A 144179-nucleotide genomic window follows, 5' to 3' on the forward strand; every position below is an offset into this window, starting at 1 on the left:
CGGAAAGAATGATATCCAGTAGATGGCCTGCACTTAACCACTGCAATCCTGAATACCATACTTTCTTTTGTTCCAAATCTAAGGTGTGATAGAGGCACTTCTAGAGTACGGGAAACTTGCTGAAATTAAACTTGAAATCACATTAGTGGGGAGACGTTTGTTTTCCGCGCGTCACGCAGCACCGCCTGCCCCCGCACGGCGGCGCCCACGTGACGGCGCGAGGGACCCCGGTTCCCACGCGCGGTGACCGCCGACGTCAGCAGCGAAACCCGCCTGCCGGAGCCCTAAGAGCGCGCGCGGCAAGCGGCGGGCCTTGTGGTCGTCAGCCGATAACCACAACGGTGACAGTGACAAGAGGGAGCACTTGGGCAGTGACTGCTCACCGGTGTCTGCCAAGCGCTTTACACGCGCATTCCGACGTTATATTTTAACGCTTCCTATTCTAAAAAGGAAATGTCTACACGGGGCATCAGGGGAGAAACCGCGGTTTCTTTTTCATCGCATTTCACAGAATAATTCAGTAACCAGCTATGCCTCTCAAAATAAAAATGAGGACGAAACATAACCTAATAGTGACAGACATCATTTACTGAGTCCACGCACACAGAGACACTTTACGGCTCGGCCACGCCCCCCTGGAGCCTAAGCGCGGACTAGGTCTCTCAGGGGCCTAGGAAATGGCCGCTTCCGGGAACACCTTCGCGGGTGCCTCTCGCGGGACCTAAAATCTCTTGGCTACCTTTGCATGGCAAAGTAAGTCTCGCGAGAATATAAACCGGAAGACTGAGGATGCCAATGGGTTCGGCTAATCCCGGAAGTGTGGCCGTTCTTTCCGTCTGCTCCAGCTTTTGGTACTCCACACTTGTGGTGTAGAAGTCGCGTTCGGAAGCAGCTAGCAGTATGATGTCGGCTCGGGTGAGGCTTCGGGCCCGACTGGACCCCTCTGAGAAAGCCGGACTCTTGTCTACGCAGCGGCGGAGGCGAGGGCGTGGGGGGCGGGGAATTTGAGCTTTGGTGAGACCTCTGCTTTTCTGCTGGCAGCCTTGAAATAATGGTGGGTGCTCAGTCTCTCGCGCTGGAGCGTTGTCTCTCCTCGGTGACAGGCCCTCAGTATTCCAACACCTGCTCGAAACATGTTTCTTGGATGAATAAGTCAATCAATTGGGAGGAGGCGCAGGAAAAACCTAGAGTGACTTTTTTTGTAAATTTTTTTGTTTTGTTTTGGAATAATCAGGTTTATAGAAAGGTTGCAAAGATAGTAGCATTCCCCCCCCCCCGTGTTAATCTCTACGATGGTTTTTAATTTTATTTCTTTTGGCAGAATTTCCCTAGCATAATTCATTCTTTAGTATTTGCTTCACATTTGGACAGCAGTTAACTTGAGAAACCTTCCCTTTGCATAAGTGGGTGGAGTGTCAGTAATAAAATTTTGTTACAAGTGATATATTGATCCCATTGCAAAAGCTAGTAATTGTCTTTAAAAATGTAATAAAAAAATAAGAACATGCTAATGTTGAAGCTCAATAAATTTGTAATATCACTGTGTGTCGGCATCTTTTTCTTATCGTCTTAGCTGAAAGCAAAATCAGAGGGGAAGCTTGCAAAACAGATTTGCGAAGTTGTGTTGGATCATTTTGAAAAACAGTATTCCAGAGAACTCGGAGATTCCTGGAGTACAGTAAGGTTAGTATAATTAATCCCGTACGACTTCATGATAGAACAGTGAAAGTAAACATGTAGTATACCTTTTGGGAGTGAAATGTAGTGAGGATAAAAGGTAAAGGAATCTAAACGTGACTGACCTCTCCTACTGGCTATCTAAAAGAGGAACTAAGAAAGTAGATTAAATGATACGATAATGGGAAAGACCACTCTATAGAAATAGTAAGCAAAATTTATGACCTGCGCTTGAGCAATTACTTTTATCCTTGAAACAGGGATGCTCACCTGTTTGACAAATTAATTATACTGTAATATAAAAGTTAAAAATTTTGGAGCTATCTAATTTCTGAAATTTGAAAAATAATAAATCTTTAAAGCCAAAGCTCCTTAAAGCTGTATTTTACTCAATAATCATATTTCTTCCCATTTATGTCTGTGGCTAGCCATAATTTGAACACATGGGCGTATACAAACACAAATTCTTTATATTAGGAAACAAAGGCATTTAATGCATGAAAGTGAGAAAAATTTGATTATATTTTTTGTTGGTTAGAATGTTATCCTGCAACACTGAGTGCCAGATACAAAGAGAAAGTCTTCCATGTCTAGTTTGCTTACAGTCTAGTGTTATGGGGCCATAAGGTTATCATATGTCAACTGCTAATTTTGTAAGTATTATGAAGAAGTAGGCAGGAGTACTTTGTTTTACTTTTCAAAGTGAGGGTACCTGACAAAAATGCCCTAGGAAAACCTGGTCTTGGTTATAGTTATTAACTTGGCAAAAAGGAAACACATTCTAGATTGAGGGAAGAGTACATGCTAGGTAAGTTAGGAACAGAAGTCCAATACATTTTCCATAGGGCAAAAATGTTACATTATTATGGATTAACTCAATAAGTATTTCTCCTTTACAAGGAATAGTATTTTTCAGAACAAAGATTGTCTTGGCTAATAATAAAGTGAGGTGATTCTAAGATAATTTTAGGATAAATTAAGCTATTTAGAAAACTCATAAATGGTGTAATATGAACAAGAAAGAATATGTCAGAAGAATGAATATTAAAGTGTACAATAAATCATGAAGACTTCAGTGTGCAAAGGTGCTCATATAAAATACCCAAAGAACCACATCTTACCTGCTTATTAATGTGCCAGACAGTGCTGACTTAAGTGAGCCTCAGACAAAAACCTAAGATGTGTTTCCCAGTTTTCATCTCACGTTACTTTTCCAATTCACTCAGCTAGTAAATAGCAGAGCTGGGACTTTTGACCAAGTTTTCAAGACCTCTCACTGCTAACCCTTGTTTTTTACCTCTTCTTATGGGGGAGCATGGGGGATGTAATTAGATGTGGTTAAATGATTAAAAGAAAAATTTCAGAAGTGATTTTTGTCTGTAGATTTTATAATATCCTGTTTACTCATATCCTGTAATGAGTTATTTAGTATGCTCAGGCAGACTTCTAAATTATTTGACCCAAAACAAACAGCAGTGAACTTCAAATTCTTTAATTAGCTGTGTCTTCTACTTCATCTACCTTTTTGTTCAGATTTCATGGTAATTTAAGTTTTGCATAAACGTACTAAAGTTGCCATAGACAAAATAAAGGCTTTCTCAGAAAGTAATCTGAACATGGAAGATAACATACAGAAATAAGAGAAGAATTATGCATCTTTGTTTTATAACTACTTGCAAAACAATGTTTTAAGTACATTTGTTTACTTCCAGGGGAAGTTGAGTGTTTTTGGGTTTTTTGTTTCTTTTTTCACTACTAGGAAGTAATTAACTTTGTATTTTTAGGTTCCTGTTGTAGTGGGAGATTTTTTATTTTTATTTTACTGTTTTGTAATAACCTTATCTGAGAAGTCCTTTAAAATTCAAGTTTACCTTAGTTCAACTTTTGCTCTACTTGTGTACGTGTTCCCTTTCAAATAAGTACAGTCATAGCATGACTTAAACTTTGATCAGTATGCTCTATCATCTCAAGCTGTATAGTCCTTCCCAAGATTGATCACCATACTTGTATGTTCTAGCAATTACACTCAGTAGTTAAATTCAGCAAACTCAAAAACAGATTATTTTTCAAACCTATATTGCCTTTATTATTTGCATATATTAACTCCCTTGAAGGCATCACCGTCAATCTGGTTACCTCCTTTTTCTTTCACATCTTCACAACCTTTGTGATTAAAAAAATGAACCTTACTCAGAACTAAGTCTGGCATTTTTCCTTAGCTCCTGGGAAGTAATCTCTACGCCCTTGAAATGTAACTGATAAGAGCTTCTTGTTTACTGGGGGCTTGGGCCACACCTAATAGTCTTAACAATTTGTGAGTTTCAGACCACTGATACCAACTGAACCTCCAGAGACACTGGAGACTAAAAGTTAGCTGTATGGGCAGTCAATTATGTCTACATGAACAAACCTCAATAAAAACTGGACACCAAGGCTTTGGTGATCCTCCCTGGGTGGCAGTGCTCCTATGCATATTGTCACAGATTACTGCATGGAAAAACGAGCCTTGTCCATGTTTCCACTGCTGAGGGCAATTGGAAGTTTCATGCTTTGAACATTTCTGGACTCCATGTCATGGGTCTCTTCCCATAACTGATTATAATCAGTATGATTTTTCTATGATAAACCATAATCATAACTATAACAGCTTTCAGTGCGTCTGTCTAATGAATAATCAAAAACTTGAGAATGGTCTTGGGGATGCCTAAACTGTCCGTGGGGTCAGAACTGAGTGTGGTCTTGGAAGTACATTCTTCCAGTGTACTTCCACACACTACTACCCTTCCCTATCAAATCAAAAAAGCGTGTTGCTTCTACCAGAGAAATTCTTAATTTGGATTTTCTTCTTAACTACTGCTGTCCCCTCTGCTTACCATGTCCCTCTTCCTTCTCCCTTTTAGTGGTTAATTATGTAGGTTCAAACCCCACTTGAGCATCTTGTAGCATGCAGATAAGTTACCAAGTATCTCTGCCTCTTTGTTCCCATCTGAAAAATGTATCTCATATGTTTATTTGAGATGACAAAGTTTATATATATGTACACACAAAGTACTTAAAAAATTGACATGCAGTAAGCTTAATACACATTAGCATTATTTTTGTTACTATTTTAATTTCTTTATTAAGCTTTGTCTAATGCCCTTGTCAAAATTATTTCTGCCCCTTATGCTTCCATTGCATTTTGCTGATACAACTATTGTAATTCTTTCAAGGTTTTAATGTCATAATTTATACTAATTTGCACATTTCTTCCCTGACAAGGAAGAACTAAAACCTTAATACTTGGGTAAGTCATGCCCTTAGTTAAATTAAAAAAAAAAAAAAAAATATATATATATATATATATATATATATATATATATATATAATATGTTACCATACACATATGTGTGTATGTGTTTATCCTGACCTCAAATGTATGTAAGAGGGGAGAATTAATTGCAAATCTTTATGAAATTTGGAAATTTTACACACATTTTATTGAAAGCAATTAAAAATATTAAAGTCTGGCTTTGCTGACTCAGAGTTTACTTACATAAGGGAGAAAAAATTATATAACTAGATAGTGTCCTTGGAATTTGTGAAGGGTGGTAAAATGGGATGGTTAGGGAACACAAAAATTAGCTACTTACTATCCAGATTTCTATTTTGTCCCATATATTGGTTTTATGTACACTTCCAACTTTAATCTGTGTAAATTCCTGTAAAGTAGTCATTTTTAGCTCCTTTTAAACTCAGTGATTAGAACAGTTGACAGAGTTATGGCAAATTCAGGCCTGTAACTTGAAAATTCATGCCTTTTCTTCTATCATTTGTGCTGCTGTGAAGGGCCTAGGGTTCCAAGCCTTGGAAGTATATGCATAGTTCTGTTCTGAGGGACTTCTGTTTTGGCAGTACTCAGAACCTCACACTGGCTAGGCAGGCCTCTGCTACTTGAGCCACACTCTGAGCCCTTTCTTTACTTTAGGGATAAAGTCTCAGGATTTTTTTTTTTTCATTTTTTGCTCAGGGCTAACCTTGGACTGCAGTCCTCCAACCTGTGCCTCCTGCTGGCTGGAATCAACAGCCATTCTCCAACAAGCCTGGCTTATTTTGTTGAGATGGGGGTCTTGCTAATTTTTTGCCAGGTCTGGCCTTAAACCCTCCTCCTGATTTCTGTATTCAGAGTAGCTGTAATTACAGGTGTGTAAAGCCACCACATCAGTCTTAAGGTTATTTTATGTATTTTCGATATTTTTAGCCTTTTTCCTATTTACCAGACGCTCAAATCCTACTCAGGAATTCCTATTTGAGGTACTATAGATAACAAATTTGCACATAAATGAGGTCATCATTAGAGTCTATGCAGATTAAAACTAAAATGTCTTGAAAATACACTGTATTTCCATGAATGCATTTGTTTCTAAGCCAAACTTTAAAAATGATTGAGTGAGCACCCTCTAGTGGATAGTTACAGCACTTAAAAAAGGAACTGCTAATTTTTAATCATGAAAACTTAAATTGTTTGTAATCTACAGGGTTATACTAGTTGTACTTAGCAATTTATAGATGAAGTGATTTTTTTTTGTCCTCATTATATAGGAAGGTTGAGTACAGAATAGAAGAGTAGGAGAAAATAATGTCAAAGGAAAGGTGGATGAAAATCATACTACCGAATAACAATGTTCAAATGTGTATGAGACCCTAGGTTTAAATTTCACAACTGAGATGGTTTCCAAGTTTTGCTTTCAACAAAATAAAGAAGCCCTAATTGAGTTGTCAATTAAATATTCATTTAGAATATTTTTGGTGATAGCTCACCGATTTGGGATATAACATGGAAAGAATTCAAAATGGAGACAATGCTATAGCAAAATGAATTTAATTTTATGTATTTGTATGAAAGTTTTTTTCTGCCCTTATAAAAAACCCAAAATAGGAATAAAATTGATCTTAAACCTTAACCATGAATATATGGGGAAAAAATTCATTAATATATTTCCTATCAGTTTTTACTTACATTTAGTAATTGTCAAATATATACATTTCTTTTTTGAGATAGTGGGGTTTGAACTGTGGGCCTTCACCTTGAGCCACTCCACCCGTTCTTTTGTGTAATGGGTTTTTTCGAGATAGGGTCTTGTGAACTATTTGCCCCAGCTAGCTTCAAACCCTGTTCCTCCTGATCTCTACTTCCTGAGAAGTTAGGATTCTCAGGAATCCTATAGCTGAGAAGCTATAATCCTAGCTAGGATTATAGGCATGAGCCACCAGCTCCCAGTCTTAATGTTATTTTGATCAGTCTTGTGCTCATAATATTATTGGTGACTGAATCCAGAAATTACTATTTACCACTTAAGAGGTTTAAGGCCACATGGTAAACAAATTTAATATTACATGTGTGTTTGTTTTTTTCCTTTTTTCTTTTTTCTCGGTGCTGGAGACCGAACTCGGGGCCTTGTACTTGCCAGGCAAGCGCTCTTCCACTGAGCCAAATCCCCAGCCCCTTACATGTGTGTTTGTGTGTATGTGTGTGAGAGAGAAAGAGACAGAGACAGAGATAGGGAAATAGGATAGGGTGATTAAAAACAGATTAAAGCATAAGAATATATTAGGGTAAGGGGGTGAGCATGTTCAAGGTATACTAGACATGTATGGAATTATGCTAATTCAAAAATAAAATTTGAAAAGAATATACTAGGATAAAGTTATATGGAGAAGTAGAATATAAATAAAACCAGAAAAGGAAGGACATAAAGTTTCCAACTATTAAAGAAGAGTCAGTATATAAGTTTTAAGTTGACGATGGGTATCAAAATTACACAAATATTTAGGTTCCACTGGATGCATTTTAAAAAGTGGTAGAGGCTGGGCGATGTGGCCCATCTGTAACCCTAGTTACTCAGGATCACAGTTCAAGACTAGCTTGGGCAAAAAGTTAGCTGTGACTCCATTTCAATCAATAAGCATGTGTGATGGCTTCTGCCTGTGATCCCAACTACGAGAGAAGAAGTAGGTAGAAGGATGGAGGTCTGAGGCCAAGCTCCAGGAAAAAAAATGCCGAGACTTTACCTGAAAAATAATTGAAAAGCCAAAGAGGGCTGGAGCGTGGCTCAAAATGGTAGAGTGCCTGTCCACAAAAGCAAGAGCCTGAGTTCAAATCCCAGTATTGCCAAAAAAAAAGTGGTGTAAGGCATTGGGACTGCAGCTCAGTAGTAGAATACTTGTCTAGCACATGTGAAGTCCTGGGTTATAGTCCAAGCACCACAAACACAGACACAGTTGGTGTAATTTGTATTTTAAAGTGTCACTTTTTTTTCAAAATGCTTGAAATTGCATCAAACGTATGGTGAGGATTTTTTTTTCTGCAGTACTGGAGTTTGAACTCAGGACCTCACACTTGCTAGATAGGCACTCTACCACTTGAGCCATTTTGCCAGGCCATGGTGAAGATTTTTATGTCAACTTAAAATATGTCAGAGGGTACATAAATTTTTCAAAATGACTGGAGTAGATGAATATCTGAGCAAACTATTTGCAGTTCACTAACATTGTGGGTCTCAAATCTACAAGCAACTGATGTACTTAAACTTCTGGCTTTGGAGACCAGTAAATAGAGCGGTTTCAGACTGTGATTGTGAATCTTAGGAGACCTGTGGTATAATATCTGGCTGCTGAGAGTGTTGATAATTCTGCTTGCCCATCTATCAAAGCTTTGGTTAACAGTGTTCTGTGCAGGTACAGGGGTGTGTTTGTGTGTGTGTTTTAGGAGGTCAGCAGCAAGTAGGTACCCCCTTAAAATTCAGAGGTTAGAACAACTGCTGGATGTCTCACAGTCATGACAAATCCAGGCATGTAATTTAAAAAGCCAGGCTTTGTTCTGTTAGACCCCTATTAATACACAGCTGTGCTTTCTCATGGCTAGGAAGCACCAGCCTGGAAGCCCCTAACAGTCCCTTCACTGAGTTGTCCTACTGCAGCTGGTCCTGTGGATAGGGTGTTGCAAGCTATTCCCATTGTTAAAGACAATAGGTGTACTTTAGGGTGTCAGGGCCACTTGTACTAGGTGAGAGTTGGGGTGAATTCTCTGGATATCCCCTTTGTTTTCCTAGTGCTGCAGTACCAGGATTCACTGGGAATCATACATGTTAAGTTTTAAAGTTAGACAGTTTTTATATTAGCTACATCTGCCTGTCAGCCACAGGACTTTGGGTACGTTGCCAAAATATTGAAAGTTTCAATGTTGTGATGGCTGTATGAGGTAAACATGCAAAACACACATTGCAAATATCTAATCAATAATTTTTATTAATAATATTGTTAGGATACAGTGGAACAGATGGATTGGGTGAGAGGTGGAAAGGATTCCTGGGGGGTGGGGGAGTAGAGGATAGCGACACCTGAAAGGAGGAACAGGTGGATGATAGAGGAAAGGCCGTTCTAGGCAGAGGGGACACATTATGCCCATACTAGTAAAGGCTAAGGAATCTTGTTACAGGATGGCTGTGGTGGCACATGCTTATAATACTGGCACTCCAAAAGTTGAGGCAGGAGTACAGAGAATTTGAGGCTAGCCTTGGCTAGTTAGTGAGACCCTCTCAAAACAAAAATAAAAGCAAATACCAACCAAAAAAAACAACACTTGTTCAGGCAGTTCCATTGAAATAGTTCACTATGTATGGGTGTAGGTCATGAGGGATCAGAATTTTATTTGTTTTAATCAAGACTTTTATTTTCTCTTATTCATGAATGAGATAATTTTTGAAGATTTCTGCTTTACTGCCATAGTACATGTTTTACATCTGGTCAGGCTCTTTCATCCTTGTCTTTCAAATGGTTTCACATTGCTTAAAAAATAAATTTTTAAATTGATCATATGGTACTTGTTCCTTATAATCTTCCATGAGCAATGTTAAACTAATTTCCCAAGTGTACCGTTCTTCCTCATACCTGTAGTGCCCATTCATATGCTATTGCCTTTGTCCTGTCTCATTTCTTCCAATTAACACTGGGTAATATACAACAATCAATTGTGATTCTAAACTAGAGATCCTCTTAAACAATATGCTTCAAAGAAATGTACAGGATTAATAACCTTACCTAACATCTGAAAGAAAATGTGAGAAAAATGAAGAAACTTTGAGGTCAGGATTGGAAAGAATGAACATGGTAAAGGTGTGTTAATTTTCTCCAAGTTTAATGGATTTAATATAATTCATACAATCTAAGGTTACTCTATCTATGTACACATTATTTTATAAATTATTTTTAACTGGCCAATTGATCCTAAAATTCATTTGAAAGAATAAGCATCCAAGAATAGCTTTAAAAGTTCTGAAGAACAACAAAAAAATGAGTATTTGCCCTCTTGATATTAAACATTTGAATGTGTCCTACCCTTTGTTAGCTATAAGGTGGGCACAGGATATAAGCCAAGCCAGTGCAGTCTGAATAAATTCAATTTCTGCCCAGTTTTCTGTTACATGACTTTTGACACTGGGTAAATTTTTATCCAGTTTGGACAGTAAGATTAGCATTCACATGTGTAAGATTTATTTACAGTGATGTTCACAGATTTCTCTTTTGGGGAATTTTAAAATAATAGTTTCCAAAGTGTGGTCCTGGGAATTAGCAGCATCAGTGTCACCTGAAAACAAGTTAGAAATGCAGATTTCAGGCACTGCTTCAGAACTGCTGAATCAGTAATTCCAGGTAAGGCCCAGAAGTCTTTTTTTTTTTCAAACACTTTGATGAACATGAAAGTTCTTATTTTGCAAAGTAGCTGAAACAGATATTCCAGGAAACAATGATGCACCATCCACAGTAAGTAAAAGACAGTGAAAAGAGAAAGCAGTCCACATATTAGGCCTAAATTTAAATTCACATGTCATGCATGAGTCACAGGTGTTAATTTCAATCCAGCCATTCCTCACACAGGCAACTCCAGGATGAGTAGCAGCTGGAATTTATTTAATTGACCATGGTTAATGAGCCTCCCAAATAACTCAGCCAGAAAGGTCAGCTAGTAAATAAATTAAATATTTCCTGCTGCATCATCTGTCAGTTGATGTGAGCTTATGATTTTCAAGAGATCTAATTGCTGGATTGAATACAAATTTAGTAAGATAAAGCTGCAGGGAGGAAGGCCTGCACCATCAGTCCATAAGTGATTTTTAAATCATCCTTGGATCTGTATCATCTGAGCCACTGGTCACCTCATTAACTCCATTACTGCAGAGTTCACTGTAGTTGGCTTTTCATACCTTTTATCCTCCTCAGAGGAAAACTTTAATATTCATTCCTTCAAGCACCTTTTTTAATAGTACTTTTCTCTCTAATAACAATAGTCTTGGGTTTTAAATTTTGTCTCTAAGCAAAATAACTCCTTGTGCAAATAGGATAGAAAAAAATTCATTTCGGCAAATACACAGTTATGTAATGACAGCATGTTTTTTGGCAAGATTTTCTATAGGGGGTTAATACTAAGGAAAGTGAGTTATACCCCTCTGACGTGAAATTTAAGGGGTCACAAAAAATTCAGTAATCATAATATCTTAGTGATCAAAACTTATAAAACAATAAGCCACAATTAGTAAAATCATTTTTAAATGATTAATTAAAAAATTGAGATAGCTTATAACAGTGACGTTGGGGAGATTGATCCTGACCGAAAAATCTCAGGTAAATGAAGTGTTACGCTAGGAACACATTCACCATATTAATAATATAAAATTGTATTGGTATATAATATTAATATTCATTTTTTTCTCTTTCTAGGGATGTACTCATCTCTCCATCCCTATGGCAATATGCTATCCTCCTCAACCGATTCAATTATCCTTTTGAGCTGGAAAAGGATTTGCATTTGAAGGGCTATCATACACTCTTCCAAGGATCTTTAGCCTATTATCCTAAATCAATGAAGTGTTACCTCAGCAGAACCACTGACCGACTGCCTTCAGAAAGACACCAAACTGGGAACTTGAAAAAATACTACCTCCTAAATGCTGCTTCTCTTCTCCCAGTACTGGCTCTAGAATTAAGGGATGGGGAGAAGGTTCTGGATATGTGTGCTGCTCCTGGAGGCAAATCGATAGCTCTGTTGCAATGTGCTTGTCCAGGTAGTATGTTTTCTTTCAGTACATGATAGCATTTTAATAACTGATGTTTCAAATACTTTGAAAGCATATGGGGAGAAATGTAAGATTTAGCTTTCAAAGCCTGAAAACCAGAAACACCCTGGTTAAGAACAGCGATTTTATCAGAGGAAATTAGTGTAAATAACACCCCTTGAGCCAGCCATGGTGGTACAGCCTCTGTTCCCAGTCACTCTGCAGTTAAAGGTAGGAGGATTGTGGTCCATTATTGACCTCTCCATTACCCTATCAGAAAAAATGATGCAAGCAAAGGGACTGGGGTTATGGTTCAAGTGGTAGGACACTTGCCTAGCAAGCTAGAGGCCTTGACTTTGAGCACCAGTAGTGCAAAAACAAAACAAGCAAATAAAAACTTGTCAAATAATATGAATGTTATTAAACCAATGACAGAGGGCTTTATAATTTTTATTACTTTTTGTTATTGTTGCTGGAGATTGAACCCAGGGCTTCTCTCGTGCTAAATGTGTGTGTGCCAACTACTTGGACTGAAGACTTTGGTATTGATACCACTGTCATACTTTACTTACACAAAAACATATACATTTAAAATCATTTTATTATATCTGTCAAAATACAATAGAGAAGCCGGATGCTGGAGACTCACACCTATAATCCTAGCTACCTGGGAGGCTGAGATCAGGAGGATTGTGGTTTAAGGCCAGCCCTGGCAAAGAGTTCATGAGACTTCATCTCCAAAATAACGAGAACAAAATTGCCTGGAGGAATGGCTCAAGAGGTAGAGCAACTGCTTTGCAAGCATGAAGTTTAAACCCCAGTCCCCCCCCCAAAAAAAAGTAAAGTACATATATAATTTTATTTTTAATTTTAAAAAATTCTTATTTTATTGTTGAACTATCATAGATTAATAATACAAGGGGATTTAAATGTGAAAATTCCACACATGCATACAGTATGCTTTGAACAAGTTCATCCCCTTCCTTGTATTTCTGTTCCCCCACTCTCTCTTTCCCCCTCTTTCAAACAGTGTTTTCATTATGTTGTCTTCATATGGGTATTTGTAGACTATGTCTATCCTCTTCACCCCTTAATTTCCTTCCTTTTCCTCTACGTGTTGTTATACAGGGAGTTTCACTGTGGCATTTCCATGTATACATATATTGTACCCCAGTTTGGTTCGTCACCTTCCATTAATCTCCCTCATCTCCCACTCTCCATCTTGAAATGACATTGGCAGGTTTCAATGTTCCATATTCATGCAGGTAAAGAAAGTTCCTCAACCATAGTCATCTTCCTTCACCCTCTTCATTTAGCCTCCTCTTCTCACTATTACTCTCCCCTTAATATGACTTGTATTACATTTCTGTCCTCATTGTTTTAGTGTCTGTTCATTGTTTAAATGTCTTTCCATTCCCTTGGTGTTTTACCTGTGAATATATTATACTTTAATCACTCAGCCCCCCCCAACTACTTTTTCTTATCCTTTTCCCCTACCCTGTATTGTTCAACAGTTTCCAGTGTGTTTCTTTATGTCTTGTTCCTAAACAGATGTAGTGCCTTTCAATATTATTCACTCTCATTCTTTTTTTCTTTTGCTCTTCCCTTATAAATATTGTTGATATAAAATAGCAAATCTGCTTTAAGGAAAATAAGAAAATAGTTTATTGTGAGACAAATGTGAGTGACCCTGTCTTGGGAACACAGATTGAGATTACGCTGAATAACACATTTCATCGTGGCAGAGATTATGTGAGCTTTTTGAGTCACAGAACAAAGGAAAGTCATAAATCAGTCAACACTGGTAGGAATAGCATGTAGTTTGGCTACAGTAAGGATTCTATAGGATTCAGTTGTTCTTACATTCTTAGTTTGCAACATTGATCTTGATCTGCAACATTGCATTTCTCCACAATCACAATGTTGTCATCTGAAGTCAGTTTGTAGGTGCTTCAGTATATATGTGGCTTCTTTAGAGAATTTCAGTTCAGAATATTATTAAAAGTAACAAGTCCAAGTTCATTGTAAATTATTTTCTTAATGAAATAGGTGATACTCTTTTTTTTTAACTAATTCAGGTTTTCATGAATGAATAGTACTTATTGCTAGATGTGACAGTGTTTAGTTTCAGTTCTGTATGGTTTTTATTTGATATATATGCTGTTGTTCACCCAGATAATATGATAGAAATGGTCGGGGTATGGTGTTAAAATAGTTTTACTGGCTTTTTAAACTCATTCGGAATTATAGGGCCAAATCACAAAAGGTCATTCAGCATTACTTTAATGATCTATTAAGTGAGCATTTGTTAAATTTATTTTTCCACTTTGTCAAAAGCAAACACTTTGAAACCATTTCGTTATAAAAGTCAGTGCTGCCAAATTGTTGGACTCATTCACTTTCTCAACCAAGGTACCGGTGTTTTAAACTTCCCTTTTCTGACACTCTGGAGGTTTCCAAACCCTGGCACAATTTACCTTACAATTCTATATGGATGGGAAGCTGGCTTTCATTTCTGAAATTGGTGAATGGCCATGTGAAAGGAGATGCCCCACTGGAGGTGTTCTAGGAAGTTGATGTGAGAATTGATTGTTTTCAACTATCCTAGTCTGCTTAACTCTTAGAAAGCTGTTATGTATCCCCAGGGCATGCATATCCCACTTGAAGAATGTTAATTTATTTCTTCTGTGGAAATATTTTTAAAAAATTATAAGAAATGTGAATCCAGTTGTACGTGGACTTGGTATAAATATATCAGTTAACGATATAGTTAAGAGAAAATTACTATATGTTTTAGAGCTCTGGTAAAAACTGTTACTGAAGTATGCTGTGTTTTAGTGTATGAAATAAAAACAAGCAAGGCTGTTTTGTAATGTTATATTATTTTTATCATTTGAGCTGAAGTTCATGGAATTGTATGTTATAGGAGTATTTATTTTTACTTCCACTCTTTCTGTGTTTGACATTTTTATATTGAATTTACAAGCATATGCTCATAAATCCTGGATATAGAATTTTTACTGTTGTAAAAGATGGAAGGGAAATGTCATGTTTTAGTAAGACAGGGCATTTTAATCTTAAATTATTGTCATTAGTAGACTATAAATATTTTACACATTTGTGGTGGGGAAGTTCATTTGATTAGGAACCCAAAGGCAAACTGATATACTCTAGGATTCTGAAGTGGGGAAGAATCTTACTGTTCTTACATCAAGGGCAATGAACTACAGGCAGTGTTCCAAGTAAAGTAGTTTTTCATCTAAGTAGGACTAATGATAATGGTTCACTGGGAAGTACAGATGCCTTCATGATGATGCTTAAAGCCCAAATTAGATTAGCTACAGTACTCATATTTGGAATGCAGAAACAATGCTAATCAAAGCTTTTATAAACAAAACTTAAAATGATGGCTGGACTAAGAGTACAATTTATACATCAAATTTCTCTAGAGCAGTACTGTCCATTATTTTGGGCAAAGAGGCTCATAGCATTGAATGATTAAAAGACTCATATCTTAAGGTGATTAAAAAATTAGTCTACTATTCTGTTAATACAGCTGCTCTCACCTATTTGCACAGTGATGGTCTGACCATTGTTTTTGCAAACACAGCTTTTGGAGTATCCTGGTCTTAACAGAAAAAGAGTAAACAATTATGATTCTGAAAAGAAAACATGAACATACTAACTAAGGCTGACCAAGCTTGGAATGGCATGGTGAGCTTTCTTGCTGAGGGTTTTGGCTCTCTTGGTGTGAAATTCTCTTTGCTGTCAGTGACATTTTCACATCTGGTTAGCCTTTGGTAGTGGAGAAAATTAGAAAGAATCCTTTCTTTGTTGAATTACCTTTCTCTTTATATCTGTAGAATTTTTTGCACATTCTACAGGTACCACTTTTTTCTTCCCCATTAACTCCTTTCCATCAATCAGGTTGTACCTCAGGAATTAGCTTCTCTGATAAGTGTTCCTTGAACTACCTGCATTGGTGCATCTTTGTGCTAATAGTAAAAAAGCAACCTTGGAACACATGTACATCATGTTAATCATGGTGCACAAAGCCATGCTTTTCAAATATGTTTTAATAGTTCATGTTTCCAACATCTTACGTTATATTTCCATATAAAGATCTTCTAAATCCTAGGACTTTTTTTTTTAGAAAAGAACATGGTATGACTATCTTAGACCTATATTGTCTCACTTAACTCTGCAATGCTGTGAGTTGGTGATTATTAACTCCATTTATAGATGAAACTGAGACAAAGTGAAGTTAATGAAATTGCCTAAGGGAAGTAGCAGAGCTGGGATCTGAATTCAAGCTTTCCCCATTATGCTATTGACTTTCTTCCATTGTCTCCTAGGATATTCCACTGCTGACTCGTGGTTGAGCGTTGGGACCAACTATTACTTATCTTTGCTTCTTCAATGACTAGCACTATACCTAACCCATAATAAATGTTTAGTAAACCAGAACCTTAAAGTGCTTTCACTGTAAAATATGTTTTAATCTAATGTCATCTAAGTTTTAACAGATTACTGCTGCCATTTTGTACTTTTGTGAATTTATAATATTGTTTCCTGTTAGCTCAGAAAACCTTACCTTTAAACTTCATAATGCTTTGAGTAAATAGTACAATAATGTATAAAGGGTATAGTACTTTAAAGTATAGCTCTAGGCAAGTTCATCTCTAATTGAGTAAGCTCTGTGTTTGTCTTCTGTTCCTACATTTTCATGAAGCAATGACAAGCAACGTGAAACTTTTTCAAGTTATGCAAAAATTCTCTCCAGGCAAAAGCTTGTATCAGTGATCTATTTATCTTCAAGTTTCCCATTGTCTCTTAGACTTTGACATCTCAGCACTTGGAGATTATTGATATATTAATAAGATTTTGAGGGACTGGTGGAGTGGCTCAAGTGGTAAAGCGCCTGCCTAGCAAGCACGAGACCCTGAGTTCAAACCCCAGAACCACCAAAAACAGAAAAAGAAAAAAAAAAAAAAGATTTTGTTTTTCTTTAACGCTATGTAATATATTTTCAGTCATTTTCTTCAGTAGGGTTGGTTAGGGTATCTGGTCTGTCATACCAAAGGAAACAGAAGTCTCAATCACTTCTTATATCCCTTACCTCTATACCTGCCATCTAATTCCTTATGCATAGCATGTGCAAAAGAGAGAGAGCTGACCTGATCAAAAACATGGTATTATAGTAAAGAATCACTAAAAAATAGCTTTAGTAAAGATTCCCAGTTTAGCATTTTAAAATAGCTCTCAGCTGAAGTATAGCTTTTTTATATTACATTGTTATTTTGCTTTGATATAGCTTTTATTTGAAATGGTCTTAGGTTGCTTAAAGTTTTTAAAAAGTATATAGTTGAGTGTGGTGGCTCACATTTGTAATCCAACCTATTTGGGAGGTAGAGATGGAGAGGATCTTTTTTTTTCCTTTATTGTTGTGCTGGGTGGGGGTATGTTGTGGCATTTACAAAAGTCCTTACAATGTATCAGCTATATCATACTTGAATTTAACCCTTCCACCTCTCCCCTTTACCCACCCCCATTCACAGAACAGTTTCAACAAGTATTTTTACATTGCAAAAATGATTAGATGCATGTGTACACATTTTTTGCACAGTATTCACTCTCCTACCCACTTTATCCATCATCTCTCCCCTCCCACTGGTGCCAACCCTCCCCCCGGACAAGACCTGTTCCACCTCCTGTTCTCGGATTTTGCAGAAGAGAAAAGAGAATAGATAAAAAGAAAAACATGACATTTTTGCTAGTTTTGAGATAAAGGTAGCTACACAGGAAGTTTCCTTGTGATATTTCCATGCAATGAGGATCTTGGTTAGAGGCCAACCTGGACAAAAAAGTTAGACCCCATCTCAACCTATAAAAATCTGGGCATTGTAGTGCACATCTGTCATCCCAGCTATATGAGAAGTATAAATAGAAGTCTGGTCCCTTCAGGCCCAAGCATTAATACAAAACCCTATTTAAAACACCTAAAAGGAAAATGAGCTAGAGAGTGTGGCCCAAGAGATAAACAAGCACAAAGACCTAAATTTAAACCATAGCACTGCCAAAAAGAAAAATGCAATATTAAGTGTTATGATGAAAGTTTAATGTGTACACACACACACACACATACATACAAACTGCATTGAGATAATTTTGATGTCCAAATTTCATCTAAACAAGAAGGAGGATGAATTTAACAAATTATTGAAAAAATAATCAAGGCTTTAACATATGTACATGGCAGCCCTTGGTCCATTGAAAGGAGCTGAAACAAATAGCTTCATAAGTAGCTTCATTTATCTATTTATTTTAGTACACCTAACTTAGAAAAAAAAAAGTCCTGTCTTATTACCAGTTCTGCCAATACTCTTTGGTGCCATAAGCTGAGTTGAAGGTCTGATTGTTTTTCATGTTCCCCTCAATGTAAAAATTTGGAACAATAATACTGTTGTTGTTTTATTTGTTTTTCTCTCTCTTTCTTTTTTTCTCTTTGTACCAGGGATTGAAGTCAGGGCTTTGCACTTGCTCTATCCCTTTTTGCTTTGGTAATTTTGGAGATAGGGTTGGTCTCACTTTTTGCCAGGTAGCCTGGACTGTGAGCTTCCTATTTTATGTACTTCTCAGGATGACTGGAATGACAGCTGTGCACCACCATACACAGCTTTTTTTTTTCTTTGATATTGGGGGCACATTAATGGGGGTGGGTCTTTCAAATGTGTTTTGTCTAGGCTGGCCTGGAACTGCAGTCCTTCCAATCTTAGCCCCCAAACAGCTAGGATAATAGGCATCAGCCACCAGTGTCCAGCTTCTTTCGTTTTGAGTATCTCTCATTATCTTCAAGAACTTTAAGTATCTTAGGGTAGATTTGGTTGATTGAATCTGACTGTTAACTACTGACCTTCTTGTGCCTGGATTTTTGTAGGTTTCTACTATGATCTCTTTTAATATGTTTTCACTTCTTTGGCATTCTTAAATCCTTTATGAACTCTTGTAACTTACATCTTTGCTTTTTTTAATGCTGTCCCAAAGTTCCCATCAGCATTCTTCATTCCTCTTTATCCTTTTTTCTTTTTTCTCCTCTATGTTTTCAAATAACCTGCCTTCAAGCTCACTAATTTTTTTCTTCTGTTTTCTGCTAATAATGAGTTCAATCACATCCAAGGATTTGTTTCATTTTTTTAATTACTTCAGTCTCTGTTAAGTTTCTCTGTTACATTAAATCATCTCTTTATTTTTTTTTATTTATTTTATTTTTTTTTGTGGCATTAGGATTTAAACTCAGGGCCTCATGCTAGCTAGATAGGCACTCTACCACTTGAGCCACTCCACCAACCCACTCACCCCTACACCTCTGCCTTTTTTTATGATGGGTTTTTTTGAGATAGGGTCTTGTGAATTATTTGCCTGGCCTGGCTTAGAACCACGATCCTACCAATCTATTCCTCCTGAGTAGCTAGGATTATAGGCATGAGCCTCTGGCACCTGGCTTTTGTGTTTTCTTAAAGCTTATTTAGTTTCCCTAAAATAGTTTTAATCCCCCTCTGGTATTTCACAGTTGCCTGTTGTTACATACTCAGTTTCTGGTGCCTTATTTTATTCATTAGATGAGTCATGATTTTCTGAAAGTTCTTGATGTCTTTGACAAAGTCTATGTCCTAAACAATTGGGTATTTATTCCAGTCTTTACAATCTGACTTTGTGCCTGCCCTTGTAGAAATTCTAAGCAGTCTGTTTATTTTCTCTGAGTCTGCAGAACTTTCTGGTATTTCTACCATCTGATGGCACCCTAAATTCAGGTTTGCAGGGAGTACATTGTTGGCTTATTGCTGTTTCAACACCAGAGGGTCCCCTAAACTAGTTTTGTCCTGTATCCTCAGTAGGTATATTGTTCAGAATGAACTTTGGAAGTGCGTAAGTAGGGTAGTCTGTCCCTGCAGGGACAGACTGGAACCAGGATAGGCCCAGATGCCTCGTCATCACAGTCACTGACCTATGGTCAGCCACTGCAGGATTCTGCCTGGCATGGGACCACACCTTGGAAGGACTGGCCCATAGTCCTCTGCAGTAACTTAATGCATGCCTCTCTTTTTTGGTCCCAAGTGGACAGTTACTCTTTGTGTTGTCCAGGATTGTGGGAGGAGTGAAATAGGCAGTACCATTACTACCAGCACTGCAACCCTGAGTCACACCCAGAGCCCTAAGCCTACTGAAACGGACACAGCCCAGGGGCTATCTGCTGTAGAGGTAGACTTATGACCCAGGACTGCTATAACCAGCTGGTCAGATTAGATGTCCAATTGCTGTGGCAGTAGACCAGATCTAAAGGTTCTGTCCAAAGGTATTAGACACTCAGTGTTAGGTTTAACCAACTTTGTTAGGTTTCACCAACCTTAAAAGCTTAAGGTCTGGACTTAGTTCCTTCTCCCTCTTCCAAGAGGAAGGTATCTCTCCATGCCACACTGCTTTGAGTTGGAGAAGTGATGACATGGGTATCTAGTCTTATACTGAAACCAGGAACTGTAGTTTCTTATCTGGCTTCCTTACCCTTGTGAAGGTTGTTTGATGTGTGACTAGCTGTTCAAATCAGTGCCTCTATAGTGAGCCAATCACTGGCATGTCTTACTCAGCCACCATCTTTCTCCCAGTGCCTATCACATTTAATCTTAACAACCACTCTACAAGGCAATTATATATAATCCCCATTTTACCGAATTCCCATAAAGAAATTAAGAGTCTTGAAGAACTGACAACTTCCCTGAAGTCTTCCCAGCTCCTATTTGAACCCATGTCTTCCTGTGGAATATAATAGACTTGCTTTTTTCTGCATAATTATTACCTTCCTTCATTTAAAATGAAGATGTGCCACGCAAAGCACTTTCTACTCTTAGCAACTTGTGCTTTAGAGTGAGAACAGTGTCTGAAGTATTGGTTGTGTAGCAAATCTTAAGGAATGCAGAATTCCCTGTAGCTTTCACCTCCAAATTAGACTTGATTGATTAAATGTGAGTGCTTGTGGGAAGGTATGAAGGCATGACTATTGTAACTGTTTTGAGTGTGTGTGTGTGTGTGTGTGTGTGTGTGTGTGTATTTCTGATTTTAAAGATAATATAATCATAATGTTTACTGGTAAATATTATGCCTTTTTGCTGCCTATGATGCATTGCTTTTTTTGAAGATTATTTGTAAAAAAGTAGAATTTAACAATTTCATTGCCTTAATTTGAAACTTTTTAATCCTTTATCTTTAGGTTATCTTCACTGTAATGAATACGATCGTCTGAGACTGAGATGGCTGAGACAGACACTGGAATCTTTTATCCCACAACCTTTAGTAAATATAATTAAAGTGTCTGAATTGGATGGCAGAGGAATGGGAGATGCCCAGCCTGAAACATTTGACAAGGTAAGTTTATTACAATGTGACAAAGCGACGGACTTCCAATAATGCCACTGTTATGTTTTCCTGTTGTTTTTGTTTTCCTTCTGCTCCCAGGCAGTTCCTCAGGATTCTGGGAATTTTCAGTAACGCAAACATGAAGCAGTTTTCATTTGATGACCAGCATAGTTCAGAGGAAGCAATAACATTGGTTTGGGGATTATAGAAATTTTTTTATTTCCTGGTACCTCAAAGATACTCAGGAAGATATCAGATAGTTTTGGGGTCAATATATACACTATACTCTATTGCATTAATATTTCATATCAGTGTGAGAGGTGAAGAAAAAGAGGTCATTTCAGTAAACTGAAAGTGAAATATTCTTAAAAATAAATGCTGAGGTTTCAGAAATGTAGTAATGTCTGTTTAAAATAAGAAACCTTTTTAAGTTTTTGCTGTGGTCATGAACAGTATCAAATGTCATTAGTAGATAATAGTAGACTTTTAGTCCTCCCATCTCCCCCCCTTACCAAAACAGACAGACATACAAGTAAAACTCAAATACTGAAATTACATGGGAAAAATTTCTGAATACTGTTAGTGAGAAAATGTCTTAAAGAACAATTTACCATGTTTTATTTAGGGTCCCAAAACAGATGTTTTATTTGCTGCTTGTCATGTAGCTTCTCTGTAACTTTTTGCCTGGTATATACTTGTATCATCTTTTGTTTTGTTTTTTTTTTCTGTAGGTGTTAGTTGATGCTCCATGTTCAAATGATCGAAGTTGGTTGTTCTCTTCTGATTCTCAGAAGGCAGCCTGTAGGATTCAGCACAGGAGGAATTTGCCTTTTCTACAGGTAGAACTCTTAAGGTGAGGACTATTAATACCAAAGTATATTTTGGTTCCTAAGGTAATTTAAATAAGTATCACAAAGCATGTCAAGCCCCCCAAATGGTCCTGTGTAGGAGTAGTGATTATTTCCTCCTAAGGCCCCATTCAAAAAATTCCTACCTTCTTCCTTTTCAGCTCTCGTGCTATAATGCCTCCTTCCCTTCCATGAAATTCTGGGTCACTGGGTATTACCTTTTAAAGGGCTGTGGTTCAAAGTTGTTTGCTAACTGGGATGATCCCAAGTCTAGGATTTATCACCATGTCTTTCTTTTATCAGAATCTGAGTAGTCCTGCTGTAGGAGTACTTTTGTACCAGGATACATATTTAGGTAATTTTCTAGATGAGTTAGCTCCTTAGGAAGATACAATTAGTTGTTTGCACTTAACTCACCTCTAAGAATTTTCCAGAAGTGAAGAGCTACCAAGAGATATTTAGTTTCCTTCAGATCAGAAACATTTATGGACATCCTTGTTCTACTTCCAAAAGAGATTTTGACATGTACTCTCCCCGCCAAGTAATTCCTATTGTTTAATGTTTTCATTAGCCCATTTTTGTTGACATAACAAAATACCTAAAAGTAGGTGTTTTATAAAGAAAAGAGGTTTATTTGGCTTTCAGTTCTGGAGATTCAAGAACATGGCACCAGCATCTGCCTGGATCTGGTCAGGGCCTTCTGGCTACATCACACTGTAGGTGACAGCATCCTGGTAGGAATGTGGGCGTGGATGCAAGTGGTGCAGATCACATGGCAAGACAGGAAGCCAGAGAGGGATTCAGAGGAGGTATTTATTTATTTTTGTTTTTTAAGAATAACTCACTCTTGCTGGAACTAACCAGAGTCCTAAAAGTACTACATTAATCCCTTTCAAGGGTGGTGGCCCAATGACCTAACCACCTTTCACTCTGCCTCTTCTCTTAAAGATTCCACCGCCTCTACACCACACAAGGGACCAAGTTTGCAGCTTTAGGAAACACACTCAAATTGTATCCACCTTCTAGAAATGCTTTAAAAAAAGTTCTCTGAAATGTTTAAAATACAGTTAAGTGTTGCCTTATCACTTATTACCTCTTACATGTAGAACGAGTGCTAATATAAACTTCTGACCACGTGCTTTATTTACAACCTCTGAATAACACATGTATGAACCTATGCCATTACCTAAACATTGCAACCAATGCTAATACAGTCTTATTTTTGTATCAGATCATGTATTGGCTCAATATAGTGATTCTTAGTAGGATTTACCAGAAGGTTTTTCTAAACATTTCTCCTCTGGCAGTTAAAACTCTTGTTTGAATGCCTCCAATGTCTGCTTTTCATATACTATAACTGTCTACCCTTTCTCCCTTTCACCTTTTGGGTTTATTTTAGGACATTGCTTTAATCTTTCTCTAAGTCACTTTTGTCACTTCCTGTTCTGGCTTAATAATTAATTATTCCTAATATTCTGGGCCTCGCCCCTGTTATGCTCTATACCTTGCAGTAAATGCTAAGTAGTATACTGGCTGTTGTCACCCCAAATATTTCTACGAGCTCTTGGTAAGCAACAGGGTTTCCTGAGAACAGTCTTTTCTCCTTTCACTTGTGAAAAGTATCCTCCCTTGATTTCTTTTTCTTTATGTTGATTGGCAGGCTTTTCTTTTTTTGTATTTCTTGTATTGCTTTCCTTTTCATTTTATCTTGATGCATTTTATTTTCTGTTTCTTTCATTCTTTCAAACATATTCTTATTTAAAGTTATTGAACAATTAATTGGTAAATGGATGTTTTTATATCTTAACCTTTTTTAAAATTTATATTTGGTATGATTTTAAGCATTGGGATTTTTGTGTTGTTGTTGTTTTGCTTTGTTTTTAAGATGATCTCACTGTATAGCCCAGAGTAGCCTCATAAGAACAATGTTCCTTCTGTTTCAGCCTTCTGAGACATTCAACACCCCACTCACCTAAAAATGTATTTTTAATTAGACACATAATATACTAAAACACTGACATTGTAAAGGCCAGTTAATACTAATGAAGCAAATTACTCTGGACTATAAAACCAACCAACTACCAGTTTTCTTTACAAAGCTAACTGCAGAGCTTAAATTTGTTTTACAGTCTTATAAACATTTTGAATCTTTTCTTATAGCTAAATATACTTCAGAGAAATACAATTAAAAAGAACTGCTACCATGTTGTAGGAGATATAGAACTGAAGATCAAACTTGTTTTTCTTCTTCTTTTTTTTTTTTGGCACCTCTGCAGTTTGAACTCAGGGCCTGATGATTTTTAGGCAGGTGCTATACCACATGAGCCACTCTGTCAGCCCTGTTTTGTATGAGATGTTTTAAAAATAGGATCTTGCCAGCTGTTTGCCTGTGCTAGCTTCAAACCGTGATCTTCCTGATCTCTGCCTCCTCAGTAGCTAGGATTATAGGCATGAGCCATTCACAAACATTTAGTAGTTAATATTGAATTTTTTCCCAAAAAATGCCATATACCAGTTTATACTGTCTATTGCATTTGACTTTGTTTTTTGTTTTTGTTTTTTTTTTATTCATATTGCATACAATGTTTGGGTCATTTTTCCCCCTTTCCCCACCCACCCCTACCCGCTCCCCCAACCCCCTCACTACCCGGCAGAAACTATTTTGCCCTTATCTCTAATTTTGTTGCAGAGAGAGTATAAGCAACAATAGGAAGGAACAAGGGCTTTTGCTAGTTGAGATAAGGATAGCTATACAGGGAGTTGACTCGCATTGATTTCCTGTGCATTTGTGTTACCTTCTTGGTTAATTCTTCTTGATCTAACCTTTTCTCTAGTTCCTGGTCCCCTTCCCTATTGTCCTCAGTTGCTTTATCTGCTTTAGTTTCTCTGCGTTGAGGGCAACAAATGCTATCTAGTTTTTTAGGTATCTTACCTATCCTCATACCTCCCTTGTGTGCTCTCGCTTTATCATGTGATCAAAGTCCAATCCCCTGGTTGTGTTTGCCCTTGATCTAATGTCCGCGTATGAGGAAAAATATATGACTTTTGGTCTTTTGGGCCAGGCTAACCTCACTCAGAATGATGTTCTCCAATTCCTTCCATTTACCAGCGAATGATAACATTCCATTCTTCTTCATGGCTGCATAAAATTCCACTGTGTATAAATACCACAGTTTCTTAATCCATTCGTCAGTAGTGGGGCATCTTGGCTATTTCCATAACTTGGGTATTGTGAATAGTGCTGCAATAAACATGGGTGTGCAGGTGCTTCTGGAGTAACCTGTGTCAATCTTTTGGGTATATCCCCAAGAGTGGTATTGCTGGATCATATGGTAGATCAATGTTTAGCTTTTTAAGTTACCTGCAAATTTTTTTCCAGAGTGGTTGTACTAGTTTACATTCCCACCAACAGTGTAAGAGTGTTCCTTTTCCGCCCCCACATCCTCACCAACACCTGTTGTTGGTGGTGTTGCTAATGATGGCTATTCTAACAGGGGTGAGGTGGAATCTTAGTGTGGTTTTAATTTGCATTTCCTTTATTGCTAGAGATGGTGAGCATTTTTTCATGTTTTTTGGCCATTTGAATTTCTTCTTTTGAGAAAGTTCTGTTTAGTTCACTTGCCCATTTCCTTATTGGTTCATTAATTTTGGGAAAATTTAGTTTTTTAAGTTCCCTATATATTCTGGTTATCAGTCCTTTGTCTGATGTGTATCTGGCAAATATTTTCTCCAACTCTGTGTGTGTTCTTTTCAGTTTAGAGACCATTTCTGTTGTTGAGCAGAAGCTTTTTAGTTTTATGAAGTCTCATTTATCTATGCTATCTCTTAGTTGCTGTGCTGCTGGGGTTCCATTGAGAAAGTTCTTACCTATACCTACTAACTCCAGAGTATTTCCTACTCTTTCCTGTACCAACTTTAGAGTTTGGGGTCTGATATTAAGATCCTTGATCCATTTTGAGTTAATATTGGTATAGGGTGCTATACATGGATCTAGTTTCAGTTTTTTGCAAACTGCTAACCAGTTTTCCCAGCAGTATTTTTTGAAGAGGCTGTCTTTTCTCCATCGTACATTTTCAGTGCCTTTGTCAAAGACAAGTTAGTTATAGTTGTGTGGTTTCATATCTGGGTCCTCTATTCTGTTCCACTGGTCTTCATGTCTGTTTTTGTGCCAGTACCATGGTCTTTTTATTGTTATTGTTTTGTAATATAGTTTGAAGTCAGGTATTGTGATACCTCCTGCATTGTTCTTTTGACTGAATATTGCCTTGGCTATTCGTGGCCTCTTGTGTTTCCATATAAATTTCACAGTCGATTTTTCAATCTCTTTAATGAATGTCATTGGGATTTTGATGGGAATTGTATTTAACATGTAGATTACTTTTGGGAGTGTAGACATTTTTACTATGTTGATTCTACCAATCCATGAGCATGGGAGATCTCTCCACTTTCTATAGTCTTCCTCAATCTTTTCTTCAGAAGTTTATACTTTTCCTTGTAGAGGTCATTCACATCCTTTGTTAGGTTTACACCTAGGTATTTGATTTTTTTTGAGGCTATTGTAAATGGAATTGTTTTCATACATTCTTTTTCCGTTTGCTCATTGTTAGTGTATAGAAATGCCAATTATTTTTCTATGTTGATTTTATATCCTGCTACCTTGCTGTAGCTATTGATGGTGCCTGGGAGCTTTTGAATAGGGTATTTTGGGTCTTTAAGGTATAGGATCATGTCATCTGCAAATAGGGATATTTTGACAGTTTCTTTACCTATTTGTATTCCTTTTATTCCTTCTTTTTGCCTAATTGCTCTGGCTAGGAATTCCAGTACTATGTTGAATAGGAGTGCAGATTGTGGGCATCCTTATCTAGTTCCTAATTTTAGAGGGAATGGTTTCAGTTTTTCTCTGGTAAGTATAATGCTGGCTGTAGGTTTCTCATATATAGCTTTTATAATGTTGAGGTACTTTCCTTCTATTCCTAGTTTTCTTAGAGCTTTTATCATGAAATGATGTTGGATCTTATCAAAGGTTTTTTCTGCATCTATTGAGATGATCAGGTGGTTTTTGTCTGCTTCTGTTAATGTGGTTTATTACATTTATTGGTTTTCGTATGTTGAACCACCCCTGCATTCCTGGGATGAAGCCTACTTGGTCGTGGTAAATGATCTTTTTGATGTGTTGTTGAATTTTGATGTGTTGCCATTATTTTATTGAGGATTTTGCATCAATGTTCATTAAGGAGATTGGTCTATAGTTCCCCTTTATGGATGTGTCCTTATCCAGTTTTGGGATGAGTGTAATACTGGCTTCACAAAATGCGTTAGGCAGCTTTCCTTCCCTTCCTATTTCATGGAACAGTTTAAGGAGGGTTGGTATCAGTTCTTCTTTAAAGGTCTGATAGAATTCAGCAGAGAATCCATCAGGTCCTGGACTTTTCTTTTTGGGGAGACTCTTGATTGCTGCTTCAATTTCACTTTGTGTTATAGGTCTATTCAGGTGATTAATTTCCTCTTGGTTCAGTTTTGGATGATCATATGTTTCTAGAAATCTGTCCATTTCTGTAAGATTTTCGAATTTATTTGAATATAGGTTCTCAAAGTAGTCTCTTCCATGGTGTTTGTTGTTATCTCCCCTTTTGCATTCCTGATTCTACTAATTTGGATTTTTCTCTCCTCATTTTAGTCAGGTTTGCCAGGGATCTGTCGATCTTGTTTATTTTTTCAAAGAACCAACTTTTTGTTTCATTAATTCTTTGTATGGTTTTTTTGGTTTCTATTTCATTGATTTCAGCTCTTATTTTTATTATTTCTCTCCTTCTATTTGTTTTGAGATTTGCTTGTTCTTGTTTTTCTAGGAGTTTGAGATGTATCATTAGGTCATTGATTTGGGATATTTCAGTCTTTTTAATATATGCACTCATGGCTATAAACTTTCCTCTCAGGACTGCGTTTGCTGTGTCCCATAGGTTCCAGTAGGTTGTGTTTTCATTTTCACTGACTTCCAGGAACTTTTTAATTTCCTCTTTTATTTCATCAATGACCCATTGTTCATTAAGCAATGTGTTATTCAGTTTCCAGCTGTTTGCATGTTTTTTGTCTTTACTTTTGTTACTGAGTTCTAGTTTTATTGCATCACGATCAGGTACTATGCACGGTATAATTTCTATTTTCTTATATTTGCTGAGGATTGCTTTGTTCCCTAGGATATGATCTATTTTGAAGAGGGTTCCATGGGCTGCTGAGAAGAATGTATATTGTGTAGAAGTTGGATGAAATGTTCTGTAGATATCAAGTAGGTCCATTTGATCTATTATATATTTCAGATCTTGGATTTCTTTATTGATTTTTTGTTTGGATGACCTATCTATTGAGATAATGGGGTGATAAAGTCTCCCACTACCACTGTGTTGGAGTTAATATATGCTTTTAGGTCTTTCGGGGTATGTGTGATGAAATTGGGTGCGTTGACATTGGGTGCATATAGGTTGATGATTGTTATTTCTTTTGGTGTATTTCCCCTTTTATTAGTATGGAATGTCCTTTTTTATCTCGTTTGATCAATGTAAGTTTGAAGTCTACTTTGTCAGAGATAAGTATTGCCACTCCTGCCTATTTTCAGAGGCCTTTGGCTTGGTAAATCTTCTTCCAGCCTTTCATCCTAAGCCTATGCTTATTTCTATCAGTGAGATGGGTCTCCTGTAAGCAACAAATTGTTGGATCTTCCCTTTTAATCCATTTGGTCAAACGGTTCCTTTTGATGGGGGAATTAAGTCCATTAACATTAAGTGTTAGTACTGATAGGTATTTGGTGATTCCTGTCATTTAGTTGTCTTAGTTGTTTGAAGATTTGATTGTGTGTACCTAAGTTGAAGTTACTCTCTACTGTCTTGCTTTTTCTTTTCCTGTGGTTTGGTGCTGCCTGCCCTTTCATTGTTATGTTGGGGTTCACTGTCTGTGTGCAGAATCCCTTGAAGAATCTTTCATAGTGGTGGCTTTGTGGTCACATATTGTTTTAGTTTTGCTTATCATGGAAGACTTTTATTACTCCATCTATTTTGAATGATTTTTTTGCTGGGTTTACCTTTGTATGCTATTTATTTTTTCTCTCTTACAACCTTCAGTATTCTTTCTTGGGTCTCTGTATTTGTTGTTTTAATGATAATATGTCGTGGGGTAGATCTCTTTTGGTCTGGTCTGTTTGGTGTTCTGGAGGCCTCTTGCATCTGTGTGGGAATAGATTTCTCTAGATTTGGGAAATTTTCTGTTATTATTTTGTTGAATATATTATGCATTCCCTTTGCTTGCACCTGTTCTCCTTCTTCAATGCCCATGATTCTCAGGTTTGGTCTTTTGATGGATTCGGTGATTTCTTGCATTTTCTTTTCACAGGTCTTGAGTTGTTTAATTAATAGTTGTTTGGTTTTTCCTTTAATTACCATTTCATCTTCGAGTTCTGAGATTCTGTCTTCTCTTTGTTCTGTTCTGCTGGATTGGTCTTCCATTTCGTTTTGCAATTCTGTTTTGTTCTTTTTCTCTGAAGTTTTCCATAACCTGAGTCGTTTCCTCTTTAATGTTGTCTATTTTTGTCCTAAGTTCATTTATCTCTTTATTGATCGTGTTCTTTGTTTCACTTTGGTGTTTATACAGTGCTTCTATGGTTTCTTTTATTTCTTCTTTTGCTTTTTCAAATTCTCTATTTTTGTTGTCTTGGAATTTCTTGAGTGTCTCCTGTACATTTCAGTTGACCATATCCAGCATCATCTCTATAAAATTCTCATTGATTACCTGTACTGTTTCTTCTTTTAGATTATTCTTGTGGGCTTCATTGGGTTCTTTGGTATAGTTTATCTTCATTTTGTTGGAGTCTGGATCTGAGTATCTGTTTTCTTCATTTCCCTCTGGTTCCTGTACTAATTTTTTGCTGTGGGGAAACTGGTTTCCCTGTTTTTTCTGTCTTCCCATCATTGCCCTTGGTGTTTTTATTGTACCTGTAGTGTGTGCAATTAAGTATTTTCTAGCTTGTAATAATAACACTGGTGTTATTTAGAATGGAAGGGTGAGAGGAGATCGAAAGCAAAGAAGTTAAAGAAAAAGGGGAAAACAAATAAACAAGTAGAAAAAAACAAAACAAAGAAACAAATAAAAGTTTCAAAGATATAAACAGGGAGAGGTAGTGTACTAATCAAAAGTAAGCTGAACAGGCATTAGAGAGACAGTGAGAGGATTCAAAAAAAAAGTAAATAAATAAATGAAAAAAAATTAAACTAAAAAATAAATAAATAAATCTCCAAGTTCAAATGCACTAAAGTTTCAGTCTTAATAATTTTGGTGTTTGTCCCTCAGCCTCCAATCCTGGAGATGGTGTCTCAGAAGTAGTTCTGTTGTTGTCTCATCAAAGGGGAAAAAAACCAAACCAAACCAAACAAAACAACACAAAACTAAAAAAACACCACAAATTTTCCCAAGTTCAAATGAAATACAGTTTCAGTAAGTTTTTCAGCATGCAGGTGTAGTTCGGTTGTTGTCTCATCAAGGGAAGAAAGGAAAAGAGTCTGGAGACAGTTCTGTGAATTGCTATCTGAGGCTGTGGCTCACCTGCCTGCTGCTGTCAGCCTGCTATTGCTGTAGGCTTTATTTATGGAGATCTCAGGAGCTTAACACTCACCTAGCCCCTCCGGCATTGTTTACTTAGAGTTCTCCTGGGCACGACCGCCACTGCTACAAGCTTTCCCCTTTCCAAGCACACTGTGGGAAGTGACACTACACCAGTTTTCTCAGGCCTGTGTGTTTATTTACAGTTCATGTGGGAAGTGGGCCTTCCCCCCTCTCCTGTGGAGTTTTCCTCCCACTGCCACTTTTATAAGCTTTCCCATTCCTGCTTGCTGGGCGTGTGCCACCGCTCCTGCCATTTCCAGCTGGCTTGTTGTGAGGGATTTCCCCTCCCCCTCTCTTGAGTGTTCAGGGCGCCCTGCCCTCTTTGCTATGTGTCTTTTTTGTTGTTATTGCTTATTATTCAGTTTTTTTTTCCCTGGGTGGGGGTTGGTCTGTCCAGGGGGCTAGCTGATCTGGCCCACTGTTGTCTGTGGGAGTACCGCGTGCTGCTTAGCTCATCTTGTGGTCTGCATCTTCCCAAGCCGTCTGAGGACTGCTATCTGGCAGCAGCTCAGGAGCCCTTCTGCTTTCTCCATTTAACGTGAAGTGGAGATGCTATGCGCAGGCTGGAGGTGTGGAGGAGTCAAAGTTTTGCCTCTTCTCAGTGATTTTTCCTGTAAGGTGTATCACCAGCATTTCTCCAAGATTTTACTTTAGGAGGCATGCTTTCTGCTTCCTCTCTCTAGCTCCCGTCTTGGAATCTCTGCATTTGACTTTGTTAACCGCTTTCTCCCACTTAAAATAATCCTCTCTCTTGACGTTTGTGATTATATGCTTCTTGGTCTTCTCCTTCTTCAGTTATGCCTTCTCTGTATTTTTCACATAAGCAGCTCATCCCACAAATTTCAGATGAAATGTAAATCTGATTCCATTATTACCTTTGGGAAATCCTGCAGTAGTTTCCCTTTACCAGCATGATTTCCAACTGTTTGTCTGTTTTTTAATTTTATTTATTTTTGTGTGTTTGTTTGCTCGTTTTTCGAGAGAGGATTTCATTGGGTAGTCCAGGCTGATCTGGAGCTCCCTACGTGGCCCAGGCTGCTCTCGAACTTGAGATCCTCCTACATTGGCGTCCCAAGTGCTGTGATTATATGCCTATGCCTACACACCTGGCTGTAGCTCTTTGGTGTAATATTCAAGACTTCTTTTGTCTGGCTCAGGATTTTTCTTGAATTGTGTCACAATTTATCAACTCCTCAAATATTTCACTCAGTGTCTCAGTTCTGAGGCCAAAGCATTTCATATTTCTTTTGCTTTGAAGTTCTAATTAATCTTCCCCTTTCTCTTGGCTAATTGTACTGGTTCTTTAGGTATCAACTCTGACATCTCTTTATTTTTTTTTATTTCCTTTATTCATATGTGCATATAATGATTGGGTCATTACTCCCCTCTTCCCCCCACCCCCTCCCTCTCTCCCCCACCTCCTCACTTCCAAGCAGATACTGTTTTGCCCTTATCTCTAATTTTGTTGAAGAGAGAGTATAAACATTAACAAGGAGGACCAAGGGTTTGCTTGTTGAGGTAAGGATAATAGGGAGATTCCTAGTTTTGCTTCCATGCCCATATGTGTTACTTTCTATATTGATTCTTCTCAAACTAACCTTTTCTGTAGTTCCTAGTCCCCTGCTTTATTGAAGCTTAAATTGACTCTAGGACTGAGATTGATAGTCCTTGATTTTTACCTTCATTAAAAAATAGATGTGTGTCACTTTCTTGGCTAGACATTTGCTCCACTTTACCTCTCTCTTAGATAAGAGTGCAAGTTCCTTGGAGCAAGGATTGTTTTATTTTCATTATGTAATTTGGTACCTGACATACAGAAGAAGCTCAGTAAATAACTGTTTAAAAATAATAAATTACAAAGACAGAATATTTAGAATTTGCAACTATAATTAAATTTATATCAAAGTTAATCTGACAAAAATAATGATGTAATCATTATTGTGCTGCAAGGTAATTAGACATAAATGTAAAGCAATTCACATCATTTATTTTTATTGCTATTTTCTTTGTATAGCCAAAACATGCTTTCGGTTTTTAAGTTAAAAATCTGCCCCTCATTTAATAAATTTTTCCTTAAGATCTCATCATCATGAAAGCTATTAATAGATGACTAAAGCTCTTCCTTACCTCCTCTACTCTCCCATCTTCTCACTCCCCAAAGGAATGGCTCTAGTACCACATCACTTTAGTAGCAAATTGACAGGGCACAAAACTTACATCTCAGTCATAATTGGTGCAGGTTTTCACATAATCACTTTAGGGAAAGGCCATGATATCAGTCATCATCTATTCTTTTCCTTGAGAAGCTGCTCTACATTCCTTGCCTCTGCTGCTTAGTCTGTATGGGAGGTTTCAGATCCACTTAAGACAACTGAAACTGGGCTATGAAGTAATGATGATACAGCAGAGGGAAAGGGACACAAAATCTTATGAGCATGGAAAATGATATGATTCCCCCACATCTTTAAGTCTTAGGGCTAAAAAGATAAAACATGGTAATACCAGACACTGTCTCTTTCTTATCTGCCCTTGACTTCAAAAATGAAAAAAAAAAAGGACTAATAAGTTTTTTTCATCAGAGATAGCGCTATTATATCACTATATCATTTACAAAAAAGGTTTCTCTTGTCTTCCAAATCTTCCTTATGCACTTATTCTTTTAACAAATGACAGTCCGTTCTCTCCATATTAAAAGGATTTAAATCCAAATATGCAAGAGAATAAATTGATATGTATGAATAGGTTTTAGTCAAACTGTAAAGGACTGATGGCATATCCTTACTTATATTAACAAAGAGCAATTATAAAGTAAGCAAGCATTGCCTGGCCTGATACCATAGACAGGATGGCATTAAGAAGGGAGAAATGCAGTGGCAAGTGTAGCTAAGCTGTAAACAAGTGAGCACAGCTTAGTAGCACTCTCAGTAATCCCAGCACTTGGGAGACTGAGGCGGGAAGAGCTCAGTTGCAGGCCAGCCTGGCTATACAGCTACGTGCAGTATCAAAAAACAAACAAAAAAAAAGAGGCAAATAAATACAACATTTTGATTAAACTATTTTTATCAAAAACTAGACACAACTGAATTTTGACAGGTGAGCTCAGAGGTACTTTATGCTCTCTGTGTCTGCATATAAATTATAATGACAGAAATTATTTATCATATTAAATACTTAGTCTTCATAATATTTAAATTTTTAGCTTTTGAACAATCTACAAACAAATGTTGACCTTGAGCATTTTTATGAATGTAACATAAATTAAAATTGATAATTTATTTAGTAGAGGTTTTTATGTTAATTTTTATCTTTCTATTTTTTGAGACGGTGTCTGGCTGTGCAGCACAAACTGGTCTGAAAGTAGCAATCCTTCTGTCTTGGGTTCCCAAATACTGGGAATACCAACGTGCACCAGCACACATGACTTATGTTAATTTTATTTTAAGAGCTGTTAGTAGATAAGTGATTTTGTTTTGTTTCTTTTTGGTTTTTGCTTTTTTCTTTGAGGTACTAGGGATTGAACCCAGGGCCTGCAAATGCTAGGCAAGTGCTGTACCACTAAGCTACATCCTCAGCTGTAATACTACTTTTTTAAAATTTTAATGCATTTGTGCATATATTAAAATTATACAGTCATGAAAATAGTAATTTAACCATTTTATCCAGTATGAAAAACTAAAAGCACGAAAAGCACAGTGATGACAGGAGAAAGATCTCCAAAGCATATGATTTCATTGTATACTTAATGAGGCCTCTTTAATTTTTCCATACAGAAGTGGAAAAATTAGAATCTCTATTGAATTTTTAAAGCAAAGTTATATAAAATTATCTCACACAAATGTTCCCACCAAGTATTTTCAGAATATAAGACTGAAGAGCAAGGATTAATGAAAAAATTGTACCTAAACCAGTTTTATTCAGAGTATACCATTTAAAAGTACACCTTATCAACACTTCTCAAAATAATTTCTGAGCCAGTCTTTTGTAGTGCATAATATGTATATACATACTGCATAATCAAGTTCTTTTTTCTTTATTTGCATATAAATATATTAAGAAAAATGGAGTGGAAAAATATACTGAAAACTATGTACATGTGGTTTTTTAGAAAGTGGTTGTGAAATTTGTGCAACAGAAGTTTACATGATTTTCAGATGGGGAAAGTTCTAACAGAAAAGTGTGATTTATAACAAAAATATAGGTATCTTATTGCAGTAATGTATCATGTCATCCATTTCCTAGAAGAAAATCAATCACATATAAAATACTGACCCCTTCTGGTTTTCTTTTCTCACTACTTGACAAGTAAAATCCAATTTGTAAACTCATTGGAAAAGGAAGTTTAGATTATTGGGTAATGATTTAAAAATTTGTATAAATCATCCAAATAACAATCCTTGAAAAGTGATACTCTGACAGTAAGAATTGTGTTTTAAAAGAAATATTTTAAAAAATCACTGCCATCTATTCTCTGATGCTCTGGAGCTGGATGAGGGATACCGAGTGACTGTGGTATGTGGGCCTTTTTCATTTATCAGCCTGGTGACCAAAAAAGTTGATATACTGATGTTGGGAAAGTACTTTTTGGATATATGGTTCTATCAGAATGGAAGACTTCTACCACTATTCAGCTATGTAATATACTTTCTTTTTAAAGTTCATATTGCTACTTCTAATATTAATACTAATTTTCTTCCTTCTCTTTTCCTTGGTTGTTTCTCCTACTATCTTCTTTTTTTCATTCTTTCTTTACGTGAGGGATAACAATCAGAGGTTTTGAGGTTAAACATCTGAAATTTATTTGGGCAGAGTATACGTTTCTTTCTTGCTTTCTTTTTTTCTTTTTGTTTTTTTGGTGCTGGGGATCGAAACCCAGGGCCTCACACATACTAAGCACATACTTTACCACTAAGCATTATACCTAGGCCCTACACATTTCTTTGTAGCAAGAGCTGATTAATCAAAATATTCCATATTAAGTGAAATTTTAAAAGGTTTGGAAGACATCTAAAGCCATAGTTTATAGCTATTGTATTTTCAATTACAAATGAAAACCTGTTGTATTGTATACATTTTCATTCATAAAACATTCTCAAGTGTGTAGACCGGTAATATGAAATACAATGTTGAACATAAGGTTTTATCAAAATTTATTAGTTTATTCAACATTTATTATCTACTTTGTATGGGAACTTTGCTACTGTATTGGTTACTTTTGCATACCTGTGACTGACACCTGAGAAAAACAACTTAAAGGGAAGATTTGTTTTGGCTCATGGTTTCAGGGTTGTCAGTCAATCATGGAGGGGAGGGCATGGTAGAGCAGGGTAGTTCACATTATGGTTGACAGGATGCAGAAAAAAAGGCAGTCTTTCTCTTTTCCCTTTTATTACATCCCTGCCTACATCTCTTTTCCCCTTTATTACATCCCTTTTCCCCTTTATTACATCTCTTTTCCCCTTTATTACATCCCTGCCTGGAATGTGAACCACATTCCAGGTCATCCTTCCCCTCTTAGTTAATCCTCTCTGGGAACACGCTTACAGACACTCCCAGAGGTGTTTCACCAATCTCTTAGGTGCTTTTATATCCAGTCAACAATTAAAACCAACCATCATAACTGCAGATATTAAAATACATAGTTAATGATCCATGTTCTTATGTTCCTCAGTGCAAATATCATAAAATGTGGCAAACAGTTTACTAGAGGGAATAGTTAAGTGCCAGAAGGAAAGAAAAGTAACCTCTAACCTTGCTTGGGTTAAGAGTAGAATACAGGGGTGAAAAGATGTATTTTATAAAATAAACAACAAATAAATATTTAAACTAAAGGTATTTTTCTAATAATTTTTCATAGTGGTATATAATTTGCTCTTTTCCCACTTTCTGCTGGAAACAAATGCTTTTTGACCCAAAGGATTTGACTTAAGACTGAAAAAGCAAGATTTATCTGCCCTATCCATCAGGAGTCTCTGTGATTCTTCTTACATTAGAAAGGTATTCCTGGCATTGGACCGCATGCATTCTACCACTCACTACAGGTATTTGAACTTGCCATGCTATTGACCTAAGTGAAGTCACTTAAATACTTTCCTAAACCTTACAGGCTTTTAATTATCTTATAATCTGGCCACTGCAGGAGTCAAATGACTTCTTTCTTTAGGAGGAAATAGTATTATTTTTCTCTGAAGAATTATTTACGTCAGTGGTTTTCAAATGCTGCTCTGTAAAGACACAGTGATTCTGTATAATCGTTTGAGGAAAAATCTTGAGGGAGTAGGTAAGATACAGCCCCTTAATCTACCATACCAAGTCCAGCCAGAGGCATACTATCTTTATCTGGTTTAAAGTATGAAAGTTTATTTAAAGACAGTTTCTTGTTACAAAAAATTGGAAAAGAAAAACCTTTTAAAATCATTTAAATTATTGATTTATTCTCATCAGCGTGTTTGTCATGGGCCCAAATCAGGTAAATTCTGGTGGTTTTCTTAAAGGTTTTTACTTCCTTTCTTGTGTATAAGTGATAGATCAAAGACTCTACCTTGAAGTTAGGCACGCCTAATGTGGTCTGTTGCCACTCTTTGCTAATTTAAGCCACACAAAGCTGGATTCATTAGGCTTGATTTTAGCGGAGAATTTTTAATCCTCACCCCTTCTCCATATCCATATTATCAAGGTAATTAACTGTTGTGAAGACGTACTAAATTTGAGATCTTCAAATGGAAACTGATAAAAATATGTTAAAAGTTGTCATTTTATAATCTGTTTCAGGAGAATATAATGTCATTCTGTGTTCAACCAGTACTATATAAAAAATACCCCTTCTTCAAAGTAAAAACTTACTGCCAATAGAGAGAAGATAATTCTCAGAATGATTTTTGTTTCTTAGTCTGACAAAAGACTAGCTGCTGGGTACAGTATCTCTGAAAATAGCAAGCTTGGTCATGTTTCTTTATTTTAAATTTATAGAACTTCTTTGATAATAAACAGTTTGCTATCTAGAATTTGATTACTTTCTGTGAGCACAGTGAAGGGTACCCTCAAGGCTAGTAAAATAATACTTTTAAAACTGATGATAACACTGGGTAGCTATCAACCTAGAAATATCTGCATTTTAGATGCTTATAGTAGCTGAAACTTAATTTCAAATCTGCATTTATTTGATAGATTGCTCATGAGCTCCAACTTTTCACCTTAATGTTTCTTTGGTCATAGTACATAATCATCACAGGTATTTTTTATTTGCTTTCTTGCCCAGACTTCCGTTTTCTAGCAGCAATAGTAAACTGATAGAAACAGGGAAATGATGAGAAGCAGGCTGTGGAAAAGAAGTGGGGACTACTGAAAAGCAGGAAAACTGGAGAGGAATGCTGGAAGCCAGAAGTGGAAAGTAAATGAAAGAAACTCATCCAAGTGCTTTGGGGAAGTAAAAGAAGTGAAATGTAGAGAAATTAGACATTTAGAATTGAGAGGCGGCAGACAAAGAACAAGTCAGAGGCAGATTTAGAGAACTCATCAAAGTTAGTTAAGGTATACTATCACAATTTGCTAAATTATATTATAGTGGTTAAAATATGTCTGTTGTTACATCAAAATTAGGCTTAATACCTTCTTTTTAAAGATGTTTATCTTTAAAAGACTAGATTTATTTTCTTCCTTTTAAATCAGACTGCCCCCCCAAGCACATATTAGCATTCTCTGTAAGGTATCCTTTTTGTTAATAAAAATAAAGTGTCAGATATCGTTGGCATTTTTAAATGTCTTAATGGTGTTTTAGTACCACATATTTCATTTTTGAAATAGTGACTATGATTTTTATTAGGTTAACTTTATTTACTGAAAGTTACCAACTCTGCCACTTATCAGAACTGAGATCACAAATGCTTTAGTAGAAGATAGCCCTCATTAATGGATTGTTTTACTTTCTTTAAGTTTATTATTTGTATCCCAAGTTGGCAAGAAGACAAACCTTTCTCATTTTTATAAATGGTTAGCAAAAGCTTTACTTTAAGCAGGTGTGGTGGCACATGCCTCTAATCCCAGTACTTGGTAGACTATGGTAGGAGGATCTTAGTTCAAGGCCAGCTTGGACTACATAGTAACAAACAAGCAGTAAGCCTTAATTTTCCCTAGTAAAACCTCTAGTCTCTATGATTGTCATCTGTTCTATAACATAAAAGTTGGAGGTTGCTTGAGCTCCTGTTTTCTCAGAGTCTTTATATGTTCATTGCAGTTAAATACATTCCTTTGATTTACACTGAAAACTTCTTTTCGGGTCCTACCTCCTAATTAAGGTAACATTCATTTATCTGTGTAATAAAAGTAATTTCAGAACATATTTTCTGTTTGTGTTATTTTTAAAAATTCAAAGTGAATATACTATATCTCTTATTTTAAAGGAGCTGAAAATTTATTGCTTGAGAAAAACAGAGTAGGGAAAAATTCCATGAGGAATCAGCAGATGTTCCAGGGACTGTGTGAGCCATGCATGCTATGGTCTTAAAGGATGAGTAAAATCTTACCTAGTCAAAAAGATCCACCGTGACTTTTTTGTGAAAATAATTTAGGTAAGCATTAGAACTTGCTAAGCATCTAGAAAGAAGAGGGAAAGAATGGACTTTTAATTTCTTGGCTTGCTAGTTAATTACACAACACAAGAGTATCTGTCTGACTTCACAGAAGCAGAGGTATTGCTGTATATCAGAGTTTGGTCAGAGACGAATCCTTGTGGGTGATGTAAGGGATTTAATATTTGGACTTAGATCTTATTCAGTCATGGGAGCTGGTTATATAGTCTATGAAACTGTGCCATACTTCTGGTGCTGGACTTGAATCAGCTCATGAGGTGGGGGAGAAGCGACAGGGACACAGGAAACACATCTTTGTATCACCAGAACCTGCCTATGTCTCTGACCACCTGTAAGCTTCTCACTCTGATGACATAAGTGATTTGCAGAGGAGCCACTGGATTCCTCCGTGGAACTAGATGCCCAGGAATCTTACCAAAAATTTGGAGATGCCAAAGGAAGATCCTGTGATTGATTCCTAGAGGAGATGTGGGCACTGCTGCTCCCCTCCACCTACATGTCAAGCCAGTGGATGTGTAATGCATTATTTTTATTGTCTTTTATTTTTGTTTTACTGCAGTGCTGGGGATCGAATCCAGGACCTCATGCATGCTGGGCAAGCAGTCTACCACTGAGCCATATTCCTAATCCAGCATAGTGTTTTTGAAGTTTGTTCATATTTCCCTTATTAGAAGTTTGCCCTGTTTTATTGGGTGAAGTATGAAAACAGCACCTTTGTCCATTGTCTGAACAAAAACATTTACTTGACAGTGATTAAGTAAGACTCAAGGCACATGATCTATGCTTAGAGCTGCCTCTTCAGAGATCATGCTGTCACTGCTTCACTCAGGATCTTCAGCCCAAGACACAAACCACGAAATTCTATGTTGGCTTAGATTGTAATCCATAGGCATTGAGCCCTCCTAGTAGAGCTGTCCTGCATATCTACTTCCGAATTCCTCAGATTTTTCCCAAGCTTTCTCTCATTAACATATACTAACATTTTAAGGTTTCCTTCTAGCTATCCCAGAGTTACGAAAACTTTTTTCGTGTTTGGTCTGTTTTCTGATATATCATAAACATTTTCCTGTGGCATAGTAAAGATCATTGCCTATATTAGTTTGGGTCCTCCAAAGAAACAGATAGTAAAAGAGAGAGACAGAGAGGAAGGAAAGAAAGATGTAAGGTAGGAAAAGAGGGAAGGAGGTAGAGTGAGGTTTGAGGAACTGACTCCATGCAACTATGGAGATTGTTAAGTACAAAATTTTCAGGGTGGACTAGCAAGCCAGAGACCTAGGGAAGAACCCATATTGCCATTCAAGTACAAAGGCCAGCCATCTGTTGGAGAATTTCTTCCTCTTTGAGTGAGGTCAATCATTTTTTCCATTCAGTCCTTCAACTGATTGGATGAGGCCCACCCACATTTTGGAGGGCAGTTTGCTTTACTCATTCTATCAATTTGAGTGTTAATCTCACCAAAAAGCACCTTCACAGACACACCCAGAATAATATTTACCAAATGCCTGGGCACCATGGTCCAAAAAAGTTGAATATAAAATTAGCCAGCCATCACACTGCCTTTTTAACAATAGAGGGCAAGGTTGCCCTCTTATTACTGGTTTACTAAACAGTTCTACATTTTAGTTTCTGCCTTGGCAACTCCACATGTGGTACCAAGCTCACTATTAAGATATTTTTCTTCTAATATAACAGAGAAAAAGAGACTCAAAATAATAGTGTCATAATAAATAACAGTACCAGGATCATACTCATCTGCATTACAGTCCACCTCACCGTCCAGGGTGGCTGTTCCAGTTCTTGGTGCTTAGTGTACATTGCATCTAGCAAGAAGGAGTACAAATGCACAGCTCACACAGCTTCCACCCAATCTCAGGATCACACTATGACTGCCTTTTTTGTATGGCAGTTTAGAAAATTGGTCTTAGCTGTGCTCAATTAAAAATCCCATTACTACAGAAGAAACTGAGAGAAAATATTGAAGAATAATTACAAATATCTTTTACAAATTGAAAAAGAAAGCCCATTATAAGGAAAGCAATTTGAAAATTTTTATAACAATGAAGAAGTAGATGACAAAGTTCTTAACCACATGAATGGGAGGGGAATAGAGATATACTATCAGATTTGCAAGATATTTTCAATGGGGGATCAATAGAATTGGGAAGGAGAAGATGTGGGTACAATCCTGGTTTGGATACCTCCTGATTGAGTGACCCTGTACAAGTTATGTAACTCTCTTGCTTTAGTTTTTTTCCTGCAAAAATGAAAATAATAATTTATGTCCAAGAAATTAATTAAAGATTTGAATGAGGTAACATACACAAACAACTTCCTTTAAGACAAAACATAAACCAAGGGGAAAGTTGTAGGGATGAGTGATGATTTAACAGACAGAAAGACATGGATAGTTTGAAAAGGAGGCTAAAAGGGGACTTCAAAGAAGTAGAAGATAAACAAAGAAAGAGCAGTTGTAGGAAACCATGGTGAAAGTTTCATGAAGTTGAAGGTGAAGCCAGAATCAAATAGTATTGTAAGATGAAGGCTTAGGAACTGGATATGTATTTATTTTCTCAACAATTTTCTGGGGAAGATGAGTATTTTTATCTGCCTTTTGTAGTTATAGAAACAAAATATGGTTGAATAAATTACCAAATTACTTAAATTTGTAATAAATGTAATTATTAGCAATAATTACCAAATTATTCCAGATTATCTGGAATTTTAATGAAGCACTAACTACTCTTGAGTTTGTTTAAAATTCTGTAACACTATCATTTAAATATCAGTCTGTGATGAAGGAGCACAGATTATGTTTCAGCATAAGGTGTCTGCTTTCATTTACAGCGTCGTAAATGCTGAGTGTTTTTATGTTCTGCAAAAGGTCAGGTAGCCACGATTCCAGGTCATTGCTTCAGACCTATTAATTCCTAGTTTCCTAAGTGCCTAAAGGTATATAGTTATTCTTTACCTTCAATGAGTATTTAGGATAATTGGAATGATAAAATGCGTGTATTGGCTTCCTAGGTCTTACTGTCCCAGATTCCATAATTATTTTAGCAGTTGTAATGTTTGCTTCAGTATAAATAGCAGTATAAAGCTTGCAGGTCTTTTCCCAGTATTAGATGAGGTGGCAGTCTTTGTGCTACATTAATTAGCTGTGTAACTGCACAGAAAGTCAGAATTTGTGACCCCCAGTTTGATGAATGGAGTCATGCTATTTATGTTGTACACTCACCTCATAGATTTCATTAAGACTATGTGAAGTCTATTTAAGTGTCAAATAAACATAAGATATATTATTAATTAGGCTGATCACATGTCTTTCACTCACTTAACATAGGGATCAGCGTCTTTTGATTCCTGGGCCAAATCTATGTTCCCTTTTATTCAAGAGCATTCTATTCTGTCATAATAAAAGATAAGAACTTCCTCATGGAAGAACATGTGCTGTACATCCATTGTCCTCAGGAGGGAGGTATTGCTGCTTTTTGGTTTTGGATTTAGTTTAGCTGTCATTTGGGCAGTGAGATAAAAGGACTGCAGTAGTTTTCATACATTTTTCTTATTATTAATTATCACACTTTTTCTTTTCAACATCGGTTGCAAGTAGCCATATAAAATTGTCTTGTATAGAATCTGAAATATTAATTATTAAGTGGTTAAAATGAACCAATTATAGGATTGACCTCCTGTGCCTAATTAGATTAATTACTAACCTTACTTGGTTTTTAAAAATGTGTAATGCTATAGTTTCTAAGATGTGAGGAAAAACCTGCTACAGCGTTCTGGCATTAAAGCAGTCTTCAAGTCTGCCTCAGTCAGTCTCTTCCCTTTGCCTATATTTACATCCAGTAGTACTGTTGCCTTGACACTATAGACAACAGAAAGACATGAATAAAGATAATGAATAAATTTTCAAGAGCATAGACGTCTATTATTCCCTTATTTCTGTACCAGAAATTGTAGTTGAGACAAGGACCTTAACTTCAGAAATGTAACAAGGATGACATAAAAAATAAATTGTTTATCTCCTAATGAAAGGAGGAAAATCAGGTTTTTTCTTTAGTCAAAAGATGGCACTGTTGCTGTGCTGATAATTTTTTTCCAACAATTTGGGCTCAGTCCTTTTTAAGTGCAGAAAACAGTTAAATTTAGTGATCTAATTAACACTGACCTTCCCAACAGAATGCTAAATTTTCTAATCAAGCACTAGAAGCATAGATCAGAAAGGGGGAATTTATATTTGTAAATGTGTTAGGTGGGTTTAATAGATACATTCTCTGAGACTCAGAGATTTGTCATAGGAAAAATGGGACACCTTGTATTACACAAATTTTGGTTAAGTTGTGCATTACCCTTCTTTTGGAACTTCAATAGCTATTAAGGTTCCAAGATGTTTTAGGGGTTTTTGTTTTGTTTTAGCTTTTCAAGGTCATTAATTTGTCACTAAAATAATTTTTCCTTTGAGGTATTAAGTTCAGGTAACCATTTTTCTTTTATTTTCCTTGTTTGCCATAGATCACTTGTTAATAGTTGGAAGCCTATGTAGACTAGTCTGGAAATGTTAAGGTGGTTTTTCTTCTTGTGCTGAGAAAGCAATGCCCTTGTTTCTAAGCCAGAATCTTAAGTGGCTGTTGAAAATTGATTCTCTGCTTTTCTTTAAGTAGATCTTTCAAAGATGGAAAATTTCAGTGAACAGCAAAGCATTTAATTTAGAAAAAGATACCATGAATACCTTGAAAATTGACTGTATTAATGATATACAAATTGTTTTTTTTTTAATATATATATAAGCATACAAATCAAAGCACTTTACTGAACTCAGGAGGAAAGATTCCCTGGGTATATTTAAAAACCACAAAGCAATCTAGTTTTTCTTCTTACATTAGAATGAGGAGACACTGGGGAACTTTAGCTATAGAATGCTATTTATATATTTGCTAACCTGGTGTTCCCCTCCCATCCTCCCATATGGTAGGCAGTGCTCTAACACTGAGCTACACCCCCAACCCCTTATGATGCTTTTTTAAATTACCTTTTAAATGATTTACTTGTAGAAAGTAATCATTGGATGACTACATGTAGTTTTACATGGAAGTATATTACTGAAGATATTTTATATAACTTTTCAGTGTAGCTCATTCAAATCTAAAACAGAAGCTGAAAATCTTACTCAACACCTTTGAGGCCAGATGTGTTTCAGAATTCAGATTTTTGAAGGGTTTTAAAAAGGCCATATAGTAGACAGTCACTATAAGATATAAACACTTTCCCCCAGTAGGGTCTATAGAGCAACACTCTGTAATCAGCAAAACGTACTAACAGTTAGTTATACCACGTGGGATAAGTCTTGACCATAAATAGCCATATATGAGTTTAGGAGAGAGTGTTTGGCCAAAACTTAAAAAAAAAATGTAGGTTTCAGAACTTTTTGGATTTCATAGACAAATACAAGAGTAGACCTGAAGTACCATTCAAGAATACTTTGTGAATTACCAAAATCCTATTAAGGATTTTGTGTTTCATTATAAAATTTACTATTACTTTCTATGGGATTGTTTTCTTTGTAAGAGTATGTTTTGCTTTGTTTTTAGCTGCTGCATTAACTAGATGATTCAGACACAAAATGCATTTCACCCCATTTCATAGTACACTGACCAAAAATTTGGTCTGTCATAAAGCAACAAGATATCTGGAATGGAATATATTCTGGCTAAATGCCCTCTCGTTCTCTGTCAGTAGTACTTGGGGTAAAAACTGTATTTTGTACTATACTATTAATCAAGATCAGTTGTGTTTACTACAGCAGTGTTAAGAGGTAGAGTCTTACTTCATATATAAGGAGGGTTTAAGACTGATAGGCACGCATGTGGGAGGCTGCTGAGGGAATATATTTGTTCCGGGAAGCAACAAAGGGATTATATTGTGTGGCAATTCTGCTTCCTTTAGAAGTACTTCCCCACATTTTGCATGATAGTTGGATATTATGTATTGAATAATATATGTAACCCAAGATAATATTTAGTGGTTTTCATTTGGATTTTGGGATTAGAAGCTAGTAATTGGAGTTTTGAGTATTAGGTTAGCACTTTTGCTTCTATCATAGTGAGTCATACCATCTTTTTCTGACTTCAGCTTTTTAGTAGAAAGCTCATGTAGTACAAAACTATTATTATTGTGAGTAGAAACCTACACTACTCTGCTGCTATTCAATGGTGAATAATATACTTTTAATACAACCTAATTTGTAATAATTCTGTGCAATGTGGCTAGAGGTTATGGCACAGATGAATAATACCACATTTCTCAAGATCTTGTTAAACTGTGAAATGTAGTGTCATTGAGAAGCCAAGGAGCCTCTGCTCATTTGGAGAAGGTTCCCAATGTGGACATTGCTTAGTTGTTTGGTTTTCTTTCCTCTTATGTGAAAACCAAAGAGAAAAAAATAAGAACAAATCTCAGAACTTCACACAAGGCGAGACCTTTGACCTTTACCAGACCCCAAATCCAGCATCTTTGTTTTCCTTCTCTAATCTTGCTTTGTCTTTTTAAGTAGCCAATACCACTGCTTTGCCAGAATTTATTATTCAAATCTAATTCCTAAGTGACTTTTCTCTCCCAGAATTTTAAGTTTCTTAGTAGGTTTATTAAGTTTTACTAAAGAGTATCTTCTGTTGAGATTGAATCATTTCTCCCCCAAAACAACTAACTAGATATCCCACTGTCTAAATTCTTAAAATATCCCTTCATTATTTGGATATAAACTGTAGTAGTAGTGTTTGTTTCTTGTGAACCATTTATAAATATTGGTGAATTAATATGGAAGCAGATGACTTATTCTAGATACTTTTTTAGTGGACAGAGTCCTGCTTATTTAGATTCATGTATTTTAGGAGTATGTTAATTTTCATTTAATGTATTCTAAAACACATATTTTAATTTTTATTGGAAACCAAGACCTTTGAACTATTGCTGAGTGTTCAACCATAACTAAAATTCAGTGCCCATTGCTGTTTACGTATACATGTGAAGAAACTATTACATATATTGATAAATTCTAACTATTGGTAGTTTTATACTTCTTACAAAATTAGTGGTGGACCTCAACATGGACTGATTCAATGTTAATGGCATAAGGTAATTCTCAGTATAGAAAAATCTTAGCTATGAACCCTGGGAATGAAGTTTCTCAAATTACCCAAGTTTCTTGATCTTTGAATATAGACTCAATACATGTTACTTTCAAAATCCACAATCACTAAAAACAAAAGAATAAAAATGTACTCAAATGACAAATAGCTATTGTAAATAGCAATAATCTTTTGACAGGAATTCCTAAACTTTTGTTTTTGGGTTTTGAGATTAACCCAATTTGTAACAACAACAACAAAAAAAGCCTTTGTATTACTGCCTGCACACAATTTCCTTGTTTAGAACTTAATGTGGGCACTTACACAAACCTAATTTTAGAAAGATAAATTATAAATGCTGGAATAAAAACAAAAGCTAAAGAATTGGCCAACAATGGCAACATTATAGAAATTAATTTAAATTTGTATCAAGCCAAGAACATATTGTTTATAAATGATGAGGCTTCTATGTACTTTTATGCAATGTTAATGAGGAAAAAAAATCATACCTATTTGATTTAAGTACTGGCTTTGCTATTGTGGAATTAAGATGAAAATAGTTCTTTTAATGAGCGTTTAGAGATAGCTGGATTCAAATCCTGCATGTATGCCACACATAGTTTTTTTTCTTAAAATTCTTATACCTATTGTTATAGTCAGTTGGAAATGATCCAAAATGAGTCTAGTTGTAAAAAAAAAAATTTAGCAAAATCTGCATATGCCTTAATATGTCATTGTAAAACACACACTAAAAAGTAGCCCTCATTGGGTGTGTATGGATTGTTTCCTATTGCATCTGTAATAAATTACCACATATCAGTGGCTTAGAATATTGCTTATTTATTACTTTTATACTTTTAAAGAGGGTCTTATGAGAATAAAATCAAGTGCTCACAGAGCTGAATTCCTCCTGGATGTTGTAGTCCTTTTTTTTTTTTTTTTTTTTTTTTTTTTTTGTAACCTTTGCTAGCCCCCAACAGCAAAAGTCCATGTACCGTGGCTCTTTTTCTTTGGCTAGCTGTTCTGTCACTCCAGTCTTCAGTTCCATCATCACATCCCCTTTCTAACTCTTCTGCTTCCCTCTCATTGATGAGGACCTTTGTGTCACATTGGGTCAGATAATCCAGGATAATCTCATGTTGAGAGAAATAGGTTTTTGCTATGTAATATGACATATTTATAGGTACTGGAGATTGATCTGTGACTTGCTTAGAGGTTCTGGGGATTAAGATGCGGACATTGTTATTCTTCTTATCATAATGTTATTAAAATTTTATACCTGGTATCTATTTTTTATCCTGTGAAGCATATTTAGAAGATAGTGAGGAGAAGATACACATAAAAATATTTTAGAGAATATCGTAAACACTGATGGGTAAGTAGACCCTCAGAGACAGAGACTCCCACAATATCTTTTTAATCAATAAATGAATACACAGGATACCTGGAAATTCTGGACACCATTTTAGTTACTTGGAATCTCATAGAACAAGGTTTCTAGAGAGGTTGCCCTTACAATCAAAGTTATAAAAAAAAAATTAACTGACTTGTGTAGGAAAAGTTTTGATATTTATCCTATTGTCAAACCATCCCTTTGATATATTTTATCATAGAAATAAAAATATTTTTACATGGGTAAAAAGTAAAATATTTAAATGGGCTTCTAGTTAAAGAAAACTTTCCCTTGCTACTCCGGTCTCTCTTCTCCTATCTTACTCCTTAGAGGCAACTACTTCTAATTATTTCTGTTCTTGATTTGTTCTCCAAGTTACCCCTAGATCTGTAAATAACATGTTTATCCTTTTTCAACTTTAGACATTGACTGAGGACCCATTGCTAGGATTTGTCTTACTTATCAGCCCTGTATCTTGTATTCTGCTATTCCATTTGTCCCTCAGTCAGCACTGAAACTTTGTACACATAGACCTACATTTCTTATTCTACTAGTGGTGGAAAAATTCCTCTAAAACACACTTTAACCTTTGTTCTCTTTTCTTAAGATAATTTGGGGTAATATCTCCTGACTTCTTTGTTTGTAAAAAAGAATATTTATATGCTTACCTTGTGTGTTAGTTATTTTTGTGTAGCTGTAACCAAATCCTAAAAAAATAACTTAAAGGGAGGAATTACTTCTTTTGGCTCACAAGTTTGGAGGGTTCAGTCCATTCTTTCCTGGTTTCATGCACTTGAGCAGAACATCATGGAAATGAGTGCATGTAGAGGAGGAGACTGTTCACTTTGTGACTGACAGGAAGCAGAGAGAGTAGGGGCTGGGGACCATAACCTTCAGCAGCACAGCCCAGTGATCTGCTTCCTCCAGCTAGGCTCCACCTCCTAAAGTTTCCACCAACTCCCACAATAGTCCCCCAGCTCAGGACCAAACATTCAACACAAGCCTGTGGGAATATTTCATATTCAAACCACAAGATACTGCCTCCTATATCTCTCTCTCCATTAGTTCTCAATACTTTACAGTGCTTTTATTTTTGTGTTGTCAATGTTGACAATATTCTTTCTGAGATTTTTAATCTATCCTGAAACATTACTGGTATTAGTCTATGGAGTGACTCTGAACATTGAAAGCCAATCAAGAGTATATTTTATTTAATTCTATAAATATTATTCACTATTAAGTGGAGTGGTGTTAGAATTAAATTTCCTTCTCAGGGCTGGGCATGGTGCTCATGGCTATAATCGCAGCTACTTGGGAGGTGGAGGTAAGAGTATTGTAGGTGAAGGACAGCTGAGGCAAAAAAAGAAAAAGCAAGGTCCTATTTCAAAGAACAAGGTGGGCATGGTGGTTTCCAATCCCAGCAATGCATAAGACAGAGGTGGGAGGATCATATTTCAAGCCTGGCTCTAGGCAAAATCATGCCCTTTCAAAAAAGTAACTAAAGCAAAAAGACCTGGGGGCACAGCTTATGTAGTAGGACACTTGCCTAGTGCCTTGCAGGTGGGAGGTCTTCAATACCACCAAAAGAGGTAAATAAATAAAAATAAATTTTCTTCTTGTTGGTTCAGTGGGATCACCACTGAAAGAATTTTCCTATAATAAAATCAGATGGGAAAATCAATCTCTCTCCCAACTGCATATAACAAATATAAGTTTTTTGCAGTTTTCAGTCACTTCATCTATTTTCTTCCATCCCTCTTCCTTCTTTCTGAAGACCTCCCTCTCCTTCCAGCCTGAGTGCTTGCCCTCTAGGCGTCCTGTACAGCTCTTCTTCTGAGACTTCACTTTCTTCACCATTCTTCTGTGTTGCTTCATTCTTTTCTGGATCACATTTCTCTGTCTCCTTAACTTACTGCTTCATTTTCCTATGGGTAAAATTTCTGATATTTGCAGATATCTGCAGGTTTCTTTATTCCTCTTATTTATTTGATGGGTTGGCTACAAATGGGATCCACTTTAAATTGTTTCTTCTCAGGATTTCCAGCCTGGCTCCTGGACCCTTAAATGACCTGTATAATGGTGAACCATTTTTCCTTCTGCATTCATTTAATGTCTTCTCCTTTTCTTAAAGTTTTAGTATTTAATAATGCTGTATCTAAGTGTGAGTGTTTCTCATTCGTTATAATGCTGGAACTTTTGCAGTATTCACAGGACCTACACCCCTTTTGACTCTGATCTCATCTCATATTACCACTCCCTGGCTCACTTGACTGCCCTCTTCTTTATTTAACCATGCCTCATGGTCTTTTCACTGACTACTCTTGGGAGTAGAATGTGTTTTTCTCAGATGTCTGCTTGGCTCACTTCCATACCTCCTCAGGTCTTTTTTGCAAATGTCAGTTTCTGAAATGACATCCCATGTTAACAATCTCATTTAAAATTGCAGTCCCCTGCATCCGAGCACTCTGGATATTTTTATCCTGCTTTAATTTCCTTCATAGTGCTTATAACTAATTTCCATTCAAAATAAAAATATATGCAATGCATGTGTGTATGTGTGTGTATGTTACTTCTGTGTATATGTGTGCATGTACTTGGTATTAGTTTGTTACAGCCATCATAATACCACTACAGAGTGGGCACTTTAAACAATGGTTTATTTTCTCACAGTTTCTGCAGGCTTCATGTTTTAGATAATAAGGCAGGATTAGTTTATTCCAAGGCCTCTTTCCATGGCTTATAGGTAGCTTCTTTTCCCTTTGTCTTTCTCCATTCTTTTTTCTGTAACTCTGAGTTCACATTTCCTTTACACATTAGAATAATAGCCATATTTGATTAATGCCCCGCCATGTTGACTTGATTTTAACTTAATTATCTCTTTACAGACTTTATCTCCAAATATGGTCACATTCAGGATAATGAGTATTTGGACTTTAGCATATGAATTTAGTGGGGAAAGGCACAATTCTTCCCCAATATACTTATTTTTTGTATTCTGCTTCACTGATAGAATCACTAGAATGTAATCTCCATAAAGGTTAAGTGTTCTGTTGTTGTTTATGTTGTTCTGTTTTGTTCTTCACTCCAACTGCTTGCACAATGCCTAGCACATAATTGATGTTCAGTAAGTAACAATAGGCTGCATCTCCATGAGTTCCTTGATCGGAATAGTCATATCCTTTCTCATCTCTGGAAAAGTATCTCATTATTTCATTATTTCAGTTCCCCCACCCCCAGATTCTCTATATGCTCTTTCTAGTTTTGTTCATTGAACCTTGGACCCACTTGATTGATTCTTATTTTTGGTTCATCTGTTGTGATTCTACCTTTCTTGAGAGATTCTTTGAACCTTAACTTCCAGTCACTTCTATAGAACAGTATTTTGGCAATCATATATTAAATTCTAAGAGTTCTCTTCTTGGTCTTTTCTGATGGAATTCTGATTTTTTTTATGGGTGCTCTGTCTTTTATGATCTTTCTGCATTTATTAGATCATATTTCTCTTTTGTTCCCTGAATTTTTTCTGTTTTTGTCACATTTTTGTTATAGTTTGTGTTCTTTCTCTTACTTATTACTTAAGAATTTCTCATCCTTAATTACCTGTAAATCACTGGTTATATATTTTTATTTTATAGTGAGACAATAAATACTAGAGTTTATCTCATGGGTGGGAACATTTTCTTGATAACATCACTTTGTGATGAGCTGGCTGTTACTCTGGAGACCCCCTTCAAGGCTGAGCACAGGGATCCTTGGTTTGGAGGACAATACCCGCAGTAGCTACCTTAGGTCCCTGTAAATAACTTACTTCTTTTTTATAGATTAAATACTTACAATTTTTAATCTAGTTGGTTGCCCAACTTGGAATATATGGAAAATAGAATCAGGGATTTCTTATGTATGCTTTCAATTAATATCTTTGTTTTCACTTTTATTGCCATTGATTCAAGGATAAACCCATTGTGCCCTCTTCTTCCTATCCTTAAAAGAACAAAATCACCAATCAGGCAAGCACACTCTGACTTTTCCATCTAGATTAAGCTGATTACCGTTTTCCTAGTCATTAGGGATGTTAGGAAGAACTAGGTGTAAGACTAAAAACTATCCAAAGTTACTGCAATTTTAGTCAGATTAGGTTGGTTCCAACTATACAATCTTTTTTGGCCTTAGACCCCCTCATTTCCTTTTAATATACCAACTAACTAATCTCTTTTTTTATTCCACACAGGTCTGCAATTAAAGCCTTACGTCCTGGAGGGCTACTTGTGTACTCTACATGCACACTTTCCAAGGCAGAAAATCAAGATGTGATTAGTGAAATTTTAAATTCCTACAGTAACATTGTGCCTGTGGACATTAGGGGAATAGCGAGAACTTGCTCCCAAGACTTCACATTTGCTCCAACTGACCAGGAATGTGAGCTCTTAGTCATTCCCAATAAGGGCAAAGCCTGGGGCCCAATGTATGTAGCCAAACTGAAAAAATCTTGGAGTACGGGAAAATGGTAACATGAAATTTAAAGCCATGTTGGTGTATTACTATATTTGTTTTAACTTTAGCATCACAGACGCAGGCTTGAAAATTTTTCAGGTGTATTTCTTTTCCTAGAAATTTATCTGTAGCAATGATTTAAGTTAGTGCAGATGGAGTTTGTTTTGTATAATAAATCTACTGTCTTTTACTTAGCATGTTATAGTTAAGTTAATGAGAATACATGGTTTTATGAATAAAATGTTTAGGACTACATTCTATCTATGATGTCGGTGCTTGGAACCTTTAAAAATGCACATTTGTCAGCACTTTACCATTTTCCTCCTTATCTAACATACACATTCTTTTCTGTAAGAACTCTTTGGTATTCTGAGACTAACTTCTAAAGCAGCACAATTTCTAGTTCTAGCAAAATAGGTTTCTTATTTGCAAAGTTGTTTTCCGTTAAGGACTGTCATCTGTTTACTGCAAAGGTCAGTGACTCTATTGACACCAGCTTTATTTCCTCCATTTCTTTTGTATTCACAAATACAAATTGAAAGGGTAAATTACACCGAAAGGCCTTTAGAACAGCAGATTCACATGCACATGTTTGACTTTCAACACTCAGCTTGTGGAATAATGTAGTCTATCCAGCAGGCTATAAAGCAAGTACTTGAAATAAAACCAGAATGATTAATAACTGCAATAACTGAACTATACTTGGAGAGTTTTGTTACATAATTGCAGTCATAATGAGTACTACAGAATCTGATTATCTTACAGTTGCAATCTGGAGGAGCTTTTTATTTCACTCAGTTATAAAATGTTATAGGAGTGTGATGTCACATATTAATACACAAGAAGGAGTTGCCTAATGAGAGTGGATTTTACAATTACCAAAACCCAATACCATTTACTAAGTAGCTCCCTCTGTTTACATATATTCTGGAATTTTGTGTGTTCCTTGTATGTACTTAGAGTTTTGGTTTCAGTTTTGTATCCTGCATTTTCTCCAGAATTACTTCACTGGAGTCCAGATATATCTTAACTCTTAAGAAAAATTATAATGCTGGGGTTGGTGATGCAGACTCTAATCAGCTTGTGAGTTCTCAGCTACATAGTGAGTTCAAGGCCAGCCTGGGTTACATAGCAAGACCCTCTTTCAAAACAAGTAAAAGAAAAGAAACAGAGATCAAAAGTTGTCAGTTTGAAAATTAGCTTTTTCTTTTTCTTTTTATTCCTTTTTGCACTACTGGGGTTTGAACTCAGGGTCTCATGCCTGGTAGGCAGGTGTTGTACCACTTGAGTCATGCCTGCAGCCTGAAAATTAGCTTTTTTAAAAACAAAGACACAAACTTTGTGATCGTAGAAATACAAAATTCTGCTGAAGCCGAATACTTTTATATTGTTAACTGTATTCTATGCATTTTAACAAAAGACTATTTGCTAATTACTTTTTTTTTTTTTTTTTGGTAAGACTATCTAACCCAGATTCAGATTTGGAGAGTCCAGGAAAAATATGTTTTATACTTTTGTTCTATTAACAACTTTTAAGAAAATATCTAACTAATGTATTTAAAATAAAGCTAGCTCTTTGGACCCAATGAAGTATATTTGGTTAATAAAGAAGATACATGCTTTGTTTACAAGTGTGTGCATAATGATTTGTTTTTTCTGGTTGAAATCCTGTCTTCAGTTACTGTAGGTTTTACATGAGCGTTTCTTTTGTGTAGGTTAATCAGAAAGTAAATTTTCATAGTATACTTGGGAATGTCATTATGTTACCAATATAATTCCATGAAGTTTCATTTAAATACTTGGTGTAACATTGAATTAGACTTTGCCTTGATTACTTAAAAACATATGTGTTTGTTACATATGTACATGTATGACTTTATTATTAACAGTGATTATGATGAAGCAGCAAATATTTATTGAGCATTAAATGGTTGATTAGATTCTTTTGTGTTGTGTTTTTTGATCCTTAAAACTCTAGTAGTGAATTTTGTAACCCCTTTTGTGAATGAGAAAACAAAAGTTCAGTGCTATTTGCTGTTTGCCAAGGCTATACTGCTAAGAGTGGAACCAAGGTTAAAACTGGCTTTATTGCCCAGTCCTTCCTCCCTCATTATGCTGTCTCACAGAGTATCGATTATAGGAACTCTCAAGATTATCAACTGGCTTTACCCCCTTCTCTGTTGTTCAGTTTTCTATTTTTATGTAATTCTCAGAGCATGAAAGGATTTATTGATACTTGGGTTTAAAAAAAAAAAAAGCCCTTTGAAATATTTCAGGGCATGTTCTAAAGAGGTACATCTTGTGATTATAATACTCAAAAAACTCCCATGGTTGTATTTTGTGCCTTCCTTTTCTTTCCAGATGCTGAACCAAAGAATTGAAATTTGGAGCAGTTTTGCTCAATTGAAAAGCAAGGATTAATTGATATTACTTTCTGTAACATTGAGTTACTTTCAAAATAGCTTTTTAAAAATCTAAGTTACATATTACCAACACATTAACTTCCTCTGCCATCAGCACACTGGATGGACAGCCACTAGTTTCAGAAATGGACTATGAATAAATGTAATGCATTTAAATGGTTTATTCTGAATTTTTAAAGCACAGGATATTATCTAAGGGTTGGAATCAAGGGGGCCTACAGTTCTTTATCTTATGACATATATCCATATAGCTTTATACTTAGAGTTACATATTACTGCCTTAGCAGTATTGAGAATAACATCCTTTTGTACAGTGTGAGTAGGTATAAAATAATAGCTACCTGAATACCTGCTGTACAAATAAATTATCACAAATCTAGCAGATGTGTACTCATGAAGGCTTTGTGCCCAGGAGAGGTGCGTCAGATAATCTGCATAAACTAATTCAACTCATCTGGAATACAGAGAGAAAATTGAAACCAGTAACAACAATCTTATTGATGCCAAGAAGTCCTTTGATGCAATTGAATGGAACTGCTGGTATTATGTGTTAGGTAAATTTGGCTTTAGGGACAAATCAAGAAGATAGCACAATTTATTTTCAACCCATTTGTATGGTACAAATCAATGGTTTATAATCTCCCTTTCCATGCCTTATTGCTGTATTGGGGTGGGAAAGAAGGACGAGGCCCATTACTGGTATTACTCTTTAGGCTGACATTGGAGCTCTATCACCCAGATCCCAAGGGCATCTGAGCAATATTCAGATGGAAGTTTAGAAGTTAACTAATGTGTCCTGATAATCTACTGCTTGTGCTGAAAGCTCTAACAGCATCTGCCCTGAAAACACTAAAAGTAATGTCAGAATTAGGAATGGCTTCAGGCTGCAAAGTCAGTGCGAGAGAATCAGAAATACTATCCTGACAGAGTATTTAGTTTCGATTAATATTACTGTGTGACATTCAAAATAAAATTTAAACTTAAAAAGAATTGGTTTGGGATACTCATTAGGTAGTGATTAAGCAATAAACTAAACAAAACATTTAAAATTTGACCTATAATTCAGTGCTAAGATTTTTTTAAAACTAAGTTTCACTAATTTTTAATTCTAACAAGGATTAAAGCTTGGTAGATCATATACTTCTTTAAAATTTAATTTGCTAACTCAAATATTAACTTAGTAACTTTTTACAAATGAAGAAACTTCCTCCATCATGTAAGACCACATAGTCATGCAGAAACCTTGTGACAGCATACGCTACTTTAGGAAAAAGACTATTTGCCTCATTGGAAACTATTTAATGGAATATATCATGACTCAAACTTGCTATGACTTGTCAAAAGGAATTTTCCACTGTGTATTGCTATAGAAGAGCATATTATGTATGAATAACTTACCACCTAGCAGTATCAACAGAAACTAAAAGTGTATAGTCTACTGAGAAATAAAAAAATAAGACCATAGTACTCAGCTTCATTCTAGTTTTTCTAAACAAGGGAGGGTCTGGGAGTGGTGGTTCACACGTAATCCCAGCTACTCAGGAAGCAGAGATCAGGAGGATCATAGTTCCAAGCCAGCCCAGACAAAAAGTTAGTGTGACCTCATCTTAATCAACAACCAGGGTGTGATGTTTCACATTTATGGTTCCAGCCAAGCAGAAGGCATAGGTGGGAGGATTGCTGTTGAAGGCCAGTCTGGGCAAAAACATGAAACCCTATCTGAAATATAGCTAAAACACAAAGGGTATGGGGCATGGCTCTAGTGGTATAACGTGCCAGGCCCTGAGTTCAAACGTGAGTAGCAAAAAGAAAAAAAAAAATGGGAATAAAACCACAGAGAAAAACATAATGGACAAAATCCAAAGGGATTAACAATGATTAAAAAAAAGAAAGATGGAATTTGTATTCAATTATGATTATTGTTATACGGAGAATATCTTCAGTTGCTGTCCAAACATGCTAGTAACACCTTTCCAAAAGGTACATGGGTGAGGGGCAGAGGAATGAGAGAACTGGAGGACTTGGACAGACTCGAGTTGAGGCTGGTAGTGAAGGACTGCTGTGGGTTCAAAGCACAAAACTGCCAATCCTCAAAACAAGGGAAGTGTAAAGTGACAAGTAGCTATGATGCAAATTGTCCTGTGTGGTATCCTTAGCCATGAAAAGCCAGTATAACTAGCTGTATCACATTGCCTGTGATCTTTTGGATCAATCATTAAAAAAACTTGATTAAAAGTCCTAGACTATAGCAAATGTGTCTATTAGACAAATAGACATACACAAATCTAACTACCTATGTTCTTCTGTAAGTAAAACTACCCATTTCCCTAGGAGATAGGGCCTGGTGGGAGGTTTTAGGTCATTGGGGCCATGTCTTTGAAAGTGACTGAGGACCCTGTCTTTTCCTCATTTACACTTCTCCGCCATGAGGTAAATGGTTTTATTCATCCAGAATCCTAAAAGTAATGGGCACACCCAAACATGAGTAGAAACTGAGCCAAAACAACAACAAAAAAACCCACCTTTTCTCTTTAAGTTAATTATCTCAGGTGCTTGTTAAAGTAACAGGACTTGACTACTACACCTGCTTGAAATTCTCCAGTGACTCCCCATTACATCTACAGGATGAAATATAAGCCCTGACCATTCCATACTAAGCCCTCTTGCTTTGAGATGTAAAGATCTCTTTCTCCTCTTCCCCACTTTATGTGCGCACGGGCACACACACACACACACACACACACACTCCTGTTACATCATTCTTTTACTTTCTCATCAAAATCTGAATAATCCTACTGAAGAAACCTAATTGTCCAATCATTTACAGTGCTCCAGCTCACTGGTGGGATGATGCCCTTTAAGTAGTTTGTCACATTTCCCCCTCAATAATTAACTAGAATTCTACTAGGGAACTTGATGTTATTTTTGCAAGGTGATCTAGATATTTTAAAATATAGCAGTTGTTGTTCTATGTCAATAATATAGGTATGTTTTAGATTGTAATACTTAGTTTTTCCATAGTGAGTTAAAAGAATAGTCAGACCACTTTTAGAATATTTTGTATTGGTCTAAGAGATGTAAATTAAATAGAAAACCCAATATATTATGGGCATGCTTCGACATGCATACGGAGTGGAAAAATTTCAAAATGAAATAGGTTCAATAATAAGATTGGAATGCCAATGGATAAATCCATAATTGTCTTTTGGAGGATACTTCAAACCTACAAGGAATATCCAAGGGCAGAAAAGTAGATGAGAATGTCTTAAAATAGAAAAAGAAATTGTACTTCAGCCCATCAAGGACAGTCAGAAAACAGATTATTAAAGTAGCACTTGTGGAAACTACAGGAAAATTTTTTTTCTTTTAAATGTATCAGTTATAGGAGTTTCTTTTTTTTTTTTTCTTTAAATTAGTGTGATCTGGGACTACTTCTGCTTTTAACTTGATTGGGGACATAGGTCTCAAGCCTTCTAAACTTTGGTTGCCTAAACTTTAAAATTTAGACTGTTTCTCAGAAAAGTAAAGATATTTTAGCCATTAGTATTCCAAGCATTTTTCTAGGTATTTATATGCTTGATAATTTCTGTAATCTCTTCTTTTTGTAAATGTTCTCTGACCTATACCTAAGGTTGAAGCAAAGGACTAATGTGTACAAAAGTCAAGGGAGAAAAGAGAAAGGCAACAGTGGGAGATCAAGGTAAGTCTCTGAGAAACTCATGAATAAAAGAATCTTTATAAGATTTGGCTAGGCAATGAGAATGACGGGAGAAACCAATGGAAAAGCCTAGGTAGAGCGTACACTGGCAACACTAGTTTATTTTCCTGGCAAGAACGTTTATTTTGCTAACCTGGTATTCTGTCAAGCCAGCATTCCACATAGCTTGGTGGTTTTGCTGTTTCTCTGTAGCACCAGATTAATCTTTTGTTCACAAGCATGTTTCTGCACTCTTATGTATCTCAGACTTTGGTAATATCTGTACCTCTTTTAAAAAACAAAAACATTCTTTAACCTACAGTACTTTATTATAATATTTTATGTTAAAAAAATGAACAAACTGAACTGTGTATAAAATTCTGTATACATTTTATTTTATACAACTCTAAAATCCATAAAACTTCATACATTTTTTTAATATTTAAAAAATAAAATAGAAATAAATATCATTAATTTACCATGTCAGATGATGCTTTGCTTTTGAAACTGGCCATGTGAAGGTTGAGTTGTATTCTTAAATATTAAGGTGGGTCTTTGGAGAGTGTGTCTCTACTATCCCTTATCATGTCCTTTCTCAGTTCTTCCACTACCTCTCTGTGTTTGAACTTCAGAAAAATCTTTGTTTTCTTGGTGTCCAATCATGCCATTTTTTTCTTCAACTTTTCGCAAATACATGATTTATATATTAAGAACAGCCTTGGTGCTTCTAAGTTATTTCACGAATATTAAACAAGTATGGCTAGGTTTTAACTCATTAACATAAATGCTTTTGTAAGCACTGGGAATCTGTACTGGCCATTCAGATGATTCAAATCATACCTATGTTATATTTTTAAAATTTTAAGTAACTTTAAAATAACCTAAAATTACTTAAATTCTCATTGGCAGCTCAGGTATTTCAGGAGGAAGAGAAACACCAGGAAGTCATAATCTGAGTAAAAGCATAGAAGATCTTTGCTACACAGCCCTTCCCTGAAAATATTTCTTTCTAGGCCAGGGACATTTTTTTCCTAGCTATGGAAAGAGTAGTTGTAATTTATTATCCAACAGGACATTTTTGAGAATAGAAGGGCAAGCTATTAATAATTACATCCAGACAACTATAGCTTGGATTGTGCAGACCTCATGGTCACCCTAAATGTGGTGTATGGAGCAGAGGAAGAGGGCACTCATGCATGTGAATAGATCAAACAGAGCTCAGCACTTCATGAGAAATGCTTTTGTCCCTTCTGTACAGTCCTGCAGTCCATCTCTGCAGAAAGGGGACATTCCTCAGCACAAATAAATACCTTTCTAATAACAAGAGAACTTCCTTTCCACTTATCTTCCTGAAATCTAAAGTGTGAGGGTCTCTTTGTAATCAACAACTCAAGATTCACTTCAAGCACTTTCTCATGACTTCAACCTGATATTATTCTTAATGGAGTTTTTGACAAGATCCCAGCTGAGATAATTGACAGTAAAGGATAGTTTATAATAAGACAGTGGATTTCAAACTTAAACAAAATATGAATCACATTTATAAGATGACACACATATAAACCCATAGACATACAAAAAGTTTTATTATGAAATACTTGTCTTTAAACTTGTGTTCCACACACCCACATACACATATACATAAACATATATATGTATGTATAATTTTTTCAGACTAGCTTTTATCCACTCAATTGATTTCATGACCCACTAATGGCTTATGATCTGCAATTTGAAAACCGTAACTAAAGCCATTCCTTTGCGTCTAGTTAAATAAAAGGTCACATGAATGTATTATTAATTCATTTCATACCTTTACAAAACTTCAATTTATCATGTTGTTCTTGGTTTAAGAATCAATTTCAGCACAAATAACCTTATGTGAGATACCATACACTATGTCATTCAAAGTTTTCTATGAAAGAATTAAAATTATTGATTTCGCTTAGATTTGAGTGAATATTTTTAGATGACCTTGTCTATATAAATCACATTATTTCCTGTTTTGCCTTGGATGCTAAAAACCATCTAAATGCTGTGATCAATCACAGCAGTTACATCTGTTTATCTCCTTTTACCTATCCTATTCTCCATATGTTTTTTTTTAATCCATCCTCTTTAATAAAATGCTCATGTTGTAGATGACTTAGGCACCAGGATCAGTCTGTCTAAGTTTGATTTTTATGCCACTTTCTAGTTATGCAGTGTTAAGAAAGTTATGCATTCTCTTTTTATCTTAATTTCCTCATAAATAAAATTAGAACACAATAAAAACAATGATCATAATATATATATTGAGTTTTTTTTGTGAGAGCTAAATGAGGTAATATGTTTAAATGCTTAGCACACTGCTTACCCCATAGTAAGAAGATAATAAATGCATCTTATGTTTCAGAAACCAACATTATAAAGGTTGAGATTATACTTATTTTCCAATCCTACGGAACTAGGAAACTCCCATAAATACAAAGATTCATCCGAAGTGGTCATATAAATATGTCTTTGGATTTTATTCTAGAATAGCCCTTTGTTAGACAAGTCAATGGACTGTTTTCTCTTGGAATCTCAAGACTGAGCTTAATCCTTTCTGATATTTGTGTATGAGTTTGTTTTCCCAAGAACATTGAGGCTGAGGGGTTGGCTCATCAGTCTTTGAATTCTCCAAGCATTTCATCCTCTGCTTTCTCACTTTTATTGAACTGAAAGCCGGCCAATCAGTAACTGTAATTGTAGGGACGATATTTATTATATTCATAGGCATGGTTCACACTCAAGAGGAGAGGATCATTCAAGGGTATGGGTTACTAGGGTGAGAATCTTAGTGGCCATCTTAGAATTCTGCCAAACACAGAAGTAATTTTAGATAACCTCTGAACAATCATTTAAGTTTGGGGAAGCATGTGACTAAAGAGAAAGGGAGTCACATTTTTACTACCATGCCACATTCAGTGAATGTGTGTATAGTGAATATCAGATGGGAGGATCTGGGGATAATGTTCTGTAACTGCTTGCCTTTGTTACTGTGAGTATCTTAACACTCTGTGTGTGTGTGTGTGTGTGTACATGCCTTATACACTCTATGAGTATATATATATATACATGCCTTATACACTCTATGAGTATATATATATATATACATGCCTTATACACTCTATGAGTATATATATATATATATATACATGCCTTATACACTCTATGAGTATATATATATATACATGCCTTATACACTCTATGAGTATATATATATATATATATATATATATACATGCCTTATACACTCTATGAGTATATATATATACATGCCTTATACACTCTATGAGTATATATATATATACATGCCTTATACACTCTATGAGTATATATATATATAATATAAACTTTATACACTCTATGAGTATATATATAATATAAACTTTATGCACTCTATGAGTATATATATATAATATAAACTTTATACACTCTATGAGTATATATATATATAATATAAACTTTATACACTCTATGAGTATATATATATATATAATATAAACTTTATACACTCTATGAGTATATATATATATATATATATATATATATATATATATACACATATATAAACCTTTTACAGCCTGGTTGACCCTTAACTATTTGACCTGGTGTTAAATTTTAAAAGATAGCAATATTTTTCTAAGACTGGAAGAGAAACTGGCTATACTTTGACTTTAAAGAGCTGGTAAATCTCCAACATAACAGTTTTCCTAAGAGATCTTTAAAGGTAATTTTTATTATTTGTTATACGTACTTTATACTTTGATTCTAGAATATAACATCAATAAAGAAATAATTCAACTATATTGTTGTTATCACTTCAGACACCCTCAAGATAACTCAAGTTGAAAAATGATTGAACAGATATAGAATTAGGAAGTGATTGACTCTTTTGCTCATCTCTCTTGTAGCAAGTGATTGAAGCAGAAAATATGTTGTAACTTTCTGTTGTGTGAGTTCTATTCAACATTGTGAGGTGTACAAAGAAATATGAAATTACTTTTATCTTCAATGAATTTCAAATCCACCTGCAAAGGTAAGACACAAATATGAAGAGTTAATGAGTTCTAGAAAGCACTGTGCAATTATAATCCAAGTAAGCAGTGAATGTTAAATGAAGGAGTTATAATTATAAACTGGGGGATTAAGAGTAGCTACGGGAAGTAGAAGGGCACAGCTAAACCCTTCTACTTGGTGTCACAAGGTAGAGAGAAAGAAAGAGGACATTCCAGGAGGGTGAAAAGGCAGGAACATAAACACAGAAGTACATGTTAATCCCTTCAGAAGTGATGTCCTCATGACCTAACCCCTTCCCAGGAGGCCCTGCCTCCTAAGGATTCTACAACCTCTCGCTTACTACCATGCTGGAGTATCTATTAATGGTGTACTGGCTAGAATTGAGAGTTCAGCAAGTGAATAAAAGAGATAAAATGTAGATCCTATTTTGAACCTCAGATTTGAATTCAAGGCGTATGAATTTACCCAACAGGCAATAACAATCCATTGAAACTTTTTCAGAACAGGAATGCTACCCAGAATAAGCAGCAAGCATTTGTAGAATGACTGAACATGCTATTTAAAGAAGAGTAATAATTTGGGGAAAGTTGAGTTGAAGGCAAAAGAGTGTTGGCCCAGGATATGGAGGATTAAAGATCTGAGAGAAGGTTAATGCAGTTATAGTGTGTTAATCTATTTTCTGTTGCTATAGCAAAACACCTAGGCTGGGTATTTTATAAAGAAAAAAAGTTTATTTAGTTCACAATTTGCAGAAAGTCCAAAATCAAGCAGCCCCATATGTTTGGTCCCTGGTGAGAGTCCTCTTGACTTGGTCTCAATACAGCATGGTAAGGCAGAGTCAGAAGGACTCAGTGATCAGGTTTGGTCTTTTTATAGCAACTTACTCTTGGTAGACAAATTCACTGTAAGACCAGCAGTAATCTGTCCAAAGGCAATGTCATCTGACCTAATTCCTTTCCACCTAATTCCTTTCCATAAACTCTTAATACAGCCACATGGGAACCAGCTTTATCCAAACCATAGCACGTAGGATCTGAGTTGGGTCATGTCATCAATGGGACTGCAAAGAGAGGGATAGACAGAAAGGAGGAATTAATAGGAATGAAGTCAAGCTAAATATGGAGGAAAGTAAAAGAAAGGAATGAAAAATGATTTCAGTTTTTATTTTAATATTGTTTTCATCATTAATATTCATTTTTATCATTAATATTCTTTAATTCATAATTCCAGATCCAAACAACTCCAAAAATCCTTTATATTATTTTTGATAAAACATCAGTAATGTGACCTGAAGTGTTTTGGTAGCAAAACATTACCTGAACTGATGAAGAAGTTATTTGTATTTTTATTACTGTGTAAATAAGTACATATTAGGGGTCTCCAAATACTATTGTGCTTTTACTGAGAATAGACATTTGGTTCAACCTCCTGACCTGGGCTTACCTAGTTCTCTGGCTTACCTCCTTAGTATATTTGGAAATATAACAGTGATTCTCATACTGTTATCTAGATGAATCAAAGGAACAGATTTGGAAGCTGTCTGGGATTCTTCTGTGAATGTTAGAAATATATAGTATATGTAGCATATTACTCTCTAATATTTGAAAATATCTCAACTCCAAATTTCATCCAGATAAAAGGTTTTGGATAATGGATAGTGAAACTGTAGTGTGTTGAGGGAATAAAGGAAAATAGAGCTACTTTGAGGAGACAAATAATTGATGTGGAAACACATCCAAGGGAGACTGCTTCCCAGGCAATTAGAGACACCTGCCTAAAATTTCAGATGGGTAAGTGAAATTTTAAATCATGAGGAGAAAGACCTCATGCAGAAGGGAAAAATTGGTGATATGACAATTAAAACTTGGCGTGTGCATGTAATAAAAAAGCCCTGGCTTAGCTATCACAAAGCAGAGGCTTGGCACAGGTTGCAGCCTGTGAAAATAAGTGGGGATGGAGAAGAAGAAGGGTAATGCCGTACTTGACAAGGGAAGATCTAATTTTTAAAAGGAGCAGTTGCTCATTAGGATTGAGTGCTCCAGAAGGTTAGAGAAAAGAGGAGCAGTTACAACAAACAGAGGATTTGGTAAGTTTGGAGGTTCAGAGATGATGATTGTGTATGCTGAGCAGCATGCTCTCAGAGAGGTGAGAATAGAAGCCTTGAGGATTTAAAGCAAACAGCAGCAGCCTATCTGGGTTTTATTATTTCCTGATTATATCCATTCCTGCTTGATTCAGAAACTCAAGAGTCAAAGAATCATAGAATTGGCTAGAATTTACAAGCTAAATCTGATCATATATCCTGTATTAATTTGCTGCGAAGAAAGTTTGATACCTCCAAAGTGCTCACATGTGAGTTAGAGGTAGAGTTAAGACTAATTCTAACTGGGATACTGAGATCCCAATTTAGTGCTGCTCCTTTTTGCACAGGTATCCAAGCAGAAGACTTACCTAAAGGGGCTGCTAGAATGACAAGTTACTCACTCCTGTGGCCGTCCCTCCTGTACAGGCACAAGATACTTCTCCAGCAGCATGTAGAATACATACGTGCCGCATATAAATGTACCTATATTTATGTTGGTTTTTATTACAGAGCATTGTGGGGTTTTTGGCAGTATGGTGGTTGAACTCAGAATCTCATGCTTGCTCATGCTTGCTAGGCAGGTGCCCTGCTGATTGAGCCACTCTTGCCAGTCCTTTTAGTGTTGGTTATTTTTTAGATAGGTTTCTGGTTTATGTGCAGGTCAGCCTGTCCTGCAGTCCTCTTTGTGCTTCTCTGTAAAACTGGGATGACAAGCACATCCACTGCGCCTAATCAGTGCTTGAGATGGAGTCTTGTGAACTTTTTGCCCAGGCTGGCCTAGAACTGTGATCTTCCTGACCTCTGACTCACAGATAGCTAGGATTACGGACTTGTTCCACTATGCCCAGCTATTTTTTTTGAGATAGAGTCTTACTATGTAGGCCAGACTGACTTCAAACTCTCAATCCTCCTGCTTTGACTAAAGCAGAGTGCTGGGATTATAACTGTGTACCACCATGCTTGGTCAAAGCATTTTTCTGATTTGCCTCTTGAGCAAATTGGTGTTCTGTGGGTAACTGGAAATCTTACACATTCATATATTAAAACTGAGTAAATCCAACAAAATGTTCCTTTTTGTCACTATCCATGGCTCTGTCCATAAGTGTTCAGTAGTTTAATTTTCTTAAGGTAAATCTCTGTTAACTTGCAGAATTTCAACAGCTTGGGGGAACAGTATAGATAGTGAACTTTTTAAAGGCAAAGACTGATGTCCAGCACCCTAAAATGATGTTGGAAACCTAGTATATGTTCAACCAGTGCTTGTTGAATGAATAAATGAGTGCCTGCAGGAATGAATGTAAACCTCATCTAAGAACAGTGGTAAGAAAAGGTATTTGGCTCAAACTTTATCTTGAGCCTGCTTTTCTGACTCACTTCCCACACAAATATCCCTCAACTTACTTGCAACTACAATGATAGACCTCCATCAGAGGAACAAATTTGAATTTTTTCCTCACAGTTATTAACAGACTCAACTTGTTTGAGAGCAGTAGTCCTTAATAAAGATTTGGGACTTCAGTGGGAAGTTGTGGTGGTAGTGGTAGAATAAGTTGATCCTGGGCTTCTAATATCTTGGTTATTTATATGTTGCTACTGGATGTGTTTTGGGACTTTTTGTTTTGTTTGAAAGGTAGCATAAAGAGCAAAGGACATACTAGCAATTCCACACTTATACGGAAAGTCTCTGTAGAAAAGGGCATATCCATACTCAGCATTTTTCCAAATTTAACACACAAATATGCCTTTTTTCAAGAACTGTGCTAAGTGCCATCACATATTTCACCTGTGCTATATTAGACTATTTCTTTCTTTCCTGAGGGTGATGGGCTTTCAACTTCATAGCACTTAATGTCATAAATTCCCAGCACTGCCAGATTAAAATATCTCAAAGTCCTAATGAGTCCTTCGTGTCTCACCCTAAGCCCAGTATTGCTAAGCAAATCCTTGTGATTGCTCAGGGAGCCATGCTTTATGCTGGCAGGCTGCCTCACTAGTGAGTTACCTTGAGACAAAAGTTTGTCAACAGTGGAACACTCTTTTTCTCTCAAAGCCCTTTATTTGCTTCCATCCCCTCTCCCTGAACTAGGTAAACCTGTATTTCTAGAACAATCACAAAGTGCTTAGAGTTATTTTGTCAGAATTTCTATCTAGCTAAATGAGTTTTAACAGCTATATAAGTGAAAATACACCTTTCTAACTTCTCTACAACTTACCCTGAGAACATTCAGTCTAAATTCCTATCTTTAACAAACCAAGAATCAGTCTTTTGCATCTCCATGTAATAAGTATTTACATGTTCAGAAATCAGCTTGGCAAACCAAAGCTAAAAGTATAGGGGAATAAACATTGTCTCCTTGTTTTCTACTCGAAGTTAAGCAGTGAATTCTTGAATATGATAAGAGCTAACAATTGTCAAAAGGGAGATGGCATCAATGATGAGGCATCTGTCAAAAATGTGTATTGATCAGTGACATCTCTTCCTAACTTGTGAATCCTCAGGCTCTCAGGGGCTTGCGCAAATGTTCCCTTTCCCAGATCCTTTCCCTGGACTGGCTTCCCTGGATCTAACAGGGGCAGAGACAAGCATTCCACAGCTCACATTGCCTGATTTTAAATGCATGGTGGGTAGAAATTAAAATTAAAATGAGTTCTTTTTTAAGCAAAAATGTCACCATTCTCTTTCAAAGATGAGAACCTGAGTAATGACTCCAGAGAGAAAAGATTGGTGTCAAATTATAAGGCTGTGCTTAGTGGGCTTATGATTTATGTATAGGAATACATAATTTCTTGACGAAGAACAAGGTTGAAATTTTATTTATTTGGTGAGCTAATGTTGGCTTCCTTTACTTTTAAGTTATATAAAATATGTATGTATTCATATATACATACATGTATGTATGAAGTATTTGTGTACATACAGACAGAGACAGATATACACAAAATGCTACGCATACTCATTTTCTATCAGGTAGCAAATATATGGATGCTCTTGTTCAAAAGCAGCAAGACTCTTATCCACAGGATCAAGCAGGAAGTCTTTAAACACGAGACAAGAGCTGTGTCTTAGTGCTGTGAACATTGTAGCTTATTCATTTTATTTTTTCTTTATTATTTTATTATTCATATGTGCATACAAGGCTTGGGTCATTTCTTCCCCCTGCCCCCACCCCCTCCCTTACCACCCACTCTGCCGCCTCCCTCTCCCCCCACCCCCTCAATACCCAGCAGAAACTATTTTGCCCTTATTTCTAATTTTGTTGTAGAGAGAGTATAAGCAATAATAGGAAGGAACAAGGGTTTTTGCTGGTTGAGATAAGGATAGCTATACAGGGCATTGACTCACATTAATTTCCTGTGCGTGTGTGTTACCTTCTAGGTTAATTCTTTTTGATCTAACCTTTTCTCTAGTTCCTAGTCCCCTTTTCCTATTGGCCTCAGTTGCTTTTAAGGTATCTGCTTTAGTTTCTCTGCGTTAAGGGCAACAAATGCTAGCTAGTTTTTTAGGTATCTGCTTTAGTTTCTCTGCGTTAAGGGCAACAAATGCTAGCTAGTTTTTTAGCTGTCTTACCTATCCTCATCCCTCCCTTGTGTGCTCTCGCTTTTATCATGTGCTCAAAGTCCAATCCCCTTGTTGTGTTTGCCCTTGATCTAATGTCCACATAAAAGGGAGAACATACGATTTTTGGTCTTTTGGGCCAGGCTAACCTCACTCAGAATAATGTTCTCCAATTCCATCCATTTACCAGTGAATGATAACATTTCATTCTTCTTCATGGCTGCATAAAATTCCATTGTGTATAGATACCACATTTTCTTAATCCATTCATCAGTGGTGGGGCATCTTGGCTGTTTCCATAACTTGGCTATTGTGAATAGTGCTGCAATAAACATGGGTGTGCAGGTGCCTCTGGAGTAACCTGTGTCACAGTCTTTTGGGTATATCCCCAAGAGTGGTATTGCTGGATCAAATAGTAGATCAATGTTTAGCTTTTTAAGTAGCCTCCAAATTTTTTTCCAGAGTGGTAGTACTAGTTTACATTCCCACCAACAGTGTAAGAGGATTCCTTTTTCCCCGCATCCTTGCCAACACCTGTTGATGTGGATCTTAGTGTGGTTTTAATTTGTATTTCCTTTATTGCTGGAGATGGTGAGAATTTTTTTATGTGTTTTTTGGCCATTTGAATTTCTTCTTTTGAGAAAGGTCTGTTTAGTTCATGTGCCCATTTCTTTATTGGTTCATTAGTTTTGGGAGAATTTAGTTTTTTAAGTTCCCTATATATTCTGGTTATCAGTCCTTTGTCTGATGTGTAGCTAGCAATATTTTCTCCCATTCTGTGGGTATACTCTTCAGTTTGGAGACCATTTCTTTTGATGAACAGAAGCTTTTTAGTTTTATGAGGTCCCATTCATCTATGCTATCTCTTAGTTGCTGTGCTGCTGGGGTTTTTTTGAGAAAGTTCTTACCTAGGACAATTCCAAGATGGCTGCTAGAGGTAGGAAGCAGAAAGCAACCCTCCTATAGTGAAATCTTGGAGAGACGCTGGAGACACACTTTGCAGGCATAATCACCGAGAAAAGGCATAACTTTGACCCCTCCACATCTCCAGCCGGTGCAGAGAATCTCCACTTCACGTTAAACGGAGAAACGAGGAGGGCCCCTGGGGCCGCCAGTGGCCGGCATCCATACGGCTTGGGAAGACGCGGACCAGGTGAGCTTCGCGGTACCACGGTAGCCCCACAGACAAGCCTGGGCCAGAGCAGCCTAGCCTCCTGGACAGACTGACCTCCACCCGGGAAAAAAAAAAGAGAAACTGAGTAATAAGCAATAAGAACAGTTAAGACACGCTGGAAAGAGGGTGGGGTGCCCTGAGCGCTGAAGATTGGGGGAAGAGAATCCTTCCCGGGACTGTAAATAAACAAGCCAGGCAGGCGGAGAGGCTCTGGCGGGAGCGGGGCGCACACCCAGCAACCAGGAGTGGGGAAGCTTGTGAGAGGAGGGAAGACCCACTTCCCACGTGAACTGTAAATAAACATGGTGGCTGGCAGGAGCAGCAGCACCGCCCAGTAAGCAGGAGCAGGAAAGCTTCTGAAAGTGGCAGTGGGAGGAAAACTTCAGAGGAGAGGGGGGAAGACCCACCTTCCACATGAACTGTAAATAAAAACGCAGGCCTGACAACGCGGGGGCAGTATCACCTTTCCCAGTGCTTGGAAAGGGGAAAGCCTGTAGCAGAGGCTCCCGCACAGGAGAACTCTGAGCAAACAAAGCCTGTGGGACCAGGTGAGTGCTAGCTCACCCCAGAGATCTGCATAAATTACGCAGCCAGCTACAGGCTGAGAGCAGCAGGCAGGCAAGCCACAGTTGCAGATACCACTCTCAGAACTGCCTCCAGACGCTTTTTTTTCTTTTTCTCCCTACCTTTGTTGAGAGAACAACCGAATTACACCTGCAAGCCGAAAAACTTACTGAAACTGTATTGCATTTGAACTGGGGACACTTGGTGGGGCTTTTTTTTTTTTTCTTGTGTGTGTGTGTGTGTGTAGTTTTGTTCTACTTTATGCATCCCCTTTGATGAGACAACTACAGAACAACATCTGAGACACCAACTCCAGGACTGGAGATTGAGATGGACATCCAAATTATTAAGACTGAAACTGCATTGCATATAAACTTGGAAGTTTTTTGGTTTTTTTGTTTTTTTAAATTTTCTATTTTCCATTTTATTTTAATTCATTTTTATATATAGATATTACTTTCATTTACTTACTTTTTATTTTTTTTATCTTTGATTTTCAATCCTCTCTCTGTCTCTCTATTGTCTGTTCAGCTTACTGTCAATTAGTACACTAACACTCCCTGTTTATACCTTTGAAACTCTCTTGTCTGATACCTTGTTCTGCTTTCTCCCTCTTGTCAGTATATTTGTTTTCCCCTTTTCTTTAACTTCTTGCTTTCCATCTCAGCTCACTCTTCCATTCTCAATATTGCCATTGCTATTATTACAACCTAGAAAACACTTAATTACACACAGTACAGGGACAGTAACAACACCAAGGACAATGACGGGAAGACAGAAAAAACAGGGAAACCAGTTTCCCCACAGCAAAAAATTAGTACAGGAACCAGAGGGGAATGAAGAGAACAGAAACTCAGATCCAGACTCCAACAAAATGAACATAAACTATGCCAAAAGACCCAATGAAGCCCACAAGAATAATTTAAAAGAAGACATACTACAAGTACTCAATGAGAATTTTATAGAGATGATACTGGATAGGGTCAACCAAAATGTACAGGAGACACTCAAGAAATTCCAAGACAATAAAAACAGAGAATTTGAAAAAGCAAAAGAAGAAATAAAGGAAACCATAGAAGCACTGTATAAACACCAAAGTGAAAGAGAGAACACAATGAATAAATGGATAAATGAACTCAGGACAAAAATAGGCAACAATAAAGAAGAAAACAGCCAGGATATGGAAAACCTCAGAAAAAAGAATGAAACAGAACTGCAAAACAAAATGGAAGGCCAATCCAGCAGAATAGAACAAACAGAAGACAGAATCTCAGAACTTGAAGATGAAATGGTAATTAAAGGAAAAACCAAAGAACTATTGATTAAACAACTCAAGACCCGTGAAAAGAAAATGCAAGAACTTACTGACTCCATCAAAAGACCAAACTTGAGAATCATGGGCATCGAAGAAGGAGAAGAGGTGCAAGCGAAGGGAATGCGTAATATATTCAACAAAATAATAACAGAAAATTTCCCAAATCTAGAGAAAAATATTCCCATATAAATGCAAGAGGCCTCCAGGACACCAAACAGACCAGATCAAAATAGAACTACTCCACGACATATCATCATTAAAACAACAAGTTCAGAAACTAAGGAAAGAATATTGAAGGCTGTAAGAGAGAAAAAACAAGTAACATACAAAGATAAACCCATCAAAATCACAGCAGACTTCTCAACAGAAACATTAAAAGCAAGAAGAGCGTGGGGTGAGATCTTCCGGGCACTGAATGAAAATAACTTCAACCCCAGGATACTCTACCCAGCAAAGCTATCATTCAAAATAGATGGAGCAATAAAAGTCTTCCATGATAAGCAGAAACTAAAACATATGTGACCACAAAGCCACCATTACAAAAGATTCTGCAAGGGATCCTGCACACAGAAAGTGACACCCAACTTAACCATGAAAAGGCAGGCAGCACCAAACCACAGGATAAGAAAAAGCAAGACAATGGAGAGTATCAAATTAGGTACACACAATCAAACCTTCAAACAACTAAGATAACTAAATGGCAGGAATCACCACATACCTATCAGTACTAATGCTTAATGTTAATGGACTTAATTCACCCATCAAAAGACACCGTTTGACAAAATGGATTAAAAAAGAAGATCCAACAATTTGTTGCTTACAGGAGACTCATCTCACCAATAGAAATAAGCATATGCTTAGGATGAAAGGCTGGAAGAAGATTTACCAAGCCAATGGCCCCCGAAAACAAGCAGGAGTAGCAATACTTATCTCTGACAAAGTAGACTTCAAACCTACATTGATCAAACGAGACAAAGAAGGACATTCCATACTAATAAAAGGGGAAATAGACCAAAAGGAAATAATAATCATCAATCTGTACGCACCCAATGTCAACGCACCCAATTTCATCAAACATACACTGAAAGACCTAAAAGCATATATAAACGCCAACACAGTGGTTGTGGGAGACTTTAACACTCCATTATCATCAATAGATAGGTCATCCAAACAAAAACTCAATAAAGAAATCCAAGATCTAAAATATGCAATAGATCAAGTGGACCTAGTAGATGTCTACAGAACATTTCATCCAACCTCTACACAATATACATTCTTCTCAGCAGCCCATGGAACCTTCTCCAAAATAGATCATATCCTAGGGCACAAAGCAAGCCTCAGCAAATATAAGAAAATAGAAATAATACCGTGCATACTATCTGACCACAATGCAGTAAAAGTAGAACTCAACAACAAAAGTAAAGACAAAAAACATGCAAACAGCTGCAAACTAAATAACTCATTACTTAATGAAGAGTGGATCATCAATGCAATAAAAGAGGAAATTAAAAAGTTCCTGGAAGTCAATGAAAATGAAAACACATCCTACTGGAACCTATGGGACACAGCTAAGGCAGTCTTCAGAGGAAAGTTTATAGCCATGAGTGCATATATTAAAAAGATTGAAAGATCCCAAATCAATGACCTAATGATACATCTCAAACACCTGGATAAACAAGAACAAGCAAATCCCAAAACAAATAGAAGGAGAAAAATAATAAAAATAAGAGCTGAAATCAACAAAATAGAAACCAAAAAAACCATACAAAGAATTAATGAAACAAAAAGTTGGTTCTTTGAAAAAATAAACAAGATCGATAGACCCCTGGCAAACCTGACTAAAATGAGGAGAGAAAAAACCCAAATTAGTAGAATTAGGAATGCAAAAGGGGAGATAACAACAAACACCATGGAAGTCCAGGAAATCATCAGAGACTACTTTGAGAACCTATATTCAAATAAATTTGAAAATCTAAAAGAAATGGACAGATTTCTAGATACATATGATCATCCAAAACTGAACCAAGAGGAAATTAATCACCTGAATAGACCTATAACACAAAATGAAATTGAAGCAGCAATCAAGAGTCTCCCCAAAAAGAAAAGTCCAAAACCTGATGGATTCTCTGCTGTATTCTATCAGACCTTTAAAGAAGAACTGATACCAACCCTCCTTAAACTGTTCCATGAAATAGAAAGGGAAGGAAAACTGCCAAACACATTTTATGAAGCCAGTATTACACTTATCCCAAAACCAGGCAAAGACACCTCCAAAAAGAAGAACTATAGGCCAATCTCCTTAATGAACATTGATGCAAAAATCCTCAACAAAATAATGGCAAACCGAATTCAGCAACACATCAAAAAGATTATTCACCACGACCAGGTAGGCTTCATCCCAGGGATGCAGGGGTGGTTCAACATACGAAAATCAATAAACGTAATAAACCACATTAACAGAAGCAAAGACAAAAACCACTTGATCATCTCAATAGATGCAGAAAAAGCCTTTGATAAGATCCAACATCATTTCATGATAAAAGCTCTAAGAAAACTAGGAATAGAAGGAAAGTTCCTCAACATTATAAAAGCTATATATGACAAATCTACAGCCAGCATTATACTTAACGGAGAAAAATTAAAACCATTCCCTCTAAAATCAGGAACCAGAGAAGGATGCCCACTATCTCCACTCCTATTCAACATAGTACTGGAATTCCTATCCAGAACAATTAGGCAAGAAGAAGGAATAAAAGGAAAACAAATAGGTAAAGAAACTGTCAAAATATCCCTATTTGCAGACGACATGGTCCTATACCTTAAAGACCCCAAAAACTCTACTCAGAAGCTTCTAGACATCATCAATAGCTATAGCAAGGTAGCAGGATATAAAATCAACATACAAAAATCATTAGCATTTCTATACACTAACAATGAGCAAACTGAAAAAGAATGTATGAAAACAATTCCATTTATAATAGCCTCAAACAAAATCAAATACCTAGGTGTAAACCTAACCAAAGATGTGAAAGACCTCTACAAGGAAAAATATAAACTTCCGAAGAAAGAGATTGAGGAAGACTATAGAAAGTGGAGAGATCTCTCATGCTCATGGATTGGTAGAATCAACATAGTAAAAATGTCAATACTCCCCAAAATAATCTACATGTTTAATGAAATTCCCATCAAAATTCCAATGACATTCATTAAAGAGATTGAAAAATCTACTGTTAAATTTATATGGAAACACAAGAGGCCATGAATAACAAGGCAATACTCAGTCAAAAGAACAATGCAGGAGGTATCACAATACCTGACTTCAAACTATATTACAAAGCAATAACAATAAAAACAGCATGGTACTGGCACAAAAGCAGACATGAAGACCAGTGGAACAGAATAGAGGACCCAGATATGAAGCCACACAACTATAACCAACTTATCTTTGACAAAGGAGCTAAAAATATACGATGGAGAAATAGCAGCCTCTTCAACAAAAACTGCTCGGAAAACTGGTTAGCAGTCTGCAAAAAACTGAAACTAGATCCATGTATATCACCCTATACCAAGATTAACTCAAAATGGATCAAGGATCTTAATATCAGACCCCAAACTCTTAAGTTGATACAAGAAAGAGTAGGAAATACTCTGGAGTTAGTAGGTATAGGTAAGAACTTTCTCAATGAAACCCCAGTAGCACAGCAACTAAGAGATAGCATAGATAAATGGGACTTCATAAAACTAAAAAGCTTCTGTTCATCAAAAGAAATGGTCTCTAAACTGAAGAGAACACCCACAGAGTGGGAGAAAATATTTGCCAATTATACATCAGACAAAGGACTAATAACCAGAATATACAGGGAACTTAAAAAACTAAATTCTCCCAAAACTAATGAACTAATAAAGAAATGGGCATGTGAACTAAACAGAACTTTCTCAAAAGAAGAAATTCAAATGGCCAGAAAACACATGAAAAAATGCTCACCATCTCTAGCAATAAAGGAAATGCAAATTAAAACCACACTAAGATTCCACCTCACCCCTGTTAGAATAGCCATCATCAGCAACACCACCAACAACAGGTGTTGGCGAGGATGCAGGGAAAAAGGAACCCTCTTACACTGTTGGTGGGAATGTAGACTTGTACAACCACTCTGGAAAAAAATTTGGAGGCTACTTAAAAAGCTAGACATCGATCTACCATTTGATCCAGGAATACCACTCTTGGGGATATACCCAAAAGACTGTTACTCCAGAGGCACCTGCACATCCATGTTTATTGTGTCACTATTCACAATAGCCAAGTTATGGAAACAGCCAAGACGCCCCAGCACTGACGAATGGATTAAGAAAATGTGGTATCTATACACAATGGAATTTTATGCAGTCATGAAGAAGAACGAAATGTTATCATTTGCTGGTAAATGGATGGAATTGGAGAACATCATTCTGAGTGAGGTAAGCCTGGCCCAAAAGAGTAAAAATCGTATGTTCTCCCTCATATGTGGACATTAGATCAAGGGCAAACACAACAAGGGGATTGGATATGAGCACATGATAAAAGCGAGAGCACACAAGGGAGGGGTGAGGATAGGTAAGACACCTAAAAACCTAGCTAGCATTTGTTGCCCTTAATGCAGAGAAACTAAAGCAGATACCTTAAAGCAACTGAGGCCAATAGGAAAAGGGGAAGAGGTACTAGAGAAAAGGTTAGATTAAAAAGAATTAACCTAGAAGGTAACACCCACGCACAGGAAATCAATGTGAGTCAATGTCCTGTATAGCTATCCTTATCTCAACCAGCAAAACCCCTTGTTCCTTCCTATTATTGCTTATACTCTCTCTACAACAATATTAGAGATAAGGGCAAAATAGTTTCTGCTGGGTATTGAGGGGGGCAGTGGGAGGGGGTGGAGTGGGTGGAAAGGGAGGGGGTGGGGGCAGGGGGAAGAAATGATCCAAGCCTTGTATGCACATATGGATAATAAAAGAAAAATGAAAAAAAAAATGTTCTTACCTATACCTACAAACTCCAGAGTATTTCCTAGTCTTTCCTGTACCAACTTTAGAGTTTGTGGTCTGATATTAAGATCCTTGATCCATTTTGAGTTAATATTAGTATAGGGTGTTATACATGGATCTAGTTTCAGTTTTTTGCAGACTGCTAACCAGTTTTCCCAGCAGTTTTTGTTGAAGAGGCTGGTATTTCTCCATCGTATATTTTTAGCTCCTTTGTCAATGACAAGTTGATTATAATTGTGTGGCTTCATATCTGGGTCCTCTATTCTGTTCCACTGGTCTTCATGTCTGTTTTTGTGCCAGTACCATGCTGTTTTTATTGTTATTGCTTTGTAATATAGTTTGAAGTCAGGTATTGTGGTACCTCCTGCATTGTTCTTTTGACTGAGTATTGCCTTGGCTATTCGTGGCCTCTTGTGTTTCCATATAAATTTCACAATAGATTTTTCAATCTCTTTAATGAATGTTATTGGAATTTTGATGGGAATTGCATTAAACATGTAGATTACTTTTGGGAGTAAAGACATTTTTACTATGTTGATTCTACCAATCCATGAGCATGGGAGATCTCTCCACTTTCTATAGTTTTCCTCAGTCTCTTTCTTCAGAAGTTTATAGTTTTCCTTGTAGAGGTCTTTCACATCTTTTGTTAGGTTTACACCTAGGTATTTGATTTTGTTTGAGGCTATTGTAAATAGAATTGTTTTCATACATTCTTTTTCAGTTTGCGCATTGTTAGTCTATAGAAATGCTAATGATTTTTCTATGTTGATTTTATATCCTGTTACCTTGCTGTAGCTATTGATGATGTCTAGAAGCTTCTGAGTAGAATTTTTTGGGTCTTTAAGGTATAGGATCATGTCGTCTGCAAATAGGGATATTTTGACAGTTTCTTTACCTATGTGTTTTCCTTTTATTCCTTCTTCTTTCCTAATTGCTCTGGCTAGGAATTCCAGTACTAAGTTGAATAGGAGTGGAGATAGTGGGCATCCTTGTCTGGTTCCTGATTTTAGGGGGAATAGTTTTAGTTTTTCTCTGTTAAGTATAATGCTGGCTGTAGGTTTGTCATATACAGCTTTTATAATGTTGAGGAACTTTCCTTCTATTCCTAGTTTTCTTAGAGCTTTTATCATGAAATGGTGTTGGATCTTATCAAAGGCTTTTTCTGCATCTATTGAGATGATCAAGTGGTTTTTGTCTTTGCTTCTGTTAATGTGGTTTATTATGTTCATTGATTTTCTTATGTTGAACCACCCTTGCATTCTTGGGATGAAGCCTACTTTGTCATGGTGAATAATCTTTTTGATATGTTGTTGAATTTGTTTTACTATTATTTTGATGAGGATTTTTGCATCAGTGTTCATTAAGGAGATTGGCCTATAGTTCTCCTTTTTGGAGGTGTCTTTGCCTGGTTTTGGGATAAGTGTAATACTGGCTTCATAAAATGTGTTTGACAGTTTTCCTTCTCTTTCTATTTCGTGGAACAGTTTAAGGAGGGTTGGTATCAGTTCTTCTTTAAAGGTCTGATAGAATTCTGCAGAGAATCCATCAGGTCCTGGACTTTTCTTTTTGGGGAGACTCTTGATTGCTGCTTCAATTTCATATAGATCTATTCAGGTGATTAATTTCCTCTTGGTTCATATGTATCTAGATCTTGATCTCTTGATGATATGTATCTAGAAATCTGTCCATTTCTTTAAGATTTTAGAATTTATTTGAATATAGGTTCTCAAAGTAGTCTCTGATGATTTCCTGGACTTCCATGGTGTTTGTTGTTATCTCCTCTTTTGCATTCCTGATTCTACTAATTTGGGTTTTTTCTCTCCTCATTTTAGTCAGGTTTGCCAGGGGTCTATTGATCTTGTTTATTTTTTCAAAGAACCAACTTTTTGTTTCATTAATTCTTTGTATGGTTTTTTTGGTTTCTATTTTGTTGATTTCAGCTCTTATTTTTATTATTTCTCTCCTTCTATTTGTTTTGGGATTTGCTTGTTCTTGTTTTTCTAGGAGTTTGAGGTGTATCATTAGGTCACTGATTTGGGATCTTTCAGTCTTTTTAATATATGCACTCATGGCTATAAACTTTCCTTTCCGGACTGCCTTTGCTGTGTCCCATAGGTTCCGGTAGGTTGTGTTTTCATTTTCATTGACTTCCAGGAACTTTTTACTTTCCTCTTTTATTGCATCGATGATCCATTGTTCATTAAGTAATGAGTTATTTAGTTTCCAGCTGCTTGCATTTTTTTTGTCTTTACTTTTCTTGTTGAGTTCTACTTTTACTGGATTGTGATCAGATAGTATGCATGGTATAACTTCTATTTTCTTATATTTGCTGAGGCTTGCTTTGTGCCCTATGATCTGATCTATTTTGGAGAAGATTCCATGGGCTGCTGAGAAGAATGTATATTGTGTAGAGGTTGTATGAAATATTCTGTAGACATCAAGTAGGTCCATTTGATCTATTGTATATTTCAGATCTTGGATTTCTTTATTGGTTTTTTGTTTGGATGACCTATCTATTGATGATAATGGAGTGTTAAAGTCTCCCACAACCACTGTGTTGGTGTTAATATATGCTTTTAGGTCTTTCAGTGTATGTTTGATGAAATTGGGTGCATTGACATTGGGTGCATACATGTTGATGATTACTATTTCCTTTTGGTCTATTTCCCCTTTTATTAGTATGGAATGTCCTTCTTTATCTCATTTGATCAATGTAGGTTTGAATTCTATTTTGTCAGAGATAAGTATTGCTACTCCTGCCTCTTTTCGGGGGCCTTTGGCTTGGTAAATCTTCTTCCAGCCTTTCATCCTAAGCCTATGCTTATTTCTGTCGGTGAGATGGGTCTCCTGTAAGCAACAAATTGTTGGATCTTCCTTTTTAATCCATTTCATCAAGCGGTGCCTTTTGATGGGTGAATTAAGCCCATTAACATTAAGCGTTAGTACTGATAGGTATGTGGTGATTCCTGTCATTTAGTTGTCTTCGTTGTTTGAAGGTTTGATTGTGTGTACCTAAGTTGAGGTTACTCTCTACTTTCTTGCTTTTTCTTTTCCTGTGGTTTGGTGCTGCCTGTCTTTTCATGGTTAAGTTGGATTTCACTTTCTGTGTGCAGAATCCCTTGAAGAATCTTTTTTAGTGGTGGCTTTGTGGTCACATATGTTTTAGTTTCTGCTTATCATGGAAGACTTTTATTGCTCCATCTATTTTGAATGATAGTTTTGCTGGGTAGAGTATCCTGGGGTTGAAGTTATTTTCATTCAGTGCCCGGAAGATCTCACCCCACACTCTTCTTGCTTTTCATGTTTCTGTTGAGAAATCAGCTGTGATTTTGATGGGTTTACCTTTATATGTTACTTGTTTTTTCTCTCTTACAGCCTTCAATATTCTTTCCCTAGTTTCTGAACTTGTTTTAATGATGATATGTCGTGGGGTAGTTCTGTTTTGATCTGGTCTGTTTGGTGTCCTGGAGGCCTCTTGCATCTGTATGGGAATATCTCTCTCTAGATTTGGGAAATTTTCCATTATTATTTTGTTGAATATATTACACATTCCCTACGCTTGCACCTCTTCTTTGGTGCCCATGATTCTCAAGTTGGTCTTTTGATGGAGTTGGTGAGTTCTTGCATTTTCTTTTCACAGGTCTTGAGTTGTTTAATTAATAGTTCTTTGGTTTTTCCTTTAATTACCATTTCATCTTCAAGTTCTGAGATTCTGTCTTTTGTTTGTTGTATTCTGCTGGATTGGCTTTCCGTTTTGTTTTGCAGTTCTGTTTCGTTCTTTTTTCTGAGGTTTTCCATATCCTGGGTGGTTTCCTCTTTAATGTTGTCTATTTTTGGCCTGAGTTCATTTATCTCTTTATTAATTGTGTTCTCTGTTTCACTTTGGTGTGTATACAGTGCTTCTATGGTTTCTTTTATGTCTTCTTTTGCTTTTTCAAATTCTCTGTTTTTGTTGTCTTGGAATTTCTTGAGTGTCTCCTGTACATTGTGATTGACCCTATGCAGTATCATCTCTATAAAATTCTCATTGAGTACTTGTAGTATGTCTTCTTTTAAATTATTCTTGTGGGCTTCATTTGGTTCTTTGGCATAGTTTATCTTCATTTTGTTGGAGTCTGGATCTGAGTATCTGTTTTCTTCATTTCCCTCTGGTTCTTGTACTAATTTTTTGCTGTGGGGAAACTGGTTTCCCTGTTTTTTCTGTCTTCCTGTCATTATCCTTGGTGTTGTTACTGTCCCTGTAGTGTGTGCAATTAAGAATTTTCTAGCTTGTAATAATAACAATGGTAATATTTAGAATGGAAGTGTGAGAGGAGATGGAAAGCAAGAAGGTAAAGAAAAGGGAAAAACAAATAAACAGACAAGTAGGAGAAAATGAGACAAGGAATCAAACAAGAAAGTTTCAAAGGTATAAACAGGGAGCGTTATTATACTAATCGACAGTAAGTTGAACACGCATTAGAGAGACAGAGAGAGGATTGAAAATAAAAAATAAAAAGAATAAAGATAAGAATAAAAATCAAAAATAAGTAAATGAAAGAAAAAAGTATATATATATAAAAATAAAATAAAACAAAATGAAAAATAGAAAATTAAAAAAGAAAAACCTCCAAGTTCAAATTCAATGAAGTATCAGTCTTAATAATTTTGGTATCCGTCTCAGTTTCCAATCCCGGAGATGTTGCCTCAGATGTTGTTCTGTAGTTGTCTCAACAAAGGGGACACATAAAGTAGAACAAAACTGCACAAAACAAAAACAAAAACAAAAAACAAAAACCCACAGTGTCCCAAGTTCAAATGCAATAAAGTTTCAGTAAGTTTTTCAGTATGCAGGTGTAGTTCGGTTGTTTTCTCATCAGAGGTAGGGAGAGAGAAAAAAAGAAAAAAGAGTCTGGAGACAGTTCTGTGAATGTTTATCTGCGGCTTTGGCTTGCCTGCCTGCTGCTATCAGCCTGCTTTTGCTGGAGGTGCTATTTATGCAGATCTCAGGGGTGAGCTTAACACTCACCTGGCTCTGCAGGCTTTGTTTACTCAGAGTTCTTCTGTGCATGAGCCTCTGCTACAAGCTTTCCCCTTTCCAAGCACACTTGGGGAGGTGACACTGCACCCACTTTCTCTGGCCTGCATGTTTGTTACAGCTCACATGGGAAGTGGGTCTTCCCCCATCTCCTGTGGAGTTTTCCTCCCTCTGCCACTCTCACAATCTTTCCTGCTCCTGGTTGCTGGTGCACACCCCCACTCCCGCTGGCCTGGCTTGTTTATTTACAGTCCCGGGAAGGATTCCCTTCCCCCAATCTTTGGTGCTCAGTGCGCCCCACCCTCTTTCCTGCGTGTCTTTATTGTTCTTATTGCTTATTACTCAGTTTCTCTTTTTTCCCTGGGTGGATGTCAGTCTGTCCAGGGGCTATGCTGCTCTGGCCCAGGGTTGTCTGTGGGAGTACCGCGGTACTGTGAAGCTCACCTTGTCCGCGTCTTCCCAAGCTGTCTGGGCAAGGGTGATGGGCGGCCTGGGGGCCCTCCTGGTTTCTCTGTTTAACGTGAATTGGAGGTGCTCTGTGCAAGCTGGAGGTGTGGAGGGGTCAAAGTTTTGCCTCTTCTCGGTGGTTTTGCCTACAAGATGTGTCTCCAGCGTCTCTCCAAGATTTCACTATAGGAAGCATGCTTTCTGCTTCTTCCCTCTAGCCACCATCTTGGAATCCCTCCTAGGTTATTCATTTTATTCATGATTTCTTTAGTTGTTGTTTCTGTTTTTCCCTTTCTTGTCCATTAGTTTTGCAAGGAGTGGTCTGTACCTCTAGCAAGTGGAAAATTGGTATAAGGACCACTAGCCATCAGAAATTCTTTGCAAATGTATATTTGGTTTTAACCTATCTCTTTCTCTGGCACGTTATTTTAGCAGTCAAGATATTTGCACAAGAAAAATAAGAATTATAAGTTGTCCAGTCTATTGTTACTAAGTACTATCCATGAGTGTCATCTCATGATATTTACCATTGAGTAGATAAGAGTTAGTTTTATTTTACTTATTGAGAATCATTTGGTCCAAGTTCATAACCACTGTTGCCATGTTGACTTCAGGCAGTCGTGAGATGTGTTATCCTTACCGTCTTATCAGTTCCTGAAGTAGAGCCTTGAAGTTTCATGTCTGCAAAGGAATTTCTGGATTCTATTACTTGTCATTTCATTCTCTATACAGACACTTCAGAAGAGAATGATGGTTCAGGTCATATTTGGTATTATGCTTCATGAAGCTAAAGAAATCTTATTTGTACCCCTACCCAGAACAATGACAAATATAAAAAAAATTAAAAAGTATAGATAATAGAAAATTTTTAAAAAAGAAATCTTATTTGAATATGTTAAGAGACCATCATAGATACTGCCTGCTGTAATGCGCTTATGAATTGTAAGATTGTGTTTTTTTCTTGGAGACCATATATAAAGTAACAAATGATGCTTTTGTGCATTCTGACCCTTTATCAGGCTATTATTTTCCCATTATCTGTCTAAGAGGATGTAGGAAGAAGAAGAAATACTATATGGAAAGAAATGTATCTTTTTTTTGTGGTACTGGGATTTGAACTCAGGGCCTACCCCTTGAGCCATTCCACCAGTCCTTTTTATAAGAAATGGTTTTTTTTTTTTTTTTTTTGAGATAGCATCTTGCAAACTATTTGCCCAGGCAAATCAATCCTCCTGATCTCTGCCTCCTGAGTATCTATGACTATAGGCATGAGCCACCAGTGCCTGGCTGAAAAATATCTTTAAAAAGAGTCTACTTAGTAAGTCATTTGGCTTCTGAATATTGGTTTTCTTGTCTGTGAAATGGAGATGGCAATACTGTCCGGAAAGAGCACTTACTGTATCGTCTAGAAATGGGAGGCATTTGGGTAAATAGACTTTTCCCACTCAACTACGTTTTCTTTGGACTGGGCATCATCCATAGTGAGCTCACTGTCCTGTGCATTGCTGGATGCTGCACATGCACTGAGTGTAGTGCCATGGTCTTTGCATGCTATTCCTAATGTGTCCATTCTAACAGCTGTACTCATTGACATTCAGCCTGGAGCCTATGTGTTCTAAATTCTACAAACTTCTGCTTTCAGTTAGTATTTTAAGCTACTTTTCCTCAGTGTACATGTAACTTTTGAAGTTATTTCTCCCAGTCTTCAGAAGCAGACTTATGACTGTTCATTCATTCACGTAATTAATATCTAGTTCTCTAACCAGACCCCTACTTCATCTCAAAATTCTAGATCCCCTTTGCACTGTGCACTTTCTGTTTTTCACTTATCAATAGTACACTATATAATTTATTAGTTTTTATTGTCTCTCTTTCAATTCCCCACTATTATGATCCCTCAAACTAGGACAAGGATCTTGGTTTGTTCATTAGTGTAGCAAATAGACTAGTTCCTAGTGAGTTCAGAGTATACTATGTTTAAAGCTTACATTTGTAAGCTTTATTGCTATTCCAGAGAACAGTTCATTCAGTAACTTTTGGGGTATTCTTTCTTTCTTCTTATTAGCACATAATAGTTGTACATGGAGAACATATTGTAACATTTACATATGTAGTTACAATATGTCTTAATCAGATTCACCCCCTGCATCATTCTTGTTCAACTCCCTCCTCCTCCTTCTTAGAACAATTTCAACAGATTTCACCTCATGCACAAATTCAAATTACATCAACCACCATGTTTGCTCTCTATCACCTTTTCCATTTGCCCTACTCCTTCCCCAGATAGGATATGTTTTACCTTCCTGTCCTTCATTTTTTTAAGTGTATATTGATTGATTGATTGATATTTCACACATGTATATATCATGGTTAAGTTAGATTAACCCCCTCTATTTCTTACTCTTTCTCTATCACCCTGCTACCCCTTTGTTCAAAGTTTACAAAGCATTATGTTATATATCTTCATACACAGGTGCAATGTGTTTTGATATTTTTCATTCTGTAAAATTCTCTTTCCTTCTCCCACTTCCACATAGTCCCCTCAGACAGAATCACTAATATAATCATTTGCTCTCTCTGTGTATGTGTGTATAAGACCATATATGTATTTGTGTGTACATTTATCTTTTAGGTCTAGCTTCCACATATGAGGGAAAATATGCAACCTTTGACCTTTTGAGCATGGTCTACTTTAATTAACATGATGTTCTCCAGTTCCATCCGCTTTCCTAAAAATAACATAATTTAATTCTTCTTTGATGATGAATAATACATCATTATGTATACAACATTTTCTTAATCATTTTTCAGTTGTAGGACATCTTGATTGTTTCCAAAGCTTGGCTATTGTGAATAGTGCTGCAATAAACATCAGTGTACAGGTGGCTTTATTGTATTCTGGTTTACATTCTTTCAGGTATATGCCCAAGAGTGGTATCATTGGATCGTATGGCAGGTCTATTTTTAGCTTTTTGAGGAACCCCCATACTACTTTCCAAAATGGTTGCACTAATTTACATTCCCACCAGCTGTGTACAAGTGTTCCAATTTCCATGCATCAAAGAATAGGAAATACACTGGAACATATAGTCTTAGGTAATAACTTCATGAATAGAACTCCAATAGCTGAGCAGTTAAGAGAAAGGATTGACAAATGGAAATGGGACTGCATCAATCTACAAAGCTTAAAACACAGCAAAGAAAATAGTCATTAGACTGAAGAGACAGCCTACAGAATGTGAGAAAATCTTTGCCAGCTCTATGCCTGACAAGGGACTAATAACCAGAATATAAAGGGAGCTCAAAAAACTAACCCTGCAAAGAATCAATAACTCACTGAATAAATGGGCAAATTAACTGAAAAGACAATTCTCAAAAAAAGTACTAAAGGCCAATAAATACTTGGTCATAAAAGGAAATGCAAATCAAAAAAAAAAATTGAGATTTTATCACACTCCAGTCAAAATGACTATCATTAAGAACACAAACAACAAATACTCTTTAGAATTATAAACATTTCAAATTAAGGATCCAGTTTCTTTCTTCAGCACTCTGAGGCAAAGACAGTGTCTTGTACTTCCCCTGGGTTCTAGATAAAGTCTGAATCTCCTGGGGTCGGTGCCATCATTATCCACTGCTATCACCACCACCATCATCATCACCATCACCACGGTAGCTGCTCTTCAAGATGGCTCCTTACGTTCCTTGCCCTCAGGTATTTTCACACTTGTGTAGTCCTCTCCCATGTTGAATAAGGATGACCTGTGTAACCAATAAGATACTGTGGAGATGATTATACTAAATTTCAAGTTTGATGCAGCTTGTTACACAACAACTTGTTAGTGTAACATAAACATTACTGCACTCCTTGGGTTCTTTTCATGCATAAGCAAGTGTATGATTTTATTATCATACCAAACCTCTGGGTGATAGTCATATCCTCATTACACAGATGAGAAAATGGGAATGCAAAGAGGTTAGTTTGCATGTCTAGAGAGTGGAAGAAACTTTATTTTTAATGAGTATGCCACTGTAAATAGAATATAACCCTAATGCTAGCAGTATCTGAAAATGATACCTGAGAATTTTCCAAACTCAAACTGCTTTCACTATGTTTTGAGGCACAACATGAGTACACCTAGATACTCTGAATTTCAAGAATTATCCAAACTTTCCCATAGTCCCTTAAGATATATACATCAGTTCCCTAAATTAATGATCCTTACATCATACTAAGTTTTTTATTCACTGACTAGTAAGCTAGTTGCTTCCTGATGGAACACAAGAATGTAATGTTTAAATAGTAGAAAAACATCAGGAATGATGATATTCAGAGAGCAAAGATATATACAGAAACTTTAATTAAACATTATAAAAAATAATCTTTGTCATTTCACAAATGTTCCACCAAGTCAGATTTCTAAAGAAGGGCATGATTCTTCAAAAATAGGTGATCAGTAGTTTTGCCTGTTTTCCTAGGTCTCTTACTTTACTAATTCATCTTAAAAATGGTTATACCCAGTAATGGAGGTCAGAATGTGAAGAGATACACAAGAATGTACGAAATCCCTGACTCGAATGTTATCCATACTCCTTTCCCTGTTATGTTAGACTGACTCTATCAGTATAAAATAGGATTGAATGTAATTAAGGTAATTCTCCCGGAAGTACAGCACCAGAGTAATATAGATATATATATTTCTGACTGCTTAAAATGCTTACATGAGAATTAGATAAAAACTTCTGTGTGAAACAGGTGTAAGATTAAAATCTAACTGATGAGTGCTTAAAGATGACAGTCTAATTTCTCCAAATTTATAAAGCACCTTATAGTGCTGTTTTTGTGCTCAATACTCCCATTGTCCTTTGTGTTTTAAATTCTTTTGCTGACTGATTTCCTGTGTCAGTTTTTCACAGTCAGCATCCTTTAAAGTTGGCTGAGAATTTTGCTATAGAAAATGCTAAAAAAAATCCCTTGCTGATTGTGTGTGGCATGTACCCCACATAAAATGTGCCATAATACATTTTCTTTTTGAACAATGCTTCTTAAAAACATGAAATTACAATGGAGTTGGAAAACCTACCTATAGATGAACTAAAGGTTCTTTGGGGTATAAAATAAACTGTTTCCTATGGGCATTAACATTATATAAGACCTTGAACCTGACTCTAAAACAGGGAAGAAGAGGCTGGCTGTCTGCACAGTCAAATGGGAGATGTGTTCAGCAGGAAACTTAATGAACCAACATGGTGTTGTGACAGGCAATACAGCTAATGGGCATTAACAGAAGACTGCTATCTGGAATGAAGATGGTGATAGCAATACTCTCCTCAGACATTTGCTAGGATATTGTATTATATTTTGAATAGAAAATTGTTGAAGGAATAGAAGCAAATGAAGCTATATTCAGATAAGAAAATTTAAGATAGTGGACTATTTCAAATCTACATCTAGAAGCATATTCAGATATTTAATGGGCTCTGTGGACTCAAGTTTCACATTTTTAATTAAGTTTTCAAAATGGACTTAGAACCTGCACATAGAAAAAAGTAGTTTGAATCAAAAGAAGAAGTAAGGATATAATTAGCTGCTTCAGGAGGTGTGCCTTTGTGATTATTGGAGGTATTTAAATTACAGAAGACTACTTGAGAGGGAATGCATCCTCTTTTAATATACAGTTGTCCATTCACTAGTATGTTTTTTCCAATGAATGTCCAGGGTTTGGATTAGTCATATTAGCAAGGCCTCAATCTTTGAGGATTCAATTGGCTCAGTGTTGGGCAGAGTAGAATTATGGAAGAGGGCGGGTTGCTACACTTCCTCCCCTCCTTACTGTATAATTGATGAATTTATCATCCCTAAGAGAGAACTGAAAAACTCAACAAATAGTAAAAACTTTAAAGATGTTCTCAAAATTTGACCTAACAATTTCACTTTCTTTAAGAAGTTTGAAAGAAAGGTGCAAGAGAAATCAACGAACTGTTCAGCATAGTAGTATTTGTAATAGTAAAAACAAAGAAGAATTGCTTTTAATTTAGTAAATATTTACTCATCATTTGCTCTGATACAGTTCTTTTCAGGAGCTTGGGGGATATCAAGGAATGAAGCAAGTTTTTGCTCTTATGGAGTTTTAAGTCCAGCAGGCACGGACAAAAGTAAATATAAATATCATACATAGATAGTTACATAGTACAGTTTGATAGAAGGTGATGAGTGCTGTGGAAGAAAGTTGAAAGTAGGTTAAATGAATAGGCATTGGAGTTAGTGGTTGCAGAATGACCAAGATGGGTTTGTTATGAAGGAAATATGACCAAAGACTTGGTAAGGATGGTAAACCATGTAAATTTCTAAAAGGAAATGGCAGTATATGAACTTATACGAAAGACTCAGTAGATAGTGAACCACTGATGAAGTAGGATTTCTTCTCTTAGCATTGGAAAATGCTAACAATATGATATTTAGTGAAATAGCAAAGCATAAAGTGTTTACTCATTATAGTTGACATTATTATATACACAATTACCCAGCCATTCCATAAATATTTATTAAACACCTACTTATTTATTTTATGAACATTTACATAACACTTATACTCTGGCACTATTTTAAGCATTTCCAAATATTAATGCCATTTGATCCTCCAACTTTGTTAAGAAGCATTTTTTAACCTTTTAAATGGGAGAGATGATAACTAATTTATCCAACCTCAGATGGTCAGTATGAATAGAGCATGACTTTTTTCTAAGTCTGTGTTCTTAATCCCCATGAAGTCTATCTACTCCTTGCTAAGCACTGTTCAGTAAGCAGGAGAGAACACAATATTCAAATTTATGCCTAAAAATAATTCTGGAGAGAAATTTGCCTAATTTTTTTCCTGTGTAGGTAGAGTTATAGGCAATATTCATTGTTTTGCATACACTTAACTAGATAGATTTAACTAGAATAACTGAAAAATGTACATTTTAAGTAGCAAGGTGCCTTTTACAGTCCTTGTAAGAGCATAAACATTAAAACTTGAAGGGAGAGCAGGATCAGGACTTAGTTTCCCTTTTTAAAAATCAGTTTTTTATTGTTGTTTGCTTGCATTTAGCTGTGTTTCTGGGAACATAGAGTATTCAGAGTATATGGTAGAAAAGGAACTCTTCTAGAAGACAGGACCCAGTTCTGCTTTTGACATCAACAAACTACACCCTCCTTCCAATCTAGATTTTAGCTCACATTTTTCTAAAATTAGAGAACTGAGCCTTTTGACACCTGATTCTTCTATTTCTGATTTTCCATGATCCTATGTAAATTTTATTGTCTTACTCTAACTAAAATGCAAATGATTTAGAAGCAGAATACCAGTTTACTAGCTTGCAAAAGAAATTATGTGACAGGTGGACAATAATCCTTGATTATTGATTCATATTCTTAATGTAGTCAAGCTATGAAAGCATTGTTTCATATATCAAAAACTGTTAAATATTAGCAAATTCCTGAGGTTTAACTTAATGCATGGAAGGACAATAATAATCCATAATGACTTTATTGATTGATTTTAAAATCACCATTACATGTATCAAGGTTCAAATAATGAGAAAACTCTATAGCACAGAGTGAGCAGCTTTGGAGTGAAAAGTGTGCTTCGTGAGTGTGGAATCAGGATAAGAGGCATCGTATCAATCAAACAGTCTAATGACATCAGAATAACATGCCTGAAACATGTGTAACTACATAGAGAACCAAAATCTGTTCTCTATACCCTCCATGTGCCACCTCCCTCCCAGGCACAACCTTATAGTAGAATGAGGAATCCTTGAAATCTACTGAAGAAAAAGAAATAGACTCTGAAAAAGATCTCTGTTTGCAAGCTGCCAAAGTCAGGCTCTGCCAAGACTGAGACCATTATGCCTTTCCTTTTTCTTTGCTTGCAGTCTGGACTCAAACTCCTTTCTTTGGAAGATTGTTTCCTTTGAGTAACTGACTTTGCATATCTATATCTTCATCAGGGTGCTGGTTTAGTGTTCAAAGCCCTTCATATTTTATTATTTTCCTTATTTTTGAAAGAGGGGAAGAATTCACAATAACTCCAGAGAATTGATGACACAACTTTCCCTCAAAATCTCTGGCTGAGAAGAAATGAAATTTACCTGAAAAGCCACTAGGGCACTAAGGCATCCCTACAAAAATTTTACTAGCTACTTTGCTGTCCAAGAAAAGAAGCACCAAATGCACACGCAAATCAGCTTCATAATTCACAGATGGGCGTTATTAACAAAATGCACCATCTGGCAGCTTCCTTTTTTTGACTAATTTGTCTTGCTAACTAGGCTCAGTTATGGTCTAGGCTGCTGAGCAAGTGCATGTGCTGTCAATACGTATATACACCACATTTTAGCATTGCACAACTTTAAAATCATTATTTAAAAAGTTTTCTTTCTCTAAGTTTCATTTTTACAACCCTAGACATGGCCTTATTTTTACATAGGTATCTGCAGTTGTCATATATAACGTGTTGACAGGGAAATTTTAAAGGATTCTTATTTAGGTTAATGTGGAGAAATATCCTATGGTATAATGAAATTATAAACACTGGAAAGACACAAAAGCCCCCAAGTTCCAAATGTCCAACAAAGTTATTATACCAGTTTTTGTCTGACTTACAGTTTTGAACTCATTATCTTATATGAGTTCTGTGGACTCTCTAAAGTGGCCTGTACATCTCTATTTATGGAGCTTCTGTTCTGAAGACAGACATCATTAATCATCCACTTACTACTGCTCGATATCCTCTTTATTTTAACAGGGAAAGAGAAAATTTTATCATTCCCTAATATACAGTCACTGCAGAGTTGATTACATACAGTTTCAATAACTTTCTCATTATAGTTAGGCCTTGCACTATTTACAAGAGACTATCTTGCTTATTGACAGATTGTCAGATCTTTTTAGGTAATAAACAATATAGAAACCCAACTTGAAAACATTGGACGCTATTGATCCAAACTGCATGGTAGAGAAGAAAAGGAACGACATCAGATGTGACCAAATCCAGGATAAAAAATTGTATTTTAAGATTTTTCTCTCCACTGCACAGCTCTCACTCTCTTTGTGTGTTAACTTCAGTCATTCTTTTTGCAGGATGTCAGCTTATCTTTTCCGAAGAAAAGAGCCAATCCTTTTTCTCCCACTATCTATGTTGCAATCCAAAGAAGGGACTGAATAGGGCTTTGCTTGGTTACTGGTGAGTGTACCAATCATTGTTGAGGATGGTATGGTGTGCTCCCCTTGATCAATCCTCAGTCATTGTTTTGGCAAGGATTGGCCTGTATTTGTCAACAGAAAAGAAGGAAAGAATGCCTGCATATTAAGCATATCCACATAGTAGCTACCGTGGATTGATATACTATCTGAGAATGAAAGCATTTATAATATCCTATTTACCTTTTCATTATGGCAGGCAAATATCTTTGATTTTCTGGAAAAATCCTGATTTCAAATATTCTATGCCATTGAGTCATAAAATATTCTATCAGAAATTAAATCATTCTATTTTCAGACATGCAAGAATTGATTCTCAGAAAAGAACATTTTTGTAGCCTTTACACGATGTTTCTCTATGTAGATTTTTGTTTCTGTTAAAATGTACTACAGTGTAAATGTAAAGGGAACATGATCAATGACAAGTAGTAAAGAAAGTAGCAAAAAACCATTATAAGGAAAAAAACTAGCTTGAGGTTTTCAGTAAGCCTTCAAACCTTGCCAGCAAACATCCCTTGCCATATATAAATTTGTGAAACTTTCAAAACTGACATTTAGGCTACTGCTTTCCCGGCACTTTTCATAAACTCATTAATTATGCTTTGAAATTTTGCTTTAAAAACTATTCCTGTATATTAAGAGAGCTAATTATTTTCCATTGGAACTATTTCATTGCCAAGTGCTTCCATTTTGTAGGAGACAGGCAGGCTTTCATTTAAATGGCAGCACAAGGCTCCATTATGCTTTTCTGTTCATATTGGCCCCAATCCCCTGTCCTTTCACCTCCCTGCCAAAATAAACATTTCTCCCCACCAGGCATACACTCTCAACCCTTGGAACTTGAAGAAGCTGTCAGGAGTCTACACATTAATCTGTTCTGCTTCGCTAACAGATGCCACACTGGCTCTGGGCGAGAAGGCGGAACTCAAGAGATTGCCACAATAAGAGTAACTGCGAAAACTACAAGCACTGGAAAGGCACTCATCTTAGCCAATTCATGGACCTTGGCATTGTATTAAAACACCAAAGTATAAAAATTCTTCCTCATTACCTTCCACAAGGGATTTCTCCTCTACTGAAATACAAGACTCTTTTTAATAAGCCACCAAACAAACACACTGTGAGAGGCCATCAAAACAAATTATCGTAAATTGCCACCCACAGCTTTCTTCTGGTCTCAAGGGACTTAACTTCAAGTCACTGCCTGCCCTGCTGCCATCTGTGCATTGTGAAAGAAGAGGGAAACCCAATGGAGAAATGTGAGTTTGGAATGATAGTGTGCCTTTCAGTGGGACTTACTCTGGAGATACCACTAGCGTGGCTGTTTCAAAGGGAAAATGTGTTTCGGAAATGAATTTAAAATACGTGAATGCTTTTGTCACCTTAATGCCAAAAAAAGGGCAAAAGTATACCCCAGGCTTTTAGGAGTTAGGACAGGCTGGGGATGCAGTGTTCTGATTTAAAGACCTTTTGAAGACGGCCCATTTTTCCTTCTTACTCTTTTTCACTTCCTGACCGTAGAACAGAAAGCACTCTGTGGTATGCAAGTGACACATCATTTTATGCATCCAAGTGCTTTATTCGCGTAACCGTTTTTTCCAGCAATTTAAATAAATCACAGAGATGGAATTAGATTTTCCTGAAGAGCTAGAGAAAGGCAGTGAGAGGCTGAGTCACAGTTAATTTCTATCGAGCTGATAGGAATTTCACTCTCTCCATTTAGGTGATACTCATGTAGTTTGGAAAGTAATGTCTGGCATCTTATCAACCTACTATAAAGGCTGCTTAAGCTCCTGACTAATGAGTCTCCAAAATGTTTTTAATGAATGAGGGGAGAGAGAGGAGTATAAAATGCCCTCATGTTTATTCATTTCTTCGTGTAATGCTGGCTGATAAACCGACTAAAAGATTAAGCAGTTAAATAATTAACTCATTTAAAGTGTGAATTATATGCATGATTTGCATGACATGCAACTCGTGATGTGGAAGACGCAGTAAAACCTCTCCATGCAGCAGGATAGATAGGGAGGAGAGAAAGTTATTTGAGATCTGGGTAATCTGCGAAGGAACATTTAGTACAAGGATCTGACATTGAAGGGAAAGGAAAAGCAGAGAATAAGATACTCAATTTTCTTCCTCCAGAATAGGGGTTGGCAACCTTTTTTTCTGCAAAAGGGAGGGTAGTTAAGATGTTAAGTGTTGCAGACAGTATGGTCTCTGTCACAGTTACTTGACTCTGACAGTGCAGAGCCAAAACAGCCATAAACAGGCTGGAATTGAATGGGCGTGGCTGTGCTACAATAAAACAAGGTTTATGGGCATTGATATTTGAAGTTCATGTAATTCTGATGTTTCACAAAAATATTTTTCTCTCCACTTTTTCCACCTACTTAAAAAATAGAGCAATATTCTTAGCTTGTGGGTAGGACAAAAATAGTACACCTGTGGGCGGTTGGTCACTGTGTTGCTAGAGAAGAATCAATATAAGTTTCTCTATTTAGTTATGGAATGGCTGATTCAGGACTTGAGGTGGTACAGAAAATTGTAGAACATTAAGCTGAAATGGCCTTTGTCAATTCCCAGTCCGACAACCTTACTTAATAACTGTCCCTGGCAGTTCTAGTTCACTGTTAAGTGTGGATAGCATATATGTAGCACAGTGCAAATGGTAACATGACTACAGGGATTCTACTTGGTTAAGATTTGTTTCTTCGCTTTGCAGATCCAGGCTGGCTCATGGTAATTCAGAGTCTTAGACTTTTTAAAGTAATTTCTTCCTATAGTTTTATGAAACCTGAGAACATCTTCTCAGAATAATTTTTAAAGGCATAAAATGTTATAAAACTACAAACAATTCATGCTATGGTAATAGATGCTTCTTTATTAACTTTATAAATAATAAGATTTAGGGAACTAATGATGAAAATCAATGATATTGTGTAACTATCTCATGTTACAATGTGATACGAAGATATCTCTGAATTGTTCTGTGAACAGAGTTAAAAGTTCTGTTAAAATCTCACACAATATTGAGGTATATAAACCAGAAAGCTAGACAGACCAAGTATTCACATGATCTTTACTATACTGTCCTGTGTATAGGTCAAATCCATAGATCAAATACATAAAAAGCTGAAACATAGAGTTTGCTTTATCATCAAGAAATTGGTGCAAAGGTGGTTACTTACATGATTCAAATTTGATACTTCAGTCTCTGCAGGAGGAGACACATAGCGACAACAAGATCTGGGATTTTCCAGTGTCCTCTTCATTCTGCAGTAATTGATACTATTAGTATTTTCTACTATGATAGCTTTTCCTATGTTTTCTTTTGAATTACTTGTTCTGGATGACACACTTTCTTTACATAATGTTTTCCATTTGGTTCATCTATACATGCAGCAAGCCATCTAACAATTTCTGGAATGCATCTATAGGTATTATTAATTGTCTCACAAAGGCCCACGTGTTGAAGTCTTGATCCTCAGAGTAGTACCCTTGAAAGGTGGTGAAGCCTTTAAAAGGTGGGTGCAGGTGAGAAGTCTTTAGGTCATTTGAGGGATGCCCTTGAAGGAGATCGTGGGAGCTTGCTCCTTTCTTCCTTTCTTTGCTCTCTGGTTTATGATGAAGTGAGCAGGTTTGCTCCTCCACACACTGCTACTATGATGTACTCACTTGCCACAGGCCTACAAGCAATGACACCAACTGATCAATCTCTGAACATGAGTCAAATTAAATGTTTTCTCTTTACAAGTTGCTACGGTAAAAGAAAGCTAACACAGGTACCTACCTTACAGGTACTCTAGAACAAGAACACTTCCTGTATTACACTGCAAAAAAATAGCCATAAATATACACACACACACACCTTTTTTGTCTGTGCCCCAATGTTGCTCCTCTGCTTTGCTAATGGAACAAGAACAGACATGACAAAAACAGGGTTTGAAAAGCACTTTAGAACTTCATTCCCTGTTTCTCTTGAAACTGGAAAGCCTCAAGTGGGCAAGCAGGGCTGTCCTGTTGGATGATGGAAGACAGGACTCCTTACAGTGAGGCCATCCTGGACCATGAAGCTCCTATCCAAACCATACATGATTGACCCAACAGATATCAGCTGAGCCTACATCAAATCAGTATATCCTCCCAGCTGATGCATGTCTGAAAGCATCAGTAAATATCTGTTGTTTTGAGCCTCTGTATTATGCGATGGTTCTTTCTGTAGCAAAGATTAATTGTTTACAATGCCGTTCCTTTTATCTTCTTGCTCTATGCCTTTCTGGTGATACTGGCTTCAAAGTTTATGCCCTTAACCAAAATACAAAAATTTTCTGAGATCCTAGAGAAGATGCCTCAAGCAAGCCAAGTCTAACACAGATATTTTGTGCAATAATCTAGTGACTTGATTCCAAAATGTGTCTGTTATAAAGAAAGAATATGATAGAATAATAAACTCCCCCTTTAGAGGCATTTGAATCTAGAAGAGTTTATTGCAGAGATAAGGCAAAGCTTTACACAAAGGAATTAATAGCTAATGATTAAATTTCAAGAATCAGTTGAGATATTATAGATAAAATTGGCTTTCTAACACATTAGTTTCAAATAAATGTATTTATTGAGCTAAATATCATGACTGCAGTCAGGCCAGGTATGTGGCTGAGCTATCAAGATTCCTAAGGCAGAACATTTAAGAAGGCATTTATTCTCATGGTCATGCAAATTCGGAGTCACACCTGAGAGTGAATGCCTCCTTGAATTTTATGCTCTGGTTGTTCAAATCTTAGCCCTGGCCCATGGCATTATTCAAGGCATTGTAGTTATCAATATTTGTCAGGATTGTAGCAACCCAGAGTTGGTTGCAACACCAAAAGTCATTTCTCTTCTTTTCATCTTGCTGATACAACATGTTTTGTCCAGTTGTCTCCACTGAGTTATGTTTTCCTGAAAGAACTCTTGCCTGGACCTTGGAGGTGAGTCCCAAATGTTCTAGATCAAGATAAATCTAAGTCAACCATGATGATTCCATGGCCCTTGCCAGTGATTGGTTCCCATGTGATTCAGTCTTGATGTATGGGATCTGGAAAAATTCCACTATGGTGTTCCTAGGAAAGTATTCCCACTAAGCAAAGGGAATACTCATGAAGGCACTTCCTGTTCTTGGCTTAATACAGTTAGTCCTTTTTGCAAATGATGCCTGGCCCTCTGCAAGCATGAGAGATGGATTGCTGACATGCTGGTAATGGCACATTAGAAACTGTGTCCTTAATGACACAGCTGGCCTGCAGAATAAGCTACAGATGGACTCTCCCTTTGGACTGTTTATTGATTAATTAATTAATTAGTTAATTTTTTTTTTGAGACAGAGCCTCACTATGTAAACCAGGCTGCTCTTCAACTTTCTATGTAGACAAGGCTGACCTGGAAATTGGGATCCTGTTGTGTCTTCCTCCCAAGTGCTGGGATTAGAAGTGTGCACCAGCACCCAGCCTGAACTTTTCATACATTAGATAAAGTTTTCAGCTGCTCTTTGTCAAGTCTGTATTTACTGAAGCTGAAAGCATCTTACTGATGATGTAACCAAATGCCCTGGATTTGCAGAGAGTTTTGCCTGTGGGGGAGCCTTGCACTTCCTTAACGCTTTAGTTAAACAGCATAAAAAATATCTTTCATTTCAAGCATGGTTAAAGAAATGGCAAACAACTTACATGACCTAAGATCTTATAAATCTACCTAATTTAATTTCGGGAGTGAGCTGCCATAGCCACAGGCTTGATGTTAATGAATACAGAAAGAATCCTGCAACTTTTTGTTATGAAGATGGCATCTTAGGACACAGGGTGAGAAACACAGGGACTAATAAGTAGAGGACCAGTTTTATGGGATGCAAACAAAAAGAGGAACACAGAAAATTGGGGGAGGAAAAGGAACCTTATTTGAATTTAACTGAGACACACATCAGCATAAGTTTTACACAGCTCCTTCTTGATGGCTACTTAGCTATAGAAGTACATCAAGAAAAGACATACCCTGCACACAGAGACTTTATTTTGAATGAAATTGGAGATTTAAAGAAAATAATGATATCACAATTGTACTTGTTTTACAATCTGAGTTTCCCTCCTTGGTTCTATCCCATCTCTGCACTAGGAAGATGAAATCAATGGGGAGTTACTAAGGGATGAGAAAAGAAGTGAGAGAACTAGGGAGAAATCATACTCTAGAAAATGTGGAATCAAACTAGAAAATATGAAAGCAGAACAACAGCAATGAAATGCGCCATGAGGAAGATAAGGGTTAGGGGTAGAATTAAGAGTAGAGAGGGAGGAAAATAATATTCATTGGCTATCTAAAGTTCCTCCAGGCACTTTAATATAATTCCTTATTTTCTTTTCGCAACAATCCAGAAAAGAAAGCATTTTTTGCCTCCATTTTACTGATAAAGAAACTAACGACTAGTAAGCTTAACATGACTTGTCCATCCAAGTAATAGGATTGAAACTCAAATTCAGGTCCACTCTCACATTACCAGAAACAAAATGTCTTTGTATTCAGACAGTGGGCTGGAAAGACAGCAGGACAGGAGAAGAAAATTAAATCTGTTACTATATTGGGCCTATGACTAGAATCCTTCATGCTGTGTGTAAAATATAAGACCAAACAAGGTGGCTGATCTGTGGCAGTGACTAAGTAGGACGGGAAAAGGAGTGTCTGACAGGAAGCAAAGAGAGGGAAAGATGCAGATCAGATGCAAATGTGGTCTTGAGACATTCAATTCTGCTATGAATAGGGAGGTAGAAATTTAAAGAGGTCACAGACATGCTGAGATTGAGGAAATGGGAGTTATGCTGGCTACCCAAGTGACTTGGTGTCTAAGGGGAGAGAGAAAAGTACCTGGGTTGGCATGATCATGGTCCTGTGAGACAGGACAGGTTTCATGTGCTGTCAGTCTCTTAGTTCCTATCTGTAGTCCAGCTTTCTGTCCAAGGTAGAAGAAGCTTTCTATTAGGGAACACAACCAATGTTGAAGGGGATATGCTTCTGCCTGCATTCTCTAGATTAGATCTTTCCAAAGCAGGTAACCCTCCAAGTGGAGTTGCACATGCTACAGGAACAAAGAGGAAGATGGCAGTCAGGAGAAACACAGAACCTCGATTTCATACAGTCTCCATCTGCAGACCTTTAAGATTAGATGTTTCACAGGTTCCTGACGTTCATCTTGTCCCAAACTGATTTTGTTTTTCTCTCCCTTTCCCTGTTTTTTCTTGTCTTCCTTACCATAGGTAATGACACAAATATACACATGCTGAAATCCATGATATCATCTGGACTCTTACTTCTCTTCCTCTGACATATCACTGTTCCCTCCAATTAAATGTCTTCATTCTCTAACCTATTAATTCCCTGCATGCATACTGATGAGATCCTCACCATATCGTATCTAGACCCTTCTAGCAGGTCCCTTCGTTCTAGTCTAATCTCTTTCTACCACATTCTGGCTTGGATTAGCAACTCACGGTGTACAAAATTACATCCAAGCTCTTTATCTATTCAACATAGCACAGGAGCCTCTCCAATAACTAACACTAAGTATTTCTGAATCCTTACTGCTTCCCACTCTCTGCTTTAAACTTCATTATTTAACAACACCTAACAACTTGTAGTGCTCGTAGGGCATGACACCCTAAGAGTTAATGTGGTAGGTCTTTGCTGGTGCCTGAGATAATTTTCTCATCTTTCACCACCTTGCTAAACTCTTTAGTTATCCTTTTGACAGTGTTAGTCATCTTCAACAATTCTGAACAGAGATAAAACTGTGTGGCTCACTCCCCCTTTGCTTCTGTGCTCCAAATAAACCCTCATTATATTTCTAGTTTAACATATTGAAATTATCTGTTTATGTAGTTGCCTCTCTCAGAAAACTAAAGAGTTATAAATGGAAGGAACTGGAACTTGTTTAGTTTTGTACCCTCAAGGACCTAAAGTAACTGCGACATGGTAGGTAGATAATAAATGTTTATTAAGCCAAGTAAAAATTCTCTTATACTGTCAGGTTATAATAAAGGCACCTGCACACCCATGTTTATAGTAGCATTCACAACAGCTAAACTATGGAAACAGCCAATATGCCCCACTACTGATGAATGGTTTAAGAAAATGTGGTATCTATACACAATGGAATTTTACTCAGCCACAAAAAAGAATGAAATTTTGTTGTTTTCAGGTAAATGGTTGGAACTGGAGGACATCATCCTAAGTGAAGTTAGCCAGGTTCAGAAGGCCAAAAGCCATGTGTTTTCTCTCATATGTGGAATATAGACCTAATACAAAACAGCAAAATTATGAAAAACAGGTCATGCTAAGGGGAGGTCACATATGAGAGAAGAAGGGAAAAAGAAGAAAGTTAAGGTGAATATGGGTGATGTATTCTCTATACAAGAATGAATATAGAATTTTTAAACCCATTGAAATCACCATAAGAAAGGGACTAAGGCAGAAAGCAAAAATAGAGGAGATGAACCAATTTGAGTTATAATACATATATACATGGAAATGTCACAAGGAAATGCCCTGTATAGCTATCTTAAGCAATAATGTCATTTTTTTCTCTTTTATAAAATTGGAGAATAGGAGGGTGGGGTGTTGGTATCAGTGGGAGGGGGGAGGAGATGGGAAAAGGTTGGGGGAGGATGAATATAGGTCAAATACTGTGTACACATGTATGTAAATGGAAAAACAATACCAGTTGAAACTATTCCAGGAATGGGGGGAATGGGGAGGATAAAGGAGAATGGTGGAAGGGGTGAATTCAAGTATGATATATTTGATATATTGTAAAAACTTTTGTAAATGCCACAATGTACCCCAGCACAACAATAAAAAAAGAAAAAATTATCTTACACTGACTAAAGTTCCTTCACAGCCACAAATGCACACGTTTCATAAACCTACCCTGAGATGGAGGAATGTGCTTCCTCAGTTTGACAAGTCAGTTAATACTTTTTATACTGCTCACTCAATCTTTAACTAATTAGTGTTTTAAAAGAAACAGGTGAATTTTTTTCACAAAGTTCTTTTTTTAATTGTGCGAATGAGATTTTGGGGCTAAAGTCTAAAATGCTACTTGAGTTAATGAAGCAGGTATTTCTTTACTAAATTATCATCTGCAAATTGAACTCAACCAGTGGCCTATAGGGAATATTATTTCAAAATTGCTTTTATTTCTCTTATTCACCTCAGAAAGCTAGTCAGGGTCTTGCCACATTGCAGATTAGGTATACAACTGAAGGGCTAGGTTGTCAGGCCTTCAAAAATCTATGAAAATATTTCCTCTGAATTTTTCAAGGGACTAATTTATATTACCTAGGCCTGTTGATAAGGCACAAGGGTCCTAGGCACTGAGGTTTAACGCTTCAAAGTGGACAAGTTAGAGCTATCATGCTCTACTTGATATCAGGGATAGTTGAAAAATTGACATTTTTCTCATGCAAAAATATACCTTTTGTAAAATATGATACTGGAGGAAATGAATTTTGTACAGTTTATGCTCCAGGCATAGGTACAAGGAGTCTTTGCCTTTTCAATTTAAAAGGGTTGTCTTTTTTGCTGATCTACATTTATACTTTAGATTGGTTCCTTAATAGGTGTAAATTTAGCAAATAATAATCATGCACCCAGAGTAGTGACTGTCCTGCATATGTGTGAATCCAATAAGTGTTGACTGTTGACAGTGTTAAGTTTTTACTTCTCTCATCACAAGGAGTGGAGAAGTACTGGAGATAGAAGACATCATTTCTAGCCCTGGCTCTACAGCTCACTCACTAGCTATGTGTCTGTCCTTAGAAAAGAAAGGTGAATTATCTGGGCCTTAGTTTTCTCATTTATAAAAATACCTGGGCTGGGTGTGGTGCACCTGTAATTCTAGTACCCAGGAGGCTGAAGCAGGAGGATTTTGAGTTCTAGGTCAGCCTGGGCTACATAGCCAGAGCCTGACTCAAAAGATAAAAAATACAGGGGTTGAATTTAGTCTTTATTTATTTATTCATATGTACATATATTGTTTAGGCCATCTAGTCTTAAAATTCTCTAGATATCAAATTTTATATTTAGTACTAAAATATTATAAGTATTTAATGCTTGTATGATGGATTCTTTACCACTTTTCCTTTTTACTTGTCTGGGTTTTTCTGGTTTTTTGTAATATTTTTTCCTGGATTATTCTAGGAAACAATGTATTACTATATGGAATTGCATTGTTTCTGTAAAAAACAGAGCATGGTGTTATTTAGATACAAATGTCATGATGCCAAGTGTGATCATATAAATTATCTCACCACCCTGAGAGTTAGAAATTATTATCTATCCCACTCAGCGTGAGGAAGTTAAGGCATAGAAGATGAAATATCTTCCTTCACTTACTGGTAAATTATAGAATAAGAATGCTAAACTCCATATTCAATTTTTTCGTAGACCATGCTGCTTCTTAAACCATTTGAAGAAAAAGTGTTTATTTTAAGAAATGTATTTAAAATACTTTTTAAAAAATAAAATATATGAGGACTGCAGAATAAGAAGGACTTGTCTAAGACAATTACATGGATTATTAAGGACTGTGATTAAAAAAGCTGTGATTAAAATACTTTGTAGGTATTTTCTGTTTTCTATTTGTTAAATTTTTAAAATTTGCCAGTGTCATAGCTGGCTGAACGTTCATTTGCCATCTGTTGGTAAAAATTTCATCTCCTGTCTGCCCTTTTGCAGTCAAACAGAGTATGCAGGTCTCAACCATGGTGATGCGTGCAGTGCTTTCTCTGTGCCACCAATCTGCCATCAATCCAGCTTTTCTTCTAGCTGTTACCCAGCATCAGTAACAGATTTTGTGCAAAACGGCAGACTTGGACTACTACCAGTTCACACTGCTTGACTTTAATTGCTTCTTAATCCTTTCATTAATCTCTTGCTGATCCTCTAAGAGTCTACACACGAGCTATTCCAAACTTTTCCTCACTTCCAATTCCTGGTCTCATCCTTGCCTCTCATTTTGAAGTGGGCAATTCCCTTCTTTATTTGGAAGATTTTCATTAAACATCCTGTCTTCCTTGGCACCATTCTTCCTCTTCCCAACTCCTAACCACATTGATAATTATGGTCCATACTCTATTAAAGGTACTCTCTCAAAAAGCTCAGTGACTATTTTCCATTTTCTTATGAAATATAATGACATTTCATAGTCTGCATTCTTTTTGACATCTCTTCAGCATTTGCTTTGGTTATTAATTCCCTTCTCCATGAAACTTCTTCCCTTCTTCCCAAGATCTCATGACTCCTTTACAACTTCATGGCTTTTCTTTCCACCCTCTCTATGTAAGTTACTTAGAAATTCTTTTAGTTTTAATGCTCTAAATTTACTCCATTCAAAAAGAATTTTTATTCCTCTCACATTTCTTCTTTTTTTATCCTGTCTTGCATGATAGAAATAGCAACATCAGTGCCCCACTTTCCCTAGTTCCTTTTCATCTGAATCCAATCAATTACCACTTTGCTGATTGTATTAGATGTCTCTGCTGCATAACAAGTTACCACAAAATTAGCAGTTCAAAACAATGTACATGTATTCTCTCACCTTTCCTTTGTTCCAGGATTCCAGGTACAGCTTAAGTAGATCTTGTGCATGAGGTATCATAAGGCTGCTCTGAAGAAGTTGGCTAGGTGTGAAGTATTACATCAGGATAAGGTCCACTTCTCAGCTTCCACACAGTCCTGGCACAGTTCTTTTTCTTCTTGTTGTTTGTTTAGCATTAGAAGTAACTGTGATTTGTTTCTTCAAGGTTAGTATGGGTATGAATCCTCTAGGAGAATCATTCTCTATCTTTCTATGCATCTTCTACTTTTTATCTATATTAACTGAGAGAGTGACATCCAAGAATCCTTACATATTCTGTTGGCTAGAGGCAAGTCATAGGTCCTGCCCACACTCAAGGGGTATAAAGAATGCATCACCAAGAGGCTATCTTAGAATTTTTCCTACTGTACTTCTCTTTGTATAGGACACAGGCAAGGGAAAGAAACTTTTATTTTGTATTACCCCAAAGTACACAATTTTATTTAATTCAGGGTAAAGCAGAATGAATCATAATAGGTCAATAATAATGAATTATAGCTTCTTTCACATGGCATATTTACAATAAATGGTAACTTACCATTAAAGAGATGTATTTCTTTTTTTGTGTGTAAGAAAAAATAGCATTAGTCATACTGAAAAAGAACAGGTTTTCCATCCCTACATTTAAGATTTGTATTCAGTTATTCAGCCCTAGAATATCATGCAAACCATATAAAGAAACTTTTTATCCATGCTATAGAAATAATTTTGAAATCAAGTGGAACAAATGCCCAAAATGCCCAAAAGGAGAATTCATACACTATTGGGATCTTAAGCGGGGAGTAAAATTGAGTTTGGAAAAACAGCTAAGAAGAAAGAGTAGAAGGAGAAAATAGCTCAAGGAGCTGCTGTAAACATTTTCCTCAAATGGTTGAATTCCGTGTTTAAACCTCCTGTGGTCAGGGACCAGGATTTTTGTTATTGTGTAGTTCTTTGTTTTTAATATATCAGATTTTTGCAGGCCCAAATTTTTATAAAAATACAAAACAAAACAAAATAACCTCAGAGTTACTAGGACAAAATGAGATTACAAATAAAGTTATGTAAAATATGAGCCTGGTTTCCTTATATTAGATGAAACTGACATAAAATTATCCTGTGAACTGCTATAAAAGTTTCTAAATGGGTACTTTGAATATTATTTGGATACATAATATACTGCCCTGTTTAATGGAGTAAAAGATCTGAACCACATTAAATTTATGCCACTTGCTAGTAGTCATCTGGTACTTCTAGGGAAGAGATAGTGATAGATTTCTTCAGATAGTTAAAATATTGGCCACAAATCAACAGAAACAATTGTGAAGAGAATTAGAGGGACCAGAGGTCATGTTCTATGCAACTGGGAAGTGAAAATAGGCAGAGAGAAAGCCATATAACCAGAGCTTGGGGAGAGATGGAAGGGAAATTTAAAATTTGTTTCCCATCATCTTCCTTAGTTGAGCCAAGGTAAGGATGTTAATAAAGGGTTAAACACGCCTTTCTCTAAAAGTAGCTAAAGTACTCCTAGGAGTTCCTAACTATTTAGAGATAAAGCATAGTTTTAAAAATACAGGTAAATTTATAAAGACATGCTATCCTCACACATAGAATTTATGAGGCAGGTTACTGCTAGAAAACTCTGATACTAAAAAGAGGTTCTCTTCCTCATTTTCCCCCAAGGATGTTTTATATGAATATATGCACCAGGAGAAAGCTAGGGAGTAAAAACGAAAGGAAAGAGGAAAGCTTCTTAGCTGGAGGTATTTGCTTTTTGCTTGGTAAATGTATTTCTGTCAACTTTTAAGAGTTGGAAGGAAATGAGATAGATGTATGTTTAACAAAAAGTGACTTTAGAAAAATTTGACAGGGGATCAATTTTATTTAGATTTTAGTTTATTAAAGAAAGTTCTGTTTTCTTTAGGAGGTACTGTATTTCCTCATATGTTATTTTCTGTACAGGGGAAGATTGGAATTGTTTAAATTAAATTTGAATTTTAAGGCCTTATTTTCAATGAAACTGACACCACGGTATATTGAAAAAGGGGAGTAGGATCTCTATCATGGATTGTATAATTATTGCAAGGTATGAATTTAATCAGAATAATCTATAATATAATGGGAGAAAAATGATAATATTGATGTAAACTATTGTATTAATAAAAGTTCTTCTTTTTTTTAATAACACAGGCAATCAGGTTGAGTTCTTACAACCTCAAATTTGTATTTTGTCCAAACAATCTAGATCTTATTACATTAGGCAAACACTATTCAGGAGAACAGTGAATCATGTAAATACCTTTAATATTATTCCCACAGTAAGTTGGAAATATGCTACAGATATTCTCTTATGAATGACCTTAGTTAGCTTCTGATGTTGCATTTCTGCATTTTTTCATTACAATTTAAAGAGGCTTTGACTTACCTACCTGCTGCAGGTTTGGTGTTCTTTTGTTCCCACCTTTTGTCCCAGTTTTCTTAACTATGTTTCTCCTCTTTATTTACCCTCCTATTTCTTGTCTCCATTCGTACAGGTCTCTTGGCACTCTTTCTTGTCAACAGTCAGGATTTCATGGATCTTCATGGGTATGTGTGGTTTTAATCAGTTTGTAGTTTATGACTACTTCACATTGCATCATTACTGAAAAATGAAATGATCAAACACTTGGGCAATAGGACAGCTTTCTAAGCAGTGCTGTTCGTATATGATATTTTTTGGGTATATTGTGATCTCAGAAAAATTTAAAAATATACAAGGTTGACGGGCGCTGGTGACTCACACCTATAATCCTAGGTACTCAGGAGGATCACGGTTCAAAGCCAGCCCAGGTAAATAGTTCGCGAGACCCTATCTTGAATATACCTAACACACACAAAAAAGGGCTGGTGTAGTGGCACAAGGTATAGGCTCTAAGTTCATACCCTGGTACTGCAAAACAAAATAAAAAAGTATGCAAGGCCAAAAGCTAGACAAAACTACTTCTTTACTCCATATATTAACATCTATATTAGTCCCTATAAGTAATTTTTCCAGTTTAGTAAAACTGGACATCCTTACAAAATTGTGTCCAATATTGGGGTAAATACCTAAAGCAAGTTTAATGTTATAGTATAGTTATCCATAATCATGGATTCATTCAATTATTTGTTCAATGAATACTTACTGAGCATCCATAATGTTCCAGGTGATGTTCTAAGCACTGATGATGATATAGGAAACAAAACAATTTTTTGATCTCTTGGAATGCTAATAAATGCTAGAAGAAAACTAAATCAGGAGAAGAATGTCCAAGAGAGCAAATTCAGGTGCTCTGGAGGAGATAATGTACGTCACAAAGATGTGTGGTTGGTATATTCAAGAAGGCGAGGGAAAGCCAGTTTAGCTAAAGAGAATAAGTGAGGGGACAGTCCACAAGAGATGGGACTGACAGATGGGTATATGGGCTGGCATAGACCTTATAAAAAGACAAGTGGGGAAAAGGTTCAGTATTTTACTGAAAACCATGTGAAGTCATTGGAGGGTTTTAAGCAGAGGAAAAGGTTTTCTGTGAGATTTTGAAAAGTTTAGATTTTTTAATGTCTTTGTAATTTTTAAGTGTATAGTCACTCTGTTGTGCAACAGATTTCTAGTACTTTTTTTTTTATCTTGAAATACTATTTTCAGTGAACAACTCCTGACAAATACTCTTCTACTTCTGTTTCTATAACTTAGACAGCTTTAGATAGTTCATATAAATCTTTTGGTGCCTGGCTTATTTCATTCTGACATCAATTCTATATTTTGAATTAATTATTATGCTACTTTTGTGTCTAGGCTTCTGTGGAGGGGTTTAAGACTAAGGAAGGGCAAAGATGGGGGCAGAGATACAAATGTTGCTATTGCACTCATTTTGGCAGGAGATGATGGTACCTTGAACAAGACTGTAGCAGAGATGGCAAGTAGAAAGAATCTGAAGGTAAAGCTAATGGGACTTGCTGATATTTTGGATATTGTAATGTGAGAGAAAGAGGACTAGGGTGTGATTTATTTTACAGTGATTTTTTCCAAATGACTTAATCATCAATCTCTTATCCATAATTGAGAGTAATCTTTTTTTTCCATTCTTTTTTTTTCTTTTATTATTCATATGTGCATACAAGGCTTGGGTCATTTCTCCCCCCTGCCCCCACGCCCTCCCTTAACACCCACTCCGCCCTCTCCCTCTCCCCCCACCCCCTCAATACCCAGCAGAAACTATTTTGCCCTTATTTCTAATTTTGTTGTAGAGAGAGTATAAGCAATAATAGGAAGGAATGAGGGTTTTTGCTGGTTGAGATAAGGATAGCTATACAGGGCATTGACTCACATTGATTTCCTGTGCATGTGTGTTACCTTCTATGTTAATTCTTTTTGATCTAACTTTTTCTCTAGTACCTGTTCCCCTTTTCCTATTGGCCTCAGTTGCTTTTAAGGTATCTGCTTTAGTTTCTCTGCGTTAAGGGCAACAACTGCTAGCTAATTTTTTAGGTGTCTTACCTATCCTTACCCCTCCCTTGTGTGCTGAGAGTAATCTTTGTAAAATCTGAAAAAATACTTCATACTTTCTAAAAATGGTGTACAGATGACAAACCAGACTATTTGATGGCTCAGGGTTACTGTTTTGAATGTGAGTGTGTGTATGTATTTTAAATGTAGATACGGATGTTGTGATATCTAAAGTGTGAATATATTAGGAGGGAATGCGAAATCTGGCTCAACAGGACAATAAGATAATGGATATTTTCCAGGCGGAGGAAAAGATTCTCTGATTTTGATAGTAAGTTGGCCACACCTTATAACATATTTTAAAAATTATTAAACTACTTCCTCTGTCTTCCCTTACTGTCTCCCAGTATTATTTGATTATGAGATGAGGTTGTTCAAAGCTGAGACCCAGTAAAGACAGATGGCTAAGAGATATAGTAAGGGAAGAATCTGACTTTTCTCCTTTTTTAAAAAATTTTATCTTATCATTTTTATATTTACTTACACGTGTATACATTGTTTGGGCCATCTCCCCTTTCCTCTGGGCCTCCCCCCTGCTTCCAGGCAGAACCTATTCTGCCCTCTTGTTCTCCAATTTTGTTGAAGAGAAACCATAAAAGATAATAAGAAAGGCAGAAAGACAGCATTTTTTGCTAGTTTGAGGTAAGGATAATTATACAAAGAGATGCCTAGTGTTGTTTCCATGCACTTGTGTATTGCAACCCATATTGGTTCATCTCTGCTGGACCTCTTTGCTACTTCCTGGTCCCCTTCCCATAGTGACCTCTGCCAGTTTAAGATACTATATTCTCTCCTCTACAGTGAACACATAAACCACATTTAAATTTTAGGTTTCCTTCCCTTTCCCTACTCCTCCCGTGTACTTTCTCCCCCTCCCTCTATGTCCAATAACATTACTGCATTTGTTTTAGGTCTATAGTCTGCATATGAAGAAGAACATGTGATTTTTGAAGACTTCTGAACCTAAATAACTTCACTTAAAATGATGTTCTCCAGTTCCATCCTTTTACTTGCAAATGACTGAATTTCATTCTTTGTAGCTGAGTAAAATTTCATCATGTATAAATATACCACATTTTTTTAACCCATTTGTCAATAGTGGGGCATCTTGGCTGTTTCCATAGCTTGATTATTGTAAATAGCACTGCAGTAAACATGAGTGTGCAGGTACCTTTGTAATAACCTGTGTTGTGTTCCTTTGGGTATATCCCTAGGAGTAGTATTGCTGGATCATATGGCAGATCTATGTTTAGTTTTTTAAGAAGCCTCCATATTGTTTTCCAAAGTGGTTGTGCTAGCTTACATTCCCACAAGCAGTATACGAGTGTTCCTTTTTCCCCACATCCTCTCCAACATTTGTTGGTGGTGGTGTTCTTGATGGTAGCAATTCTAACAGGAGTGAGGTGGAATCTTAGTGTGGTTTTGATTTGCATTTCCTTTATGGACAAGGATGGTGAGCATTTTTCATGTGTTTTTTGGCCATTTGGATTTCTTCCTTTGAAAAAGTTCTGTTTAGTTCAGTTGCCTACTTTATTGGTACATTAAGTTTTGGAGAGTTTAGTTTTTTGGGCTCCTTGCATTTTCTGGTTATCAGTCCTTTATCTGATGTACAGCTAGCAAATATTTTCTCTGAGGGTGGTCTCTTCAATTTACACACCATTTCTTTTGTTGTGCAGAGCTTTTGTCCATCTTTTCTCTTAGTTGCTGGGCTGCTAGAGTTCTACTGAGGAAGTCCTTGCCTATACCTATTGCTTTCAGAGTATTTGCTGCTCTTTTGTGTACTAACTGCAAGGTGTCAAGTCTGATATTAAGGTCCTTAATCCACTTTGAGTTGATGCTAGTACAGGGTGACAGGCAGGGATCTAGTTTCAGTTTTCTTCAGGCAGATAACCACTTTTCTCCACCGTATGTTTTTGGTGCCTATGTCAAAAATAAGGTGGGCATGGCTGTGTGAGTTCATATCTGGGCCCTCTATTCTGCTCCACTGGTCTTCATGTCATTTTTGTGCCAGTACCATGCTGTTTTTATTCCTATTGCTTTGTAATATAGTTTGAAGTCTGGTATTGTGAAACCTCCAGCATTGCTCTTTTTTTGCTGAGTATTGCCTTGGCTATTAGAGGTCTCTTGTGTTTCCAAATGAACTTTAGGGTAGATTTTTCAATCTCTGTGATGAATGTCATTGGGATTTTGATGGGAATTGTATTAAACATGTAGATTGCTTTTGGTAGTATAGCCATTTTTACTATGTTGATTCTGTCAATCCACGAGCACGGGAGATCTTTCCACCTTCTGTAGTCTTCTCTAATCTCTTTTTTCAGAGGTTTATTGTTCTCCTTGTAGAGGTCATTCACATATCTAAGAGTCAAATATTCCTAGGTATTTGATTTTTTTTGAGGCTATTGTAAATGAAATTGTTTTCATATATTCTGTCTCTATTTGTTCATTGTTGGTGTATAGAAAGGCTACTGATTTTTGTAAGTTGATTTTGTATCCTGCTACATTGCTGAAGCTGTTTATGGTAACTAGGATTTTTTGGGTAGAGTTTTTTGGTCTTTGAAGTATAGGATCATGTCATCTGCAAATAGAGATACTTTGACTATTTCTTTACCTATTTGTATTCCTTTTATTTCTTCTTCTTGCTGTATTGTTCTGGCTAGGAATTCCAGGACTATGTGGAATAGGAGTGGGGAGAGTGGGCTTCCTTGTCTTTTTCCTGACTTTAGGGGAAATGGTTTCAGTTTTTCCCCATTATGATGTTGACAATAGGTGTGTTATATATAGCCTTTATAATGTTGAGGTACATTCTTCTATTCCTAGTTTTCGTAGAGCATTTATCATGAGGTGGTGTTGAATCTTATCAAAAACTTTTTCTGCATCTATTGAGATGATCAAGTGGTTTTTTTTCTTTACTTCTATTAATGTGCTGTATTACACTTGCTGATTTGCATATGTTGAACCATCCTTGAATCTCTGGGATGGAGCTGACTTAGTCATGGTGAATGATCTTTCTATATGTTGTTGAATTTGGTTTGTCATTATTTTGTTGAGGATTTTTGCATTGATGTTCATTAAGAAGATTGGCCTGTAGTTTTCCTTTTTGGATGTGTCCTTGACCAGTTTTGGGATGAGTGCAATGCTGGATTCACAGAATGAGTTAGGTTGTGTTCCTTCCCTTTCTATTTTGTGGAAAAGTTTAAGGAGTGTTGGTATTAGTTCTTCTTTAAAGGTCTCATAGAATCCAGGGGAGAATCTGTAAGGTTCTGGACTTTTCTTTTTTGGGAGACTATTGCGCCTTCAATTTCATTATGTGTTACAGATCTGTTTACGTGGCTAATGTCCTCTTGGTTCAGTTTTGTATGGAAATAAGTATCTAGAAATTTGTCCAGGTCTTCAAGAAATTTGCTAAGAAGATTGTATATTGTATATATAATGTATATTGTATATTGTGCTGTTGCCAGTTGAATATTCTGTAGACATCATTTATGTCCATTTGATGTATGGTGTCATTTTAGGTCTAGGATTTATTTATTAATTTTTTGTCTGGATGACAAAGCCCTTTGGCTTACATCTCTTCTCCTTCTTTAACGCCCATGTTTCTCAGGTTTGGTCTCTTGATGGAGTTGCTGAGTTCTTACATATTTCTTTCACAGCTCTTGAGTTGTTTGACTGAGTTCTCCTGTTTTTCCTTTAAATTCTATTTTTTTCTTTGAGCTCTGAGATTCTGTCTTCCATTTGTTCTAGTTTACTGGAGTGACCTTCTACTGTGTTTTTTGTTTGAATAAGGGACTTTTTATTTCTAGGAATTCTGTTTGATTCTTTTTTCTGAGGTTTTCCATTTTTTTTCAACTATTCTTTTATATTTTGTGGTTCTCTTCTTTATTTCATATATCTCTTTTTATAGTGTCCTTTTTTCACTTTGGTCACTTTGGTGTTTGTTGAAGTCCTCTCTGAGTTCATTTAGTTGTTTCTGTGTCTTCTTAAGTTCTTTATTTGTGGTGTCTTGAAATTTCTTGAGTACATCTTATACTTTCTGATTAACCTTGTCTAGTATCTTCTCCATGACCTGTTGGATGATTTCCTCTAAGAGGGATTTTTTGTGAGCATCACTGTGCTTATAGAGACATTTATCATTATTTTGTTGGGTCAGGAACTGAGTGTCCATTTCCCACTAAATCCTCCATTGAATTGGTTTTTTGAGGAGTATAATTTACTTGCCTTCTTTTCCCCATCACTCCACTTGGTGCTGTGCAACTGTGTTTTTGATTGACTAGTTGGTAGTTTTAATTGCCTATTTTATTTATTTTGATTTAATTGTTGTGTTGTGACTAACTTACTTGTTAGCTAAATTGACGTGCTATTTCTGTCCCTGACCTGGAGGTGTAAATTAGCAATATCAAATTCACAGGTTCAATGCCAGACCAGTTATTTACCTATTATATATAAAACCCCTTAGTGATAATATCTATAAACAGTGGGAGTTGGGGGGTGATAATGGTTGTTTGGCTAAAGATAGAAACTTGGGTAATTGGTAAAGGTGGCACTAAAAGGGAGGGCAGACAGGGATGGGTGGGTGGGGAAAGAGTTATGGGGGCTGCTGGATTTTGGGGTCTTGTGTGTGTTTGGGTCTATTTCTGCTATTGTAGTGGAAGGTGCTTGTGTCAGGATTTGCAGGGGATTTGGGGTGTGTACAGTTGGTACAGTAGGCTAGTCAGTGTGTGGTGAGTGTGTAGAAGGGAGGGGTAGTGTGGTGACAGGTTGGGGAAGGATTGGAGGCAGAGGCAAAGATGGGCAGAGAGTGGATGAGAAGGGGCAGAAAGTAGTTGTGTGAGAGAAGAATGGATTGTAATACAAGAAAAGGTGGGAAATTGGAAGGGATATGAATAGTTAAAAGAAAAAGAGTGATGGTAAAATTAATAATACATGAAAAAAATGGTACAGCAATAACAAAAATTTCAGTCTGCTTGTTAAACATTCTGGACTTATTCCTTTGGTGTCCAATCCTGGTATTTGTGCTTGGATTCTGGGCTTTGTGGGGAAGGGTGCTGCCTGCCCCTCTTCACAGACAGCTTGGTGTGGAGACTGCTGAAGATCTTTTTTCTTTTTTATTTCCTGCTTTCCTTGGTCTTATGAGCAGTCTGTTGCAAGCAGGAGCCCCAAAGTTGTCTCACCAGGTGACTGGCTTGTGAGCAGTGTTTAGTTCCTTCTATCCACAGGGTAGGTTACAAATGGGACCTGAGGTAACTCATTGCTGGTTATGTTGGCAATAATAGCACCGATAGGTTTCGGTTCTTACTGCACCCTTAAGCTTCTGTTTTTCAGGGTCACGGTCTTGCCTCAAGTCTCGCTTGAATCCTCCTTCTGCCCCAACTTCCAATCAGCATGAACCATAAGATCCTAACCAATCAGATCATGCTGAGTCCTACTGAGGGGTATTTAAGCCCCTGCCCTTCCTGCTTCTTTCTCTTGGCTCTCTCTCCCACCCGGCAATAAAGAATCTCTTGGTCAGATCACTCCTCTCCACGTGGTCACTTTGGGGCCTACATTTTCCAACATTTTGGTGCTGTGACTCAGATGGGGGCTCCCCACTAATCCTGGTGGGACCCCCATTCCAACTTACTCCACGACCACCCTGAGGACGTGACTGGCCAGGACTCATCCTCCCGATCACCCTGCTTGCATCCAACACTGGACATTCTTTGGTGAGTCCACATACCCTTATTGGGCTCCCTTTGTGGTCTCTCCCTTCGGTGTTTCTGGGGTTTAAACACCCCCACCGTTCAGATATCTCTGGGACTCAGACGGTAGAGGGGGGGTTCCCTTCCCTCAGTTCGGCTTGGGTCTATTTTTGTCGTCGGTCTCGGAGACCGTCCATCTGCAAAGCCCGGCGCCAGGTGACCCACAGCCTCCAGGCCCCAGGGGCTCTACAAGCCACTTGAACACAGTGACGACTCTTTCTTGTGTGCCTTGTACTGTTCTCAGGATATTTGAGCCATGTGGGGATGCTCCATGATTCCATATATCCTTCCAACAGGCTCCCACTATGGGGGCCACCTCCTCTTTGCCATCTGATTCCCCACTAAAATGCCTCCTCAATAAACCTTGGGTTTGACCCCAGACTTAAAACCAAAAAATTTAATCCACTTTTGCACTCAAATCTGGCCCATTTATCCTTTAGACAACCAAAATCACTGGCCCCTCTTCGGGTTTTTAGATCCCAACCTTTTACGGGACATATAACTACTGTGAGTGATCGGGACGATGGGGAGAGATTCCATTATGTCCAATCCTTTTCATACCTCCATCCAAATCTGGCTCTCTGACTTCAAACTCTCCCTCCATACTTTCTGTTCCCCTGCACAGATTCTATCAGCCTGTAAACCAGTTTCTAAATCAGTCAATTCCTCTCCAAACCTCCTCCTTCCCCACGTAAACAGACTTCTTGTATGGCTTACTATACCTATCTCCTATCTTCCTGAAAAACTTTCCCTGTCATGAAGTTAAGCAAGCCACTCCTTGCCAATTCTGGCCTCAAGGTGATTCCAGCTCTGGGAGAGCTCATGCTTTATTCGGTGACTGGAGATGGGGGTTTCGTTTCCTGAAAGCCTGCCAATACCAATCAATGAGAGCAACCTACAGGCACAGGTGATGGCTCATCCCATAAGCATGTGTCATGCCTCCAGGCTCTGCCTTCCCCTCCCTTACCTCCTGCCTCCCATGAAAAACTTGTAGCATGGTACCTTATGACTTAAGTTATTCCAACTAGTTTGCCAGGCCTCTCAGTCTAAAGTAACTTTAAATCAGCTGATTTACAAAAGCGCTTACAAAAACCTGCAGCTGCCACACTCACACCGTAACTCTGCCCCCACAAGGGGAGGAAGGAAAGGAAACAGGTGCACCTGTGCACAGGATGCTGGCTTCTGGACACAGCAAAAATGCCAGCCATAGCTAAGAAAATCCATAGAGAGGACCCAGCAGATCCTGGGCCACCAGCCACACATGGCGATGGCTGCAGCCCGCTGCCACTTCCTCTAGAATAAATGCACGCAAAGTACACAGGAAGGGGGGAGGGGTGACAGTCCTCAGGATCAGGCCTAGGCAGTCAGGGTCATTTGTCCCAGCTGTGTGTGGAGGGAGTGGTGCTTTGCATAAGTCCTGCTCCTAGCCCCACCTCACACCTCAGGGCATCAGACCCAGCCCTTGTAAGCCAATTGTTAGCTCAAGGTTATAGTTCAGAAATAACAAAGTAGACATTACTGTGGTCTCTAAATTTCTCATTTAGAGTTTTCTATACCTTTGGCCTCAGCATAAATTTTTCCCTCCAAATATTAACACTAGTTGTCCCATATGGCACTGTTACTGGCCTGAAATGCCCTCTGAATGCCCTTCTCTAACTTTACAAATGATTTCTTTGTTAAAAAGGCAGCCTTTATTAAAGAGGCTGCCTGCTGTTAGCTAAAAGACAGGATCCTAACGTTTTGTTCTTTCTAGATGGAACCTGCATCTTCCAGTCTTCTGGCTGGTAGATGTTGGAAGCTTTGTACTGAGGCCTGGCCTCAGTATGCCTTGGGTGACCAAGAGAAGTGGCCTTCACAGGGTTCCTTAAATTACAATACCATACTCCAATTAGACCTTTTCTATAAAAGTAAAAAAGTAAACTGAGGTCCCCTATACAAATTTCTACCTTCTAAGCCACCCCAGTACTCAGAACCTCTTAATGAGTGCTTCCCTCTCCAACAGGCAATGGTAGGAAGAGGACAAATCGTATGTCCCCTTCCAGTTATCAGACCTAAGGGAAATTTAAAAACATCTAAACAGCTGTACTGATGACCAAATACATCCAAGTCTTTATCTCTGTGATCCAAACCTTTCACCTGACATGAAAGGATATTATTATGCTTCTACTAGACCAGACTCTTATCTCATTAGAGAAGCAATGGGTTCGGGTCCAGGCCATTCAGGTTGGAAATGATTATGTGGCTCAAGCAGTAGAGTGACGCTTTACAAGCATAAAGTCCTGAGTTCAAGCCCAGTACAGCCAAAGTAAAAAAAAAATAATAATAACATTTGGGGCTGAGGAAGTAGCTCAATGGGAGAATGTCTGCCCAGCATGTGCAAAGCCCCAGGTTCAATTCCCCAGCATTACTAAAAAAAATAAAAAATAATAAAGAAGATAAGTGGCATTAATGTCACTTCAGCCATCTCATAGTAGAAAAATGTAGTTTAACCTAGACCAGATCCCTCATTCTTCAAGTGAGGAAACTGAGGCCCAGTTTCTCTGTTTTACCTTTTTCTCCTGGTCCCTGGTCCAATGACAAAAGTTATTGTTCGGGGCAAATCTGGCTAGCTCCTAGAGCGCTAGTTTACCTGGCCTCTGGCCTGCTCTTGGGGAGACCTCCTCTTCTGTCACTCTTTCCTCATAGTACCTAAAACTCCAGTGTCCCTGATGGGACAGGATTTACTATCTCAATTAAAAGGTCAAATTCTCCTCCCCCCAGGCAGCTATCTCTGCTGCCCCCTCCTTCTGGAGCAAAGGATTCCACAGTGTGGACTGATGAGATGAGCGTAGGGTGAGTCAGGACAGCCCTCCCTATTCAAATAAAATTCAAAAATCCCTTACAGTTTCCACACCTAAAACAATATCCCCTCAAGCCTGAGGGATGAGACCTTATGCCAATCATAAATTCCTTAAAACAACTAGGGCTACTAATTAGTTGCTCCAGCCCCTATAATAAATTTAAAATTCTTATAAAAGTTAATTTTAAAATACAAGTTACAAAGTAAACAACTGGAAAGGATATAGATAGGTAATAAATGTATTTTTTGAGAAGTTAAAGGAAAAAGGAATTTTTTTTTGGATGAGAAGGGATTTTGTAAAGAAGGATTTGTCCTAAAGATTGTTTCAAATAGGAAGGATAAGGACAAACCATCAAAGGGTTTAGTATGTTGTATGAAGGTCTGAGTAAGTTTGAAAAGTGTATAGTAAAAGCCTCAGTGTGTGATAAAGTTAAAGTTGAATATAATCTAAGAGTTGCCTAAAAGATTTTTAGGGTCATGTCAAACTAAAATCAAATCCTCTATGTCTATAAAATAACAAGGTTATCTTAATATTGTTCTGCTCTGAGTAACATCTACAAAAAAACCATTACAGAGAAAGATTTTATCAAGGAAATTATTTGTATTTTCTGCTGATCTTGTCAAGCTTTAAGTACTACTAAATCAGAGTTTATTTACATATTTGCTTATGTGTCTGAAATGACCACCTTGTAACAGTGTTATCTGAATATGGTACAAACATTTAAAAGGTTAAAAGTGTCAATTTATATAAAATAATGAGCTAAAGCTCTCTTTTATCCAAGAGAGTTACATTTAAATCCTGACAGTCCCTGCCTCCCACAGGTCACCTACCTAGGTGTGGCCTTAAAGGGACAGTCTCACTCCCTGAGTCATAAATGCATCAACCCAATCTTCCATTTCCCAATCCCCATATCATAAGACAGCTTACAGCTTTCCTGGCAGTTACAGGATTTTGCAGAATTTAGATCCCTAGGAATGTAGTCCCTGAACAGACACCTTTTTATGCTCCTCCTAATATTCCTATCTGGGTCTCAGATAATGTATGGCCACTCATTTCTCTCTCTGTAGTTGGAGGACTCTTGAAATTGTCTAGGGAACAACATTTCACAGTGGTTCTCCTGGCCAATTCCCATCCTAATGCCTATGTTTCTTGCTCTCCTTTTCTTAAGCTTCCTCCCTTGTATCATACTGCATGTCTGCTATTGCTAATCAAAAATTTAACCAGTTGTACCTCCAGGGATACCAACCTCTCCAAAACGCAAGGATAGTTGGCTGATACCCACCATGTAGAGGTCAGAGAACTGGCCAATATTGTTTGCCAATTAACCCTCCCTTCCCCTACGCCACCCCTTGCCAGCTCAAAGAAGCCAGAACGAACACAACGCCCCCCTTCCTTAACAAACAAAAAAGGGAGGAATGTTGGCAATAATGGTGCCGATAGGTTTTGGTTCTTACTGCACCCTTAAGCTTCTGTTTTCCAGGGTCATGGTCCTGCCTCAAGTCTAGCTTGAATCCTCCTTCTGCCCCAACCTCCAATCAGCATGAACCATAAGATCCTAACCAATCAGATCATGCCTAGTTGCTCTCTTGGCTCTGTCCCTCTCCCACCCCACAATAATCTCTTGGCCAGATCACTCCTCTGGGCATGGTCACTTTGGGGCCTACATTTTCCAACAGGTTAGTGCAAGATAGTCAGATCTGTTGTTATTTTTGCCAGGCAGCAGCTGCATTGCCCTACAGTTGCAACTCTGTGTGGTCAGCTCCTTCTTCAGCAACATGCAGCAGTTAATTCTGAGTACCACCCTCAGTCCAGGAGACTAGCTCAGTGATCCACCAAGGCCCTGCTTTGGGAGGCTGACTTGTTGCCCCATCCCTACTCTCAGCCTTTGTTGCTTTTCTTTCTTTCCTCCACTGAGAGTACTACTCCTTGCCCCACTCTCATTCTCTGGGGCAAGTTCAGTGTTCCACCCCAACTCCACTGTTGGTGTCAAATTAAATTTACTGTTTATGCTTTTTAGTTTTGTTTGGGGGGTGTTCCATCTGCCCAGGGGCTGTGCTGAATTGTGTTCCCCAGGGGTAAGTAGGGGAGTCCTGGTTGGTGCATGATACATACCTGTTGGGTCTGAAGGCTTATGCAGGCAGCTTTGAAACTGGCTAGTGGGGAGAAATGGCCTGCTGCTTTTCTCAAGGCAGACACTTCCTGTTACTGGGTTCAGCGCTGCAAGGCATAGGGAGACTTTCCATGGGTTAGGGTTCCAGGATGTCACAGAGTTTCATTATGATTGATGCCTATCTTCTGCTTATTGAAAGAAGAACAAAAAAGAGGGGAGAAATGGCCTGGGGCTTTTTTCCCAGGGCAGACATGCCCTGTTGGGTGTGACTTGCTGGGATTTTTCTGGCTATTAGGTACAATTAAAGGCTGTTTTAAGGGCACCAAAATGTGTTGAATTTTTTGTGCACATAATGTGTTAGTGGCTATTATTTTGTCTAGAAGAAATTAGAATTTCCCAAGTGTAGCTCCCATGTCTTGAGGTGGTTTCTGGAGTCATGGAACTCAGGAATTCTGATTCCCTACCCTAACCACCATCTTGGATCCTCTCTTCTCTTGGTTTTTATTTGAATATTTGATGTAAAATGAAAACAGGGAAAATTTTCCTCAATATATAGGAATATTAAAGTCACTGAGGAGTACCTCTAAGTGTTAAAAGTTATGGTTTATTGTTTCAAACTATGTAATGAACAACTAGTTATCTTCGACTTGAAATTTTTTAGGACCTGATTATTGCAGCCAGCTGCATTCCGTATGAGACTTTAAGAGATGTAATGATAGGCCACATGGTCTCCTAGGCTGGTCCTCTCGCTTTTCTTCCTCTCATCCTGTCCTGTATTTTCTGCACTGACAAGAAGAGAAGTAGCAATGTGCATTGTGCATTGGGAACTGATGCTGGCTATGTGTACTTTTCTTTTTTTTTTTTTTTGACCATTCTCAAAGCATGTCAGGCAGAATTTTTGTAATTAGCTGAAAAGCCACGCAATTCAGTTTCACTTTGTTGAACCCAATCTGTAGGATTGACAGCATGCCTTTAATAGATTCCTTCAGTAGATAATTAGACCAGTTTAACGCAAGCACTGCATGAATTAACATTTGCACTTGGTATGAATATTCAGGGCTGCAGAGCTTTCTGTGGTCTGACTTGTTTCCCTAGGATCTGCAGGAGTGCCTATTAGGTGCTTGTAATGTATTGATTAGTACAGAATGGCACCAATTACAGAGTGTGGGAACATCCCTAGAGTCACAGATGATATGCTTATTGGTGAAGCTTATGCTTTTTCCTGTAAACTCTAACCCAGACAACAGATTGCCTGCTTCTACTAGTTATTTGTTTGGGTTTTGATGTGAATTTTACTTTAAATTGCTATGAAGAAAACTACCAAGTTTCCTGGATTCTCCTGGAATTATGTCATCTGTTCATTTCTCCACTCTCTATGAGATTTTTCATCTGTAAGATTAATTCCAAAGATTGTGTGCTCTAGATGTAATAAATAAATAATTGAATAAATAAAGAAACAAAAGAATCATTGGGCCATTGAAACTTGCCTTTTGTAGTGATGAAAATTGCTTTGGCACAGCTTGCTAGTGCATTGAATATTGGTCTGAAACTTTATTTGCATTATCTGGGAATTTCACAGAACTTTGGGCCATTTACAAGAATCATCTGTGAGGCTATAAAACCTTAAATGAACATGCCTTTAAAATAAACCTAGTTAGGGAACTTGGAGATGGAGGGAGGGATTGGGTAGCTGATAATAAATCATGCTAATATTTCTGCATGATGGCTTAAAGGGAAAATAGAATGTAATTATTTTCTGAAAACTGTGAGAGATAGCATAACATGGAGGTTAAATTAGGAACTCTGAAGCAAGAATGCCTGGGTGTGAACCAGTGCTCACACTTACTATCTTGTGTGATCTTGGAAAATTGCCCTGGCTTTTCTGTTCCCTAATCTATAAGTAGCAATTTTAACCACAATGCCTCCTTTATAGCATTGTTTTTAAGATCAAGGGAGTTTAATACACATACAAGGTATTTATTCAGAACAATGCTGGTAGTATGTAGGCACTTCATGTTTATGATTCATATCTAAGTAGAAACTTTCAAAATAAATTAAATATTGAATGTAAACTTTAAAATATTTTAAATACTTATTTATAAGAGGTGATAATTAATCATAGTGGTGCAAACTTCAGGTTTTTTTATGTTCTCCAATATACAAGCCACTGAGCCTTCTCCCTCTACTCTTTTCCCATCTAAAACTTAACATGCATTTTGAAGGTTAATGTCAGGTCTGGCTCACAGGAAGATTTTTCATAGTCTGGAAAGTAACCAAATGATTTTCTATATACTCTCTCCATGATTTTCAATGTTCCAATCCTGCAATTAGTAATGTACCAGCTTCCCTGGGTCTTGTCCCACCCAGGGTATTAGGGCATTTGGATCAAGATATGGAGAGGATGTTAAGAAGCGTCTTTCTGCTCTAATTGGAAATGCCCCAGAGGCCTGAATCTCAGTAGGTGAAGACCCATGCTGCTGTCAAAACAAGTGAAGTGGAAAGTGGAGTCTTTCTGTGGAAAAGTAAGTGGATTCCTATCCAGCAGAAATAAAGAGTTGTATTACTCCTACGGTAATTCAGGAGTAGCCTGAAGGCCAGCTACTCTTTCTTGATAGTTTTTCTAAGTGTTAAGTAAATAAAAGTTGCCTAAAATGAGTTGGTGAGAGATTGCAGCTCTTGGAATTCTAATGAATACTGGCAAAGAGAGCACAGGCATCCTTACTCTGGCTTGTTCTTCTAATGACAGAAATTTTACTTTTGGAATCATTGCTTCTATAGAGGCAGGGGTATGGGAGCTGGATAAGGTCATGTTCCCAATGTGTCTAGGCCAAATGAAGAATGCTTTCTGACCAATACAAATTAGAGTGTATTAAATAGAGTGCATGGCTGGATTTTTAAAATTTGGATTCATCAGATATCATATAATCGTACTATTTTTTTTCTTTAATAATGTGTCCAGTGAATGGCAGTTATCGAATCTATATGGAAATCATTCATTTTGGTCGCCATACTGGATATCACTAAAAATTCTGGTTCTTCAGTAAAACTTATGCTGCACTACTCAACTGTTTGTTTATTTGGAAAGAGTTCTTTCAGAGAATTAAAATAATTGATTATCTATGGAAGTGCTTCCATTGAGATTAGTGGTATGATAACACAGGATGAATGTGTTGGGAATATATTCCAAAGGTTTTCTATGAGGAAGACAGAATGCTGGTGTTGGGGTGGAGTGGGTGAACATTTTTAGCCTTGTCTCAGATTGAAGGTAACCACCCTTGGTGCATTAGTGTCAGGATTCTGGAAGCTACCTTTCTTCAAAGCATGCTCAAAACCAATTTCCTATAGCATAGATAAATAAAAATGATTATTTGCTTTTTAAATATCTATCAGATTAGATGGGAATTCCAGCAACATTTATGCCGCTATTTTTTTTCCCTCTGGGGGGCATCTATTTGCAAAGAAGAAAAAAACAAAAAAAAAAGTTTCTCTCTCCCAAGTGTAAATCAGATAGGATTTTCCTAGTTTTCTTTGCATACTGCTTCTGAATTTGTCATCTTGTAAACTGAAGTTGTGAAATAAAAAAAAAAAAAAACCAGATCAGTATTTTGTGAAGTTCTTATAAGAATTAGGGCACTGCATGTATTTTAAAAACAGGTTGCACTGTTAGAAGGAAGTAAGAACTATGATATTAAAGTAAAGAGAAATAGGAGATTTCATAGTCCCCTAATCTGGAATATGTCAATGCTGTTTTATTGTGGAGGGAAAAAGCTGGGAAAAACTTGCAGATTCTTTGTGTTGCTCTGTCTACTTCATTATACTGTCATGTTAGGAGTAATCATTTTATAGGAAATTTAACTAAAGTTATATATTTAGCATGTTACTGCATGAGTCTGATAAGGAAGTAATTCTTCAAAAAAAAAAACAATGACTAATTAAATCCCATCATAAAAATTGAAAGTGTAGTCAACAAAGGGAATCTAAAAAGTTAGAACAAATGAAATCAACCTGTATATTACTAACAAAAGACATATGCATCCCCCTTCCTCTGCTCCTGTTTCATTAACACTAAGTGTAAGAACAGATATTATAATTGATAGCTAAGTCTTTTACTAAAGATTATGCTTTTCATATGTTTGTGTGGGATGTGAGTTATGCATTAGAAGTTGTCACCATTGTTCTTAAGTGAATATTCCCTGATGTACACCATTGCATTCTTAGCTCTCATTTTGCCTTTTTATTTTTCTCTGTCATTTATTTCTCAAGGTACATACTCATTAGTAAGTGAAAAAAATTTTAAATTTAAGACAAAGTATTTAGCTAAGAATAGCTTTTCCCTAAACCCATTTGAAAAGCTCTATGTCTGAAACTTGAGTTTTACAGAACATGAATAACTCCTGAGTTAAAATTATGTGGAAATGTTACAAAGTAATATTCTATGTTCCTACCTAATTGCTTTATGTGTTCTTCTATAAAAGATTATTAGGTTGACCATCTACATATGAACATAATATAACTGCACTGTAAACTGTTGAACATTAGGGGAGCATAGTGATAAAGAAAGAGTAAGTAAGGGGGGGGCGGTTAATTTGATTAAAGATGTATTTGTATCTATATTTATATCTAGTCCTGAAGCAGCAAGGTGAAACTCTCTTGAACTATCAATATGCACTTAAAAAAAAATGAAGGACAGGAGGCTAAAATAGGTCTTTTCCAGGGATGTGTACCTGTGAGAGGGGGTAGGCATAAGGAAAGGGTGATTGAGTGTGAATTTGGTGGATGTAGTTTGTATCCACATATGAAAATAGAAGAATGAAACCTGTTGAAATTGTTCTAAGAAGAGGAGGACGATGGAAGAGAGAGAATGATGGACAGGGTAAATCTAACTAAGATATATTGTAAGCCCATATGTAAATATCACACTGTTCCCCTGTAGAACTACTATATGCTAATAAAGAATTTTAGGCTGAACTTCATGTTTTTTTGCAAATCTGAGACCAGAATATCTTACATAGTATGGAACTCATTAAGGTCACGTGTTGCTCATATGGTAAACAATTGAGAGCCTAGAGAGAGCATTAAATCTGGATGAAAAAATGAGCAAGGTATACAAATCTGTCTAGGTAAATGATGTAGGTACTTAACCTTTCTGAGCTCAATTGTCTCATGTGACTTATAAGGACATAAATGGGTAATTTACATACCTATTTCTTAAGTTGTTACTGAATACTGAATGAGATGCCTTAGGTCAAGCATTTTGCATAATGACTGGTCCATTGTAGGTACCTAACAAATTTTAGTTAGTTCTTTCCTTTTGTTTTTTCATCCCAAGGAAAGGGAATGTGAACGAAAATACTACTGATGTTAGTCCTTTGTTTCTCTAACTTGTTAACACTAGTCAAAAAATTTTAAATGTTTTCCTTTTTCTTTTATGCTGAAATAAAAGAACTATTATAATTGATGACATTTAAATGGTACAGTGCATAGGATACATTGGTTCAACCTGCACACTAACCTGGCAATGTGTCATAGCAGCTGTAAAATCAATATCTCTTCACCTTAGAGTATATAACTTTATATAGAATTATTTATTATATTAAAGAAATAAATATCCTTTGATAGGGGATTGTTTACAATATTTAAGACATATCTATAATAGAATATTTTGAAGACATTCTTCTCACTTGATATCTCTTGATAAGGTTGCTTTTTATTTTGTACACTTTCTTATTCTCTGAATTTTTAAAAATAAGTAGATGTTCCTCACATTTGCTGATTTGGAAATATGTCCATGATTTTTAAAACATGTTTTATTAATATACAAAATTAGTAGGGTAGCAAACAATGTTTGAAAATTCAAACAACGTAAAATGCATAAGGTAATAAATAGGAGTTTATTCCACGTCCTCCATGCATTTAATTTATAAGCAGTGAAAACATTTTCTCATTAATGAAAATAACCAGACCCTAGTATTCTAATTCACTAACTTGAAAGCAAGAGCAGAAGCACAATGCAGAAGAGAAATTTTCCTCCCTAAATGGTTTAGTGGACAAAGCCAAAAATATTTTGAGAACCGTGACTGTCATTGTTAACTTTTTCCCCTGTGATATTTACCATTATAACCTCATTTGAGGCTTTAAATGAATTCAGAATAAAAAACCCAATGCACTGGCAGAGATGAAAAGCCTCTTCTAATGTGCAGAACACACATTCCCACCCATTGTGTGAAATTGCACTGTCAAGACTCTATTGGAAGCTTGCTGTGCCACAATAAACGGAAATGTATGGCCAATCTACCTAGACCAGACTGAATTGAGAGGTGCTAGAATAGAAAGAGTCCTATGGAGATTTGGCTAAACAGAATCAGGAAATCACACCTACTTTAAATATCCATAATCACAAGTTGCTTTCTCTTAATTGACACAGGGCCACCTGAAAGGTGTCTATTATATAATCTGGCAGATGAACAAATGCTTCAACGTATACATGGTAGGAAGTAATGTTCATTTTTGTTCTTAGATTACGTTAAATATAAATGGATCTCGAGGGATTTAATCATGTAGGCTCAGAAAATTTCCATTTATAGCAACTTCAAGAAGTGAGGCAGCAGGCAATTTCATTACTAGTTGACCTGAGCAGGATGTTATCACATCTACAGATGGATATTTTAACACACTATATACCATTAATTAGGTTACTCTCAATCTGGGTCAACTTTTGATTGAGAAACATGAGAAATTTAGTCTTATTAATAGTCAGCCTAACAGAAAAATCTGGAATTAGGAACCTTCCATATCTTAAAATGGGAAAAGTCAAGTAAATTGCCAAAGTCACAATGCTTGGGATTTGCCTTTCCTCCTTGTAGAAGTCTCTCCACATTTCTGAACCTCAGGTTCAAAATCTGTGAAATGTTAAGAATTTGTTTCTTTCATATTTATTAGCCTCTATTGTATACCAGACACTCTGCTTAAGATTCCATCTCACTCCTGTTAGAATAGCTATCATCAAGAACATAAACAACAAAAAACATTGGCAAGGATGTGGGGGGAAAAAAGGAATCCTCATACACTGCTGGTGGGAATGTAAATTAATACAAACACTTCAGTATGGAGACTCCTCAAAAAACTCAAAATAGAACTGCCATATGATCCAGCAATACCACTCCTGGGAATACACCCGAAGGAATGTAAGTCAAGATATAATAAGACACTTGCACACCCAAGTTATGGAAACAACTGAGATGCTCCAATACTGATAAGTGGATTAAGAAAATGTGAGATATTATATATATGTAATGGAGTTTTATTCAGCCATAAAGAAGAATGAAACCATGTGATTTGAAGGTAAATGGATGCAATTGGAGGACAATATGTTAACTGAAGTAAGCTAGACTCAGAAAGATGAAGACCACATGTTTTCTCTCATATGTGGGAGATAGACACAATACACATATAAGTAACATAATGTAGAATAGGTCATACTAAGAGGAGGTCACTAAAGGGAGAAGGGAGGGTAAAAGAAGGAAGTTAAGAAGGTGAATGTGGGTGATGTATTTTCTATACAAGAATGAATATAGAAATTTTAAGCCTGTTGAAATCACCGTAAGAAGGGGACTAAGGTAGAAAGATGAGAAATAGAGGGCATGAACCAATTCGAGTTATAACACATATATACATGGAAATGTCACAAGGAAACTTCCTGTGTAGCTATCTTAAACAAACAAAAATGTCTTTTTTAAAAAATGGAGAACAGGAAAGTAAAACAAGAACTGTCTAGGGATGGTACCATTGGGAGGGGGGAGGATATAAGGAAAGGTGAAGGAGGCTGAATGTAGCAGAAATATTATGTTCTCATGTATGAAAATGGAAAAATAAGACATGCTGAAACTATTCCAGGGATGAAAGGTTAAAGGAGAATGATGGAGGCGGTGAATTCAACAATGGCACATTGTAATAACTTTTGTAAATGTCACAGTGTACTCCTAGTATAACAATAATGTAATAAAAAAAGAAAAACAAACAATAACAACAACCAAAAGCAATGCAAGGATGAGGTCTTTGTCCTTAAGAACTATAACTGAAGCAGAAGGCAGCAAAAAGCACAGGGTACAGGGACAAGAACTGTAAGTTCTTAGTCCATCATTCAGGGTTGCTATGAGAGGCTTCATGGAAAAGAACTCAAATACTCAAAGCATAGTATTATGAGCTTTTCTTCTTTCTATGAAAGCTATAAAATAACCAATAAGATACCACGTAATGCTCCATTGCTTCAAATGATTTTATGCTTTCTCATGAATTTTCTTGTGCTTTGAAATCAGAAGAACTAAGTCTTTGGAAGAATTAAGTGTCTATAATCTCATATAATTAATAATTTGTTTTCTGCAATGTTAACCATTTTTCCACTGCAAAAATGTTTCTGTTATATAGGTAAAGGTCAAACAACATCAGATATAGAATTACAAATAGATTCATTCACTTATCTAGAAGGTCTCCCCTAATATATAACATTTTCCTTGGTTAAGAAATATATCTAGATTTTTCATGCGACTTAGTGTTTTTGTTTAGATATCTGAGATTTTATTATATCCAACTGAAAGTCATTACAATTCAATGCATAACCCTGATAAATTGGGGCCAAATTTTTAAAGAAATAAAAAATTAAGTATTTTAGGAATTTTTTCTTTAATACTAGTATTGAAAGTTGGTAAGAGCATACTGACTTTTAAGTACTGGATGGAATGTAAGGACAAATATAATTTTGATAAAATTATGAAAAATCTCAGAAATGTAGAAAACCTGTGTCCTCTCTTAGACTTCACCGGGCTAAGAGCGAGGTCTCTGCAGGTTGAGACAATAGCACTTGAACACTTTGGTGCTTTTCTACCTTTCATTCAAGCACAAAGATGCATGAAATATGTTTAATCTTGGAATACCTAGAAACCAATCTATAAGCAATAAATAACAGCACAGGAATAGAAGAAACAGAAAATAATCACAGGTTTGACATTGTTCCCTGAATCACTTTCTCCTTGGAGTATAACTGACTCTTCCTTTCCTTGCTGGCAATTCAATTCATGGATGCTCTGGTTACAATACTATTTGACAAGTCATTGTTACTTCTGCAGACAACTCAAACTCAAGATACAAAACTATTGCATATTAATTTAGACTCTCACAACTCAAACTCAAGATACAAAACTATTGCATATTAATTTATTTTTAACTTCTCAATTCAGGATGGAAGACTAGCCTTTCATTTGCTGTAATGACTCACACACTTTTAAATGGAGTCTGTGCATAATTTGGCTTTTCACTTTCAGAGTGAAACTTTGTCTAATAAACATTTGGAGTGTGAGAACCAAATAGAATGTTGTGTTCAGCATATTCAATTTCTGTCAGGTTTCATCTCTTACTGAAGAGTGAAAGGTGACGCCTTGAGGCTTCTTTAATTTTCATGGTTTGGGGGATTCATGGCCAGATATTTTCCTTACAAATGTATGCTCTGATTTTACTTACTATTTTCTTTTCCCTTGGTTTAAATCATTATATTATTACAAAATTTCTCCTGTTAAACTTGTGAAATTCAGAAAGATCATCCTGCCAGTAGTAGGGATAAGAGGTACTAAGAAGAAAGGCAGTAGACTTTTCAATTGTTCAAACTTACCACATTTTTCTATTGTTAGGAAACATTCACACATAAAAAATTTAAGAGAACGTCACATAAATGCAACCATTTTGTTTTCCTTGCTTTAAATTAAAAAAAGAAAGAAAGCTTTACAGAAAAGTCAAAGCTACTGTGTATACTTTTCCATGACCCAACTGCTCTCCCCCTCTTGAGATAAGTATCTTAGTATTGATCATCCCTTTATAAGTTTCTCTACTCTAATGAAAACTATATGCATTTTTAAACAACACATCTCACCTAGCAAGCACAAGGTTATGAGTTCAAATTCTAGTACCTTACAACAAAGCAAAACAAACAAAAATTCATATAATACTGTTCTGATATTTTTCTAGATTTATATAAAGACTATTGTGATATATATATATACCATTAAATCACTCACCTTTTCACTCACCTCTTTAGTTTTGAGTTGGTCCACAATAATATATGTGGAGTTTACTCATTTTAATGGTTGTATTTCATTGAGTGAATATATCAAAATCTGCCTAATTATTTCCTGCTAATGGATAATTAGGTTACAAACAATATTGTAATAAACACTTCATGTATATATATATATATGTATGTATGTATTTATGTATTTACACACACATATACTTTTTTGTTCACATGAAAAAGTTTCTTTAGGGCTCAATATTTTCATCTTTGCAAAATACTGTTAAGTGCTTGGGCCAATTAATTTTCTCATCCCTATAGAGAAATTTTGTATATCTCTTCACTGACACCAAACATTAGGAAATTCAAACATTTAAAATTTTTATTCACTTGATGAATGTGAAATGATATTTTACTTAAGCATTAATTAGCATTTTCCTGATTGGTAGTGAGTTCATGTATCTACTTTATTTCTATTTGTTATTTGGGTTTCCCTTTATTAATTTCTGCTCATTTCTTTTACTACTTTTTCTGATGGATTGTTTGCATTTTTCTTAACATTTATTCTGGACATGTATAAGTGCCAAACATTTTTTTTCCCAGACTAGGATTTATTTTTTTTTCATTTATTCACATGTGCATACATTGTTAGGGTCATTTCTCCACCCTGCCCTTCTCCCCCACCCTTCTCCCACTCCCCGCTCAGTTCCAGGCAGGTCTCATTCTGCCCTTATCACTGATTTTGTTGAAGAAAAGACATAAGCATAATAAGGAAGACAAAGTGTTTTTGCTAGTTGAGTTAAGGATAGCTATACAGAGAGATTCCTACTATTGTTTTCATGTAGCCATGTGTTACAACCCATGTTGATTCAACTGTAACTGATCTTTACATTGGTTCCTGATCCCCTGCTCATGATAACCTGTCATCTTAAGGTTTCTGAATTAGTTCCTTTAGAGTGGGGACATCAAATGCTTTCATGTTTTGGGTTTTCTACCTATTCCTATATCTCCCATATGTATGTGCTCTCCCTTTTTCCTGTGATCCAAGTCCAACCACATTGCTGCATTTGCCCTAGATCTAAAGTCTACACATGAGGGAGAACATAACGATTTCTGGTCTTCTGAGCCTGACTGACCTCGCTCAGAATGATGTTCTCCAGTTCCATCCATTTACCTATAAATGATAAGATTTCATTTTTCTTCATGGCTGAGTAAAATTCCATTCTGTACAAGTGCCACATTTTCTTGATCCTTCATCAGTAGTGGGGCATCTTGGTTGTTTCCATAACTTGGCTATTGTGAATAGTGCTGCAATAACATGGGTGTGCAGGTGCCTATGGAGTAACCTGTCACATTCCTTTGGGTATATCCCCAGGAGTGGGGTTGCTGGATCATATGGCAGGTCTATGTTTAGATTTTTAAGAAGTCTCCAATTTTTTTTCCAGAGTGGTTGTACCAGCTTGCATTCCCACCAGCAGTGGATTAGGGTTCCTTTTTCCCCACATCCTCACCAACACCTGTTGTTGGTGGTGTTTTTGATGATGGCTATTCTAACAGGGATGAGGTGGAATCTTAGTGTGGTTTTGATTTGCATTTCCTTTATGGCCAGAGATGGTGAGCATTTTTTCATGTGTTTTTGGCCATTTGAATTTCTTCTTTTGAAAAAGTTCTGTTTAGTTCAGTTGCCCATTTCTTAATTGGTTCATTGATTTTAGGAGAGTTTAGTTTCTTAAGTTCCCTGTATATTCTGGTTATCAATCCCTTGTCTGATATAAGTGCCAAACATTTTTTTTCCCAGACTAGGATTTAAAAAAAAATGTTTATCTTATCTTCTGCTAAAAGAAGTTTCTATTTTTTCTCTCTTATAATTAATGTATATTAATGGTACAAAGGGGATTCATTGTGATATTTCCATGTGTGTATACAATGCACTTTGATCAAATTCACCCCATTTATTACTCTTTCTTATCTTCTTCCCCACCTTTAAATAATGCTAATGGGTTTTATTATTCTATTTTCATACTTGCATATGAAGTACTTTGATCATATTCACCCCCCCTTCACCTTAAGAAGTTTCTAATTTTAATGTAACTAGATGTGTCAGTCTTTTCTTTTGTGGCACTTGCTCTGTTTTCTTAAGAAGTGTTTTCAGAAAATGTCATATTCAAAGTTACAACTTTTTCATTTTTATTTTAAATTAGTAAAGTTTGTTTTTAGAGCAGTTTTAGGCTTACAGTAAAATTGGGTAGAATTTATAGAGGGTTCTCATATGTATCCCATCTCTACACACTCTCAGTTACCCCACTATTGACATTCTGCACTGCAGTGATACATGTGCTACAACTGAGAGTCTATATTGACTCATCATTATTACCCAAAGCCTGTAGTTTACATTAAAGTTTACTCCTAAGAATTGTACATTGTATGGATTTTGATAAATGTGAAATGGCACATTATTGTACTATACTGAGAGGATATATCCACCATTCTCATATCACATAGAATAGTTCACTGCCTTAAAAATACTATGTGTTCTACCTGTACAAATGTCTCTTCTGCTTAACACTGGCAAACACTCTTTTAACTCTATCACTTTGTCTTTTCTAGAAATGGCATTTTATTGGAATCAGACACTAATCAGATTGGATTTTTTTCACATAGAGTATCCACCTATTTTTCTTTTCATGGCTTGGTAACTCATTTTTAATTAGTACTGAATAATATTCCATTGAATGTATCACAGTTCATTTATCCATTCACCTATCGAAGGGTACCTGTTTGCTTGTGAATTTTGACAATTATGAATAAAATTCATAAAGATTCATGAGCAGATTTTTGTGTGGACATAAGTTCTTCATGTCATTTGGTAAGATAATATTTACTTTTGCAGAAATTGCTAAAATGTCTTCTAAAGTGACCAAACTACTGTGCTTTTCCATTAGTCATGAGTGAGACTCCCTACTGTGTCATATCTTCACTAGCATTTGATGTTGTTGCTAGTTTGAATTTTAGCAATTTTAGTAGGTATGTAATGCTATCTCATTATTGTTTTAATTTTCAATTCCCTAAAAACATATTATGTTGAACATTTTTTGATACACTTACAACTATCTATGTTCTTTGGGGAAGAACCTGTTCAAGGTTTTCCCCCCCCCCATTTTCAATGGAATTGCTTGTCTTTCTATTATTGAGTTTTATTGTATATTTCTATACAAATATTCTTTGTATATATCAGATGTCTGTTTTCCAAATATTTTCTTTCATTTTCTAACCTATCTTCTTATTGTCTTGACAGTTTCTTTTAAACAGTGTAAATTTTTAGTTTTAATGAAGTCCAGATTTTCATCCTATTCTTCCATGAATTATGTGTTGCTGTTAAAAGTCATTGTCATGCCCAAAGATAGCTAGGTTTTCTTCTGCATTATCTTCCAGGAGTTTTATAGCTTTGCATTTTACATGTGAGTCTGTGATCCATTTTGAGTCTGTGTATGTGAATGGTATAAGTTTTGTGTCTAAAGTGTTCTGGGCATGGTGAATGTCCAGTTGTCCTAGACAACTTTGTTAAAAGATGATCTTTATTATACTGTATTATTACTGGTCTTTTGATAAGGACCAGTTGACTTTATTTAATTGGATCTACTTCCAAGTCCTCTATTCTGTTCTGTTTATCGATTTGTCTATTCTTTGGCTAGCATGCAGTGTTTTAATTATTGTAGTGAAATTTTGAAGTCAGGCAGTGTCAATTCTCTGATGTTGCTCTTTTTGGCCCAGATTTGGTCATTGAGTGTCTGCAAGTTGTTCCTCAATGTATTTTTATCATTTTTTTATCATTCACTTTCTTTCTGTCATGACAAGATATTGCAGGATGTATTATTCTCTTTCTGCCTTAGCCTTGGAATCCACCATCCCTTCAAGGGGCCTGATCTTTTTATTGTAGGATGGTATTCCAAAACTAGGATCTGGGATTTAGGCATAATTATTACTGGAACGGTATTACTACTACACTGTCTTATTGGACAGGGCTAGGAAATGCATGTGTGTGGTCCAACCTATGTGTAGATACATTTCTGTTTCCTTCTGTATCTACTCACTCATATTTACATTAAAGACTGAAACACCTCAGTTCCAACCTACCACCACTGGTTCTATTTTAGTTTTCTTTCCTTATTTATTTCCAATTCCTTTTTCTAATAGTGTAAAAATGAGTTTTCATTATCCACCATATATTTTCATATGAAAATAGACTTTCAATAATTAAGGGGAAGTCTCCTCTATGTCCCTTTTTCTTATTTCTAACTTTAACTAGTTTCCTTCCAATTCTGACCTCATAAAGATAAGTTTGTCAGTAGAGACAAATGGAGGATACTAGTTCTGTAGTTAATGCAGTTAAATAGTACACAAGGAATCCGGATTGATAAGGAAACACAGAGATCTAATTAATGCTTTTAAGCAACTTTATTTTACTATTTCAATTTTGTAGAAGTTTAAGAAAATCAACCATTTGGTGGATTTCTTTGAGTGCAGTGCTAACACCCTTCATTAGGATTTACAATAGAAACAGAAAATTGAGACAGACTACAATCAGTAATATATGTCAGACATGTCTTAGAAACCTAAAACAAACAAAATTAATATTATGCATTATTTTACTTTCGTAAAGGATGTTGGAATACTCTTTCTGTGAATGATGTCATATGAAAGTAGTTGTACTGTTCTGGGTATATAGTGACAAGAATAAATGAATATCAATTAGACATTTGATTTTCATTTATTTTAAGCCTAAAATGTTAGCTATATCATTTGAATAATGTATGTACCCATTTTAACTAATAGTCTTATTTTTTTCAGCTACTTACTTTAGAAATGGTAATTTTAGCTTTAAAGCATGTTTTGATTTGCAAATTTGTTACCCAATCTCTCTTCTTTATGAATAGATTTCTAAATATCTATAACTTTAGAAATGAAATACCTCTATTTGGTTCATGAAAGTCTTTGTCAGTGAGTTGGATATCATATTTTAAAAAATTATACAAACAACAGTTGCCATAGCAAGTGTGTTTTAGACTCAATATTCATGAGAAGATTGTCTTAGGAATTATCTTTGCACACATAAAGGGTGAATATTGAACAAGTTGTACCAGCTTTTTGCTGACTATCAAAGTATGCATAAGAGAACATAAGACTTAAATTAGAGTAAGAAATTTAAATTTAATTCTAAAAAGCAATTTTTTTGTAGTGAGGACTGTTAAACTCTCAAATATGAAGGTGAGAGTTTATAATAGATTTTTTTTTCTTGCAAGGTCTTTATAAACTAATATATTTAGAATTTCAGGATGGTTAGTTATTATCTCACCTAATGAAAAGACATAGACTAATGAATGTGCCAAAGACCCCATTTTAACCATAAGATTCTAAGTATGTCATTTGCACTTAGAATTTATATCAGAAGTTATCTGGTTCCTCCTGTCCACATAAATGTGACAACTATAGAAATGATGAGAGAGAGCTCAAGAACACATATTCATGTGTTGGTAAGTTTGGAGCCAGAACTCTTTCTGACATGGTGATGAATCTTCCTCGTTCATTCATGATTGATATCCAAATAACAAAAGATGAGAGATTGACAAGGGAAAACATAACAATTTTATTTAATCAAAATCTTATGTAACACTGAAGCCTTAGAAAAATGAAGTCTCAAAGACCTACCAAGGGAAAATTGTATGTTTATGTTTAGGTTCAATGAAGAATGGACAACTGTGAATCAAAATGATTGGAAAGAAAGCATATGATCTAATGGTAATAAGAGGGGGACTTAACAAGGTCTTTTGTTCAGGTTCTTTTCTGTGTCTCTGTGTCTTTATTTCTTTTTTCTGGGTATAGGGCAGTACACCTGTCACATGTGAATTTTTATGGGAGAAAGGAGGAAGATTCCATTTATGGTCTCAGTGGAAGAAGGTAAGAAGTGAATTTTCTGTTTTGCAAAGGATCCAAATTTGGAGTATCATGTCATGAGCACCTGCATTAGAATAATGATAACAGTAAGATTTTTTTTGTGTAGTAGTATGTTACATAACATTTATAATATTTGGGGCACTGTATTTCATGCACCTACTATAACAACTATATGAAGTAGAGAAAATAATATTCATATTATGCCTTCAGGAAAATAGAGGCACAGAGAATTTAGACTACTTGCCTAAAATCAAAAACGAGAGTTGAAACTTTAATGTTTATTTTTCAAACATAAGCCAGTGCTCTTTCCAGTTACCTGATGCTTTTGTTTGAGAATATTTGGAATGAAGTATTTCCATGCAGATTTCATGTGTTCAGATTCAGACAAAAATGCCCTTGTTGCAGAGAAAGAGATATTGTGTTTTATTAGCAGAATTTACACCAGTCCTTCTCTAAGTGTCTTCTGAAGAACAGTAGCTCTCTGAGAAGATGGAAGGTGTTAACACTTATTAGAGTTTGATTCGTTCTTGAGTAACAGGAATGAAATTCCAAATAACAATGATGTATATAAGATTGAAGATTATATCTCTCTCACATCAAGAAGTCTTCAGACAAGCATTGTGTGATTGTGGCTGGCATGGTGGCCCCACAATGATCCAGGAATAGGATCCTGATGCCCTGTCCCTTTCTTGTCTTTAGGGAGTTTGCTACTTGTTCAAGCACTGAAGCTCTAGCCATCACATTGCATTCTGGCATGCTGAAAGAGGGAAGCAGGGTGACTCAAAGATAACAGTGCTCCTTACCTTTAAGAGTATTTCCAGGTTGTCACATTTAACATTTCCACTTATATATTATTGGTCAGAACTTGTAACAGGAGGAGCTGGGGAAGAAAATCATTGCTGAGATAGCAATGTGCCCAGCTAAAACTAGAATTCTTCTATAAAATAAGAGATAAATAGGTATGAGAATTTAATTGATAAATGACTGCTATGTGCCCTTAGAAATATGTTCTGTTACAAAAGAAAGAAAAAGAATTCTGGATCAAATATGGCTCATAAATACTAGAGTACATAATGTTAAGTAAGTCTCTTTAACACCAGGCTTCTCAAAGATGGTAATGCATATTGTGAAACTCCCAAGAGTGGGATATAAAATGTATAGTTCCCACATATATTTCACCATAGAACTCTTGACTCACAAGGCATTTCTTGGGATTAATGGTCTACAGGCTATACTTTAAGGAAATGCTGCTATAAATGATTGATTATAGGATGTATAATTCCTGGCAGATTACTGACTAAACAAGGCATTGTGTCTCCTCTGACTTTCTTTACTTGATTTTTATTCTATGTGAAGTATGGATATGGTGAAGCATATATAATCAACATGGCTGTGGAGTAATTTTCACATATAAAGGATTATAAATTCTAAATTATTGTCCATTAAAGAGGAAATTCTTACATTTCTTCCTAAAAATATGCCAAACAGTTTTCATGTAAATAATTTAGCATTGTTTAATAATCCTATTAAGGAATATGGTGCTTTTTAATAACACAATAATTATAGCTACCATTTGTCGAACACGCAGAGAACTCTGAGTGCTACAACTGGGCTGTCCACACTGGACAGTGGATTCTCTGTGGCCCTGGGCTCTGCAGTTCAAGTACACATTTAAGTTCCCCTTAGCCTTTGTGTGTGCTTTTTAGTATGATGAAATTCCATTTGTCTACTTTGCTTTTGTTTCCTGTGCTTTTGGGATCACATCCAAAAAACATATTGCCCAGACCAATGTCATAGAACTATTTCCCTATGTTTTCTTCCAGCTGTTTCAGTTTCAGGTCTGACATTCAAGTTTTTAATCCATTTGTGTTGATGTTTTATATATTGTAAGATAAGGAATTAAATTCATTCTTCTCTATGTGGAAAACCAGTTATCCCAATACCATTTACTGAAGAGTTTGTTCTTCTCTGAGGAGGCATTATGAGGTAATACATGCCAGGCAAAGAAATAAAATGCTGAGTGTTCTTCTGTATAGTCCATTCTAAACACACTGAAACCTTGGATTAATATCATAGCTTTTTTGAGTCCTTGTCATCTCGTCTACTACATAGGCAATAATAAAATCTTATCTGCCTTTCTTTGACTTGTGGCCACCCAAGTCAAAAAAAGAAATACATGTATGGAATTACTTCTAGGGTGCTACAGTGGTATGTGATAAGGAAGGGATTGATTATCTCAATCAAGGAGGCAAATCAACAATATGGCAGAAATTTTCACTATACAAGTTGATATTAATTGCTTCTTCTAGCAATGAGTTAGCAATTTTGTCTTTCCAGTGACTCAGGCCAAAACCTTGGGATGATTCCTTTCTTCTGCTCTCACAGCGAGCCCAATCATAAAATACTTTTATTTCTATCCTCAAAAATATCTGTAGTGCAACTACTTCTCACCACCACTTGCCATCATGTCTTACCAAGATTGTTGCAATAGCTTCCTAGCCTCTAGGTTTTGCCTGATCCCTATAGCTTGTTCTCTGCATATCAGCCAGAGTGGTTCTTTGAACACACATTGACAATAGCCACTTTGCTTAAAATCCTCCAAAGGCTTTTAATTTCATTTAAAGTAAAAGGCAAATCCTCATAATGACCTGTATGAACTGACACTGCACTTCATTACCTCTCTTACTTTTCTCCTTCTTTACTCCTCTTTCTTAATGTGACTCCAGATGATCTTTATGTTATTTCTTCTATCAGAAACACATACTTTTCCACATAAAACTTGTAAAAATTTTATGCTCAAATTCCACTTTCTCAGTGAGGATCACCCTGGTCACCCTAATTAAAATTATAATCTATTTCTTCAGTGAGGCACTTCTTTCCTTGGTTTATATTTTTCTATGTCATTGTCACCCTCCAATATTCCCTATCATGAGCATATTTATTACATTTATTGTTGCTATCCCTTTCTCAGCTCCATGATGCAAGGATTTTTGTGTTTTTTTCTTTTTCCACTAGTGTATTCCAAGCACCCAAGAAAGTGCCTGGTACACAGTAGGTATTCAATATTTTTTAAATGTGTAGTGATTGAGTTCTGAAGACAATATTGCCAACTTGGCATCAGCTGTTTTTACTGCTAAATAAACTTAAAATATAGAGGCAGAATTACTTCTTCAACAGCATGCAGAGAAGAAGCTGCATGCCCCAGAATCAAGCTACTGTCTGTGCATTGTACTACTTCAGTGTCTCATCGTGTGTGATGAACCTGACTGCTCTGTTCAAAGCAAGAGAATGAGAATGTTTCTGAAGGAAGGGATTGTCATTCTGCTCAAGAACATTCAGAAATGTGAGAAAGAAGGTAGATTGAGAAAATGACTATGGTTGTTTATTACTAGGTGGTGGTGACCTTTGGTAAAGATATTCTGTAACAACAAACTTAGACAACAGTGGGTGATGGAGTGAATGGAAAGTTAAAAAAAGAGTGAGTGAATAATGATTCCCCTTTAAAAATTCTAGAGATGAGAAGAAAGAGAAAAGACTAGTTATAAGGGAAGGAAAAGTTCTTTTTTCACTCAAGCATACTCATTGGAAGGGGAAAAAAGGAGAGGGCAGGTAAAAAATGTGTTGAGGTGAATAAAGGGGACTGCTCTGTTAGAAGAGTCAACTTAGTTGGTAAGGTGAAGCATCACCATTCAAGGCATTTCCTGGCCTAGACTGTGTTTGCTGTATGGAAATGCATGGCTGCTAGCGTAACATAGTAATTAAAATATCCTACCTCTTCATTTTTCTTTGTCTCTCAGAAGAAACTGTTCCCATTTTTCTCAGCAGCTTTTCCAAAGTTACCATTTTCCACAATCCTCCTACCTCAATTCCAAGCATATTCGCCTCTGCTCTCTGAAGCAGATGGCATTGCTTCCCCTGTCTTAGTGAGAAAAGAGTCCAGCAGAAATGAGCCCTTTCAACTCAACCCTCACTTCTGATCTCACTTGCAACTATCACCAACTTTACTTCCTTCTCTATCTCCTCAATGGAAAGGCATTCCACTTTTCTCTAAGCTCAAAATGGAAGCCTACAAATATAAAACATCCTTAAAGACCTTGATTTATCAGACTCTGAAACTCATTCACCAAGTAATTTAGGATACTTATAAACAAAGCCTCTTTTATAAACAGAAAAGCTCTGTGGAAGGAAGTGAGGTGTGAACAGGGCTTTGGAGATGGGTAAGAATTAGGCACTAAGCCGAGGATGTGAAGGGACAAAGGTGAGGACAGAGGGGATAGTGTGAGTAGAGGTCTGACGGGAGACACAGCAGAGTGTATGTGTAAGGCAATGTTGTTCAGTGCTTCTGAGGAAACTATGGCAACCAAAAAATGAAGGATTCAATAGGCCATATGAATAAGCCTTGTCTTGAGGCAGTGGGGAGATAGGTAGGAGAGTCCCTTGACCAAGTTTGATGTTCTGAAGCAGATAGATGGATATAGAGGGGAAAAGTCTTAAAATATAACATATTCAATCTCAAACTCATTTCTAATTGCTGGCTCCCCTAAGCTTCTCATTCCTTCAATTTTTTTCTTACTTTTTTTTTTGGAAATAGCATTTGTGACTCATTGCAACCTAAAGATGGTAACCTTTATTTCTCCTCCTGCTCAATATATTTTTATCATACGTACGGGATTTTGTTTTAATTGAAAAAGGAGAAAAAGCTTGGAATTAGGTGGAAGTCTGAAAAGGCGAAAAGTGAAATAGAAGGGAGATAAGTGCATTTTCCCCACCATTTTGTTTGGCCTGAGATCATGCCCCATGTTGAGTATGAAATTTATAATCACAGCAATGGTCCTAAGGTAGAAGATGTTTTATTCAAGATAGTTGGGACCAATATTTGCTTAATAAAAGTTTTATAATTTACAAAACAATAATCTTGAAAGATATATATATCTTAGAGTTTTATTTTAATCTAAATAAATATATTGCAAATAAAAATGATTTGTCGATTTTTAAGTTTAGAGCCAAGATCCAACTAACTGTACTGATTAAAATTTCTTTTTTGTATCTTCTTTAAATCATAACCTCAATTTGTCACATATTAAAAACTGATGTTAAAAGTTAAATTGATTCTGAATCAATTTGAGTATTGAATTCATCTAGGTTTTCCCTAGTTTTGAATAGATGAGTCTCATAGACTTAGTTTGACAGCAATATTTGGAGCATCTTTCCTTTGGAGGGAAGGAGTGTATCTCTAAAATGGATGAATATTTGTGGTGATGAAAATGTCTGTTCTTAACTATATAACGTCAGTTTCCTGCTTTGTGATGTTATACTATAGCTTTGCAAGATACTATCTTTGGGGAGAGTGATAAAGGATATATTGAATCTCTATGTATTCTTTCTTACAACTGCTTGTGAGTCTAAAATTATCTTTAAAAAAAATTCAGTGGAAAAACATTTATCAAGGATTTTTTACATACCAGGCAGTATTATAGATGTCAAAGAGCTAGACAGAAGGTAAAGTGGTGAAGACAAATTTTATTCAGGACTAATGCAACAGGGGAAAAAGGACCTCAGTATGCAACTGGACTCCATTCTGAATACAGCAGGCGCAAGTGAGGATTTGTAGCCAAGGAACAGGAATAGTCAATAAATGAAAATCTACTAAGAAGTGACATTGAGTGCTGGGGGACTCTACCTGATAGATTCCTACTGAAGGCTGGCTAGGACAATCAGCTACCAAGGGTGAGAAGTAAGAATTTTCATCAGATATTGAGGGTGATTAGGTATCAACAGTGGGAAATTCTTATAAAACAAATTTAGCAGGATTTTGGTAAGACTAGGTTTTCATGAGGAAGTGCACGCATGGGCCTGCCTACAAGGTTTATGAACCTGACAAAAATTTGGTCAAGCGAAGAATCTTTGTCATAGAAGATGCTGCAGTAAACAATATAAAAATCAAATTAAAAAATCTTTGAACTCACAGAGCACACATTCTGATGGGAGAGAAATTCCATGCTTGGTACTCTCTTTTGGCATGGAATTCAGAGACATTCTGAAAGTTTAAAATACAGAAGACTTATGATAACTCAGAGTATCCTTGATATGGTCACTGACAAACCCATTCTCATGGTGATGGGGAAGTTTTTCCAAGTTACTTTGGAGACAGCAGTGGGTGAGTGGGAGCACAAACAAGAAAGAAGGAAAAGGAGAGGTGTAATATAATGACTCTAGCTGGCATACTGGTTTGTGAGTACATTTTTAAAAAAGAGAGCTTTGAGGAGGATGTTCAAGAGCTGCTGCTATTGCATGGAAGGCTGTTAAAGTGACATGTGGGCTACATTTTTCTGCCTTGTTAAAAGCATCACCATCTACTTTGTCCCTCAAGAAGAGAAATTTTATTGTTCACCTGTCTTTTCTCTATCCTTAACACTTTACATCCAATTTGTCTATCTAAGATCTCCCCTTCTTCAACCTATATTTTCTTTCGTCTGGCTGCCAGATTATTATAATTTCTGGACTTTTCACCTCAGTAGCTATTCAATAATCTTAACTTACTATCTAAAAATCCACCCCTACCTTTCATTCATGACTTAAACTGTTTTCTGGCATATCTTTTAAAAATAAAAGTCTGGCCACTTTACAGTACTAGTTAATATTGTCCCTAAATCCAAACAGTATAAACTGATTTACAAAATATTTCAGGAAGTGACCCTACCATACATTTCAAAACTTTATAATAAACATACCCCACACATGCCCTGTCCAAAACATGTTTGATTTATACTTCCTGCCTGCCTATGCTTTTCCCATCTGAAGTTTCTACCCTGCCATTCTACCCAAACTCCAACTCAGAATTTAATATCTGCCTCTCCTTTGAAATCCTTATTAAAATCCTTACATCCCAAAGTCAAAGAAGAGACTCTCTCTTCCACCAACATAGCAAATTTCATATATTGGTTATAGCATTTATTATACTGATTTATAGTTATTTTTTGCTAAGTACCCCTCCACTACTACTCCTGCTCTTAAGTAACCTTAGAAGGACTGGGAAATGTTTTAGAAGGTAAATTCCTCCCTCTTATTGTCTTGGGAAAGATTTTTTTTCCTTGTTTATTTCTCTTTTTCTGCTTAGGCATTCCCAGCTCTTGAATGTTTCAATGTTCCAGTTCCCCTTATAAATAAAACAAGATAAAACTCAACAGGAACTTCCTGTTGAGTGACTACCCTCTGGTGTTAGGAGGGTGATACACATAGAAAGTGTATAGAAGTTCTATGTCCATCACTGCCCTACCTCCATACCTTGATCTATGCATGTCCTCCATTTGGTCATTACTGTATCATAATAAATGAGAACATCTTCCCGCTTAGTGTTGACAGCAGGATGGGAAGGCTGTGAAAACAAATCTGTTTTTCTGGGGATGATCACTCTGGGGTCTTGAGCCATTAAGATAACTACTGCTTCTAGCCAAGATGGAGTAAAGTGTCACAATGGGCTGTGTGTTTTAGTCTGTTTGTACTGCTACAAATTTGTAAAGAATAGAAATTTATTTTTCATGAATTTGGCAGTTGGGAAATTTGAGATCAAGGTGCCGGCATCTGGTGTCTGGTAAAGGCATTCTTGGTGTTTCTTTACATGTCAGAAGAGGGACCAGCAAGCTAATTAGTCATCTCAATGTGATGTAAAGCCTCTTTTTTTTTTTTTAAAGGTTTTAATCCCACTAAAGATGAAGCATCCCTCATGGTTTAATCACCTGCCAATACTGTCATATTGGCATCTCTTGAGTTGTGGAGAAGATACATTCAAACCAAAGCACTCTCCCACCTGAAGCAACTAAACAAAAATAGACGAAATATGAGAAACAATGGCTAATATTCAAGACCTTCACACTAGCCATCTAAGGACAGTGATCCCTGACAGGTGGGAAATAAACGTGAATGTTTCATTTGTTTGTTTTCTGTGAGAGCTTTGATCTGATAAACTTAGTCTACCATTTCAGGAAAATAAAAATCTACCCACATTCACTCTTAACTCTTTGAGAAGAAAATAGAACCAGTGAAATCAACCACAGCCCAAGAAAAGCATGAAATAATGGAAAAAGAACTTCACTTTCTTGGAGGACAAATGGCATGTCTTTCAAAAAATATGTATGGTGCTGTTTAAAACAGAAGAGAATACTGTGCAGACTGCCTGGCAGGCTCAGGATGTGTGTTTGAAGTTGTAGTGAGGAAGATGATAGGCTCCTAGGAATTTGTGAGTACAAGAAAATTTTAAACAATGAATATTGTAAATGAGAGCTACTATGAACTTACACTTGTGTTCCTTAAATGTTTGGAAGAATGAAGACTGCAATTTTAAAAAATCAGTAACAAAACAAAAATCAAGCCCAGTCTCATCTCCACCCTTCAATTCCCAGGTACTAGGACTTTCTGCATTTCCCTGCAATGTGCCTTCATGCTATTCAGGCCTGGAATTTATTTGCTTTAGAAACATCATCACTGTTTTGTCCTCCTTAGTTGTTGCTTTTATTAACCTTGTACTAAGGATGGCTATGGTAATACCAACAACATCCATGCTTGAAGCTTTCTTTTAGGGAGATTTGTCTTAATCCAGATATCACTGTACTATAAACCCTGTCTCAGAGATCACCAGTTTATAATGATTACTTATATAACTGACACTGCTTATTATTGTGCTTGAGATTTCTGTAAACTTGATTGCCATCTGTACAGTGCGTGGAGGTCTTATAACAGGAGAAATGTCTAATGTTCTAATTTATCTACATTTTTACTAATGCCCAAGTAGATGCTATGTTGTCATGCTGATGTATTCAAAACATTCGGAGTCATGCAGACCTTTACACTACTCTGCAAAAATAGTTATCAGAGCTTTTTGTATTTGTCAGTACTTTCATTATGATACATGGAGAGCAGTGAATATCAAGGTCCAAAGAAGGGCAGTAAACTGCCCTGAGACATGTTTTCTGTTTTTATTAATGTCTTAATTTGGACATCCCACATTTATTTCAGGTCTCATACTATATTATTGTGAATATTATTACTATCAATCATACATCATAATCACACACACACATACTGGAGTGTCAGTGCATATATTTCTATTGTTCTCCAGAAGACCCTCAGTGTGATGCTTATTATTTCACATTTAACATCACTAAATGCAAAACAGAAGAAGCAGGGGAGGGAACAGGAGGTGACAAATGAAGAGGAGGAGGGAGAGTGGGAAGGCAATGTGTAGCAGGAAGAGGCAACACATATGGGAAAGCAGGGATATGTCAAGTTCATAGAAAAAAGCAAAGCAGTATCTGATTGTTAGCATGCATTTGTTATTTCTCTTAGGATGCTTCAACTTAAGGAGTGATGCTAATGAGAAAGTCAACTGTCTCAGAGCCCCAGAGAGCACTGTATCTACAGAGGTTGTTAATATAAAATTATTGATGTAGAAGAATCTTCCAGAAGATCAGGACACAATATTTGCTTCCTTTTATTTTATCCTTTATATTTGCATTTGGAAGGAAATTCCATCTTTTCTGCCCCAGGTTCCCTAAAGGTCAGGTTCACTCACCTGTAGTTTCTAGAAACCTTATAGTTATAATCATTATGGCTAACTCAGAATTCCCACATTCAATCAATACCATGAACAGTTTAGGAGCAAATAGCCAGTTATCCAGTTGCTCACTTTTCTAGCAATTTTCATACACACTTTTTTTTTTTTTTGCCTCCAGACCACACACAGTTGTGTATAGTGGAAAGAAGATGACTTTGAAAAGACACAGATCTGAATTTCAATTCTAGCTTTCAAACAATGTGACTGTGGCAAAATTACTTAATCATTTCAAGACTGAAAGTACTCCACCAGATAACCGGAAGGACTAACTGAAGCATGGATGTACCACCATTGAACCTGGCATAGCAAGTCCTATAAATGGAAGTTGCTCATTTCTTTATATCTACTTTAGCTGATCAAGATGTGAGAATCTCAAGTTGGATATAAGTTAAGTCCCTAAGATTCTGAATTGTCTAGATTTTCTCTTTGGACATTGGCAGCCTCTGCCAGACATCACAGTCAGCAGTGGAGGTAACTTGGGTAGAAATTTGTACCAGTGGAATTGATCAGTTCATTAACATGATAAATTTCAGGAGTAGTTATCACCAGGAGCTATAGCAGGGGAAAGAATGAAAGGGTTATTGCTGGAAATGCTGTGTTGTTAATTAAATGCTCAGGTATTATCTGTAGGCTCAAGGAAATAGTTGAAGGAATTCTAAGGACAGTATGAAGATGTTGTGTTAAAGCAATTATTTTATGCTACTTATGACAGGCCTGATTTTATGCATGGTTAAAGCAATATGAGTGGTAGACAAAGTGATATATATGTATAATTCCAGTACTGGGGAGGCTGAGGCAAGAGGATTATGGGTTATAGGCTACATAGTGAGACCTTGTCTCAAAACAAAACACAA

The 144179-nt window shown here is 36.5% G+C and overlaps 1 protein-coding gene across 2 annotated transcripts; it reads left to right on the top strand.

Moving 5' to 3' along the window:
• Window positions 1-267: 267 nt before the first annotated feature.
• Nsun3 (NOP2/Sun RNA methyltransferase 3) lies at window positions 268-53729 on the top strand. 2 transcript variants are annotated; one of them, XM_020183696.2, is made up of 6 exons: window positions 268-1054; window positions 1574-1683; window positions 11434-11777; window positions 21031-21185; window positions 21908-22029; window positions 52013-53729. In XM_020183696.2, exons 1-6 carry the CDS (start codon window positions 1052-1054, stop codon window positions 52290-52292), a joined length of 1014 nt encoding a protein of 337 aa, XP_020039285.2. In that variant the 5' UTR covers window positions 268-1051; the 3' UTR covers window positions 52293-53729. The 2 variants fall into 2 exon arrangements, with proteins under 2 accessions (XP_020039285.2, XP_020039284.2); XM_020183695.2 differs by having other exon boundaries at window positions 269-915.
• The last annotated feature ends 90450 nt before the right edge of the window (window positions 53730-144179 follow it).

Source organism: Castor canadensis, chromosome 5, assembly GCF_047511655.1.
Source record: "Castor canadensis chromosome 5, mCasCan1.hap1v2, whole genome shotgun sequence".
Taxonomy (NCBI): Eukaryota; Metazoa; Chordata; class Mammalia; order Rodentia; family Castoridae; genus Castor; species Castor canadensis.

What these genes read in the sequence shown, in the direction of transcription:
- Nsun3 (XM_020183695.2), top strand. An exon ending in GATTCCTGGAGTACAGTAAG is followed by an intron (nt 1,684 to 11,433) that starts GTTAGTATAATT and finishes TTCTCTTTCTAG; the next exon opens with GGATGTACTCATCTCTCCAT. An exon ending in GTTGCAATGTGCTTGTCCAG is followed by an intron (nt 11,778 to 21,030) that starts GTAGTATGTTTT and finishes CTTTATCTTTAG; the next exon opens with GTTATCTTCACTGTAATGAA.